This window comes from Phocoena sinus, chromosome 16 (genome assembly GCF_008692025.1).
Source record: "Phocoena sinus isolate mPhoSin1 chromosome 16, mPhoSin1.pri, whole genome shotgun sequence".
NCBI classification, from domain to species: Eukaryota; Metazoa; Chordata; class Mammalia; order Artiodactyla; family Phocoenidae; genus Phocoena; species Phocoena sinus.
The window spans coordinates 25,055,547-25,175,721 of NC_045778.1; the positions used below are offsets into that span (position 1 = coordinate 25,055,547).

The 120,175-nt window shown below is 37.1% G+C and overlaps 2 protein-coding genes and 1 pseudogene across 2 annotated transcripts; all 3 read right to left on the reverse strand.

Moving 5' to 3' along the window:
* Positions 1 to 18,560: 18,560 nt before the first annotated feature.
* P4HA1 (prolyl 4-hydroxylase subunit alpha 1) lies at positions 18,561 to 78,565 on the reverse strand. The gene is given in 17 exon segments (XM_032607628.1): positions 18,561 to 19,667; positions 21,253 to 21,349; positions 21,841 to 21,909; positions 24,220 to 24,285; positions 29,621 to 29,674; positions 36,195 to 36,294; positions 50,781 to 50,851; positions 53,960 to 54,136; positions 56,731 to 56,927; positions 59,454 to 59,570; positions 59,573 to 59,617; positions 59,620 to 59,646; positions 59,649 to 59,690; positions 72,677 to 72,814; positions 75,748 to 75,899; positions 77,425 to 77,521; positions 78,459 to 78,565. Coding segments are annotated over 17 exon segments (1,596 nt in total). The 5' UTR covers positions 78,535 to 78,565; the 3' UTR covers positions 18,561 to 19,596.
* LOC116741360 (vesicle-associated membrane protein 7-like) lies at positions 18,636 to 29,194 on the reverse strand. Its single transcript, XM_032607629.1, has 3 exons — positions 21,841 to 29,194; positions 21,253 to 21,349; positions 18,636 to 19,667 (listed from the first exon to the last, which is right to left on the reverse strand). Exon 1 carries the CDS (start codon positions 28,564 to 28,566, stop codon positions 27,904 to 27,906), a length of 663 nt encoding a protein of 220 aa, XP_032463520.1. The 5' UTR covers positions 28,567 to 29,194; the 3' UTR covers positions 18,636 to 19,667; positions 21,253 to 21,349; positions 21,841 to 27,903.
* Positions 40,127 to 40,945, reverse strand: LOC116741361 (annotated as a pseudogene).
* Positions 78,566 to 120,175: the final 41,610 nt, after the last annotated feature.

The following is a 120,175-nucleotide window of genomic DNA, read 5'->3' on the forward strand; positions in this document are numbered from 1 at the left end:
ATCTCCATGTCTTTGGGTTCAGTTACTAAAAAATTATTGTGATCCTTTAGTGTTGTCATGTTTCCTTGATTTTTTTATGTTCCTTAAATCTTGCATTGTTCTCTTTACATTTAAAGCAGGAGTTACCTCCTCTTGTCTTCAATAACTGGCTTCAGGAGAGAAATACCTTCCATCAGCTCTGCTAGAAATTCTCAGCATTTATCAGATTATTTGAATGCATCTGCTCCATGCTACCCTCTTTTGGCTGAATTCTTAAACTCATATGCCTTCTCTCAATCCTGCAATACACTAGGCCTGGTGCTGACAGCCTCCCTTTTGCTTAACCAAGGGCAGACTTAAAACTTAAGTTTCTGGTCTCTCCCTGGCCTGCAGAGTCAGGCTCGCTTTCTGCGAGTCCCCACTAGCCATCTGCCAAAGCTCATTCCAGGTACCATCAGGAACATGTACCAAGAGGCAGCCACAAGTTGTGGGGATATAATGGGGGAGGCATGCAGAGTGCTGGAGTTGGGGGGATCAGTGAGTGAGGAGGCATCCCCAGTGACTCGTGGGTGGGCTTCTTGATGCAGTCCCTGATGTGGCTAGGATCTGCATCCCTTTTATGCTATCCAAGAGTCCTATTTGCCACTCTCCTGGCCTCTTCCTGTCCCCCAGTGATGCAGCTGATAACTCAGTACTCTGGATGAAGTAAGAGATAAATGGGCCTCATTGGCTGTATCCTGTACAGCTGGGAAAGCTACTTTGCCCAGTTTTTAATTGCAGTGGTGGTGGTTGTTGAGGTTTAGGGGTTTTTGTATACTCTGGATATTAGTCTCTTATAGGATTTGCAAATACTTCATCCCATTCTATGGATTGCCTTTTCACTCTCTTGATAGTTTTAAATTTTGCAGAAAAGTTTAAATTTTGGTAATGCCCAATTGATCTGTGTTTTTCTTTTGTTGCCTGTGCTTTTTGTGTCATATCCAAGAAAGCATTGCCATATCTAATGTCATGAAGATATTCCTCTATGTTTTTGTCAATAGTTTTATAGTTTTAGCTGTTACGTTCAGGTCTTTGATCATTTCTGCATTAATTTCTTTTAAATTTATTTCTTTTATTTATTTATTTTTGGCTGCGTTTGGTCTTCATTGCTGCACATAGGCTTTCTCTAGTTGCGGTGAGCGGGGGCTACTCTTCATTACGGTGCATGGGCTTCTCGTTGCGGTGGCTTCCCAGAGCATGGGCTCTGGGCACATGGGCTTAAGTAGTTGCAGCACATGGGCTCAGTAGTTGTGGCTTGTGGGCTCAGTAGTTGTGGCTCACGGGCTCTAGAGCACAGGCTTAGTAATTGTGGCACACAGGCTTAGTTGCTCTGCAGCATGTGGGATCTTTTTTTTTAAAGGCCAGATTTTTAAAAATTAATTAATTAATTTTATTTTTGGCTGCATTGGGTCTTCGTTGCTGCACACAGGCTTTTCTCTAGTTGCAGCGAGTGGGGGGCTACTCTCCGTTGTGGTGCACGGGCTTCCCATGCAGTGTCTTCTCTTGTTGTGGAGCATGGGCTCTAGGCACATGGGGTTCAGAAGTTGTGGCAAGTGGGATCAGTAGTTGTGGCTTGCGGGCTCTAGAGCACAGGCTCATTAGTTGTGGCACACAGGCTTAGTTGCTCTGTGGCATGTAGGATCCTCCCAGACCATGGCTCGAACCCATGTCCCCTGCATTGGCAGGCAGATTCTTAACCATTGTGCTACCAGGGAAGCCCTGCATGTGGGATCTTCCTGGTCCAGGGCTCGAACCCGTGTCCCCTGCATTGGCAGGCGGATTCTTAACCTCTGCGCCACCAGAGAAATCCCATTCTGCATTAATTTTTACATGTGGTATAAGATAAAGGACGAATTTCATTCTTTTGCATGTAGATAGCCAGTTTTTCCAGGATTATTTTTTGAAAGGAGAGTCCTTTCTACCTCTCAATGGCTTTAGCACCTTTGTCAAAATCATTTGACTATGTAAGAGGGGCTTTATTGTGGGCTCTTTATTCTAGTCTCTTTATTCTGGTCTATATTTCTTTCCTTAAGCCAATATCACAATATTTTGATTACTTCAGCTTTGTAGTAAACTTTGAAATCAAGAAGTATGAATCCTCTAGCTTTGCTCTTTTTAAAAATTATTTTGGCTATTTGGGACCCCTTAAAATTCCACATGAATTTTAGAATGGGTTTTTTATTTCTGCAAAAAAATGTTTTTGGGTTTTTAGTAGAAATTGCATGGAATATATATATCCCTTTATGTAATATTATCATCTCAATAATATTGTCTTCTAGGCCATGATTAAAGGATGTTTTCCATTTATTTATATCTTTAATTTCTTTTAGCAGTGTTTCATAATTTTCAGTTGAAAGTCTTTTACCTACTTGGGTAAATTTATTCCTAAGTATTTTATTCTCTTTGATGATTTTGGAAATGGATTTTTTCTTATTTTCTTCTCTCAATTGTCAATTATTATTGTATATAATTGCAATTATTTTTAAAAATTGATTTCATATCCTGCAACTTTGCTTAATCCATTTATTGGATATAGTGGGGTTTTTTGTGTAATAGTTAGGATTTTCTATATATAAGGTCATGTCACATGTGAACAGAGATAATTTAACTTCTTCTCTTCCAATGTGAATGCCTTTTGTTGCTTGTCCTTGCTGAATTGCTCAGGCCAGGACTTCCAATACTGTGGTGAATAGAAGTGATAGAAGTATCTTGGTCTTAGGAAAAACCTTTCAGTCTTTCACCTTTGAGTATGCTGTTTGTTAACTGTGGGGTCTTCTAAAATCATGTTGAGAAAGTTCCCTTTTAATTCCTAGTTTGTTAAGTTTTTACCATGAAAGGGTGTTAAAATTTGTCAAATGGATTTTCTATAACATTTGAAATTATCATGTGGGTTTTTCCTCCATTCTATTAATGTGGTGTATTACATTTCATACATTGTACCATCCTTGCATTTCAAGAATAAATCCCACTTGAGAAGAACAAAATTGATAAATCTTTAGCCATAATAACAAGAAAAAAAAGACAGGATTCAACTACTAAATCAGAAATGAAAAGGGGAGCATTACTACCAATTTTACAAAAATAAAAAGGGTTGTAAGAGTACTATGAACAACTGTACACCAATAATTGGATAACCTAGATGAAAGGGACAAATTCCTAAAAATGCACAATCTAGAAGACTGGATAATAAAGAAATGGAAAATCTGAATAGACTTATGACTAGTATGGGATTGAATCTATAGTCAAAACTGTCCCAAAAATGAAAAGCCCTGGACCAGATGCTTCACTGTGAATTCTATAAAATATGTAAAAAGGAACTAGCACAAATCCTTCTCAAATTCTTCCCAAAAAATGAAAGAACACTTTTAACTCATTTTAAGAGTCCAGGGCTTCACTGGTGGCACAGTGGTTAAGAATCCGCCTGCCAGTGCAGGGGACACGAGTTCGAGCCCTGGTCTGGGAAGATCTCACATGCCACGGAGCAACTAAGCCCATATGCCACAACTACTGAGCCTGTGCTCTAGAGCCCGTGAGTCACAACTACTGAGCCCATGTGCCACAACCACTGAAGTCCACACACCTAGAACCCGTGCTCCGCAACAAGAGAAGCCACTGCAGTGAGAAGCCTGTGCACCACAATAAGGAGTAGCCCCTGCTCGCCACAGCTAAAGAAAGCCTGCATGCAGCAACAAAGACCCAACACAGCCAAAAAAAAAAAAAAAAAAAAAAAACAGGAAAGAGTCCAGTATCACCCTGATACCAGTGAGAGACAATAATACTACAAGATCAGAAAACTACAGGCAAATATCTCTTATAAATATTGATGCAAATGTCTTCATCAAATATCTAATTGAATTCATCATCATTTTAAAAGATTATATATCATAACCATGTGCATGCCACCTCTTAGCATCATTCCACCACCACTGGGCTCTCAAAGCTAGAAATTAAATTTCACTTTTGAACATAAGTAGCACTTTATCTCTACTTTCATAATACCATTTCAACCTGGTATTACAGTTATTTGTATATAGTATGTTTCTCAGATTTTCCTCTATATTCAATCATATAATCTGCAAATAATGAGAAAAATTTTTTTCCTTTTTATCATAATTTCTTTCCTTGGCCAAGACTTGTAACTGCTATGTTATAAGCAGTTGTGTCTAATTTAAGCAAAAAGATTGTTTAAAATGATATGAATTAGGTCACTAAAACTACAGAGGTAGGAGATGCTGAGCGTGGATGCTACATAGCAAGGAAAAATGCTGCCACTCAATATTTATGAAACTCTGCCATAGAAGGGCCAGAAGATCTAGTTGCCACCACCATGAAGCTTGCAAAAAGATCCAGTTTAGCACGTCAAGTGTGTTTGCGTGGTAAAACATACCTGGACTCCTATAGACAGGAAGTCTTAAAAATATTATAGCTTTCAGTCTATTCAGTATAGCAAAATAAGAATTTAAACAGGTAGAGTGAGTCTTTCTAAACTATCTGCCATGTACCTCTTTTCTTTTCTTGTTATACTTACCTTTTTCTTTTCTTGTTATATTTACCAGAACCTTGACACCATTTTGAATGGAAGAAGTACTAGCAAGCATTTGACCTTACTTGTGGTATTAAGTGAAATTCTTAAAAACAAATTTTATAATCAAGTGTGATATTTATTAGAAGTTTATAGTAGATACCCATAATCAGATTAAGGAGGTTCCCTTCTACTTCCAGTTACCAAGTTTTTATTTTTTTAAATCATGTATGGATGACAAACACCTTCCCCAACAATTAATATTACCTTTATTAAGTCTGTAGATTCAATTAACATATTTTATTTTTAAATTTTATTGGAGTATAGTTGATTTATAATGTTATGTTAGTTTCAGGTATACAGCAAAGTGATTCAGTTATACATATGCATATATTCATTCTTCTTCAGATTCTTTTCCCATATTGGTTATTACAGAATATTGAGTATAGTTCTTTGTGCTATACATTAGGTCCTTGTTGGTTATCTATTTTAGGTCCTTGTTGGTTATCTATTTTATATATAGTAGTGTGTGTTTGTTAATTACAAGCTCCTAATTTATCCCCCCTCTCCACATCTCCTCTTTGGTAACCATAAGTTTGTTTTCGAAATCTGTGAGTCTGTTTCTGTTTTGTAAATGAGTTCATTTATATCATTTTTAAAAATTAGATTCCACATATGAATGAAATCATGATATTTGTCTTTCTCTGTCTGACTTACTTCACTTAGTATAATAATCTCTTAGGTCTCTCCATGTTGCTGCAAATGGCATTATTTTGTTTTTATGGCTGAGTAATATTGCATTGTATATATGTACCACATCTTCTCCTCTGTTGATGGGCATTTAGGTTGCTTCCATGTCTTGGCTGTTGTAAATAGTGATGCAATGAACATTGGGGTGCATGTATGTTTTCAAATTATGCTTTTCTCCAGATATATGCCCAGTAGTGGGATTGCTGGATCATATGGTATTTCTACTTATAGCGTTGTTTTTCAAGTCTCTTTTTTAAAAAAATATTTATTTTATTTTTGGCTGTGTTGGGTCTTCATTGCTGCGCGCAGGCTTTCTCTAGTTGCGGTGAGCAGGGGCTACTCGTCGTTGCAGTGTGTGGGCTCCTCATTGTGGTGGCTTCTCTCGTTGCAGAGCACAGGCTCGAGGCACGCAGGCTCAGTAGTTGTGGCACACAGGCTTCAGTAGTTGTGGCTCACGGGCTCTAGAGTGCAGGCTTGGTAGTTGTGCCTCACGGGCTTAGTTGCTCTATGGCATGCGGGATCTTCCTGGACCAGGGCTCGAACCCGTGTCCCCTGCATTGGCAGACAGATTCTTAACCACTGTGCCACCAGGGAAGCCCTATTTTTAGTTTTTTAAGGAAGCTCCATACTGTTCTCCATAGTGGCTGTACCAATTTACATCCCACCAACAGTTGTAGGAGGGTTCCCTTTTCTCCACACCCTCTCCAGCATTTATTGTTTGTAGACTTTTTGATGATGACCATTCTGTCGGTGTGAGGTGATACCTCATTGTCATTCTGATTTGCATTTCTCTGATAATTAGTGATGTTGAACATCTTTTCATGTGCTTTTTGGCCATCAGATTTTAAAAATATTGAACCATCTTTACATTCTTGGGACAATGTGGTAATCTTTTTAATTATTAATTCAATTTCTTTACTTGAAATGGGGCTATCCAGACTGTTTCTTCTTGGGTAAATTTTGGTAATTTTTCTGTTTCAAGAAATTTGTCAATTTCAATAGATAAAATAAATTTGTCAATAAGTTGTCTAATTTTTGATATAAAGATGTTCATAATATTCCATTATCATTTTTTTTTGATGGGATCATTTTAAAGTCTTTATTGAATTTGTTACAATATTGCTTCTGCTTTATGTTTTGTTTTTTTGGCCCCGAGGCATGTGGGATCTTAGCTCCCTGACCAGGGATTGAACACTCACCCCCTGCATTGGAAGGTGAAGTCTGAGCAACTGGACTGCCAGGGAAGTCCCTCCATTATCCTTTTAATGCTTGTAAAAGCTGTAGTAATGTCCCTTTTTTGATGCCTGATATTGGTAATTTGTTTCTTTTCTCTTGGCTCTTTATCAGTCTAAAGATTTACCAATTTTTATTGATGGATTTAAGAAAATAGCTTTTGGTTTCACTGAATTTCTCTATGGTTTGTCTATTTTCCTTTCATTTATTTTTGCTCTTAGTTTTCTTCTGCTTACTTTTGGTTTAATTTGTTCTTCCTTTCTAGTCTTTAAAAAACAAAACACTTTTATTGAAACAGAATTCACATACCATACAAGTGAACAACTTAAAAGGTACTATTTAATGACTTCAGGTATATTCAAAGAATTGTGTTTTCATCATCACAATCAACTTGAGAACACTTTCATTAACCCAAAAAGAAACCTAATGCCATCACTCCCTAATTTCCCCACCCCAGGCAACCACTAATCTGCTTTCTTTTTTAGATTTGTCTATTCTGGACATTCATATATATGGAATCATACAATATACAGTCCTCGGTGATCAATTTCTTTCGCTTAGTATATTTTTAGGGTTCATCCATCTTGTAGCATGTATCACTACTTCACTTCTTTTTTTAAAAAAACCTATTTCCTATTTATTTGTTTGTTTGTTTATTTATTTTTGGCTGCGTTGGGTCTTTGCTGCTGTGAGTGGGCTTGCTCTAGTTGCATCGAGCAGGGGCTACTCTTCATTGTGGTGTGTGGGCTTCTCACTGCAGTGGCTTCTCTTGTTGCAGAGCACAGGCTCTAGGCATACGGGCTTCCATAGTTGCAGCACCCGAGCTCAGTAGTTGTGGCTCGCAGGCTCAAAAGCGCAGGCGCACGGGCTTAGTTGCTCCGTGGCATGTGGGATCTTCCTGGACCAGGGATCAAACTTGTGTCCCCTGCATTGGCAGGCGTATTCTTAACCACTGCACCACCAGAGAAACTACTTCATTTCTTTTTATTGCTGAATAATATTCCCCATTGTATAGCTTTTCCAGCTTCTTAAAGTGGAAACCAGGTTACTAATTTTTGGACCTTTCTTGTTTCTAATGCAGACATTTGGTGCTGTTAACTTGCATCTAAGCACGAATTATTTCCATCATACTTACTAAATGTTTTCTCTATTTTTCTAATTGAATACATTTATTTTATTATTACATTTTTTGGGGGTTTTTATAATGCCTTTAATGTTCCAAAAAAAAAGGAATAGGATGAAGAACATGATATCTAATGAATACATCTAGCAGGCTCAACTGTTATACCACCTGAAGATTTTAAAGACAAGTTCTTCAAACCAGCACTTCATCAAAATGAGTACATTTCAGCTGTTCTTGATCAAGTGACTTAGTCACTTGATCAAGAACAGCTGAAAGAAATGTACTCATTTTGATGAGATCAGGGTTTCTCAACCTTAGCACTACTGACACTTGGGACTAATAATTTTTTTTTGAGATGTAACTCACATAACATTATATTAGTTTCAGGTGTACAATGTAATCATTCAATACTTATATATATTGCAAGATGATTACCACAGTAAATCATTAACATCCATCACCACACAGAGTTACACTTTTTCCGTGTGACTTCTTTGTCTTACAACTGGAAGTTTGTACTTCCTGACCTCCTTCACCTATTTTGACCCCGCCCCCATCCCTCACCTTTGGAAACCACTAACTCTGTCCTCTGTATCTATGAGTTTAGGTATTTTGTTGTTGTTTTATCTTTCTAGATTCCACATGTAAGTAAGTAAGATCATATAGTAGTTATCTTTCTCTCACTTATTTCACTTGACATAACATCCTGAAATCCATCTCTGGTGTCACAAATGGCAAAATTTACTTTTTTATGGTTGATTAATATTCTATTGTGTGTATATATATCACATTTTCTTTGTCCATTCATCCACTGATGGACACTTAGGTTGCTTTCATGTTCAGTGCTGCAAAGAACATGAGGGTGCCTATATCTTTTCAAGTTAGTGCTTTCATTTCCTGCAGATAAACAGCCAGAAGTGGAATTGCTGGATCATATGGTAGTTCTATTTTTAATATTTTGAAGAACCTCCATACTGTTTTCCATAGTAGCTGCACCATAAATACACTAATTAAAAAAATTTTTTTTTGGTTTTATACTGTAAATGTTAAAAGTTAAATATTTTTCTGTAGTTACTGCTATATCCTATGGGTTTGATAATTAGTATTTTCATCATCTTTCATATCTAACTAATTTCCATTCTGGTGTCAGATGTTCATTCTCTAGATTTCTTGGGAAAGTGTCACAGGAACAGTATTTTCTGAGTTCTTGCATATTGATAGATTTGTCTGTGCCCTTTATACTTAAAGGGTAGTTATGCTGGATATAAAACCTTTCATTCACATTTTCCTTCCTTGACTACCTTAAATATATTTTATATCCATTTTCTTCTGCGATAAAGTGTTGCTGTTGACATCTACTAATGATCTAATTCTCTCTCCCTTATAAGTAATGTGGTCTTTTTGCCAAAATGCTCAAAGGAAATTTTTTTTCTCTTTAAAATCTGGTCATTTTATGAGTATGTATTGATGTTGGTCATTCTGAGTTGTTATTCTCTGGTGCACAATGTGCTCTTTCAATATATAGTTTTAAACGTTTTTATTTTAAGAAAGTATTGTGTCCGTCCCAGCCTACTGATAGTGATGCTATTGGGTAGGAATGCCTGAGACACTTGCCTGGGTCCCTATTATTTGTGGGAGTCCCCGCAGACGTTTTCTGGACCGGAGCCAATGTTGTGGCTGGACCAGCCCTGTGGTTCTTACTATGATTGAGCACCTCAGCAAAAACCATCAGGGAACTTTGAAGAACAAGATTACTCAAATATCCTAGAGGGTACACAGCACCTACCAAGGGCCACACAGTAGGTCACGGGTAGAGTGGGAGGGAGGGAGCACAAACCTGGTGGTCCGCCTTTATTAAGTTCCGAGGGTGGTGTGCCTGAGATTTTGTGGGTTCACTCTTTATTGGCAAGCTTCAAGTATAAGAGTGGGAATAGGGCATGGGAAGTGAAAAGCAGGTATGCTCAGGTGGTCATTTATCTAGGACACAGGGCTTTCTAAAAGCAAAACTTCATGTGTGGGGCAGGCTGATTCCTTATCTAGTTGTTTTGCTTGTAGCTGTGTCATATAGCTGGCAATATGGTTATTCAAGATGGATGCCTTTGAAATGGATGTCTCAGCACTCAAAAGCTTAATGTCAGGCATACTACAGACAGTTTTCTTGAAATGTAACTTTTAAGCATGATTCTCTTTACTTGGTTTTGTTGTTTATTTAGGGATTCCCATTATCTCTGTTAGATCTTCTTTGTTTATTTTCAGTTTCATTTTCTTTTGGATTGTTTTATTAATTTCTTTTTTATTTTAAAAACTGTCCTCCTTTTTATGTTTTATTTATCCATTTATCTGTTGATGGACACTTGGGCTGCTTCCACCTTTTGGCTCTCGTAAATACTGCTGCTATTAAAGTGAGTATACAAATAAATATCTCTGAGTCTCTGCTTTCATTACTTTAGGATATATACCCAGAAGAGGAATATATAGTGGCTAAACTATTTTACATTCCTACCAACGATGTGTGAAGATTCCAATTTCTCCACAGCCTCACCAACACTTGTTATTTTTTATTTTTTTATGATAATAGTCATCTTAAAGAGTGTGAGAGTTTATCTCATTGTGGTTTTGAGTTGCATTTCCCTAGTCATTAGTGATGTTGAACATCTTTTCATGTGTTGATTAGACATTTGTATTTCTTCTTTGGAGAAATGTCTATTCAAGTCCTTGATCTTTTTTTAAAATTTGGGTTATATTTTGTTGAGTTATGCAGATTTATTTCTAGGCTCTCTATTCTATACTAATTGTCTATGTCTTTATGCCAGCATCACACTATTTTGATTACTGTAGCTTTATAGTAAGTTTTGAAATCAGGAAGTGTGAGACTTCTGTTACTCTTTTTCAAGATTATTTTGGCTATTTAGGGTCCCTTTTGATTCCATATTTTTATTTATTTGAAGTATAGTTGATTTACAATGTTGTGTTAATTACTGCTGTACAGCAAAGTGAATCAGTTATACAATATATACATTCTTTTTTTCATATTGTTTTCCATTATGGTTTATCATAGGATTTTGTACATAGTTCTCTGTGCCATACAGTAGTAGGACCTTGCTGCTTATCTCTTCCATATAAAAAGCCTACATGTGCTAACCCCAATGTTCCAATCCATCCCTCCCACAACCCTCTCCCCCTTGACAACCACCAGTCTGTTCTCAATGTCCATGATTCTGTTTCATACATAGGTTCATTTCTGCCATATTTTAGATTCCACATATAAGTGATATCATATGGTATTTTTCTCTGTCTGACTTCACTTAGTGTGATACTCTCTAGTTGTATCCATGTTGCTGCAAGTGGTATTACTTTGTTCTTTTTTATGGCTGAGTAGTATTCCACTGTATATATGTACCACATCTTCGTGATCCATTCATCTGTTCGTGGACATTTGGCTTGTTTCCATGTCTTGGCTATTGTGAATAGTGCTGCTATGAACATAGGGGTGCAAGTATCTTTTTGAATTATAGTTTTGTCCAGATATATGCCCAGGAGTGGGATTGCTGGATATATGGTAATTCTATTTTTAGTTTTCTGAGGAACCTCCATACTGTTCCACAGTGGCTGCACCAACTTACATTCCCACCAGCAGTGTAGGAGGGTTCCTTTTTTTCCTCATCCTCTTCAGCATTTGTTATTTGTAGACTCTTTAATGATGGACATTCTGACTGGTGTGAGGTGGTACCTCATTGTAGCTTTTTTTTTTTGGAACTCCAAATTAATTTAAATTCTAAATTTCCCCCACCTTTTCTGAGCTGGGCCTACTTCAGGCTGGAAAACTGGCAGCAGTTTCTGACCCCTCTGGGTTGGGTCGAGGAGAGGTAAAATGGGTAGAGAGCAGTGGCCGGTGCTGTTGTAATTGGGCCACATGTGGCAACAGTTTGTCTGTGGAGGTGGTGTGCACAAGGGGGGGCCCTTCTTCTCATTGTAGTTTTGACTTGCATTTTCTAATAATTAGCAATGTTGAGCATCTTTTCATGTGCCTATTGGCATCTTTAGAGAAATTGGCATTTCTTTAGAGAAATGTCTATTTAAATCTTCTGCCCATTTTTGGATAGGGTTATTTGGTTTTTTTTTTGTTACTGAGTTGTATGAGCTGTTTGTGTATTTTGGAAATTAAGCCCTTGTCGATTGCATCATCTGCGAATTATTTTCTCCCATTCTGTGAGTTGTCTTTTCATTTTCCTTATGGTTTCCTTTGCTGTGCAAAAGCTTTTAAGTCCCATTTGTTTATTTTCATTTTTATTTCTAGTGCCTTGGGAGACTGACCTAAGAAGACATTGGTATGATTTACGTCAGAATGTTTTGCCTGTGTTCTCTTCTAGGAGTTTTATGGTGGTGTGCCTTATGTTTAAGTCTTTAAGCCATTTTGGGCTTATTTTTGTGCATGGTGAAAGGGTGTATTCTAACTTCATTGATTTACATGTGGCTGTCCAACTTTCCCAGCACCACTTGCTGAAAAGACTTTTTCCCATTGTATATTCTTGCTTCCTTTTGTCAAAGGATTAATTGACTGTAGGGTGTGGGTTTATTTCAGGGCCCTCTCTCTATTCTGTTCCATTGATCTGTATGTTCTGTTTTTGTGCCAGTACCACACTGTTTGGATTACTGTAGATTTGTAGTATCTTCTGAAGTCTGGGAGGGTTATGCCTCTGGCTTGTTCTTTTCTTCAGGATTGCTTTGGTGATTCTGTGTCTTTTTGGTTTATATGAATTTTAGGATTATTTTTTCTAGTTGCATGAAAAAGCTCATGCGTAATTTGATAGGGATTGCGTTAAATCTGTAGACTGCTTTGGGTAGTATGGCCATTTTAACAATATTCTTCCAATTCAAAAGCATGAGATATCTTTCCATTTCCTTGAATCATATTCAAATTCTTCTATTAATGTTTTATAATTCTCAGCATATAAGTCTTTCACCTCCTTGGTCAGCATTATTCCTAAGTATTTTATTTTTGGGGGTGTGATTTTAAAAGATATTGCTTTTTTACATTCCCTTTCTGATATTTCATTGTTGGCATAAAGAAATGCAGCCAATTTCTGTACGTTAATCTTGTATCCTGCTACCTTGCTGAATTCGTTTATCAGTTCTAGTAATTTTTCTGTGGAGTCTTTAGGGTTTTCTACATATAATATCATACCAGCTGCATATAATGATTTTACCTCTTCCCTTCCAATTTGGATATCTTTTATTTCTTTTTCTTGTCTGACTGCTGTGGCTAGGACTTCCAATACTATGTTGAATAGAAGAGGTGAGAGTGGGGATCCTTGTCTTGTTCCAGGTTTTATCAGGAAGGATTTCAGCTTTTCACCAGTGAGTATTATATTGGATGTGGATTTGTCATAAATAGCTTTTATTGTCTTGAAATCTGTTCCCTCTACACCCACATATTAATTTTATGATGGGTAAAAAAAAATCATTGGGATTTTGATAGGGAATATATTTTCCCATCCTTTGCTTCCAACTTATGCATGTCTTTAGATAAAGTGAGTCTCTTAAGACAGCATATACTTGGGTCATGTTTTTTATCCATTATGTCAATTTACGTCTTTTGACCGGGGAGTTTAATCCATTACATTTAAAGTAATTACTGCTAGGGATGGCAAAATTACTTTTGCCATTTTTCTTTATATCGTACAGCATTTTTTTTTTGTCCCTCATTTCCTCTATTACTGCTTCTTTTTCTGTTGACTTTCTTTGTAAATGACACGTTTTGATTATTTTTCATTTCCTTTTGTGCATATTCTATAGATACTTTCTTTGTGGTTAGCATGTGGACTCCACATAACATCCTAAAGTTATAACAATCTAATCTGAATTAATACCAGTTTCTGCAACCCCCATACCAAAACTCTAACCCCTTTACAGATCCACTCCCCTTTATGTTAATGAAGTCACAAATTCAGCTTTATATATTGTACTCATTAACATAAATTTTTTATGCATTTGTCTTCTAAATCCTCTAGGAAAAGAGTGGAGTTGTAACCCAAAATCACAATGTTGATTTTTCTTTTGTTCCATATATTTACCTTTATTATATTTATATTTTCATATGATTTCCATTCAATGTCCAGAGTCCTTTTAACTTGAAGCATTTCTTGCACGGCAGGTCAAGTGGTAATGAACTCCCTCAGCTTTTATTTATCTGGAAACGTCTTAATTTCTCCCTCATTTTTGTAGAATAGATTTACTATGTACTATGATTATAATATGTCTCAGTGTTTTCTCTGAGTTTATCCTACCTAGAATTCTTTAAGCTTCTGGAATTTGTCAATCCATGACTACAAATTTGGGAAATAACTGACCATTATTTTTTCAAATGATCTCTCAGAAATTTTCTTTCTTCTTCAGGGATTCACATAATGTATATACTGGGCTGTTTGATGGTGTCATGTAAGTCCCTTTGGCTCTGTTCACTTTTCTTCATTCTTTCTGCTCCTTGGACTTGACTTGATAATTTCAAATGACCTGTCCCCAAGTTTGCTGATTTATTCCTCTGCCTATTTGAACCTGCTGTTGAACCCCTCTAGTGAATTTTTGATTCACTTATTTTCAGCTCTAGAATTATTGTTGGTTCTTTTAAACTAATTTTTTATCCTTTTGTTGATACTCTTATTTTGTCCATATATCATTTTCTGGCTTCTTTTAGCTCTTTGTCTATGTTCTCCTTCAGCTCTTTGAGCATATTTAAAACAGGTGTTTTAAACTCTGAGTTTAGTACATCCAGTGTCTGTGTTTCTTCAGGGATGGTTTCTTCCAATTAATTTTCTCCTTCTGAATGGGAAAAATGAGAAATGTTTTCCTGTTTCTATGTATGCTTTGTGATTTGTGTGTGTGTGGCGGGGTGCTGAAAATTAGGTACTTTAAAGAGTAGCCTCTCCCAGTCTTTGCAGAAGAGCATATTTTAATCCTTGGGATCAGCATGGGGTTCAAGGTCTTTCTTTGGCATGCATCTTGCCTGGACCCTTGTTGATGCTTTTCTCCATCTCCCCATATACATTCCTGCTTTTTAAAGTCTTGTTTTCCCTAGAAGTCTCATCTCAGCCACTTTTCAGGGCCTTCTATTGTATTCCACTACCTGTAATCTCTTGCATCCAGCTACTCCAGGTCTGTAGTTCCTCTGCAGCTTTAAGAAGCAGTGTCTGATGCTTCCCAGGGCTTTCCCCAGCTATATACCCTTTTCCTTCTGAGCTCTGAATTAAGTGAAAAAGACCAGTCCTTCACACAGCTTCCAAACAGATTAAAAGGTTACAAACAAGATCTGCTCTGCTCCTTCTGGTTAAAGATAAGAACTGGGAATGGGGCAGCTACTTCCTCCCACCTGTGCTGTACCAGGTTTGGGGTGAGGCAAGGTTAAGTAAAAACACTGTGAAATTTCCTACCACTTTGAACATGGCTTTTTCTTAACTTGGCTTTCACTTGGTTAATTTAAACCTTTGGCTGTTTTCCAGACCTCTATAAAGTTATTTCATCCAGGCTCTAGTTGCTGGTTTCATGTTTCCATGGGGGAACAAAGGTCTGGAGCTTCCTAGTCCACTAACTTCCTCTAGAACCAATGTTCTTAAATGTGTCTTATACCAACAAGAATAAGTCACATTAAGTTTAAGTGGTCTTAGAACTAGAGGAAATGTTGATCCAAATCTATCACCGTAAGGATAGTATGTTGATTCCTTGATACATTATACGCTAAGCTAATTAATTATTCTGAATTGTTTTTCCCATTATGCCATGACATAAAAAGTCTGCTCCCACTACCCCACCAAGATCCAAACCACAGATATGAAACTCTTTAGTGCTGTTAAAAATGTAGAATCAAACAAAATTTGTACTGTTCTAGAGCAATGCTATTTAAAGCTGGTTCTCACTGAGATATAAGGACCTTGTACCACAATGTAAATAACACATAGCTTTCTTCATCTTGAAAATCTTGCTATGAAAAAAGTCAACTGAACAAAACCATGTAGTTATTGATGTACTGTATTTACATTTTGATGTAATCTCCTTATCTCATCGTGGAACAGTAACAAACCCCATGGCAACTCTTTTGCAAGCCACACTCTAAGTAGGACTGTTTCAGAGCACTTTTAATTATTGCCTTACTTCAACTTTTCCATAGACTATTTTCCTATAGTTGCAGAAGTAAAATAGATAAAAATCTGAAAGGTGTTTCATGTTACAGAGCCTTAACTTTTAAATGTAAAGTAAAAATAGAACATAACTTACTTTATAGGTGAATTTAATTATTTCATCTTCTAAGAGTTAACAACTGTAAGGTTATTTACATAATATGATTTAACCCATGATATTTCCAAACCCATGTAAAACCTACATTGCAATGGAGCTTAATTACATTTATGACTTTAAGGTAGATATTAAAATAATAATTTTTGCTCTTTGTAGACTTAAATAAGTGAATGCCTTTTCTAGAAGAAATTGACTAAAGCTAAAATTCATCTCCCTAAAAAGCCATGAAACGTCAAAGTGTACATCACTCTACATATTCTCTTTAAAATGTTCTATTCTGAATCTTTTAAAGTGTTTAGCCTAAAACAGATTTGTATTATAAACCAGGCTGTTAGGAACTGGAACAACCAAATGACAAAATTTAAGGATTTTCTTTTTTCAGATTTTAGAGCTCATTTTATCTGTGATTATCTTGTTTTGTACAACTGACTTCAATACAACAGTGCTGCAATGGGAATTCAACAAGGCCTCAAAAAGCAGAAAATAGAGACTAGCACTCCTTTTCAGTGGTTCCTTTTATTTAAACTTTTACATTTGATAAGACTGCCTATTAATTTTTTTTACAAATTAGTCTTCCTGCATCAAAACGTATATTTAATTGAAGGCTACATTCACACAGAAAGTAAACTTCAAAGTCCTCAAATAAAAGTCAATAAAGCAGGCAGCCAAGAAATTTACTGTTCTACTACAGTTACTTTTGCAAAACTCATTAGTGTGGTAGAATAATATCCAAGGACATTAGGAAATTGGAATATGAAATCTATTTCGTTCTGATAAATCTAATAATTTAATAAACAGTACTCTCTAGTGCTGACAATTCATTCTTATTTCTCTAAGTTACCCAATACTGCTCCTGCTAAATAACAAACTTTTACTGCAGTGAAGTAAGTGCTGCCAAGAGAAGGGATTGGTTCTTGTGCTGCTGGGCATCCAGACTAAGATGTTATTTTTCTTTCTGCTTTCTCCTAGCAATCTCCATTTCATAATTCTGTTTATTCCTTCTCAAGTGATTTAGTTATTTAGTCATGATTGGGTATTTGTTGTTGTTGTTATTTTGGTATTACACGGTAAGTTTCTTAATGGCAGCCATCTAGTCATTCAATTGTTTAGCTCATTAGGCCCTACACATGGGTTGTTCATTTTTCAGCTATATGGACTTAAGTGGAAACCTGGCATGGAATTTACATATAACCAGCAACACATGAGTCTGTAAGGACATTTAGATTCTTCTCAGCAGCAATAATATGTATCTTATATACACACACACATATAAGGTATTATATTTTTATATCACACATACATAAGGTATTATATGTGTGTGTGTTTACTGCTTACAACAACTCTTCTCAATCCTTTTATATTGTAGTAACCATTTTATTATAAATTCACCAAAGTTCATGGTTGGTTGTGTCTTTCATTACTGCATTTACCATCTAGCTTTCTGAAGAATCTTAAAGTCACTTCATTATTTTTTTAAATAATCCTACTAGGTTATTACATAGTTATGACATTTACTTACCCTGCTGATTGAGTGTTCTGGTGGATACTTCAGTTAACTTGGTGATATTGGTGATAACACATGGTTAAAGTTAATGAATGATGAAACTTCCAATCTTTTTTTTTTTTTTGAAACTTCCAATCTTAAAGGATGGACACTTAGGGTTGGTGAGGAAACCACCATTTCCACATTTTCCATGATAGCTCTAGCCCTCATTTATTTTAAAGTTCAGCATTAAAAAAAAGGATTGCAAAGTTTTATACTGGAATTCTTTTTCTCCTTTTCATTTGGAAAGAAAAATAGTTGGTAATTATGAAACTTGGGAGGGTTCTGTAAGACCTAACACTGACAAGAGTTTACCAATCCCTGTGTGGGGTTTGGGGTTGAATATAATGAAATTTGTAAGATTATGGAATATGTTGTTTCCTTGTGAAATAGATATTTTTTATTCTACTTTCTAAAACACGTGGCAATTAAGGATTAGTATCCTTTCTTTGAACACCCATTTTATTTCTTCAATTTTGAATTTACATTGCTTCCATCTAAAAAAGATTTTTAAAAAATCTGTGGTCACAAAATCTGATTAATGAATTTAATTCTCAATATTTCTTACTAAAATACTTGTAGTGGAACAAAGGATAGTTCAGAGAAATAAAGTTCACAGTTCACTTTAAAAAAAAAAATGGTAAAGTAATACCCTCTTTCCCAGAGAATTAACCAAATTCTTCCTTATTTAAATACTGCATAAAGGATAAAGAGCCCTTATGTAAACTATGATTCACCATAAGAAATATAAAGGTTAAAGGGTCAATTAACATACTTCAATAGGTTCAGAGCTTTCTACTACCATACCATGTATTTGAACAACAGAAAATCTTAAGTAGCATTACTGTAAAAACTCCATAACCATAGTAATAAAGTTGTAGAGCTCCCTTTGAAGGTAATATATTTTGATTGATTGAATATCTGAAAGTTCAAAGAGCCTTAATTTTCTACCATAACAATGTGACTTTAGAGTGAATGAAAATCAGGAGGATAAACCTAAGTCCTAATTCTAAAGAAATAACCTGTTATTGCTATAGCACACATTCACATTTAAATACGAAAAATACCACACAGAAAACGGAAACATTTAAAAAAGATTTAAGATCATAAATAGGTCACTGTTGTCACAACACATTTCAGAATTGAAAAAACAAACATTTTGGCTTTTTAGGAAAAACTCCTTTTATATCAATTCCCTCATCATTGAAAGGACTTGTACATTTTTAAATTTCCAGTCTCCTAAGGCACGATATTTTTTTAATCCGAATGCCAACATCATCATCCCCTGCTGTAGGTAGCTGAAATAAGAGGCAAGGAATTAGCACTAAGAAAAACAGCAAAATTTTTTGGACAAAATCATCAGTCATTTAAGAAAAAACAAGAAACAGACTAAGTCATGATCATTTTAGTTAAGAAGGCCCAATCTTTTACTGTAGGACCTTGTGTTAAACACTTTTTTTTAATCAAAGTATTGTAACTCAGATTTAATTCACCACAGAGGAGCTATGAAAGAAGGGGATTGGTAAAATAAAGCATACTTTAAAAATGACTTGGGAGAAAAAAATCAAATTAGAATACCATATGGAGGGGCAAACATTGTATGGAACCCACTTTACAGGGCTGATTTATTCCTAGTCTTCAGGCAGATCCAGAAGGGAGTTGTTGAGACTAGGTAAACATAATACCTAGGTCCATACTATATGGCATCTGTTCCTTAATCACACGGACCATTCTAGCCTACCACCCACCAACTGAGATGTACTGAAATACTATAATCAGATGCCTAAATTGTATTTTTTATCCAACCAAAAAAAGTTCTTTAAAATATACCATAAATGTAAAAATTCCTCATTTTTTACCCTGCCTTGCTTTGTCCTCTGTGATACCAACTGAACTTTAAGGTTTCATATGTAAAATGTGGTGTTTTAAGTGTTACTTTTAAAAGAAAAAAAAACCCCCACCAAGTTAGCGATTGTCCACAGATGAAACATAGGATGAGGTTCATGACTGAATCAATCATGGAGTGTTAGTCAACTGTAAACTCTTCAAAGTTAAGACTGGGAAATGTGTGTATCAGACACATTAGAGTACAACAGGAGAGAAAGGGAAGTCTGTTTGTCATTCCAATTCCGACAAGGTGCATGGTCTTCGAAATTCCTGTCCACGTTCATGGAGCCATTTATTGGATACTGTGAAAGAAAATAATATATTAATGTCCCCCACTATCTAACTAGTATTTTTTTTTAACATCTTTATTGGGGTGTAATTGCTTTACAGTGGTGTGTTAGTTTCTGCTTCATAACAAAGTGAATCAGTTATACATATACATATGTTCCCATATCTCTTCCCTCTTTCTAACTAGTATTTAACTAACGCCTAGGAGCTAGGACTATAATGAAGTTTCTACATGGGCTAAAAAAGTTCAAGACCAAAACCAGACAAAGGCAGATGCTACTTAGGCTGTCTTTTTAAGAACTTCACTAAATGCTGGAAATAAAAAAGAATTTATATATATGTATGTACATTTGAGAATCTGTGCATGGGTATTTCCTAAAGTTTCTAATGTTCAATGTAAGACTTGAGATGTAGGTACAGACAGAACAAAACACTGTTTTACCTGTTTGCAGAATACCACTTCTAATACAAAGACATTTTAAAAATGAACACAACTCTATGATTAATCTCTCGTATCATGTGCTCATCAAGTTTCCTTTGTTCCAAGATACTGTTTTTTAATATACCCCCAAAGGAATTAATTTCTTTCTTCTCCTCGTATATCATAGAACCCAATCAATGGCATCAACATGTATAAGATATTTAAACTAGCACTCATTAATTCTTAACTACTTTGTTACCTTTCTTAACCCGTGTATCCAATCTTTTATTCATCAAACCCTGTTGATTTTACTTCTATGATCTCTTCAATCTATTCTTTGCTCTCCAAACCTTTTGCTGCTGCCTTAGTCCAGGCTTTCATCACCCATTTAGACAACAGAAAACAGCCTTCTAAACTCATCTCTCCTCCACTAGCCTCTCTTCATTCTAGTCCAGTGGTTCTCAAACATTAGTTATCATCAGGGGAGGTCTTTTAAGTCCTGATGATCAGGTATCACTCCTTAATCTTGCTATGTCCAATACGGTAGCCTCTAGACACATGTAGCTACTAAGCACTTCAAGTGTGGAATGTGGCCAAGTGACACATACGGAAATAGATACATGCGGTTAAATAAATCTATATAAAAATAAGTTCACCCATTTCTATTTCTTTTTTTTTTTTTTAGTGTGGCCAGTCCTATACTTGCACAAACCTGAGAGTACCTCTCTAGCTTCATATGATTCCTGGCCGTGGTCCCTAACATGCCTGGAAAACTACTGCTCTATCTTCAAGACTAAATATAAAAATTAATTAAACTTCGAAGAAGCCTCCCTAAATGTAAGTAGTTACTATCTTCTGTTTATATCTTTGTATTAGTAACTACTACAAGAGACAACTGTGAACCCCATGAGAGGAAGATTCAACTTTGAGTCAATTAACGTTTCTTAAATAATGAGTGGAAATAGTGTTAAAAATGTCATAAAAAATCTGATCTGTTGAAAGCAAATTTATATTAAGATAAGAAACTTGCTTGGTTGAATCCCTTTCAGTGTTAAAGTCATATTAGGCAAATCTGTCAGGAGTTTTTTTTCACTTTCTTTTAAGATGTAAATTATAATAATTTTTAAATAAGAGACAAAAATCACAAATTCTATTCAGAGAATATAGGAAATATTTACCCCATTTGTTTCCAACCAGCACTGGACAGGCTGCATGCCGTGTACTATAATCTCCTTCTCCACTGGCAAACAGATTATACCAGAAAACAGCAGTTCCCTGTGGAAAACAATACGAAATTATCCCCAAATAAAGTATCAGGTTATTGCTTTTTATAGTAACTAAATTTTCCTCTGTTCTATGGAAATAATTCTCTATGGCAGCACTATATCTTCCTCTAATATGGTTCTGAAAGTATCATATAATGTACAAAATTTTGGTGATCACATGAAAGCATTAATATCAGCATTACTTAACAAAAAAGTGTATTTGCCAAAGCTAACACATCTTACAATAGCAAGTATCATACGGAACCCATTTTAGAAATGAAAACTTCTAAATACTAATCCCTGGTTGTTCATACCTCTAGGTACTCACGGTAAATTGTACAATATCTAAAATCTTCCCTAGACATAATGTAGTCCTTAAGTATACTACCTTTAAAAATGTTATTTACTACTTAGACTATGAAATATAGGTGCATATATTCCTCAGGGAAAAAAATACAGAGGACCCCCCCCTCCCAAATTAAAATAACAAGCTAAGCTTACCTTTTTGGGCCAAACACTAGCTCCTACTTCAGGAAAAACAGTGGCTCCTCCTGCTGACACATCACTCATCTAATAAGAGATGAGAGTATTATCGAAAGTGCTGGTAGAATAAAGTTAAACATGCCACTGTGAGGTAGATTTGATACTAAATACTAGAATGAGAATATCTGCACTTCTACTTACATAAATGGGTTTGTGCATGCTAGTCAGTTTTTAAAAAACAAGATGCTATTTAGGTTTACATAGATATATAAAAGCAGAGGAAAGATGGAAGTCAGCAAGGGAGACTGGGATATACTTTGGGATAGCTATTTCTTTTATAGCCAGAGGTAAAAAGAGATGATTTAAAACTGACAAATCAAGTAACATGGGGTGTAAATATGTATTCTATAGCACTAGAATATCATCTCCATGGGGGCAGGAATTCTCATCTGTTTTGTTTATTGCTGAGAATAGCCTCAAAACAGTAGGTATTCAATAAATATTTAAATAAGTGACTTCAAACAAAATAGAACTAAACACCAAGAGAAAAGTAATAAACTAAAACCAGTTTTGTCATTTCTCATGGTAGGGTATCAACACATATTAACTAAAAATTAGAAGATGAAAAGATTTATAAAGTTAAATTCTTAATGGTGAATTAGAATAAAAACACAAACCTTCCAAATTAACTGAAGCAGCACATGCATAAAATGAGGCAAAGGAAACACAGATCATATAGTGAAGATTTTTTTCAAAAACAACATAAGTAGAATGTAGAGTCAGACTAATGTATCACAAAGCAAAATCCAACTATATGCTATATTCAAGAGTCACATCTAAAACAAGTGATTTATAGGCAAATGCTGTACCAAAGAAGAGTTTGATCTTAGTATCAAGCACAGTTTAACTCTAAAGGCATTCAATGATATAAAGAAGTATATTTTACCATGATAAATATATAATCGATATCAAAGAGCTAATAGCTCTTAAGCAATGAAAAAATTAACTTCAGAGGAATTTAAAAGTTGTGCTATGTGGCCCATCTGAGAAAAGCATTCAAATAATGAAAAAAATGAATACTAATCTAATAAAAATGCTACATATAACTAAAAGGGGATATAATTATCTAATATATAGTCTGATAGTCACAAATAATCTAACATTTATGGATATTGGACCAAATAATATAGCATCAATTTTCTTGTATTTCTTTGCTTTTTTTTTAAAATTTATTTACTTTATGTATTTATTTTTGGCTGCAATGGGGCTTTGTTGCTGCGTGTGGGCCTTCCCTAGTTGCAGCGACCTGTGTGCCACAACTACTGAGCCTGTGCTCTAGAGCCACAAGCCACAACTACTGAGGCCTGTGCACCTAGAGCCTGTGCTCCGCAACGAGAAGCTACCGCAATGAGAAGCCTGCACACTGCAATGAAGAATAGCTCCCACTCACCGCAACTAGAGAAAGCCCGCGTGCAGCAACGAAGACCCAACACAGCCAAAAGGAAAAAAAAGTTATGTACTGCCTTTTGGGGGATACTTGCTCTTAGAATTCAGCCTCATGCTATGAGGAAGCCCAGTCCACATGCTGGTATTCTGGCCAACAACCAGCCTCAACCTCAGCCTTTAAGGTGACCCCAGTGCCAGCCATCATCTGATTGCAAATGCATGAGAGATCCAGAGCAAGAACCATAAATGAAGCCCAATCAACCTCACAACCATGAAAGATAAGAATCAAACTGTTACTTTAAACCATTCAGTTTTGGGGTGATTTGTTATGCAGCAATAGATAACTGGGGCAAATATTATGATCAAAGCTTTATGTATGAATATATAAACAAACAATTTTAAAAAATGAAGATCATACTGTTTTGAAACTAATGAACAATGGGAGAATGGTTACCCTTGAGGAAAGGGCTTCTAGCGTGCTCTAATGTACTATTTCTCCTTGATCTGGGTGCTGATTATGCTAGTGTTCACTTTGTGAAAATTTATCAAGTTATATACTTATGATTTGTACACTTTTCTGATATTATATTTATCAATAAATTCAAAATAAAAGTTTATTAAGATAATGTGTATATATACACATAAATTCCTACAAATACATAGAGTTGCTTATATACACATTATAGATGACTATAGATGACAGTCCATACTCCAAAATATCACATTGCCTCCAAATACTGGAACTAGGTGTAATTTTAACTTTCTTCTTCAGGTTGTAATAAGTACAATCTGAAAAAGTTATAAATGCAAAGAAAAAATTCTTTACTCAGTTGTAAAAAAACGTTAAGCTAGGATGTTAATCAAGAGCTAAACAGAACAAACATGTGAACACATCAAAATAAATGAGTCATGTGATCAAATCCCAACTTAAAAATTTTAGCTATAACTTACATAAAACAGCCATGTAGCAATTCTATTTCCTGTCCCCAGCTCTTTGAAAGCATCTGGCTCATCTTTCTGTGAATAAAACACAACTCAGTGGTATAAAATTCAGTAATGCAAATTCTCCAATGGCAACTAACATCATTAATATGCTGAATAGTATGCTAAAAACAGCCCCTAAAGGTTCCTTTATAATGTCCAGTGCACTATATATACAAGAGGCGTTCAGATATTTGTTGGTTGTTGATTCAACCAGTACACCGAATACTTTTGATAAGACCATTCGGGGGGAAAAAACAGATTTGTTAGCCTATATAATGAGAACCAGTATCTACTATCCACAGATTATTTTAAAAGTTGACACCTATAGTTTTAGCTTCCAAAAAAGCAAGACATGAGAGTCTCTCAGCTACATTCATTAAGTCAATTCTCTGTGGGTAAAAAAAAATTTACCTTGAGATTTACTTTGAACTCATGATCCATTCAAATGTCACTGCTACTATTCTTGACTGTCTTTTGGGCTGTCAGCACTTTAATCTGGCTAGAGAATTCACGTCTGGCTATTTAAAGCTAAATTAAAATACAGTATAGTCTCTTGGCATTTTCCCAGAAAAATGAAAATCATGTATTTTTCACACAGAAATTTATACACATCAATTTGTCATATCGTCAAATTGTCCGTTAATGTCCTTCAAAGGATGAATGACTAAAACTGTCGTATACCTATACCACAGAATACTATGCAGCAAAAAAAAGGAACACCCTGTTGATATGTTCTGCAAAAACATGGATGAACCTCAAGGGAATTATGCTGAGTGAAAAGAGACAATCTTAAAAGGATACATGCCGTATGTAACATTTACATAACACTTGCAAAATAATTTTAGTGAAGAACAGATTAGCGGTTACCAGCAGTTACGGATGGGAGGCAGAAGGGTATATGTAGCTACAGAGCAGTACCGCAAGGGAGTCTTACAGTGATGGTGAGGTTATGTATCTTTATTGTGGTGGTAGTTACATAAAGCTACACATGTAATAAAACTGTATAGACAGACAGACATGAGTGCGAGCATAACTGGTGAAATATGAATAAGCTCTGTTGCTTGTGCCAACACCAATTTCCTGGTTTTGATAGTGTACTACAGTTATGCAAGATGTTAACACTGAAGGCGGCTGAGTGAAGGGTGCATGGGATCTCCCTGTATATTTGAGGGGAAACTTCCTAGGAATCTATAATTATTTCAAAATAAAAAGCTACGAAAAAAAATTTGGTTACATTAATGTGAGGACTTAAACTGTAGTCTTTCACATCATCCAAGATCCTCAGACATTTTTCAATAACTGAAAACAGATGGAAAAGGGACTAAAAATATATTCTTTGCTAGCCTGCCCAGAGAAAGAGTCTAGGATTCTGGGATGAAACCAGTCAAGGAATGTAATACAATACAGACTGTTTTCTTTCCAAAGAATATACTCTTATTAAAAAATGGTAATAGATCAAGAAGTTTATTAGAATACTTGGCACATTCCTTAGAATTCATGTAATTATGATAAAGCTTAAATTAAGATTTGGTAATGACTATTTACAGCTTGATATGTTAAAATTACTTAACTTTTTAATTTAAAAGGTTAAATATTTACTGATCTTAAGCAAGAGTAAGTACTTGGGCGAGAACAACTTTTTAACAAACTGCTTTAATATTATTTATTCTCCAGCCTCTGCATCTATTTCATGTTTATCTTCCTGTCTTTCAAAATGTATTCCTGTAATTTCTTCAGATTTATTGCCCAATTCACTGCAGCAGTCTCTAATCTGTTTAACTTATACACTAAATTTTAAATTTCAACAATTTTTTCGACCTAAAGCTTCTGTTTATTTTTCAAATATGTCAAATCATTTTGAGAATTCAGTAATTTTATCCTCTTTTATTTTTAAAGTATTAGTTATTTTTTTCTATTACTCTTAAATTTTATTAATGCCTTCAGTTTGTGCATAATTTAAACAAAGTATGTGCTTTAAAAAGCATTCTTATACATAAATAGATCAAGAGATGGTTAAGTAATTTATCCCTAAAACATGCACATCATTTTTATTCACGTGTGTGTAAGCAAGGGAAATAAGCTTTAAGTCTTGGAATTAAAGACATTTGGAAATTATTATTAAGGAATGCCAAATGTTTTCATGGAACAAATGTGTTTTCCAACAGGAAATGCTGATGTAATTAAAAGGCATTAGTGTTGATAAAGAGGACTGAAAAAACATTTGCACTATACATGATCACCAGGAAAAGAGTTCCAGGGGGTTGAAAATATATGTCAAATAAATGAATCAGCATGAATTGAATGGTACAGATGGAAGAACAGGTTGCAGGTGCCAGATTATGTGACACATATAAATATTCAAGGCACATGAGTAGGCTAAACAGGTGACTAGGTTTTACAGACCAATTTGTTCTTTCATTGGGAAAATAGTCAAATGTAATATAATGTCCATTTACTGGCATTTATTGATAAATAAGTGCAATTAGATCTAGGGCAGCAAATGTTGTCCTTTCAGATACACACTAAAAGTACACACTAGCTAACAGATGCCAGAGTAGCCAAAGCAGTATGATTACACTCCAGTCTTTTCACGCTGCAGTTACATGGATGTTAGCTAAAATGTCTTGCATTCTTTCATGCATCATACTGTCTACTCTCAAGTTTCACAAAAGAATTCTTCAAAACTAGGCAGATTAAAGAACTTACTAAACCGCAAAGGATGCTCAAACTATTATTCAACACCAGTCAAACCCAAATCCTGGAGTTGACTGCTGACTATATTCAGTTTGGGCTTTTCCACTGTGGTTCTCTTCTTTTTCTTTGGTGAGCCAGAGAAATGTGCCTCCCCATTCCGTCCACTACCCATTCTATTATCTATACAATTGCCCTAAATATCTACCAAAGAAAAAGGAATATGTAAAAAAACCACAACCTTCGACAATATTTAAACCACTGTCTTCTTAAATCAACTGCAATGGGGAAACAGAGGATATCAAGCTCTGCGAGGTTTGTGAATGATCAAAACTTTCTTCCTAAAAGTTAATAATAGGCAGACAAGGATAATTCTGTTTGCTTCTAAGAGGCTAGCAAAACGTTCCCCATCTCACTGAGATAAAATGTTTAATGCTTTACCTGCTTGGGCTCCTAGAAACACCAACAATTAATTACAATTCCCAAAATAACTACAATTCTCCATGTATATTGTTTCCAAGCACTTAATACCCTTCAAAATCAAAGGACATTAAGATGAGATGTTAGCAATACTATCTGTCTCTTGAACTTTTGTGTGCACAAAGGTCATCCATAATTTCAGTAGACAGCTCATAAGACAGGTGGTTTCTAGCTGTGATAGCTTTGTGCAATTATAAACAAAAATGTATCTATAAGTAGATGACACTAGTTAACAAACCAAAGAAACAAAATGCCTTTTTAAGGCTACTGCTGCAATAAATGGTTCGGTCTGAAGTGCACTGGAATAAACTGGTTGATAGGACAAAGATAAATCTGGAGGCACAGAACAATATTAAAACAAAAGAGAGAAAGAAGAGGGTTGAAAAGACTGGTAGACACCATCTGTCAGTATTAAAAGGCCTGAATCAAACGGATTGCTTTTAACTCCCTGTTCTCTCGTATCCTTGGTTAATGATAACTTTATTTCTTCACACAGCTTGGCCATGTAAATCTACCACAGAGAGGTGACACAATAATATAGATGAATATGACTGATAAGATGATAATGATGATGGTGAGCTTGAGATTCTTCACACACATGGCTCGGGCAAGATTTCTGTTGGTTGTTTCGAAGGTGACAGACGAATCCACGAGATTTTCTGTTTTATCTATCAATAATTCCAATCTTTTGCCTTGCTGAGCCACCAGATGTATGTTTCTGACCATGATTCCTTTAAGTTCATCCACTTGGGCTTGAGTCTCCATCACTTTATCTAGGCCCTTATTCTCGGAGTGATGCTTCAGCTGTGCAGCCAAGACACTTGAGAACTCACTATTCATGGCATATGGAAGCACTGTTTGTGCTCTTGAACTGTACGTAGTCTGGAACCTCTTTTTTATCTCATTTAGAAAATTAAAGGCTCGGGAACGCTCAAAATCATCATCAGTGATACAAAGATATACAATCCTGTCTTGGCAGATGTAATGAAACAAATAATTGCCATGTAAGTACGTTAGCTTGTTATTTTCAGAAGGTATCTTAGCCAGAATCTGCTCTGTCACCTCCAGGAAGTTGCCTCCACACCAAGCATGTCTGGCAAGGATAGTGGTTCCCCTGGCAACAACAGTGAAAAGAATGGCCATGGCTTCGATCCGATCTGTCTGGGCACCATGTGAGAACTCGGGGATCAGGACAGAGTTGCGCAGGTTAGCGTGGGCTCGCCAACTGCCCGCTCCCAGAGGAGGCTAGACTGGACCTATATAGTTTTTTTATATTCTGTATCTGATAACTGAAGTATCTAACATCCCGGGGGCATCTGTATCTATTGGCAGGCCTCTGCTTTCAAACTGCCAGAAAAAGCTCCCCATAACACATCATACTCCAGCTAGGATGCGAGAGGAAACTCTTTTGAAGGGTCTTGACTCAAAGCAGATGAGTTTCTAGGCCATTCTTTCTTTCTCTGAAGGTGTAATCCTTTTGGAGATTTAGGTTTTATGCAGGTATCTCAGTTCAGTAGCCTACACTATAGCAGGTCCTCTCACAGAGCTATTAATCCCCAAAGCTCTAGATTCCTGGAGGTACATGCCTCCAGCCTTAGCTTTTTTGCTCCCTTTAAACACTCTAATTTTAGTCTCTAGGTTTTCTCTATTCAGTTTGCCTTTGAGAATTTCCTTTACTTTCTTCAAAGCTCAGCAATGCATTTAAAAGTATGCTAAGTTCTTTTACCCTGTCTCTAGGTATTTTTTACTGCTTTAAAAGGCTTTACAGAATATCTGTTCCACCATGCTTCCACAAATTCCAAATAAGCTATGAATTTTTTTTTTTTTCAAGAAGATGTTGGGGGTAGGAGTTTATTAATTAATTAATTTATTTTTGCTGTGTTGGGTCTTCGTTTCTGTGCGAGTGCTTTCTCTAGTTGTGGCAAGCGGGGGCCACTCTTCATCGCGGTGCACGGGTCTCTCACTATTGCAGCCTCTCTTGCTGCGGAGCACAAGCTCCAGACGCGCAGGCTCAGTAGTTGTGGCTCACGGGCCTAGTTGCTCTGTGGCATGTGGGACCCTCCCAGACCAGGGCTCGAACCCGTGTGACCAGGGAAGCCCAGCTATGAATTTTTAATACTAAAAGAACAGAATTAACATGTCATGCCTAAGCTTTAGTGGAACTCCTTCATTCGCCTTTTTTTTTTTTTTTACTTACCCGTGCAAAATCAAAATGGGGTTCATACTGTCCTCCAACTCCATAGTTAGCTACCTGAAGGAGAGAAACAAAACATGAATGAAAGAACTATCAAGATTACTATTCAAAAAAACCTATGAGTCCCATTTTGGCCTCTTATATATCATGGTTAGGTACTTCTAAATAAATGAGAAGCAAAGCATTTTTTAAATCAATAAAGAGTTCCTAAAAAACCAAGGATGAAAAACTAAGGATAGCTACTATATGCTATTTTAGAACCTTAGTTAATATGCTTTTCTTTAGCAAATGTTTCGGGGGACATGCTTTTCCTTAATATATAAGAAACTAAAACCTGAATTTGAATTAAAAATTTCTAGAATTAGAATTTCAATATTTTTATTATTAATTCTTACTAAACACTTTTCTTGGGAATTTAAATCAAGACTCATGTTTTCCAAAGCCCAAAATGCTGGCAAACTCCCAATCTACTTTAATGAAATCCAGTTTCCTACATATTTTTTTTCTCTACTTAGGTAAGAAAGGGAAGAAGTTAAAACCAATTTAATTATTCCTGTTGGAAGGCCATGACAACTTCATTTGGATGTGACAATGCCCCAGCATGAAGCAGCAAAAGAAAGTAAGAGAAATATTTGGTCTGAGCTCAAGTTCCAGATTTCTTAGTTACAATGCAGTATATGTAACTTTGGATACACCTCAGTTTTCTTATTTGTAAAATAAGGATAATGATACCTTCCTTAACTCCCTCCCTTCCATCCCAATATGACAAAATGCTAAGAAAATGAAAGGAGAATGTAATTTAAAGAGCATAATTGATGAAATGAAATGAGTGCATAATTAAAAGTGTTGCCTACAGCAAAGTCCAAGTCCTATGTAAATTGTTATTACTGTGGATATTTTACTTCATATGTTGTAGATGCCTTCGTTGGGTTGGATCAGACTATTAAGTTAGAAATATATCAAGTACCCTGAAAGAGCCTGTGAAGGTTAGGCAGGTGAGAATAAATACAAATTAGGAAAGAAAAAGACACATCATAGTTTTTTTAATAACCAAACAAGTACCAAGGAAGTTGTAGATGACCATGGAGTAAATAACTTAATATAAGCAAATTTAAATTCGGGAAGTCCTGTTTTGCACAGTTTCAAAAGGCACAAATCTCAGATACCATGGTTTAGCTAACCCTGGACACCAGACCCCCAACAACACAGTGGACATTTCAGTTACCATGTTACATCATTAACTGTGAGTAACTGCATAAAGTGCAAACATTGCTACTAGCTCTTCAGTCCACAAATTACTATACAAATAACAGCTACATATCATGATCAATGACCAGTCATGTCACTTCTTTCAAAGTTTATCAGTGATTGGTCACTGCATATCTGTTATTCAGTTCATGCACAGACAGCAAAGCATGTAGTTATGCTGCCTCCTTATTTCCCAGTAAAAACCTATGTGATATTTTACAAAAACAAACAGACAATTAGAAGAAGAAATTGGCCAACAAAGATACAGTACAGCAGAGAAATGGAAAGCAATAATGCTGTAAGTGAAATTCAAATCAAATTTAAATGGACTTGGTTCCAGGACAAGATCGGGGAGTAGAAGGACCTGAGCTCACCTTTCCTCTCGTGAAAACACCAAAATCACAACTAATGGCTGAAAAACTGTCAACAAAAAAGACTGGAACTTACCAAAAAAGATATGCTACTTCCAAAGAAGAAGTCACAACAAGACAGTAGGAGGGATGCATTTGTGATACAAACAAATCCCATAAGTGTTGGGTGGCTGACCCACAAACTGGAAAATATTTATATCACAGAGGTTCTCCCACAGGAGTGAAAGTTCTGAGCCCCACGTCAGGCTCCCCAGTCTGGGGGTCTGGCATTGAGAGGAGGAGCCCCCAGAGCATTTGGCTTTTAAGGCCAGCAGGGCTTGATCACAGGAACTCCCCAGTACTGGGGGGAAACAGAAACTCTACTCTTGGAGGGCACACACAAGGTCTTGTGTGCATGGGAACCCAGGGGAAAAAGCAGTGACTTCATATGAGCCAGGGTCAGACCTACCTGCTGGACTTGGAGGATCTCCTTGGGAGGTGGGGGTGGCTGTGGCTCACTATGGGGACAAGGACACCGGTGGCGGAGACACTGGGGAGTACTCACTGGCGTGAGCTGCCCTAAAGGCTGCCACTTTGATGCCAAGACCTGGCCCCACCCAACAGCCCTTAGGCTCCAGTGCTGGGACGCCCCAGGCCAAAAAACCAACAGGGCAGGAACACAGGCAGACAGGCTGCTTAAGTCTTCCTGAGCCCACAGCCGCCTCTAAACACATCCCTTGACACGGTCCTGCCCACCAGAGGGACAAGACCCAGCTCCACCCACCAGTGGGCAGGCACCAGTCCTTCTCACTAAGAAGCCTGCACAAGCCTCTTAGACCAGTCTCATCCACTAGGGGGCAGACACCAGAAGCAAGAGGAACTACAATCCTGCAGCCTGTGGGACCTCAAACACAGAAAGTTAGACAAAATGAGATGGCAGAGGAAAATGTTCCAGATGAAGGAACAAGATAAAACCCCAGAAGAACTAAGTGAAGTGGAGACAGGCAATCTACCTGAAAAAGAATTCAGAGTAATAGTAAAGATGATCCGAGATCTCAGTAAAAGAATGGAGGCACAGACTGAGAAGATACAAGAGCTAGAAGATATAAAGAACAAACAAACAGAGATGAACAATACAATAACTGAAATGAAAACTACACCAGAAGGAATCAATAGCCGAATAAATGAGGCAGAAGAATGGATAAGTGAGCTGGAAGACAGAATGGTGGAAATCACTGCTGTGGAAAGGAATAAAGAATGAAAAGAAATGAAGACAGTATAAAAGACCTCTGGGACAACATTAAATGCACCAACGTTCACATTATAGGGGTCCCAGAAGGAGACGAGAGAGAGAAAGGACCTTAGGAAATATTTGGGGAGATAGTAGGGGAAGACTTCCCTAATATGGGAAAGGAAACAGTCACCCAAGTCCAGGAAGCAGAGGGTCCCATACAGGATAAACCCAAGGAGGGGCATGCTGAGACACATATTAATCATACCAACAAATATTAAAAAGAAAATATTAAAAGCAACAAGGGGAAAGCAACAAGTAACATACAAAGGAATCCCCATAAGGTTATCAGCTGATTTTTCAACAGACACTCTTCAGGCCAGAAGGGAGTGGCACAATATATCTAAAGTGATGAAAAGGAAAGAACTACAGTCAAAAACACTCTACCCAGCAAGGCTCTTGCTCAGATTCAATGGAGAAATCACAAGATTTACAGATAAGCAAAAGCTAAAAAGAACTCAGCACCACCAGAACAGCTTTACAACAAATGCTAAAGGAACTTCTCTAGGAAGAAAACAAAGGGCCACAACTAGAAACAAGAAAATTACGAAGGTATCACCTCACACTGGCCAGAATGGCCATCATCAAAAAGTCTACAAACAATAAATGCTAAAGAGGGTGTGCAGAAAAGGGAACCCTCCTATGCTGTTGGTGGGAATGTAAATTGGTGGTGCCACTATGGAGAACAGTATGGAGGTTCCTTAAAAAACTAAAAATAGAGCTACCGTATGATCCAGCAATCCCACTCCTGGGCACTTAGGAAGCAACCTAAATGTCCATCAACAGAGGAATAGATAAAGAAGATGTGGTACATGTATCAGTGGAATTTTACTCAGCCATATAAAAGGTATGAAATAATGCCACTTGCAGCAACATGGATGGACCTAGAGACTGTCATACTAAATGAAGTCAGAGAAAGACAAACAGCATATGATCACTGTACATGGAATCTAAAAATGATACAAATGAACTTATTTACAAAACAGAAACAGACTGGCAGACTTCAGAAACAAACTTATAGTTACTAAAGGGGAAAGGTCGGGGGGAGGATAAATTAGGAACTTGGGATTAACATATACACACTACTATATATAAAATAGATAACTAATAAGGACATACTGTATAGCACAGGGAAATCTACTTGGTACTCTGTGATAACCTATATGGGGAAAGAATCTGAAAAAGAATAGCTATACATATATGTATAACTAAATCACTTTGCTGTACACCTGAAACTAACACAACATTGTAAATCAACTATACTCCAATACTAAAAGAATCCCCTCATGCTGAGCCCCCCTCCCCCACCCCCCAGCCGCCAAAAAAGAAATCAGACTTAAATGCAGACACAGAAGAAAAGGCTGACAAGGAAAATGCTTCTAACTTTTGCTGTTTGAGAAACTCTAGATACGCAGTCAGAGGAATGTGGTGAAGGTAAACTTACTAACATAAGGAAAGTGATCATGATGAAAAGGATGAAGAAGATGTCTTAGAGGAAGTGACTGGAAAAAAATCGACAATAAAAGATCTCTCAGAGATATTTAACAACATTGAAAGCACAAAGGATAAAATGTTGAAAGCTGATCCAAACTTAGAAGTATGACAATTTGCGAAGGAAGAGAAAAGATGCTCACTCTGTATCATAAGTTTCACAAATGAGATGAAGGAACATAAACTATTCTTGGTAAGTGTTTACAAAGAAATAAAACACTGTAATCCTCAATATTTCTAATATTTTATAATACTGAGACAATTCAATAGAGAAGACTAGTTTTCAACAAATGATGCTGGGACGATTGGCTAACCACATGAAAAGAATAAAGTTGGACCTCTATCTTACACCATATATAAAAATTGACTCAAAATGGATCAAAGACCTGAATGTAAGAAAGAAAACCATAAAAACTGTAGGAAAAACCACAGGTGTAAATCTTTATGTCCTTGGATTAGGCAATGGTTTCTTAAACACCTTATGCCAAAGCAACCAAAAAAAAGACCTATCAGACTTCATAGAAATTAAAAATATTTTGCCAAAGGACACCATCAAGAAAGTGAAAGACACACCATAGAACGGGAGAAAATATTTGCAACCCATACACCTAATATGGGTCAAGTATTCAGAACATATAAATAACACAACAATAAAAACAACCCAATAAAAAATAGGCAAAGGATTTGAATAGAAATTTTTTCAAAGATATAAAAATGGCTGGGGCTTCCATGGTGGCACTGTGGTTGAGAGTCTGCCTGCCAATGCAGGGGACATGGGTTCAATCCCTGGTCCAGGAGGATCCCACATGCCATGCAGCAACTAAGCCCGTACGCCACAACTACTAAGCCTGGCTCTAGAGCCCGTGAGCCACAACTGCTGAGCCCACGCTCTACAGCCCAAGAGCCACAACTACTGAGCTTGCATGCTGCAACTACTGAAGCCCACGCGCCTAGAGCCCATGCTCCGCAGCAAAAGAAGCCACCGCAATGAGAAGCCCATGCACCACAATGAAGAGTAGCCCCTGCTCTCTGCAACTAGAGAAAGCCTACATGTAGCAACGAAGACTGAACAGAACCAAAAATAAATAAGATAAATAAATTTTTAAAAAAATGGCCAATAACTCATGAAAAGATACTCAACATCATTAGCCATCAGGGAAACGCAAATAAGAACCATGATGAGATAGCACTTCAAACATACCAGAATGACCTTAATAAAAAAACTGGACAAGAACAAGTGCTGGCAAGGATGTGAAGAAAATGGAACCCTCATACATTGCCAATGGGATTGTAAAATGGTGCAGCCATTCTGGAAAACAGTTTGGCAGTTCCTCAAATATTAAAAGTTACCACATGACCCAGCAATTACATATGTAGGTTTATACCCAAGAGAGATTTAAATGACATTTGTACGAAAATTTGTAGACAAATAGCATTAGTCATAATAGCCAAGGAGTGGAAACAATCCAAAAGCCCTCCAACTGATAAATAAATAAAACGTGGTATATCCAAACAAGAGAATGTTAATATTATTCAGCCATGAAAAAGAATAAAGTGCTGATACATGCTACAACATGGATATACCTTAAAAACATTGTCAAGTGAAATAAGCCAGATACACTAGGTCACATATTGTATTACTCCATTTATATGAAATATTTAGAATAGGCAAACTTACATACAGAAGGTAGAGAAGCAGTTGCCAGGGGCACTAGGGAGGGGGAATGGAGAGTGACTACTTAACTGAGGTTTCTTTGGAGGTGATGAAAATAGTGTTGATGATTGTACAATCATGTGAATATTAAAACCAGGGTAAATTTTATGGTATGTGAATTATTTCTTACTAGAAAACAGAAAAAAATAATTTATTAAAAAAAGAAAACTGCCATGGCCACCTGACAGGCCTAGGAATGAAAAAAAAAATCACAGTGTACTTAATAAATACTAGTGTTACATATTTTTCATTTCCCTATACGTTTATACTCAACAGTAAGAGTTTTTAATGTCTTGACAAAAAATTTTAAAGGTCACAGAACAATTTTTCCTACTGATTATTAAGATCACTGTACATGGTTTCAGCTTATATATTCACTTTTACAGTCTCAAAGTATCATGCAAATTGAGTACTGCCTGTATAGTGACAGAAAAAATCTCATCTGAAGCATCTTTTGAAGAAGTGTAGGATGTGATTACCTACCTGTAATTCCTCTGCTGTGGAGACATCTAGTCCTGTGAGATCTTGTATTCTCATATTAATTCGAGACACCACAGGGTTTTCATAGCCAGAGAGCCAGGCACTAAAAACAAGAAAAAAATTATTAGTTTTACTGATAAAGTTTCAATACAAGAAGACCAATATCTGGCATTTAAAAAGCCCGAATATACAGGACATTAAGGCTTTATCTATAGGCATTTACTTCATTTGCTTCTTTGATATGATTTTTTTTTTTTTTTTTGCGGTACGCGGGCTTCTCACCGTTGTGGCCTCTCCTGTTGTGGAGCACAGGCTCCGGACGCGCAGGCTCAGCGGCCATGGCTCATGGGCCCAGCCGCTCCGTGGCATGTGGGATCTTCCCGGACCGCGACACGAACCCGCGTCCCCTGCATCAGCAGGTGGACTCTCAACCACTGCGCCACCAGGGAAACCCTTTGATACGATTTTTACTAATGATGTTGTAATTTTTAAAACATGTTACATTCTACAGCTACAGGTTGGAAAGGGAAAAAAACTAATACCATTTATTACTGAGTTTTTATGAAAACAGATGGATTAATGTAAGAAGACTATATAGGACTATCTACACTGAGAATTTTTTTTAATTCTGAAAAAATACATACATCAAAATGAAAACAACTGTTCCTTCTAGATAAGGTACAGGAACTGGCCAAGGTGAAGGTCATAGGGGTTTTAGCCTGATTTATATAATGCTAATGTTTTATAAGAAAAATTCATGTATTACTTGCCTAAGTAAAAAAGTTTTAAAAGGTACCCAACACACCCAGTAGGATAGCTATAACCAAAAAGGTGTTGGTGATGATGTGAAGAAATTAGAACCCTCATATATTGCTGGTAGGAATGTAAAATGGTGCAGCCACTTTGGAAAACACTTTGGCAGTTCCTCAAATTGCTAAACACAGAGTTACCATATGACCTAGCAATTCCACTCCTAGGTATATACCCAAGAGAAAGTAAAGTGTGTGGTCATACCAAAACTTGTACATAAGTATTCATAGTAGCATTATTAATAATGGCCAAAAAGTGGAAATAATACAAATGTCCATCAACTGATAGACAGATACATAAAATGTGATATATCCATAAGACAGATTATTGTGTCATGAAAAGGAAGTAATGATACATGCCACCACACGGATGAACCTTGAAACCATTATGTTAAGAAAGATAAGTCAGATACAAAAGGTCACACATTATGATTCCATTAATATGAAATGTCCAGAATAGGCAAATCAATACAGAAAGTAGGTTAGTGGTTGCCACGAGAAGGCAGTATTAAGGAATGACTCTTAATGGGTACAGGATTTTCTTTTGGGGTGGTGAAAATGTTCTGGAATTAGATAATGGTGATGACTGCAAAGCTAAAAAAGACTAAAAACCACTGAACTGTATACTTTAAAGGGTAATTTTACGGTATGGGAACTATAGCTCAATAACATGGCACAGCAAAATTCAGCTCTCTCCTTTACATATGCTTTTTCCCAGTCTATTAGACTTTTTCTTTCTTCACTTCTCTCATCAAGCTTTGGTCCATCATTTCAACAGTATTCTTTTTTTGCGGGGTGGGGGGGAGCCGCGCCATGCAGCTTGCAGGATCTTCATTCCCCAACCAGGGATCAAACCCGTGCCCCCTGCAGTGGAAGCATGGAGTCCTAACCACTGGACCACCGGAGAATTCCCTCAACAGCATCCTTGACTAAAAGCCTAAACTCACCTGTCTGGCAAAAAACACAAGCCTGATGAATTTTTCTCCAAGCTTATACCTATAACACCAAATCATATTAGAAAAAGTCATGAGATAGGGCAGATATGTTCCACTAAAAATTCATGAACACTGGGACCTCCTTGGTGGCACAGTGGTTAAGAATCCGCCTGCCAATGCAGGGGACACGGGTTCAAGCCCTGGTCCGGGAAGATCCCACATGCCGCGGAGCAACTAAGCCCTGTGCACCACAGCTACTGAGCCTGCGCTCTAGAGCCCGCAAACCACAACTACTGAACCTGCGGGCTCCAATTACTGAAGCCCATGCTCCATAACAAGAGAAGCCACTGCAATGAGAAGCCCACGCACCACAACGAAGAGCAGCCCCCGCTCGAAGCAACTGGAGAAAGCCCACGAGCGGCAACGAGACCCAACACAGCCAAACAAAACAAAACAAAACAAAACAATCATGAACACTAACTCCAAATGGGCCTTACTCTCGCCTCTATTCTGAACCCCAACCCACCTCAGACTCCTTCACTCAGTGGATTACATATCTCCTACGTCACAGATAAAATAGAAACCATACAATCTTTTCCTTATACATAGTTCATTCTAGTTCATTCCAGTTCCAAGAGGAGATTTCTCTCCATTATCTAAGGCCAATCCTCTGCCTTAGATTCTATTACCTCCTGCCATTTTAGGAACCATAAATCATTGATGAGCCCTTCTCTCTCATATAATCAACATCTCTTTTCAATAATTCCTCCCACAGCTTTTAACAGGGCTTAAGACTTTCCCATTAAATAAATAAGCAAAAATTTAAAATTCTTTCCCTCAATTCTTTCTCTCTCCAGCCACCAATTTCTTTCTCCTCCATCTTCAAGTCAACCTTTTCACTGACTCCTCACTTCTCAATCCATTCCAATTTAGCTTTAGTCCCCATCACTCCATTAAAACTATTCTTGCTAATATCTCACCCATAACCCTACTATGCTCCTAAATCTAACAAGATTTTCCCATTCTCATAGTATTTGCTCTTTTAGTAACATTTCAGAATGTTCATCCTTCTTGAAACTCTCCTCCTGACTCATTCATTCTCCAGGTATTCCTTTAGTCTCTCTGGATGTTCCATCCTGGTCTCCCTCACAGCCTCTCACACTGTATTTTGTCTTTCTCCCAGTGCCCCAGCAGCACTTATTCAACAATGTTTCTTCTTGCCCTAAGGCTAGTACACATGCTCATCTCTACCCAGAGTATTCTTCTGCTTAACTTTGCAAATTTAAGGCTTTGGATTATCATTTTAGTTGTCTCTTCTTCAGAGAAGCCTTCCTTGACTCCTCCCTGTGCCAGACCAGGTTTTTTTTTTGTTTTGTTTTGTTTTTGGAACAGTAAGAGGAAAAAGTTTTTAACTAATCACATGAAATTGACATGACATGCTATTATAAGTAAAGGAAGATAAATAATACTGTTACAAAATTTACATTTCTCACATCCATTTCAAAGGAAAATGCATTAGGATTCCTCTTGATCTGATGGACTGATTTCCATAAAATCATTTTTTTTTAAATAGTAAATAACAGTATATTTTCTCAGACTGCTAAGAAGTGGTCAGAAAGGCAACTATAAAATCTATAATGAAAACAACTGACAGGATTAGGGCTGTTTCATGAAATATTAAGAACTATATCTCTTTTTTGGCTGTTAAATCAATGCACCTTTTCACTGGTAAAGCAATTGTTTGCTGTACCAGAGAAAAGGTGCACTGATTTAAAGAGCTTCTTCTTAAGTAATATACATTCAATTGTTCAAAACTGAAGTGAGTTTTCTTTCTAATGTTGCCCTCTTTTGGAGAACAAGCAAATATCTTTGTCTTTTGTATACAGTTAGGCAAATATTGTGAAATGCAGCTCTTGTGATCTAAATTTTATTCCCTCACAATTAAACGGGGGCAATTAATTATTATTAGGAATAAGCTTTTGAAACACTTCCAGCTTTTAAAACAGCAAGGCTTCTGAATAACTTCTCAAAACTAGCTTTCCATTTTGGTGCATGACCTGATACCTGACACATTTTATCTGTATTTTAGTCATTTTTTCTAATATCTACACTTTGTCTTCAATAAGGGTTAGTGTTGTGGTTTCAAACAATTTTTACATATAATAGAGTAAGTTTCATTTCACGGAACTGAGTTTTTCCACTCATGTACCTGTGGAAGGTAATTTGAGCACACACATATTTGCATACATATTTGTGTGTATACATATACATTTTTAAAAGTAAGTCGCTTTTACCATTAAAATAAAGCTAGACAACAGGGAAACTACGAGGAACAGTTTGTCTTCCTTAGAAATCCTTTTCTAGGTTGAGAAGGGCAAGTACAATTTGCTGAAGGATTTGATGAAGCTCTAGTCTTTTCATCATGTGTTAATCCCACACTGTCATGTCTTATCACCACAGCTACATACATGTCCACTTCCTCAGTAGCACTAGCCTCGAGGTGTAATGTCTATCATAAACAGGACATTGCTGACCAAGCACTCAATACTGTTTGCAATCATTCAGCAACTCATTCTCCACTTTGCCCAATACTGGTATCAAAGTAACATTGACAACTCACCAATATCTTCCTCTGCACACTGCCCAAAATAGATATACACGTTCATTCCAGCTTCTCCATTTCCTAACTGCTGGAACTACATCTTCAAAGAATGCTACTTTCATGCACCCAGCTGTGAATGCTGCCCGCCACGCCACGTAGCCCTGAAGTTATTTCAGTACCAAGGTCTTTTGGTCCAGAGACATTTGCCAGCACACATTATCTACCACAGCATGGACCATCTATTTTGCATCATCCACTCCATTTCCCAGATGCTGTAGGGATCAGAATACCCCAACCCCATGGGAATCCTCTTCAGCCTGTTTCCTCAAAAGACTGAGGTCCTGGGACTTCCCTGGTGGTCCAGTGGGTAAGACTCCACACTCCCAATGCCGGGGGCCCAGGTTCGATCCCTGGTTGCGGAACTAGATCCCGCATGCATGCTGCAGCTAAGAGTCTGCATACCGCAACTAAGAAGCGCGCATGCCGCAACTAAAGATCCCACATGCCGCAAACTAAAGATCCCACATGCTGCAACTAAGACCCAGCACAGCCAAAATAAATAAATAAATATTAAAAATTTTGAGGTCCTGCTGGCACTCCTCTTCTTTCCAAGAGGAAAGAAGTATCTTTGTCTCTTTGTTAAGATACTCAATGTTTTCTTTGATGTAAAGAAATTGTTCTTCACAAAACTAATCAAGTGGTACCTTTAATATCTAATGGATCACGGTGACTTTGGTGGGCAGCTACTGGATGCTACTATGAGAATCACCCTACATTGGGAGATGGGAGAGTAGTGGCACCTGTGCCTGCAGAACGATCGTGGGCGTCTCACAGCCCTCCGTTAATCTCAGGGTTGGCAACTACCTGCAACCTGAAGCACATCAGGGAGATGCTACCTCCATGCACCTGGAAGTGGAGAAGGCAGCCACCCCAATATGTTTTTATAGTACTACATATCCTTCCTTTGTGGCATTTATAACAATTGTACATTAATTTGTTATTTGATTAAGGTAAGACATCTTCATTCAACTACTAGTTCCAAATACATATAAATTCTGCCTGGTTTTGCTCACCACTATATCCATAGTGCCTGGCACATAGTAGATGCTCAATAAATGTTTGCTGAATGAATGAATCCTGAAGATGTCTTAGAACTAATCCAAGATTTATTTTACTTTACCATAAGTATTTGTCTGATGATCTCATGCAAATTTATAGAGATTGGCCAAGTAGAATTCCTCTGTGTCACAGAAATAGGAAGGATCCAAGAATTTTATTGTTATAAAGGATGTAGCTGATAAATACACTAAGACCTTATTTCTTCCAATTCTGACCAAGTTCCTGGTAGAACTAATCTCGTATGTCAATGTACCTTTTTTGCCTGGCAACAATTTCATAGATTTTTGAATTTTATAAGCAACCAACTACTGACTTGATTTTTATAGATAACTGCAACACAAGATTGGCAAGTGTTCTAATAAAGTTTCAAACTAAATACATCTTGATAAAATAACTGTTCCTATTTCATCCTGGAACCTATCACCCAAGAGAACCTGGTCTTCTGACATCTTCAACTTTCTTCTCTGCTACCACCAATTCTTAAGCATCTATTCTTACATTTTTCTGTTGTACTTTGGTAGAAGCATTGTCCTTCAGCCTTTCAGAGGCTAGAGCATCTATCTATGCTTTTGAATCTACCTTTTCCATAGGCCTTACTCCAGCAGTTATTGCCTCCCTTTCTATCTTTAATCTTTTCCTTGCTTACTAACTCTTCAGACTGAAGTCTCCTGTTATCAAGAACACATTTACTTTTGCCATTTTAGCAAATTATCATCCCAATCTTTTACTTTTATCGTTTTAAAATTATGGAAGCAAGAAATGCTTGTTATATTCAACAAATGGTTCTGGGACACTGGATAACCATATGCAAAACAAAGAAGATGGACCCCTACCTCACACCATAATAAAAAAATTAACTCAGAAGGGATTAAAGATCTAAATATATAAGCTAACATTACAAAACTTTTAGAAAAAAAAATTGGCATATGGTTTAGCTATGACCTCAAAAGTACAAGCAGCAACAACAAAAATAAACAGGACATCATCAAAATAAAACGTTTGTGCTTCAGAAGACATTAATTTCAGAACAGCATTATTCATAATAGCCAAAAAAGTAGAAATAACCTAAATATCTATCAACAGATAAGACAGATAAAAGGTGGCATATCCATACAAAAGAATGTTGTTCAGCCATACCTTGAAAACATGCCAAGTGAGAAGCCAGACACTAAAAGTCCATGTAGTATATAAAAAATATCCAGAAGAGGCAAATCCATAAAGACAGAAAGCAGATTAGTGGTTGCCCAGGGCTGGGGCAGGGAGAGGATTAAGGATTAAGTGGTTATGGCTAAGGAGTATAATGAAAATGTTCTAAAATTAATTGTGGTGATGGATGCACAAGTCTCTGAACATACTAAAAACCACTGACTTGTACACTTCAAATGGGTGAATCAATAAAGCTATTTTTTAAAGAAATACTTATTATAAAAATTTCAAACAGGGTGCCGCAGTGGTTAAGAATCCACCTTCCAATGCTGGGGACACGGGTTCAACCCCTGGTCGGAAAACTAAGATCCCACATGCCGTGGGGCAACTAAGCCAGCACACTGCAACTACTGAGCCTGCGCACCACAACTACAGAGAAGCCCGCGTGCCTCAAATACAGAACCCACGCTCTCTGGAGCCCACACACCACAACTAGAAAGCCCATGTGCAACAACTATTGAGGCTGCATGCTCTGGTGCCCATGCACCACAACTAGAGAGAAACCCACACGCCACAATGAAGAGGCCCCGTACTGCAATGAAAGACTCCATGTGCCGCAACTAAGACCCAACGCAGCCAAAAATAAAATTAAACAAAATTAAAAATTTTTCAAACAGTATAAAAGTGTATGAAGTTCCTTTCCTAGTCCCACTCCTCACAGGTAAACAGTATTAACAAATAGATATGTATCCTCTCAACATTTTCCCCCGTGTATGAACAGACATAGAGAATAAAAAAAAAAAAAAAAAAAGAATCCACACTTCAATCTTTCACCATAATATACACATACACTTTTTCCCCCTGAAAATACTTCTGACATCTTTCCTAGTCAATACACATAGCACTGCCTCATTTTTTAAAAATTACTGTGGTTAAACAATACACAACATAAAATTAACCACTTTAACCATTTTTTAAAATATGGTAAAATACACATAAAATTAACCACTTTAACCATTTTTAAGTGTACAATTCAGTGGTGTTAAGTACACTCACAAGGTCACACAACCATCACCACTATCTATTTCCAAAACTTTTTCTTCATCCCAAACTGAAACTCTGTACCCATTAAACAATAATTTGCCATTTCCCTCTCCTCCCAGCCCCTGGTAACCTCTAATATACATTTTGTCTGTATGAATTTGCCTATTCTAGGTACCCCCTGTAAGTAGAATCATACCATATTTGTCCTTTTGTACCTGGCTTATTTCACTTAGTATAATGTCCTCAAAGTTCATCCATGTCATATAGCATGTATCAGAATTTCATTCCTTTTTAAGGCTGAATATAGTCCATAATTTGTTTATACCACATTTTGTTTAACCATTCATCCATTAATAGTCAACAGCCTCTACCTGTTGACTACTGTGAATAATGCTGTTATGAACATGGGTGTACAAGTAATCTGTTTGAGTCCCTTTCAATTATGGGGGGTATATACCTAGAAGTGGAATTTCTGCATCATATCATAATACTATGTTTGACTTTGTGAGGAAGCCAGCCTGTTTTCCACAGCAACTGTAACACTTTACATTTCCATTCCTCATTGTTTTTTAAACTACTGCTTTTCTTTTTAAAATAAAATACCTTTAATTTCAAAATGACCACGAAGGTCAGTCAATAAAGCACTGGTTAAATAAGGTTGTTTCTAATTTTTCTCTAGTACAAACAATATTGTAACAGAAATTTCTGTATATCTTTGCATACTTATGCGAATATCTCTGTAGGACAAATTCCTAGATGTGGAACTGCTAGATGACTTTTACTTTTTTTTTTTTTTTCCCCGGTATGCGGGCCTCTCACTGCTGTGGCCTCTCCCGCTGCGGAGCACAGGCTCCGGACATGCAGGCCCAGCGGCCACGGCTCACAGGCCCCCAGCCGCTCCGCAGCATGTGGGATCCTCCCGGACCGGGGCACAAACCGGCGTCCCCCGCATCGGCAGGCAGACTCTCAACCACTGCGCCACCAGGGAAGCCCCGACTTTTACATTTTGATAAATGTCAAATTGCCCTCCAAAAATGTTTCAGTGATTTATACTGCTATCAACTGTTTATGAGAGTGCCCATTTCATAAAATCCTTGCCAGTATCAATCTTTTCAATCTTTGCCAATCTTAGAGGCAAAAATATTTTAATTTTTTAACTTTTTAAAAAGAGTTTTAATCTGCACTTCTTGTTATATCACAAATGATCTCAATAGAAGGTTTGAGGCTTAGCAGTTAAGCCTCAGATGAGAGAAAGTCATTGATAACTGCAGCTTAAATATAAACTTATCTTAACTGTGGTTCTGCCATAGTCATTAGAGAGGAAAATGAGTTCTACATAGGAAGTTATTTCACTTAATTTGACTTTTACATGAAAACCTCTCCAAAATATACTAAGATTTTCCTAAGCTGGAGAACTCCATATGTTTAAAACATTTTATTCATCTAGATCCCACCCTTAAAGCATTACTGCTAATCTGTCTTCAGCAACATTATTGTAGACCTATCGGGTAGTTGAAGAAATTAGCTCTGAGTTGTTTTAACACTGCTAAAAATTCAGTGGAGACAATGATACTGTAATATGTTAACTGTCTATTCTTTAGGATCTGGAAGTCTTACTCCTACATTAAATTAAGTAATCGGAAATCAACATTCTTTCTTCTAGTACTCAGTGCTTTAACTGAGTTAGAATGTAAAGTTATAATATTTACTATAAGAGGAAAAAAAATCATTTGAACAACATTCTTTATCTTTTGTAAAATTATAATTGAAAATGTCAACTAAGTTTTAAAGTGTTTTTTCCACAAAACATAATTTAGTGCCAGAAGAAAAACAGAATTCTTTCTCCAGATAATTTTATATATGTGTCCTTTTTTTCCATTAATAACTAGATAACCCAAAATATATTTCTTTTGTTCTTAATGACAGGAACCTGAGAGCTACACTGTACATGCAGAGTAACACTGCAATATATTTTTTTCATTTCTAATGAATTTCTACTGTTAAAAAATCTTTATTATTCTTTTAATATATGCTTTTTAAAAATATCACTGGAATGCTTTATTTAAATAAGGAGAAACGGGCTTCCCTGGTGGCGCAGTGGTTGAGAGTCCGCCTGCTGATGCAGGAGACACGGGTTCGTGCCCCAGTCCGGGAAGATCCCACATGCCGCAGAGCGGCTGGGCCCGTGAGCCATGGCTGCTGAGCCTGCGCGTCCGGAGCCTGTGCTCTGCAACGGGAGAGGCCACAACAGTGAGAGGCCCGCGTACCGAGAAAACAAAAACAAAACAAAAAAAATAAGGAGAAACATTCTCACACTGCATGACTATATTTCTAATACTAAGGAAGGCATGCTCAAGCAAATAGACAACACCATTTTGGAGGTTTTGAAGACTGTTATAAAACCTCCAAAGGAAATATGATTAATATAATTTGAATGCCACTATGTGATTTTTTGCAAAGGCAAAAGATAATTCAGGGCCCAAAGTGCCAATTACAGAGGGCAAAACTTTCAATAATTCTTCTCTAAGTGCTTAATAGTTAACAAAGAAAGGCTAATCATCCACACTGGGAATTTATCCAGTCCCTTTGGTTCTTAGTGGGACAATTATACAACACTATAGATCTATCCATTTCAGTTATCTCAATCTGAGAACCACTGTTCTACCCAACAGAAGGCAATGCTGTTGTTAAAAATTATGCCAATTTGGACTTCCTTGGTGGCACAGTGGTTAAGAATCCACCTGCCAGGCTTCCCTGGTGGCACAGTGGTTGAGTGTCCACCTGCCAATGCAGGGGACACGGGTTCGTGCCCTGGTCCGGGAAGATCCTGCATGCCGCAGAGCGGCTGGGCCCGTGAGCCATGGCCACCTGGTCTGCGTGTCCAGAACCTGTGCTCCGCAACGGGAGAGGCCACAACAGTGAGAGGCCCGCGTACCACAAAAAAAAAAAAAAAAAGAAAACAAAAAGAATCCACCTACCAATGCAGGGGACGCGGGTTCCAGCCCTGGTCTGGGAAGATCCCACATGCCACTGAGCAACTAAGCCTGTGCACCACAACTAGTGAGCCTGCGCTCCAGAGCACAAGCCACAACTACTGAGCCCGCGTGTCACAATTACTGAAGCCCGCGCGCCTAGAGCCCATGCTCCACAACAAGAGAAGCCACCGCAATGAGAAGCCTGCGCACCGCAACAAAAAGTAGACCCTGTTCACCACAACTAGAGAAAAGCCTGTGTGCAGCAACAAAGACCCTACACAGCCAAAAATAAATAAATAAATTTATTTTTTAAATTATTCATTAAAAAAATTATGGCACTTAAAAAAATCTGATTATCATTCAAAGCTATTTGCGGGGGGGTGGGATGGCAGTGGGATGAATTGGGAGATTGGGGTTGACATCTATACACTAATATGTATAAAATAGATAACTAATAAGAACCTGCTGTATAAAAAATAAAATTAAATTTAAAAAAAACAAAGCTATTTGCATTGATCTCTATGTTGTGAAAATATTAAAATATTTTTACACTGTATTTGCTCCTTAACATGGGGTAAATTAAATCTTAAGCATAATAAAATATCATACTGTAGGAAATATGTACTTGAAAGTAAAAAAAATGAAATCACTTCCAAGAAGTGATTCTGATTCCACCAGAATCAAAGAAGCTTTTTCTATCACACTAAGTAGACTGTTTATTTGCATATCTCATTATTTATGTTGCTTTAACTGGACTTATAAGCTCAAATAACTAAACTGTCTTCTCAGAGCATATAACTGAATGTTTACCTCTCAAAAACTAAAATTCTATTTCTTTGATTTAGTCAAAATTACTAGCTTCTCCATTAACAAGTCGTAGTAAATTTTTTTTTAAATATTGGAAAAGACAAAAAATGATTTGCCAGAAGTTCGCAGATAGTCAATAAAGTAAATAAAAACTTTATGTTTTTAAACAGTAATGAATTTCCACACATACTTTGCCCAAGGAAAATTCTATTTGCTAGAACACTGGAACATATTTTTACTTCCACAGATGATGATGCAATCACTTAAGAAATTTCTCAAAATACAGATATTTGAAATTCCCTTCTGACCCTTTCAAAATACAGATGTTCCCAGAGTAAAAGGGATCACATTAACTGACATCAGTACACATAAACTCTTTCTGCTATTTTGCGTTTGAGATGCCTTCTTCAGAGGCATAAAATATGAAGGAAACAGAAAACACTCATTTATTACACTTGTAAAATCTTCAAAATTCAGATTTACAGTGATGGGTAGAAAATGTCTTGACATAGCTATTAAATTTCCAAAACAGTAGAAACTTTTAATTTGTTAAAATATGAAATGTATTTGATATTTTATGGAGCAAATTCCTTCCTTAACAGTTAAGAGCTCTCTCTCAAAATATATATTTTATTTTTAAAAGGGCTGATGAACAATTTTCCTTAAGAGTAAAGATGAGAATCACTGTGCTGTGGAACCCTTCTTTTTACTATGTTGCTTTGAACACAAACACACACCCACACTGCATACTTTGCCAAGCCTGTGTGAATTTATTGTAGTGTTACTCAGTCTTCTAATGCTTCTAATGCTACTGGCTAAATATCTTCTGCTATTATAAATAATATGAAGCATGGTTGGGCCTTTCTCAAAAATCCAATAAAATTGCTTCTCAGAGCTATAAAATTATAATATTTAAAAATAAGTTCAAAATATTTAGAGGTATTTAGTTCCTAAGAGAGAAAAAATGTTTGTAGACCACCTTTCTGCGAGTAATTTATTTTGACTTGTTGGTAAAAGCCCAATGACTCTGTGGGCTGAATATTTTGTCAAAAGGTCTATTGTATATATAGAAAATTTCCAAAAATGACTTCTAGAACATTAAGTTCATAAAATTTTGTTTTAAATGATTCCTAAAAACAGCAAAATCTGGAAAATTTAGATACTTACTAGGTTTATGACAGTAAAAATGCCTAACATCATGTAATCTCTGATAAAATATACAGACAATGGATTTAGTTATTTTATTAAAAATAGATAATGGCTTCATTTTTTTAGACATGAATAAGGTTCTGTAAAATGGAAAATTAGCTTATTCAAAATGAGGGTTAATTACTATGCACAGAAGCATTATAAACCATAGCTCAACATGTCTATCCAAATTAGTTACTGCAAATCCTTACCTTGTATTAGTGTTACTAAAATCAAAATCACATTATAGGAATGTGATTAGGGGCAAGGGGACAGGTAGTGGTATAGGGCAAACAGTTAGGAGACCAGAATATGTGTGTGGGGATGCTGAAGGTTAATATGTGAAGGACATAAAGCTTTGCCTAAAAACAGTAATTAAGAAAATGAAATCAATGCATTCTATCTAGCCTTTATACTACTTTTGCTATGACTCATAGCAACAATGTTAACTTTTTTTGTTTGAGTGCCTAAGATAGTTGTTAAAATCTATGTACTCCTTTGCACAATTTTTAGTTGACAAATGAAATTTTTCATCGTAAGAGTTTCAAAGGATTTAATTCTGTCATACTGAAAACAGTGGTAATTTCTGAAAAATGATTACTTGTTTTATGTATCCAGTGGACTCTAAATACCATAATGATTTTATGCCCACCATCATCCACTTTAAAAAATATATATTAATGAAGCATTTTTTAAAAACTTGGAAATTTTACATTATTCTTTTCTTTTTTTCCTTGAACTTGCATTTTCATTCCAGTTTTAAACAGTGATTCTCAACAGGGGTAGAGAGGTGAAGTTCCCAGGCATGGTGGTGGGAATTTTGCCTGCCAGGGTACATGTGGCAATGTCTGAAGACATTTTTGATTGTCACAACTGGGATGATGGGTGCTTCTGGCATCCAGTGGGCACTAGAGATGCTGCTAAACATCCTATGAGGCTCAGGTCAGTCAACAAACAACAATCATCTGATACAAGATGTCAATAGTGTTGAGGTTGAGAAGCCCTGCCCTAGAGTGATATATTTCTATGACCAAAAGTCGTTTATTCATCACATTATACTTCTCTACAAGAAAAATATTTATGTAAACTGATAAAAATATAAATTTCCTATAACATAAAGGCCTAAGTGTTAAAAAAAAATGTCTCCTAGAATGGGTTATTACAATTATAATTAGTATACATTAAAGAACATGATTAAACAATCATCATCAAATATAAAAAGTGAAAATATATTAAAAGATTCCTAATGAATGGATAAAAGCTTATTTTGTTATTTTCAATTAGGTATTGTATCTGTGAATAAATATTGCTACAATGAGATGGAATTCAGCTCAATGATACTTCTATTTTCATTTTTATGAGAGCTGAGAAACCTTTATGTAAATAAGTAGATGGAAAAGGAGTTCTGTTGAAATAATGTCACTTATTTTGTAAGCTCCTATATGTTATATACACTAATAAGTTACATAGTGACCTTTTATTAAAAATTATTTCAGTGATCTATCAGCCAATAACTTAAGGAGATTCTCTTAAATATTGTTAAAAGCAAAGAATTTGAAACCAACTGACTTGCAGAGGATTTGTTAGGTAATCCTTCAAGGCATTCATTTTCTCACTACCTACTGAGTAACCCAGAGATTTTTCAACCCCTGCTTTACTACAGAGACCAAATTAGGCCTTGTTCAATGAAGACTCTTTGGGAACTTCCCTTACTTTAATATGAGAACACAGCTTCACTTATCAGGTAGGGTTTGGGATATCTCAGCAGGCATTTTAAAATCTAGTAATTTCTATTAACTGCCCCATAACCACGTCCATCATGAAAAGTCAGGCACGGGTGTCATCAAATACCTATGCCTAATACCCTAGTTCTTAGAAATCATATGATGGGTTTTATGAAAATTAGATTCTCAAGAAAGAAAATAGTCCAAATATGACTAAAATTCTTCCCATTACTCCCTTACCTCTTAGATACTCTGTACTGTGCTGTGGTCAATTTTCCAGTCTCAGGGTCATGTACTGTAGCTCGGCTCAGCTACAAAAAAAGAGAAAGGACAAGGACTTACTCACGTAGCAGGCAATTTGGGGCTTTTGTTTTGTTTTGTTTTGCCAAGCCACAGGTGATTGGAAGGGTTCAGATTGGTCTGGATGGTAGGTAATGGTTTCGAATCAGCAAAAACATTTAGAAAGGTGGCAATAAGAAAAGCCACTTCCAAATCAAGAGAAAATGGGTTGACAGATTTTTGTTGTAGATTGTCCTTTCACTTTTTTTAAAAAATCATTTGAAGCTCTATGTAAATTTTTATAGCACTGGGTTTCACAGGTGCTTTCTCAGATCTAGAAGTTTAATGTTCTTTAAATTATTTGACAAAAGAATAATTAGTGGTCTCTTTAGTCTCTTTAAATTCATTTTTTAAAAACTCTCACCAAGCTATAACTGTTGTTAAATCTCTCTGGTGAAGTAAAAGGCAACTAAACTCAGAAGTAATAGCATTTGAAAGACTGAGATCTGAAGCATAACTCTGTTCTTTCCATTGCCAGCTTTTAAGTCAGCAAGTTTTTTAAAATAAAAACTCCAACAGGAGAAATAGATTACTCCAAAATGACAATGTTATTTTATAAGATGCATGAACAAATGCCAATACAATCATCATGAAGAATGATGTGAATTCACCACAGCATTTATGAATATGAGAGAACTACATAAACAAAGACTACTCCCAGATTAATCCAGGCTGCTGCTTTCTTTCCCCCCATCTTTGGCAAGAAAAAGGAAAAAGAAAACAAGTATAAAAGCCATTTCCTGGATATCTGATTCCTAACCTGAAGAGTGATGCAAAGCATATTAACTCCCTAAAAATAACAGACCAATTAAATATTAAAAACAGAACTTCTAGTTAAAGGGAAAGACCTGTGAAACACAAAGCAGTTTATCCATGCGTAAAAATAGGTGGTGACTTGACTGGAGACTGAAAATGACCTACTTCCCTTAAATGAATAATTCCTGTAGGATGTACAAAACACTCATTAGAGGGCAAAATATGCAGCATACACATCTCTTACCTTTTGCTAATTCTGTAATGTACCGTCTCCAAGTCTCCTGTTATTGGGTTTGAAATGGTGGCTCGCCTCAGCTGTGAAGCCAACCATCAAAATAGTTGCATTATAAAAAAAAAAAAAAAAAAAAAAATGAATCACATTTATCCAATCAGTTAGAATTCTGGGATTTTTTTTTACAAAGGAGGCTAAAAAGAGAAAGTAATTCCATAGACTTCCAGTCACCTGTGTTTAGCCTTGAAAGCCTGTTGATTTTTAAATATTTTATATTTTTAAAAGTTCTTTAAAATTTTTTGTTTTTGTTTTGTGTGAATGGAGGGTACACAAACAAAAGAGACTGGAAATTAAATTTCTTTCAACGGTTAGAGGACGTGACGTGAGGAAAAGAAATTTCTAAAATTTGAAGTTTAATTTATAGTTATAAGAATGGCTATTTGCAGTTAATAATCCATTCCAAACTTTTTGTTTTAATTTTTTCGGTGATGGAAATGTTTGCAAAGATAATGTTCAAAATTTGTTTCAAGGTCATCTTTTCTTCCTTCAAGATATTTACTCATATATTTCACACAAACAGTGAAATAATCTTGGATGAGCACAAAGACAGATGAAAAGAACTCATAAATGTTAAAAAACAGAAGGAGATGACAGCCAAGATAATGATTTTAAACTGTTTTCTAAAATGAAGGATGATTCAGATGTTAACAAAAGAGTATAAAATTTTATTGCCATTGAATTTCTTGATCAAATAATCCAACTGAGGCATCCACTTTGAAGACTGAGGCCTCCAAACCCAGAAATATAAGACTTGATCTCCAAGCTGAAATGAAATCCTAATAAATATTCTCCCAAGGTAATTTTGGTTTACTGACCACAAATAGTGAACTAAAATCCAAAGAGAATGACAGAATATGATGTGATTTTAAGTGGCATTCTGCTTAAGAGATTTATAAGAACTCCCTTGGACAACATCCATACATATTAGACTCGTCTTTTCCATTTAAAATGTAATCTTTAGTAAAAAACAAAAAGTACCCATTTGGAAAAGTAGTAAAACTTAACAACAACAACAATTCTGACTTCAAGTTTATTCTACAGTACAGATATCCAGACAACTCAACTTTTATGATATAACATGGAACAGCAAACTGTGGTCCATGGGCCAAATTCATCCAGCCACCTGCTTTTAGAAATAAACTTTCATTGGAATATAGCCACGTTCATTTATGTACTTTTCTATGGCTGCTTTTGCACTGCAACAGCAGGGGTGAGTAGTTATATAACAGGCTATACAGCCTGCAAAACCTAAAAATATTCACTATCTGGACCTTTACAGAAAAATTTGCCAACTCCTGTGTAATAATTGAGCAAAAATATTCCTAGTGTTATTTAACAATCTCTTTATGAAAGTGATGGCGGTTTGTATTTTACTATCAATAAGACCAAACAGATTTTAAGAACTAGCTGATGGGAAAAAAGGCAAGAGCATAAAGGGCAGTCTTTCTCACACTCCCACAAAAGAAGAATTTCTATGCTAAACACTAAGTTTATAGGATTGTGTTTACAATAAATTGTTTTTCTTATTAAGATAAATGACGTGGGTTGAAGTCAGAAAACTATGATGTCCTTATTTCAGATTAGCAAGATGTTTGTACCCAGCTATATCCTTCTAGTAATAATGTACCTAAACAGGAATAAAAGTACTTCAAGTATTATTTCAGATAAAACTATAGAAGACATAAAAAGTTGGTCTTTGATTAGTCTCTGAGATTAAAGGGCTCCAAAGTACATAGAAAACTTTTTCAGGAAGGTGCTGAAACACAAATTTTTCAAGTGTGAATAAAAATCTCATCTATGATTTTCATAAATAAGTGCTTAAAACCCAGTTGCAAGGTATGTTATTTGTGCTGATAACAGAGAACAACTGGTACAGAGCTTAGTTAATGCCATTAGTTTGCAACAACAATATCTAAAACTATCTATGGGCTTATTGCCATGTCAATTATCATTTTTATAATCTTGCAAAGGAAAAAAACTGAAACACCGGTAGAGTAAATTGAGGAGAGAAAAAAAGGAAAAAATTATTTACCCTTGGTTTTGCTAGATCTTTAACAATTTCAATTTCTGCATCAGAAATAATATCATGGAAGCGAATAATACGAGGCTTGTCCCACTCATCCTCCTGTTTGGCTGGAGCCAGAATAAATTTAGGATTCCGGTTTCCATCATGGTAGCGGCAAAAGAGTTTTTTTTGTCTCCGAGGAGTCTAAACATAAAGTTAAAAATATTATAAATATATTAGAGTAATAATATTTTTAATGCTTGTTCCTATAAAGATAAGAAACAATAATCATGCTAGTGTATACACAGAGTATCTGAGGAAGAACACACAAAAGAAACAGTACCCTGCAAATATTCTGCATCAAATGGGACCTTCAGGATTGTAAAAGTTTTATTAATGATTATTTTCTGGAAGAGATGGTAGGCCTTAAATTGTTAAAAGGTGAGGTTTCTCTTTAACCCCTTCTCTCATCAAAATAAATTTCAGGCATTGTAAATATGAAAGAAATAATAAAATATTTATAGAAATATGAAATGAATGGCCAGCACTGCTCCAAACTTCACAAGGTAACTGGGAAGCACTCAGAAAGTTTCTAAAAGAAAAGAAAACAAAACAAAACCTAACCAGGTTTTCCCAAATACCTCCCAATTTTAAAAAATTTAAGGATTTTTTTTTTTTTAAAGTAAAGAAGAAAATGGGTAGCTCTGAAAAAGAGAAAATAAGTTATTAAACAAAGAAGCCAGGGGCTTTTACTAGCAGGTATTAAAGACAGAGTGGTCAACAAAACAAATAAAGGTTCCTTTCAATCATCTATGTATTATATTAACTAAATAAGTTATTCCATTGCTGATTCTTCTCTTGATTAAACAAGTATTTCATATTATGATGGTAGGAATAATATTAGTTTTGGTTTTAATTATTAACTATACAAAAACAAATAATGATTCATGTTTATTCTTGTACTTTATTTACCTAGAATCAAATCCAAGGTTTTATATCAAATAAGCTTTTATACGATGATGAGATGAATTTAACTATTCTGAGAAAAAGGATGCTCCTTTGACCTGGGGCAGAGTTGACGTGTGTGTGTTACATCAACAAACTGGCAAATTAACAGACTTCTGTTTTTATATCTGTAGTTCTATTTTGCTCTCTTCTTAAGAGATTCTAAGGGCAATAAAAAATATCTGCTTACTATTGGAAATCTGAACACTGACTAGATATTTGATGAGATTATGGAACTACTATGAATACTGTGATACTGGAAATACCATGATAATGGTATTGTGGTTATTTTTTAAGAGTCCTTATCTTTAAAAGACACACACTAAAATATTAGATGTGAAATTTTAAAAAAATGTTTCATGAGTCTAATTTGTATTTATACTTATTAGCTCCCAAAGCGAAAGTAAACATGTTCTTCTGGAAATCCACAAACTTATCAAAAATGTCAACATAAATATGATCTACTTATTTGCTGTTACAGGTTAGGCTGTCAACAGTGAGTCATCAAATACCAGGAAGTCATCAACATAAAAACGTAAAACCCAGCTTCAGTTTATCAGTAGTAGAGAAAAAGTTAAACACTATTCAAATGTTTTCACTTAAAAGTACTCACTTCAAAAATTCACTAACTCCTTCTACGTATGCCCGCATTCAACTGAACACTAGTACCACGTGATATTCCTTAAATAAGGATTCCATGATCAATTAACGTTGAGAAACAAAGTATATCCTATCCATAATGCACATTATCATAAAAAGGATCTGAAAAGTCCTAAAGCTGAACAAAAACTATGTTCCCCACGCTTGAACTTTATTATTTTTGGCCTATTACCTATTAAGTATCCTGAAGCACTGGTAATCTGAGTATGAATACATAAATATAGATATACAATAAACAAAGGGATATTTATAGACATGTTTTAGTATTTTAAAGAATAACTGTTAAAGCCAAAATCTGTTTTAAAGTCTTTGTGCATTTTTTGTGTGTGTGTGTGTGTGTGGTATGCGGGCCTCTCACCGTTTGTGGCCCTCTCCCGTTGCGGAGCACAGGCTCTGGACACGCAGGCTCAGCGGCCATGGCTCACGGGCCTAGCCGCTCCGCGGGATGTGGGATCTTCCCGGACCGGGGCACGAACCCGTGTCCCCTGCATTGGCAGGCGGACTCTCAACCACTGCCGCCACCAGGGAAGCCCAAGAATTAGATAATTTAAGGGAAGTGATAAAGTTTTTTCTTATATCTTAATGCAAAAGAGATTTCAGCAATCTTAAATAGAAATAATATACCATTCTAAACCACCCTATGAAACAGTGGATTTATCTATACAGTGATCTCTTTTGGTTCTGCTCCTAGTCAACCTTGACAGGATTGCCTAGTGAAATGTTTTCGTCTATTAAGAAATATTAAAAATTGCACAAAGGGCTTTCCTGGTGGCGCAGTGGTTGAGAGTCCGCCTGCCGATGCAGGGGACACGGATTCGTGTCCCAGTCCGGGAAGATCCCACGTCCCGCGGAAGCGGCTGGGCCCTGTGAGCCATGGCCGCTGAGCCTGCGTGTCCAGAGCTGGTATATGATTCACAAGTTTTGTTTTAAAGCTATTTTACTAAGGGTTGGAGCATATTAAGTGTGACCCTATAATAAAGTGATGTGGCATACTGTAATACTTTATCAATAATTCTGATTTTTATCACAAATTTAAAATAAAAGAATTCTGAATCTCTCTAGAACTATGTACAATACAAACACGCACACAACATCCACTTCCACACACACACAATTGGCTTTTCCCACTTTACCATTTTGATACCCTCCCCACGGCACAGCATTTCGTACTTCTGTCTCTCTGGCAGGTAATCCGCAGCAAACCCCTTTTTTCTTCGGTGTGATTTCTGATCAGATTGGTCATCTGAAGCAGACTTATTGGCATCTTTTTCTTTAGCCATTATATACTCAAAATATTTTAAGTTACCATTAGCTCTCTGATGTTCAGGATCTATTAGAAAAGAAAGAAAGCATGTCCATGAGTAAGCTTACAGTTGTTCAAGCATCAGAATACAACAATGTACAAATCAAGGAATATATAAATTTACCTTCCAAACCAGGATGCTTCTGAGAGTGAAAGGAGGCACTAATGAAAATTATTATACCAAAACAATAGGTATAAACCTGTACTGCCCAAAGCACATCAAGACATATAGTCACCCTATACAAAAAGAGTTCTGGAGATGGAATCAGCCATTTATTTCAAAGTAGCAATTACCGCTTCTACTTTGAGAATGTTCCATGTGAGAAGTTACTAATCAGCTTGATGTCAAATGAATTTAAAGTATTACTTATTACACTTATTTGAAGCAATGGAAAATATTTTTCTGAAATTGAAATGTAATGACCATGAGGAAGACAAGGTATACAGGTTCAAAAGCAACCTTTACCGCAGACACATATAAACGCAGAACACAGTCTACTTCTGAGGGCTGAGTGGACTTCTGTCCCAAAATTCTAAGTGAGATGGAAAGAGAAACTAAAAATATAATTTTCAAATAAGCCAGAATCCACTAACTGCCTTGGAATTGCTAGTCATAATTGTTAGCTACCTTTTAGTAGGGGAAAGGAGGACTACTCCACCCATCCAGGAGAAAAAAATCCAAACCACCAGACACACACAAATGAAAAAGACAGAACAGAACACAGAAACTTCACTTGTGACATTAATTGAAGTATTTAAAAAATCTAGCCTTAGATTTGTAAATACTTCTTGTCTCTGAGAAACTGCTCATAATATATGTTGTGATATACACAATGAGTCTACTTTTGGTAAAGAAGGGAAAAGGGGGGAGGGGGTATACTACGAGGAAACAAAAAAATTGGTGGGTATCTCTTGAGTGACTGGCTCTAAGTGAGACTCTTCTGTATTTTTTTTCTATAATGAATGAAGTATTTTTTAAGTCAGGAGGAAAATATTCACTAAAAATGCTGGGGAGAGGCCACAGCAGTGAGAGGCCCGCGTACCACCAAAAAAAAAAAAAAGCTTATTTTCAGATGACCAATGTTTTTGAACTGTTCAACTCTCCTAATATACACATATTTACCTATTCATAAAAAGAATTTTTTTTAAGTTTTAAAGCTTCGTTAATATACCAAAGACCACATGAATTTTTTTAGCATACAACTCCACCACAGATTCTGCGTTAGTAGGTCTGGTATGGAGATCAAGGAGTTTTCATTTCTAACAAGTATCCAAGTAATTCTGTTGCATGTGGCCCCTGGCTCATACTTACAGAAATACTATATCTCTGTCAAAACACTAGTGGTAAATCTTCATAAGATATCATATTTTCCTAACATTTGAATATGACAATCAAATATATTTCCAGTCTATTTATTTTATGAAAGAATTTCAACCAGAGGATATAAAATGGAAAATCTCATGCATGTGCCCTCAGGACCACAAAACTTAAGGACTGAGAGACTGATTTCCCATAAATGTCTGATTTTCAGAAAACTGATAATACTGGAATTTTCTTAAATTACAGGGAATTGGTCAAGGGTTGCCTCATATCAATCTTAGGAAATGTTGCTTATGGTTTCCAGGGGCATGAACAAGAAATCACCCAAGTTGAGCTGGTGTTAAAGTAAGCTGAGGGCTTCCCTGTGGTGGCAGTGGTTGAGAGTCCGCCTGCCGATGCAGGGGACACGGGTTCGTGCCCCGGTCTGGGAGGATCCCATATGCCGCGGAGCAGCTGGGCCCGTGAGCCATGGCCGCTGAGCCTGCGCGTCCGGAGCTTGTGCTCCGCGACGGGAGAGGCCACAGCGGTGAGAGGCCCGCGTACCATCAAAAAAAAAAAAAAGTAAGCTGAATTGAGCTTTGTTTGTATGACTGGACTGGTTTTGTCTGCTTAGGGAATGTTCAACGCTAGTCCCCATTTGTTTTTGATTTGAACAGACTCTAACTGAACTTTCCCCCCTTTACATTCCCTGCCCATAAACACAGCCTACCCCAATCCCTCAATGGACTCACCTGTAGCTTCCTACATTTTGCAGGTCCTGAATGCAATTCCTCTGCTATTACTAACTAAACTCATGTTTTTGACAATTTTGAGTTTGCCTCATTTACCTTTTTATTTAGGTTGACATTTCAAATCACTATTTCTGAATATGAAATGCAATAAACCAAAACTTCCTTCAAGAACACCAGTCAATATTTAATATGGCAACAGGGTAAACAAATATTTTTGACTGAGCTACCTAGGTTAGGTCCAATTTTGAAATACCTGAAGAGTACAAGAGCAGAGAAACACAGCTACTGTTGTAGTACTATTAGGTGAGAAGACCAGTTGCCATTTATTTTAGAGGATAAACAGAAAGATAAAGTATGTCTGACAGATGAGCTCCTGACTTATGACAAATAAAAAGTACCAAAGCTATATGACAAATATATACAGTCACACATAATTATAATTAGTATATCTATATATCCACCAATACATCTTTAACCTTGAATTAGGCCAAATTAACATACCTAGTTCAAGAAGCTTCTTTGTGAGCAAAAGTGCTTTATCCAGGTCTCCCTGCTGGTACACTGCATAGCTCAAATAATCTAGAACAGAGACTTTATCAATTGTAGAAACCTCGCCTCATCCAGCTGTCTTAGTGCTTGTTCCATCCACAGTTCTGTATGGTAGAATCTGCTTCTGTGTAGGCCACTTTGCCAACTCAAAACAGTCCTCAACTGTTAGAAATGATTTGTGTTTTACTCCTATGGATAACAAAATACAGAGAACTTAGGAATCTTAATACTATTATATACTTATTTAGAACTACACAGCTTTCAAAAGTACTATCTCCCTCTCATTGGACCTCACAACAAACCTTCTGAGTAGGAAAAGCAGGAATTATCCTAAGTTTATAAACAAAGGAACAATCTACAAGGTAGTGAAACATGGCAAGGATCACACAGCTAATATGTAACGTAGGACCTATAGAACCCGAGACTTCAATTATCAGCCATCATACCAAAATGAAGCATCAATTAAGTTGAAGCATGCAATTTTCCAAACAGCGGGAATCACCATATGAGATATATCTAACTCTTAACCAACAATCTGGGCAACGAATAAATGGACAGGAAGAGAGACAACCTGTCAATTGATTCTTTCCCCTCCTCCCTTCCCCTACAGTAACCCTTTTCAAAGCACTAATGGTATGTAATTTACATACCATAAAGTTCACCCAGTTAAAGAATCCAATAGTTTTTAGTATATTCACAGAGTTGTACAACCATCACCATAATCTTAATTTTAGATCATTTTCATCACCCCAAAAGAAACTCTGTAACCTTAAGCAGTCACTACCCATCATCTCCCCTTTCCTGCCCTATCCCTACACACCACTCATCTACTTTCTGTATCTGTAGGTTTGCCTATTCTGGCTATCTCACATAAATGGAATCACACAACATATGGTCTTCTGTGACTGGACTCCTTCACTCAGCATAATGTTTTCAAGGTTCTTTTTATTGCCAAATACTAGTCCACTGGATAGACTACATTTTGCTTATCAGGTGATGGACATTTGAGTTGTTTCCGCTTTTTTGGCTTTTATTAATAATGCTACTGTGAACATTCATGTACAGGTTTTTCTGTGGACACATTTTTTCATTACTCTGAGTATATGTAGCAGTGGAATTGCTGGGTCTTATGGCAACTCTATGCTTAACATTTTCAGAAACCGCCAAACTGTTTTCTAAAGTGGCTGCACCTTTTTACAATCCTACCAGCAATGTATGAGGGTTCTGATTTCTCTACATCCTCACCAGTACTTGTCATTGTCCACCTTTATTATAGCCATTGTGGGTATGATGTAGTATTTCATCGTGGTTTTTAAATTTTATTTCCCTAAATGATGTTGAGCATCTTTCACATGTTTATTGGCCATCTGTATATCATCTTTGGAAAAATGTCTATTCAAATCCTTTTGCCCATTTAAAAATTTGGTTACTTGTCTTTTTATTATTGACTATTGTTTCAAATATTGTACAATTACCATTACTTTCATAAGAATAAGGAAAAATAGAGGAAAGAACTATAGAAAGAAAGAAATGTAAAAAATATACTCTGAATGATAGCAACCATATAACACTGCATTTTTATAAACAGTAAATCAGGTGAGTTAAGTGGAGACTTTAAGAGCCTGAGTATTTTATGTTTTTTGTGTATACCATGGTTAAGTAAGCAACAGAGAGAAAATTACATCTGGACCACATATTCTGGGGTGGTGGGGAGGGAATTGTTTCTGATATAAAACACAGTTGACCCCTGAACAACAAGGGTTTGAACTGCATAGAGTCCACTTATACGTGGATTTTTTTCAATAAATACATATATGTACTGTAAATGTATTTTTCTTCTTCCTTATGATTTTATTAATAACATTTTCTTTTCTCTAGCTTACTTTATTGTAAAAATACAGTATATAATACATGTAACATACAAAATATGTGTTAATCAACTGTTTAAATTATCAGTAAGCCTTCCAGTCAGCAGTAGTCTATTGGTAGTTAAGTTTGGGAGAGTCAAAATAGACACGCAGATTTTCAACTGCTCAGGGGGGTCAGCACCCCTAACCCCAGCATTGTTCAAGGGTCGACTCTACCTAGAAATGCTGAATTAAAGTAACAATTATCCATTTGTACTATGGCCAAGTTCACAGGAATTAAGCAAATTTCTTAGGCCAAAACCAAAAAGGAACTTGAAACCTAGAGAGGTAAGCAGAGGATGAAGCTGCATCTCCTCTGCAGGCAGTCACTAGATCAGAATACTAGAAGCTTGATTTTTAACCACCAAGAAAGGGACAGGAGATAAAGCCTCAGGCCCATGCAAAATGACAAAGCAGACCCTTGAAGAACTACATCTTGAATGGGAGAATGAACTAGAAAAAAACTCTGTCAGCTGGCAAAGAGAAACAACAAAAGAACTTGTTTTTCTCAGTCTTCACTGCAGGTAGGGAAAAACAATCCCTTAGAACTCCACAGGCACACTTTCAGGGAGGTTTCATTTCAAACATATGCTATCTCCATGGTCTGGAAAACTAAAGCCAAGAATTTAACTTAAAGTAGTCGTAGGTGGGTAATGTAATAGGACAACTGGCAGAAGCAACATTTATACTCTGCAAAATGCACCCTCACCTCAGGTTCTGCAATATTCCAACACACAATCTGAAGAAATGCATACAATCCAAAATCACAAAGCACATGATCAAACAAGCCACTATGAGCAAAATTAGCAGAAACTATTAAAAACCAGTATTAGAGAGTCTTCAGATGTTGGTGTTATCAGATTAAGAATACAAAACAACTATGATTAAAATGTTTAAAGAATTTTTTTTAAAATAGAAAATATGAACATGTAAGATACCCTAAAAAAGACCAGGCAGATTTGAAGTGGGGGGAAGAAACAGAACTTCCAGAAATTAAAAATATTATCAATGAAATAAAGACATATTGGTCAGGTTAAACAGCAAGTTAGACACAACAAAAAAAAAAGAGAATAATAAACCAAGAAGTGAGAACTGAATAAATTACCATGGGATAAACTTACCCAGGATGCAGCAGAGGGGAGGAATACATATGAAGTTCTAGTTAAAAGACAAGGAAGAAAAAATAAGAAGGCAGAAGACAACAGCATGTGTCAGAAGAAGACAACAGAATGTGGAAAAGGCACTATTTAAAGAAATATTGGTGGACAATATTCTAGCATTAGAATACATGAAACTTCAGATTCAGGAAGCATAGAGAATAATAAGCCAAACAAAGTACATGCAAGGGCTCTAAGGATTTGTTTCAAGGAGGAAGAAAACAATTCCAACAGAGAAGTCTGAGGTACCAAAAAAAAAAAAAAAAAAAGATAACCAAAGAAATCAATGAAATTGGTATACATTTAAAGAAAAGTGAGCCATCAGATTGGCAAAATCTCAAAGTTTGAAATTTTTGTGATGCTGTGGGGAAACAGGCACTCTCATATATTGCTGCTAGAAATACAAAATGACAGAACCATTATGGGGGGAAACTGGGACAATGTTAGCAAAATTTCCTATGTATTTCCTCTTTGATTCAATGGCATCACTTCTAGAAAAAATATCCCAAAGATCACTTAGCAAAAAAACAAAATAATATATGCACAAGGTTAATGGAAGTATTATTTTTATAAAAGCAAAAGACTGCAACAAACCAGATGTCCATCAATAGGCTCCAGTTAAATAAACTATGGTAACTCCACAAAACAGAGTAACATGCAGCTGTAAAAGAAATGAGGAGGATTTCTATATAGGATATGAAGTACTATCTAGAACATATCAATAAATTAAAATGCCAAAGTACAGGAAGTATTATACCATGCTGCCTTCTGTGCTGATGTTGAAAGGAAACAGGAATATATATACATTTGCTTATATTTTCAAAAAGAAACAGTGGAAATGAAAAAGCTAATAACGTGGTAGTTACATATAGGAAGAAGAAAGGAACAGGTTGAGGAGTACAGAAATGAAAGTGAGACTTCTGTCAGTGGACCTTATTAGTATAGTTTGGACTTTGAAAGAATATAAAAGTTCTGCATGACTAAAACTAATATGAGAGAAATGGTGAAGGTGGTCAAAAGGTACAAACTCCCAGTTATATGATAAATAAGTCCTGGAATGTAATGTATAGCATGGTGCCTATGGTTAATAATACTGTATTCTATATTTAAAAGTTGCTGGAAGAGTAGATCTTAAAAGTCCTCATCACAAGAAAAAAATTTTTTGTAACTACTTGTGATGGTGGATGTTAACTAAATATCTTGTGGTGATCATCTCACAATACATACATATCCGCATCATGTTGTACACCCAAAACTAATACAATGTTATATGTCAATTATGTCTCAATTTTTAAAAAGTTTATTGGGCACCTCTTTTAAATAAAACATTAATAACAGCATTTTGCAGTTTTAGTTCTCACAGGCTTTAGCTCATTTGATTCTCATGGCAATCCAATGAAAAAGGTATTATGTCAGACCTCAAAATGGATACTGCCCACTATGCTAGTTACAGTTTCATGTTCCTCTATTGGACAATGTGTTATGTTTCATTTGTCAACACATTTCTAAATATAACAGAAACCAAAACAAGATAAAGTTTTTGAACAACATAAGAGGACAAAGATAGGATATGAATTAAAAACTGAGCCTGTGATAAATTTGCTTTCAGTGAGAAAGATGTAGAAGAAGGAGGAGGAGGAAAAGGAGGAGGGGAGAAAGAAAAAGAAAATTTTTTTCCAACTTTTGATACCAACGTTCAAACAATAAATGTGAGACTCACAGTGGTTTAATGTTAATTGTCAAAAATATCTTATCTCCTATACCAAGTTTTCTGACCTAAATAAACAAAGAGATAGCATGTTCATGGATTAGAAATTATCTTTTTAAAATGACAGTGCTGCCCAAATTCTCCCCAAGATTCAAAACAACCCTAAAAAAATTTCCTACAGGCATTTTTGTAGAAACTGACAAGCTGATCCTAAGATTTATATGGAAATCAAAGAATTTAGAATAGCCAAAGCAATTTTAACAAAGAACATAGTTGGAGGACTTAGTCACAAGTGTTTGCAAGTATGTGAAGGAACTGAAACTCTCATACACTGATGACCAGAGTATAAAATGGTACAACAATTGGTGGTTTCTTCAAAATTAAATATATACCTACCATGCAACCCAGAGAATTCACTTCTAGGTATTTAACCAAAAGAAACGTATGTCTGATATGTCTAATAACATCACAAAGGAAACTGGTAGAAAAAGGAATACAATGGTGTTTTCCTTAATAATTTTTGATTGACTATACTTCAACAAGGCAGTAAATTGGCTAAAACCAGACTTAGCTATAACCCTATCCAATGGTGTCAACATTTTTTTTTTTTAAGCGCTAGCAGAAAAGGAGTTCATGAGAAATAAATTAAGAGGAAATAAAGGGCTTCCCTGGTGGCGCAGTGGTTGAGAGTCCGCCTGCCGATGCAGGGGACACAGGTTTATGCGCCGGTCCGGGAAGATCCCACATGCTGCGGAGCGGCTGGGCCCATGAGCCATGGCCGCTGAGCCTGCACATCCGGAGCCTCTGCTCCACAACGGGAGAGGCCACAACACCGCAAAAAAAAAAAAAAAAAGAGGAAATAAATCATGGGCACATTTTGCTAGTGATCAGACATTCACTGTCTAGGGCATAGCATGCCCTGGTCTGAGGATATGACCTGTTACATTCTAGTACCAAACACAGTCCTAGCATGGAGATGTATTGCACTGGAGAATCCCATGGACCAATACAATTAAATATGCAAATCATAGAACTACCTCCATTCACTATTTTTTTTTTTTTTTGCCTCCTGTTTAGTCACTTATGGATAGTAACTGATTATCAGTGTACTACTAAAATGAAGATGAAGATCCATATTTTGACCAGTTACTAACTCTCTACTCCACACTCTAATCTAGAAAAGGATACCAAGAAACTAACTTATTAATAGCTTAACATGACACAATTTCAGAAACAAAAGAAACATACTGAATTTTGACTCTCCTATTATTTTTGTTATGAGAACTGGAATACAGTTCTAAGATGAGCTTACAAAGCAGTAATTAAGAATGTTTTTCTCAGGGACATACAAAAGACACAAGAGGAGAGTATGCCATTAATACCCGTAGAGAGCACCAGAAATATTTTTTACATGACCTGATATCCTGGCAACATTATTTGAAAGCACAATGGGGATAGTAGAGTATCTTTAGCTATTCTGCCTTGGTAGTTAAAGTATCTCTGGTTAGCTTACCTATTGATCTATTCACAATTATCAAAGGCAAAATGCCTAGGAATTGTATTAAAGAAGAAAATGAAAATGAAGTGATTGTCGCATTTGAAAGGGAAGGCTGCTTCCAAAATAGAGAACATGAGAAGAAAAAGTAAATGGACAAGAAGACAAAGAAAATGAGGATAAGGAAAGTGATGTTGGCAGAAAAAGACTATAAAAAACTTTCATGCAAAGCACAAATAGAATTTGGTGAGAAAAAAGAATAAGCTGCAAATTCCTTTGGTTCAAAGGAAGTGGCACGGATGACTGATGTTTAGCCATCAAACTGAATGTAGTAACCCAAATTTACAGTTAAAACTAACACCAAAAGAGTCCTTTTAATTTATTATCACAATATAAACTATAATATAGGAAATAAGAATAGGAAATAAAATAGTATAGGAAAATTTACTTAGAAATACATTTTTTGTGGCTCATCCATAAACTGGGAGATTTAATTTAAAAATTCTTACACTGTTATTTATAGGAACATTTAGTGGACAAAAACTTGATTTGTAAGGGACAAAATATGTTTAAAATGCATACACTTGGGAAGTTGACATCTTGCATCAGAGGCACTATGGTACACTCATAGCTGAAGTGCGCTCCAGAGGTGTGCAGAGAATCTACTGCTTGGTGTAGTTAACCTTATCAGCTAACCAAGATAGTGATGCAAATGACCAAGAAGAACATTCAACTTCCACCTGAAGTAAATCAAATTTTACATATAAGACATTTTCTATCCAAAAAGAAAAGTGTAGGGGACACACAGTTTTGAGGGCATTAGCCCGCTGTGGTACCCCCCTTTGTCTGGCAAAGCAATAAAGCTATTCTTTTCTACTTCACTGCCCCCCCACCAAAAGTGTAATATCTCCGGAAGCTAAAAATCTACTCAAACAAATCAGGGTTAGGAATAACCTGAAACTAAAGGAACAGTCTATATGACTGTAAAGGCATCATTAATGCTAAAATCCATTTAACTTATCAGATTTTATATTAAAATATCAAGAAAGCATTTCAAAAGGTAGGCCCAAAAAGGAGAAAGAAACAGACAAAATTAATCAAGGAGTTACATGGCATCAATATAAATCCACTGAAATAAGCATTTCTCTGATTTGGGGGGAGGGCAATTAAAAACAACAAATCATCCTTCCCCCTACCCTCATCCCTATCGCTTCACACCTCAATGCTATAATTTTAAATCTGACAAAGCCAAGTGTTGGCAAGGGTATGAAGAAATGGGAACTCCCATACATTGCTGGTTAGAGTATTAATTGGTACATCTGCTCTGGAGAACAATCTGGCCATATCTAGTAAAGTTTGAGAAGCTTATAACCAAGGAGAAACTCTTTTATGTGTTGTAATAGACACAAGAAGACATAAAGATGTCTGTCGAAACCTTGGTCCCTGCAAAAACTGGAAATAACCTAAGCTACCACTATCACCTCTTACTTAATTTTACAGCAGCCTCCTCCCTGATTTATTTGTCCCTACCCCCAGATCTGAATCCATTCTGCAGCCAGAATGATATTTCTAAAATGAAAATCATATAACCTCCCTGTTTAAAACTTTTCAATAGCTTCTTATTGCACTCAGAACACTTCAAACTCCTCCACATGACTTACAAAGTTCATCAGGAGATGGCTTCTGCTTACCTAATCTAGCCTCATCTCTCACGACTCTCACAAAACCAACTCCCTCCCACTGTTCATGCACTCACCCCTTGAACAAACTACTTGTTAGATATCTGATATAAAATGCTCTCTCCTCTCTGGCCTATATATATGTCTGTTTGGAATATTTTTCTCATGCCCACTATTTCCCCCCTCCCCCAATTTCCTAGCTAATTCCTTGTCCATTACACCTCAATTTTAAAAAATATCCTGTATTCCACAAGTCTTACTTTATGCTCTCTCTTCTCAAGTCCAAAATTAAGTTTTCTCCTATGTGCTCCCACAGTATCCTAAGTTATCTGCATCTAGGCATTCATCATACCATATCATAATATAAGTACCCTAAGGGCAAAAGCAGTGTTATTCATTATCGCTCCCTAGTACTTAACATATGGTTATTATGTTAAGTAGATATTAAATAAACATTAAATAGTTAATATCTATTAAACAAATTGATGTTTTAAACCAGAGGTGAACTAAAAAACGTAAGGCAGGACTTCCCTCGTGGCACAGTGGATAAGAGTCCATGCTCCCAATGCCGGGGGCCCAGGTTCAATCCCTGGTCAGGGAACTAGATCCCACATGCATGCTTCAACTAAGAGTTTGCATGCCACAACTAAGGAGCTGGCGAGCCACAACTAAGGAGCCTGCAAGCCACAACTAAGGAGCCTGCAAGCTGCAACTAAGGAGCCCACATACCACAACTAAGGAGCTGCTTACCGCAACTAAGACCCGGTGCAACCAAATTAATTAATTAATTAATTTAAAAAACCAAACCAAACAAAGCTGTGATCTTCAGAAGTGTTATAATGTACCATATTAGTAGAAACAGAAAATAAAATTTGCAAATTTGTACTTTTTTGGAAGTCCAACTTGATGAAATTACATTGCAGCTTAAAGGAAATTTTATTTAATATTATACCATGGTTAGTTTTTCCACTTGATACTTCACTGCAAATTTAGGAAGATGAGCAAGAAAAACATCTTAACAAGTAACTCATCCCACTATATTTTCTTAAGGAGAAAATCAATTTCAGTATGATGATAGAGGTAATATATTTTATTTCTCCAGTTGATAATGACAAGAAGGTAGTAATGGGGTAAGCCACACACTCACAGAAAAAGTGAGAGATGGCAAAAGTAAATTATCATGTGAAGTTAGATATTAGTAACACAAGTAAAACTGGAAAACTCCAAATTTTGCAGAAATTAAACAACACACTCTTTAACAACTAATGGATCAAAGAAGAAATCACAGGGAAAATTAGAAAATACTTAAAGACAAATGAAAATGAAAACACAAAATACCAAAACTTATGGGACACAATGAAAGCAGAGCTAAGGGAGAAATTTATAGTTATAACGCTTACATTAAAAAACAAGAAAGATCTCAAATCAACAACCTAAAAGCTAGAAAAACAAGGACAAACTTAACCAAAAGCTAGCAGAAGAAAGGAAATATTAAAGCAGAAGTAAAAGAAAAACAATAGAGAAAATTAATGAAAACAAAAGATGGTTCTTTGAAAAGAATTTTGTCAACAAAATTGACAATCCTTTAGCTACATGGACTAAGAAAAAAAAGATTCAAATTACTAAAATCAGAAATAAAAGTGGGGATACTACTATTGATTCTACAGAAATACAAAGGATTATAAGAGAGTTCTATGAAAAACTGTACACCAACAAATTGAATAACCTAGATGAAATGGACAGATTCCTAAAAACACAAAACCTACCAAGACTTAGAAAAAATAGAAAATCTGAATAGACCTATAGCTAGTAAGGAGACAATCAGTAATTGAAAGTCTCCTGACAAAAGAAAAGCCCTGGACCTAATGGCTTCACTAGAGAATTCTACCAAACATTTAAAGAAGAACTAATACCAGTCCTTCTCAAACTTTTCAAAAAGAGAGGAAAGAATACTTCCTATCTCATTCTATGAGGCCAGCATTATCCTTTATACCAAAGCCAGAAAAAGACACTACAAGAAAACTACAGACCAATATCACTTACGAACACTGATGTAAAAATCCTCAACAAAATACTAGCAAACAGAATTCAGCAGCATATAATATTAAAATGATTATACACCATGACCAAGTAGAACTTATTCCTGGAATGCAAGGATGTTTCAACATATGAATATCGATCAATGTAATGCACCACATTAACGGAATAAAGGAAAAAAATACGATCATCTCAATTCATGCAGAAAAAACAATTGACAAAATTCAGTATTCTTTCATGATAAAAAACACTCAACAAACTAGGAATAGAAGGAAACTACCTTAACATAATAAAAGATATATTTGAAAAACCCACTCAATGGTCAAAGACTGAAAGCTTTTCCTTTGAGATCAAGAACAAGAACAAGGATGCCCACTTTCGCCACTTCTATTCAACTTAGTACTTGAAGTTCTAGCCAGGGCAACTAGGCAAGAACAAGCTCAAAGGTGCCCAAACTGGAAAGGAAGAAGTAAAATGATCTCTGTCCACAGATAACGTTATCTTTTTTCTGCCACACTGCGCGGCTTGTGGGATGAGTTCCCTAACCAGGGATTGAACCTGCACCCTCGGCAGTGAAAGCATGGAGTCCTAAGCACTGGACCACCAGGGAATACCCAGCAGATAACATTATCTTAGGTTAGAAAATCCTGAGGATTCCACAAAAAACTTGTTAGAACTAATAAATGAATTCAGCCAAGTAGCAGGATGCAAAGACAACACAGAAAAATCAGTTGCATTTCTATGTACCAATAATGAACAATCTAAAAGAAAATTACTAAAACAAGTCTAAGCATAACATACTTAGGAGTTAACTTAACCAAGGAGATGAAAGACATACAGTGAAAAACTACAAAAAAACTGCTGAAAGACAACATAAATAAATGGAAAACACATCCCATGTTCATGGATTGGAAGACCATGATTCATGGATTGTTAAAATGTTAATACTACCCAAAGCAATCTACAGATTCAACACAATATCAAAATACTAAAAACAGAAACAGAAAAACCCATCCTAAAATTCATACAGAATCTCAAGGGACCCAGAATAACCAAAACAATCTTAAAAAAGAAGCACAAAACCAGAAGACTCCACCTCCTAATTTCAAAACTTACTACAAAGCTACAATAATCAAATAGTGTGTTATCAGCATAAAGACAGACTTACAGACTAATGGAATACAGAGGCAGAAGTAAACCTTTGTATATATGGTCAAATGATTTTTGACAAGCATGGCAAGACCATTCAATGGGGAAAGGATGGTCTTTTCAACAAATGGTGCTGGGAGAACCGAATATCCACATGCAAAAGAATGAAGTTGAACCCTTACCTAATACCACATGTAAAAATTAACTCAAAATAAATCAAGGACCTAAATATAAGACTTAAAACAATAAAACTCTTAGAAGAAAACATAGGACAAAAGCTTTATAACATTGGATTGGGCAATGATTTCTTGTATATGACCCTAAAGGCACAGGCAAAAAAAGAAAAAATAAACAAATTGGACTTCGTAAAAATTTAAAAATTTGGATACAAAGCACAATATCAATGGAGTAAAAAGGCAACCCACAGAACAGGAGAAAATATTTGCAAATCATACATCTCATAAGGAATTAATATCCAGAATATATAGAGAACCTCTAAAACTCAACAATAAAGAATGAATAACCCAATTAAAAAATAGACAGGGCTTCCCTGGTGGTGCAGTGGTTGGGAGTCCACCTGCCAATGCAGGGGACACGGGTTCGTGCCCCGGTCCGGGAAGATCCCACATGCCGTGGAGCGGCTGGGCCCGTAAGCCATGGCCACTGAGCCTGCGCGTCTGGAGCCTGTGCTCCGCAACGGCAGAGGCCACAGCAGTGAGAGGCCCGCATACTGCAAAAAAAAAAAGACAAAGGACTCGAATAGGTATTTCTTCAAAGAAGATGTACAGGCGGCTGCTAATAAGTACATGAAAAGAGGCTCAACATCACTGATAATTGGGGAAATGCAAAACTGCAATGAGATACCACCCACTAGAGTGGCTACTATCAGAAAAAAAAAAAGAAAATAACAAGTGTTGGCAAGGATGTGGAGAAACTGGAACCCTTATGCACTGTTGGTGGGAATGTAAAATGGTATATCTACTATGGAAAAGAGAATGGTGACTCCTCAAAAAAAAAAGAATTATCATATGACACAGCAATTCCACTTCTGGGTATATACTCAAAGAATAAAAGACATTGTCTTGAAGAGCTATTTGCACACCCATGTTCACAGCAGCATTATTCACAATAGCTGATGTGTGGAAGGAACCCAAGTGTCCATCAACAGATGAATGGATAAGCAAAATATGGTATATACACAATGGATTATTATTCAGCCTTAAAAATGAAGGAAGTTCCGACGTATACTACAGCCCTTGAGGTCATTATACTAAGTGAAATAAGCCAGTCACAAAAACACAAACGCTGTATGATTCTACTTATATGAGGTACTTAAGTCAAAGTCATAGAGAGAAAGTAGAATGATGGTTGCCAGGGGCTGAGTAAGTGGGAACTGGGGAGTTATTGTTTAAAAAGTATAGCGCTTCAGTTTCACAAGATGAAAAGAGCTATGCAGATGGATGGTAATGATGGTTGCATAATAATGCAAATGTACTTAATACCATAAACTGCACATTTAAAATTGGTTAAGATGGTAAATTTTTTTAATGTTTTTTTCACAATAAATTTAAGCAAATTACCATGAAATCAGCTGTAACTTAAAAAAAGAGGGTTTTGCCGAAATAGGTCAGAAAGCAGGATGCTTCACACTGTAGAACACTAAAAATCAGTACATACTCAACATGTCTTGGTTTTAAATTATTGAATATATAAACTTTGATTATCAATTACCTTATAACTTAACACACAACTACTGGGTATTCTAAAGACAGACATTTGGAAAACTGGTTGTTTCTTTTTCTTACATGCTAAAATTGCCTACTTAAGTTAGTCCCTATAATTATAAGCTTTCACAGTAACAAGCTAGCAGCTTATCCACAACTATTCAGTCCTAGACAAAGGGTTGTTTTGTCCTCAAAGGCTGTGAAACAAAGTGAAGTTAAAAATCTTAAAATATGGAAGTCTTTTTATATTAACATTGTCCTAATGGACTGAATGGAGAAGCCAAGTGATAGGATTTTTATAGACTACAATAATTCTTACCTGGAAGATCACCCTTTGAGATGGTATCTGTATCCAAATTGTAGGTATCCTGGAGACGCAACAGAGCTTTGGCTGCCCCAACCTGGTCTTCATCATTAGGGAAGTACTGTCTCTGAATGGTTAGGTTAGAGATAAAACCTTAAAATAGGGGGGAAAAAAAAAGAGTCTAGACACGGGTATGAAATGTACAGTGTGGGAAATATAGTCAATAACTATGTAATATCTTTGTATGGTGATGACATATCAGAACTAGACTTATCACGGTGATCATTTTGAAATATATAGAAATACAGGATCAATATTTTGTATAACAGGAACACAGTGTTGCAGGTCAATTATATTTCAAAAACAAACGCATACAAAAAGATATCAGATATATGGTTATCAGAGGCAGGAGGTGGGTGTGCAGGGTAACTGGAGGAAGGCTGTCAAAAGGTATAAAGTTCCAGTTATAATATAAGTAAGTACTAGGGATGTAATGTACAACACAATAAAAATAATTAACACTGCTGTATGTTATATATGAAAGTTGTTGAGAGTACATCTTAAGAGTTCTCATCACAAGGAAAAGCATTTTTTTTATTTTTTAAATTTTGTATCTATATGAGGTGATGGATGAACACTAAATTTACTGTGATAATCATTCCATGATGTGTGTAAGTGAAATCATTGTGCTGTACACTTTATATGGTACTGTATGTCAATTATATCTCAATAAAATTGGAAGAAAAAAGACTTTAGAACCTCACAGACTTCCATTTTCCAATATAGTCTTAAAAGGATTTTTCAAAATCTCTTTTATTATAATTTTCCACCATACCATGTGTAACAAGAAAAAATTAAATATACTGAACAAGACTTGACATACCTCTAAGTTGTTCATCTTCCCAAACCATTTTTAATGTTGCTTAAGTAATCTGAGGTCATTGCAGAATTATATTTGTATTAATAGGTAAAGATCAACTAACATAATAGAGTTTTTAATTATACAACACAGCCTCCACTAAGCTTGAAAAGTGAACATTTAAAGATTTCAAAACGATGTTCACTGGCAACCAATTATACTTTCAGATAACACTAAGTAAAATGTATACTCTTAAAGTTATGTTTTCTTCTTCCATGTGCCAAATCACATAAATGTGTAAATATATAAAGTTTGGTGGAATTCTTTAAGGAGAAGGAAGAGACATTTATTATATATATAAGAGTATCAGGTAAGCTAGTTTATTAAAATATATTTAGATCTGTTTAATTATTAAATATAGTGTTCATCATCATGGTTTGCACTCTATAAATCCTAATATTAATTTTAAAAGGTTTTACATAAAATACAGCAAAAATGAAACTAAGAAACTAATTATTGGTAACTATATAACTCCTAAGGAGATGCTAAATACTCCTTAAGAAATCAATACAACAAAAACAAAAAGTGATTTAAAATTTTAATAACATGTGTCATCATTTGCAAATCAAAATTAGGTACGAGACTTCCCTCCATTCTCCTTTACTTATAATCAACTATGCATACTTTGATCATCAAAAGGCCAGGCATTTTTATGTTAATTGAAATGTACAGATGAACAACTAGATGGAAGAGGCCTAAGTCCATATTAAAGCATTAGTTTTAAGACCAACTCCTAGTCACAATATCCACATGGAATTTTACAAGCAAGTTTTACAGAAGACTGGAACGATTTTATGCCCCAAACCAATATGAAGTTACTTAAATCCTCTCTAATAAAAAGAAAAAAATTATATCTACTATAGCATTATGGGATGACTGCCACAGATTAAAATGCCTAAGTCTTAAGGTTTACTTTATAAAAAAACTTAGTTCATACTTGAGATTTTTTAGATTTTTAAAAAAAAAAAATAAACAAATAAATGTGTGTGCATATGTATACATGTATACAAACGCATACATGTATGACCTTAAAAATGTTCTCATGGGGCTTCCCTGGTGGCGCAGTGGTTGAGAGTCCGCCTGCCAATGCAGGGGACACGAGTTCGTGCCCCAGTCCGGGAAGATCCCACATGCCGCGGAGCGGCTGGGACCGTGAGCCATGGCCGCTGGGCCTACGTGTCCGGAGCTTGTGCTCCGCAACGGGAGAGGCCACAGCGGTGAGACGCCCGCGTACCGCAAAAAAAAAAAAAAAAAAAAAATTATCATGGTGTTATATGACAACAAATAATCATAGGTACTATTTCCTTCTCTTCTCAAAGAAGTATTCACAAGTGCTTGCCTTAATTTTTCTTTTCAAGGTTTCCTGTCCTATGCGTAATAGTTTAGTTTACTGCTCACAAATACTTGAAAGCACCCTTGGAGTGCTTTATCTACACAGTTGGCTCAGTTCTCTGTCTCTCTTTTTTTTGCCACCTTCAATCATTCAACAGATAAACACTATGTACTAAAGCATAATACCTCTACTTCATTAAACTCCAGCCTTAGTTTTCCATGTCTGTTACTAAAATATCTAAAAGATCTCAATACTCCAACTACAATTTTATTGTTTCAATTAGAAAGACATTCATTATTACTGTTTGCAGCCTCAATTTTTAAATTTATTGTCTATGTTAAACAAAACAATCCTAAGCTTCAAAGTACTATGTAAAACACAGCTAACATTTTTCCTTATTAGTATCACTCCCAGTACATTAAAAATTGATTAGAAGATAAAGACTTACCCATAAAATTTTTAAAATCTGAAGGTAACCTAAAATGAAAACAATTACCCTCAGAAATGAAGCTGTATGCCAAATCATTGATTCACTTTTTTAGATTTCAAAGCAAAAAGGACCATGTTAAATGAAGAGCAGAAATTACATTTTAACAATAAAGTTCTATCTTTCTTTATTTCCAGTTTTTATTCATCTTTTTTTTAAATCAAGAATTCAGGATGTAGACTAAATTAACTCTAGTCAAATCAAATACATCTCAGCAATAATTCAGTTACAAGGCTGAACACCTGATGTTCTGGGAACTGAATTTATCACTTCTTCTGGCATGTCTACAGGTGGTAGCAAAAAAGCCTTACTTTTTTTTTGCTCATTAGTCTTACCATCTGACTTACCATCCGACATATCCTTAAGGACCAGATTCTCCAACTCACTCCACTCAGTGTTCAGACGTTTCATTAACTTAAATGCATTTACAGGGTGTCCAACAAATCCTTCTGGATCTTTTGTTGCTGTGCTGGTTAGCTGATCTAACTTCTCTGCCCATCTAAAAATGTAAGACATAAGTGGAATCTACATAAAGTATATACACACTCAATGAGGAAGAAGACTAGTAAAGCACTCAAAAAAGATTAGAGGATTTTGAGTTAAAACTATACTTAAAATCCTTTTAGGGCTTCCCTGGTGGCGCAGTGGTTGAGAGTCCGCCTGCCGATGCAGGGGACACGGGTTCATGCCCCAGTCCAGAAGGATCCCACATGCCGCGGAGCGGCTGGGCCCGTGAGCTATGGCCACTGGGCCTGCGCGTCCAGAGCCTGTGCTCCGCGATGGGAGAGGCCGCAGCAGTAAGAGGCCCGCATACCGCAAAAAAAAAAAAAAAAAAAAAAAAAAAACCTTTTAAAAGTAAAATTACAAAGGATTTTTAAAAAGCAAGATTCTCTTACAGATAAAATCTAACTTGGCAAAATCAAAATATAACTACAAGACTTTTTGTTTTAGTTTTGTTTCTCCCAAATGGTTATAGTAAACATAACCTATCTTAGTAAAAGTTGTGAGTGGATCCCTCTAGTAAGAATCTAAAAATTCATTTCCCTACAGGTCCTTAAAGCCAAATAATTGGTTATTACAAAGTAATCAGCCCAATCCAATTTCAGTTACATGTTCATTTAAATCAAACTTACAGCAAAATTTTATATTCAGTATCTAGAAACTGTATTTTAAAACAAAAAAACTGAATACTTAGCTACTCATTAAACAAAGGCTAGGAACTCTCAGGTCAGAATTAAATATGAACCTGAGTCAATTAAAAATAAATTAGGGGACTTCCCTGGTTGCGCAGTGGTTAAGAATCCGCCTGTCAATGCAGGGTACATGGGTCCGAGCCCTGGTCTGGGAAGATTTCCACATGCCGCGGAGCAACTAAGCCCATGCACCAAAACTACTGAGCCTGCACTCTAGAGCCCGCAAGCCACAACTACTGAGCCCACGTGCCACAGCTACTGAAGCCCGCACACCTATAGCCTGTGCTCTGCAACAAGAGAAGCCACTGCAATGAGAAGCTCACGCACGCAACAAACAGTAGTTCCCACTCACCACAACAAGAGAAAGCCCGCACACAGCAACAAAGACCCAACGCAGCCATAAATAAATAAATAAATTTAAATAAATAAATTAGCATTTAAGGAAAAACTATATCAATTAAATAATACTGTACTTATCACTGTAATCTCTAGAATGGAACCATAGGACTGAAGGATAAATAGCAGTGGAAAATTGCTCCAGAAGGTGGCTTGATTAGGGAGGTTAGAAGAGGATAGAAGATATTAGCAACCATTGAAAAAAATTGTCAGTCAATGACCCATACCCATTTATATTCTTATCTCAATCCATATTCTTCAACTGAAGTCTTAGCCTGGGCCTAACTTCTGTTTTCTGTGCTCCCACTTTAGCCATTTCAACTAGCCTTTTAAGACTGACAGAGGGCTTTCACTTTCACTCAAAGAATGTTTTAGCTCCACCAAGAAAACATGAAGGTGGAATCAGAGTCATAATAAGTAAAACACTTTTCTTACTTTTTTATTTGTTCTAATTTGTCCTCTTCTGCCTTAATATAGTCTTTCAGGGAAGTCACCAGATCTTTTTCAGTACGGATCAAATCAGTCATCTGACCTAGAAGGAGAAAAAGGGAAGAAAGTAATCAAATACCCATACTGGTCAAAACAAGTATTTTCGAATAATTTAAGAATGATAGAGAATGCTTCATTCTGAGAGGGCTTACCTGGCATGAATCAGATATGTTGGAGAGAGCATCTTTTTTTTTTTTTTTCCTTTTTTAAAAACCAGATAAATAAAAATAAAGCCGGAAACTCTTCTAATCATGTGTTCCAATTCAAATTTTCAAGCTACTTAATTCTGCAAGCTTGGACCATATTGACAAATTGTCTGTCATCTAAAAATTTATTTTTTAATTTCAAAACCTTACTTTCCAAGGATCAATGTTTCTTCTTCCCTACCTCCCCTCTCACCTTTTTGTGGTTTTGAAACTACTTAGAACTAAATTTTTATTCAATAAACAAAGACCACACTAACAAAAAGTATACTTCTCAACTGCAATTCAAATATCCATATTTCGTTATTCATAAGGGGAAAACAGAACTCATCATTTTATATCCCAAAATGAGGTTTCATAACTATAATACTTGTTTGTGTTTTATTTAGCTCCACAATCATGTGAGGGTAGAACTGGTCAACAAGATGACAGAAAACTTCTCTTTTAAGACATGAAGTATGTATATAGGAAAACATAAAAGACTAAGTATATACATTAAATGATTTGCTGGGTGGACTCATTACCAGAGTATTTTCTTTGGTATGCTTTTCTAAATTTTCATAAATTTCTAATCTGAAAACGTATTCCTTTTGTAATCAGAGAAAATAATTTAAAGAAAACAATTGAATTTAAAAATGAGAGAGACTTTTAGAGGGGCAGGGACTGAAGTAATATTTCAGACTCTGGGAACACAATGTATTGGTTTTTACTTATCTAAACACACTAAAAAATGTAAATTTTTAAATGGAAAAACAACAAAAAATAATTAAGACTTACCAATTGAAGTAAAAAAGCCTGGATCAGCCAAAGACTGGGGAAGTAGAAACCCTACAACTAAAATACACCAGATCATCTTCAGAGGCTTACTTTTACAGGATCGCACACCTGTAAGAGAAATATGGCCATTATTTTTAAAAAGGAGGACTTCCCTGGTGGCGCAGTGGTTAAGAATCCGCCTGCCAATGCAGGGGACATGGGTTTGAGCCCTGGTCCGGGGAAGATCCCGCATGCTGCAGAGTCACTAAGCCCATGCACCACAACTACTGACCTTGTGCTCTAGAGCCCACGAGCCCACAGCTACTGAAGCTCACATGCCTAGAGCCCGTGCTCCGCAACAAGAGAAGCCACCGCAGTGAGAAGCCCACGCACTGCAAACAAAGAGTAGCCCCCGCTTGTCACAACTAGAGAAAGGCTGCGCGCAGCAACAAAGACCCGACTCAGCCAAAAATAAATTTAAAATAAAATAAAATAAAATGTTAGAATATGCTTAAAGGGAAAAAAGGTTTCAGAGCTTTCTGATTAATCCTCTAAATTGCTAACGTGTTCCATCTTTTCCCTGCAATGGCCTTAAATTTTAAAATAAGTTCAATTAGAAGTTGCAGATATTGGGGTGATGAAAACGTTCTAAAATATACGGTGGTGATCAACTGTTGAAGAACACTGTGAAAGTACTAAAAAGTACACAAGCACGAACATGGGTGAATAGTGTGATATATGAATTATATCTCAATAAAGCTGTTTTATTTTTTTAAAGTTGTACAGAATTAAAAAAAAAATACCAACCAACCCTGTCAATTTAAGCTAGCAATTTCTCTCAAAGGGCCCAATGCTGAGCTTTTCTCTATCTACTGTGTTCTATGTAAAAATCCTTAGCCCAGTACAAAGTTGTGGCATTTTTTCTAAAACCTGGCAGCAAAGCCCTTCTGTCTTTTTTGCTTTGTCCCCCGTAGGGCTGTCTTTTCTGGAATGGATTTCTTCATGGCAGATGCACATTATCAACTAACCAGTAGAAAGTTTTTTACCCTGCTTTCCCAAAGGCCCTGTTAGGCACTCTTACTCTTGCTCCTTCTCCACACATACATGGACTTTAAGTCCTTCTCCTTTATTACCTTACAGGAAAATAAATTACAACTGCAGTACCATTTGCCCCAATAACAGACACCCGTTGGTTATTCTGACTTGTCACCCTATTCCTCTTTTGTACAGGCACCTCTGGACTCTTCCCAAGTGACTTCTCCTAAAGCAACAGGTTCAAGTCCACATTGGAAAACTCCCTATTACACACATACACACACAAAACACTTTCCCTTAACTTGAATCACTAAAAATAGGTCACCACAGAAACTGACACTGACCTCCTGGAAGTACTCCTAAGTCTCCTCCCTCAAGTCTGCAAACTTCCAGTTACTTCCAGAACCACAACAGTAGTGAAATACCACTGTTCTCTTGGCTGCTTTACAGTAACTCTTTGGGAAGGCTTCTAGCATGCAGCAGATGCAGACACTTCCTCTCCTGGGTCCTGCCAAAGCACAACACTTTTTCAAAATCCTGGCTGTCTGAACAGTCTAGAATTTTCTCATTGTTTAACAGATTTCTGCCATAATTTCTTCATAAATAAATGTTATTTCCAGCAAATACAAATGCTTTGCTGTACTAACAGAAGGCTAATCAGAAATGTTGTCTAAACGTTTAACTCTGATGAGAAAGTTTACATTTGTCAGAATAAGAGCTTATCATTTTTTTCACTGCTAAAATATATTTTGTCCCTAAAGTTCTGTCAACTTTTATCATCCTTAAACTCACAATGAATCAAGAACCATCAGCCTACAGAAATTACAAAAAAGAAGCTTGAAAACTGCTTTATTCTAGATGGAATAAAGAGTTATAATCAACAACAAAAAAAACACAAAAGGAAAAGTTTATTGGCTCTCTGAAAGGAGAGAAGAATTTTTAAACTTAAAAATGATAAGACAAGCTATCAAAAGCCAGATGGAATTATATACACAAAATAATTTAGGTTTATGTATGTTTTTAAAAAATTAACTACAAACTAGGAAACTAAAGAAAACAGAGCTCATTTAAGGAACTCCTACAAATCAGTAAGAAACTACTAAGATATTACTAGATAAGTGGATTAAGAAACCAGAAAAGCCACAGAAGAGGAACTATAGTTAACTAAACCCCCAAAAAACAAAAACTCACTCATTGGTATTCAAGGATACAAAAAATTGAAATAAGATAGCCAGTTTTTGCCTATCAAATGAACAATTAAACAAATTTAACAACTTAATTTAAAATATCTAATGATAGTGTTATATGTCAGAAACTTAAAGTGAACATATTCCTTACTTGTAAATTTAAATGAAAACAAGGAGACGAAGGGAAGATGGCGGAAAGAGTAAGACACGGAGATCACCTTCTCCCCCACAGATACACCAGAAATACATCTATACGTGCAACAACTCCTACAGAGCACCTACTGAACTCTGGCAGAAGATCTCAGACCTCCCAAAAGGCAAGAAACTCCCACGTACCTGGGTACGGCAAAAGAAAAAAGAATAACAGAGACAAAAGGATAGGGACGGGACCTGCACCAGTGGGAGGGAGCTGTGAAGGAGGAAGGTTTCCACACACTAGGAAGCCCCTTCATGGCGGAGACTGCGGGTAGCGGAGGGGGAAAGCATCGGGGCCGCAGAGGAGAGCACAGCAACAGGGGTGCGGAGGGCAAAGCGGAGAGATTTCCGCACGGAGGATCAGCGCCGACCGGCACTCACCAGCCCGAGAGGCTTGTCTCCTCACCCGCCGGGGCGGCGGGGCTGGGAGCTGAGGCTCGGGCTTCGGTCGCAGCACAGGGAGAGGACTGGGGTTGGCGGTGTGAACACAGCCTGCAGGGGGTTAGTGCACCACGGCCAGCCGGGAGGGAGTCCGGGAAAAAGTCTGAACCTGCCCGAAAAGGCAAGAGACTTTTTCTTCCCTCTTTGTTTTCTGGTGCACGAGGAGAGGGGATTAAGAGCACTGCTTAAAGGAGCTCCAGAGAAGAGCGCGAGCCGCGGCTAAAAGCGCGTACCCCAGAGACGGGCATGAGATGCTAAGGCTGCTGCTGCCGCCACCAACAAGCCTGTATGCGAGCACAGGTCACTATCCACACCCGCCTTCCAGGGAGCCTGTGCAGCCTGCCACTGCCAGGGTCCCGGGATCCAGGGACAACTTCTCCAGGAGAACGCTCGGCGCACCTCAGGCTCGTGCAACGTCACTGCGGCCTCTGCCGCCGCAGGCTCGCCCCGCACTCCGTGCCCCTCCCTCCCCCCCGGCCTGAGTGAGCCAGAGTCCCCAAAGCAGCTGCTCCTTTAACCCCATCCTGTCTGAGTGAAGAACAGATGCCCTCCGGCGACCTACATGCAGAGGCGGGGCCAAATCCAAAGCTGAGTCCCTGGGAGCTGTGAGAACAGAGATGAGAAAGGGAAATCTCTCCCAGCAGCCTCAGAAGCAGCGGATTAAAGCTCCACAATCAACCTGATGTACCCTGCATCTGTGGAATACATGAATAGACAACAAATCTTCCCAAATTGAGGAGGTGGACTTTGAGAGCAAGATTTATGATTTTTTTCCCCTTTTCCTCTTTTTGTGAGTGTGTATGTGTATGCTTCAGTGTGAGATTTTGTCTGTATAGCTTTGCTTCCACCATTTGACCTAGGGTTCTATCCGTCCGTTTTTAAAATTTTTTGCTTAATAATTATTTTTATTTTAATAACTTTATATTTTATCTTTATTTTACTTTATCTTCTTTCTTTCTTTATTTCCTTCCCTCCCTCCCTCCCTCCTTCCTTTCTTTCTTTCTCTTTCTTTCTACTTCTACTAATTCATTCTTTCTACTTTTTCTCCCTTTTATTCTGAGCCGTGTGGATGAAAGGCTCTTGGTGCTGCAGCCAGGAGTAAGTGCTGTGCCTCTGAGGTGGGAGAGCCAACTTCAGGACACTGGTCCACAAGAGACCTCCCAGCTCCACATAATATCAAATGGCAAAAGTCTCCCAGAGATTTCCATCTCAACACCAGCACCCAGCTTTACTCAACGACCAGCAAGCTACAGTGCTGGACACCCTACGCCAAACAACTAGCAAGACAGGAACACAAACCCACCCATTAGCAGAGAGGCTGCCTACAATCATAATAAGTCCACAGACACCCCAAAACACACCACCAGACGTGGACCTGCCCACCAGAAAGACAAGATCCAGCCTCATCCACCAGAACACAGGCACTAGTCCCCTCCACCAGGAAGCCTACACAACCCACTGAACCAACCTTAGCCACTGGGGACAGACACCAAAAACAACGGGAACTACGAACCTGCAGCCTGCAAAAAGGAGACCCAAATACAGTAAGATAAGCAAAATGAGAAGACAGAAAAACACACAGCAGATGAAGGAGAAAGATTAAGACCCACCAGACCTAACAAATGAAGAGGAAATAGGCAGTCTACCTGAAAAAAGAATTCAGAATAATGATAGTAAAGATGATGCAAAATCTTGGAAACAGAATAGACAAAATGCAAGAAACATTTAACAAGGACCTAGAAGAACTAAAGATGAAACAAACAATGATGAACAACACAATAAATGAAATTAAAAATACTCTAGATGGGATCAATAGCAGAATAATTGAGGCAGAAGAACGGATAAGTGACCTGCAAGATAAAATAGTGGAAATAACTACTGCAGAGCAGAATAAAGAAAAAAGAATGAAAAGAACTGAGGACAGTCTCAGAGATCTCTGGGACAACATTAAACACACCAACATTCGAATTATAGGGTTCCAGAAGAAGAAGAGAAAAAGAAAGGGACTGAGAAAATATTTGAAGAGATTATAGTTGAAAACTTTGCTAATAAGGGAAAGGAAATAATCAAGTCCAGGAAGCACAGAGAGTCCCACACAGGATAAATCCAAGGACAAATACGCCAAGACACATATTAATCAAACTGTCAAAAATTAAATGCAAAGAAAATGTATTAAAAGCAGCAAGGGAAAAACAACAAATAACACACAAGGGAATCCCCAGCAGAAACTCTACAAGCCAGAAGGGACTGGCAGGACATATTTAAAGTGATAAAGGAGATAAACCGGCAACCAAGATTACTCCACCCAGCAAGGATCTCATTCAGATTTGATGGAGAAATTAAAACCTTTACAAACAAGCAAAAGCTGAGAGAGTTCAGCACCACCAAACCAGCTTTACAACAAATGCTAAAGGAACTTCTCTAGGCAAGAAACACAAGAGAAGGAAAAGTCCTACAATAACGAACCCAAAACAATATAGAAAATGGGAATAGGAACATACATATCGATAATTACCTAAAATGTAAATGGACTAAATGCTCCCACCAAAAGACACAGATTGGCTGAATGGATACAAAAACAAGACCCATATATATGCTGTCTACAAGAGACCCACTTCAGACCTAGAGACACATACAGACTGAAAGTAAGGGGATGGAAAAAGATATTCCATGCAAATGGAAACCAAAAGAAAGCTAGAGTAGCAATTCTCATATCAGACAAAATAGACTTTAAAATAGACTCTTACAAGAGACAAAGAAGGATACTACATAATGATCAAGGGATCGATCCAAGAAGATATAACAATTGTAAATATTTATGCACCCAACATAGGAGCAACTCAATACATAAGGCAAATACTAACAGCCATAAAAGGGGAAATCGACAGTAACACATTCAGAGCAGGGACTTTAACACCCCACTTTCGCCAGTGGACAGATCATCCAAAATGAAAATAAATAAGGAAACACAAGCTTTAAATAATACATTAAACAAGATGGATTTAACAGATATTTATAGGACATTCCATCCAAAAACAACAGAATACACATTCTTCTCAAGTGCTCATGGAACATTCTCCAGGATAGATCATATCTTGGGTCACAAATCAAGCCTTGGTAAATTTAAGAAAATTGAAATTGTATCAAGTATCTTTTCCGACCACAACGCTATGAGACTAGATATCAATTACAGGAAAAGATCTGTAAAAAACACAAACACATGGAGGCTAAACAATACACTACTTAATAACGAAGTGATCACTGAAGAACTCAAAGAGGGAATCAAAAAATACCTAGAAACAAATGACAATGGAGACACGAAGACTCAAAATCTATGGGATGCAGCAAAAGCAGTTCTAAGAGGGAAGTTTATAGCAATACAATCCTACCTTAAGAAACAGGAAACATCTCAAATAAACAACCTAACCTTGCACCTAAAGCAATTAGAGAAAGAAGAACAAAAAAACCCCAAAGTTAGCAGAAGGAAAGAAATCATAAAAATCAGATCAGAAATAAATGGAAAAAAAATGAAGGAAATGATAGCAAAGATCAATAAAACTAAAAGCTGGTTCTTTGAAAGGATAAACAAAATTGATAAACCATTAGCCAGACTCATCAAGAAAAAAAGGGAGAAGACTGAAATCAGTAGAATTAGAAATGAAAAAGGAGAAGTAACAACTGACACTGCAGAAATACAAAAGATCATGAGAGATTACTACAAGCAACTCTATGCCAATAAAATGGACAACCTGGAAGAAATGGACAAATTCTTAGAAAGGCACAACCTGCCAAGACTGAATCAGGAAGAAATAGAAAATATGAACAGACCAATCACAAGCACTGAAGTTGAAACTGTGATTAAAAATCTTCCAACAAACAAAAGCCCAGGACCAGATGGCTTCACAGGCGAATTCTATCAAACATTTAGAGAAGAGCTGTCACCTATCCTTCTCAAACTCTTCCAAAATATAGCAGAGGGAGGAACACTCCCAAACTCATTCTACGAGGCCACCATCACAGTGATACCAAAACCAGACAAGGATGTCACAAAGAAAGAAAACTATAGGCCAATATCACTGATGAACATAGATGCAAAAATCCTCAACAAAATACTAGCAAACAGAATCCAGCAGCACATTAAAAGGATCATACACCATGATCAAGTGGGGTTTATTCCAGGAATGCTAAGATTCTTCAATATATGCAAATCAATCAATGTGATAAACCATATTAACAAATTGAAGGAGAAAAACCATATGATCATCTCAATAGATGCAGAGAATGCTTTCAACAAAATTCAACACCCATTTATGATAAAAACCCTGCACAAAGTAGACACAAAGGGCACTTTCCTCAACATAATAAAGGCCATATATGACAAGCCCACAGCCAACATCGTCCTCAATGGTGAAAAACTGAAAGCATTTTCACTAAGATCAGGAACAAGACAAGGTTGCCCACTCTCACCACTCTTATTCAACATAGTTTTGGAAGCTTTAGCCACAGCAATCAGAGAAGAAAAGGAAATAAAAGGAATACAAATAGGAAAAGAAGAAGTAAAGCTGTCACTGTTTGCAGAGGACATGATATTATACATAGAGAATTCTAAAGATGCCACCAGAAAACTACTAGAGCTAATCAATGAATTTGGTAAAGTAGCAGGATACAAAATTAATGCACAGAAATCTCTTGCATTCCTATACACTAATGACGAAAACTCTGAAAGTGAAATCAAGAAAACACTCCATTTACCATTGCAACAAAAAGAATAAAATATCTAGGAATAAACCTACCTATGGAGACAAAAGACCTGTATGCAGAAAATTATAAGACACTGATGAAAGAAATTAAAGATGATACAAACAGATGGAGAGATATACCATGTTCGTGGATTGGAAGAATCAACATTGTGAAAATGCCTCTACTACCCAAAGCAATCTACAGATTCAATGCAATCCCTATCAAAATACCACTGGCATTTTTCACAGAACTAGAACAAAAAATTTCACAATTTGTATGGAAACACAAAAGACCCTGAATAGCGAAAGCAATCTTGAGAATGAAAAACGGAGCTGGAGGAATCAGGCTCCCTGACTTCAGACTATACTATAAAGCTACAGTAATCAAGACAGTATGATACTGGCACAAAAACAGAAATATAGATCAATGGAACAGGATAGAAAGCCCAGAGATAAACCCACGCACATATGGTCAACTTATCTTTGATAAAGGAGGCAGGAATGTACAGTGGAGAAAGGACAGCATCTTCAATAAGTGGTGCTGGGAGAACTGGACAGCTACACGTAAAAGGTTGAAATTAGAACACTCCCTAACACCATACACAAAAATAAGCTCAAAATGGATTAAAGACCTAAATGTAAGGCCAGAATATACCCTGAGAAAACCATAATTCAAGAAGAGTCATGTACCAAAATGTTCATTGCAGCTCTATTTACAATAGCCAGGAGATGGAAACAACCTAAGCATCCATCATCAGATGAATGGATAAAGAAGATGTGGCACATATATACAATGGAATATTACTCAGCCATAAAAAGAAACGAAATTGAGCTATTTGTAATGAGGTGGATAGACCTAGAGTCTGTCATACAGAGTGAAGTAAGTCAGAAAGAGAAAGACAAATACTGTATGCTAACACATGTATATGGAATTTAAGGAAAAAAAAGTCATGAAGAACCTAGGGGTAAGACAGGAATAAAGACACAGACCTACTACAGAATGGACTTGAGGATATGGGAAGGGGGAAGGGTAAGCTGTGACATAGCGAGAAAGAGGCATGGACATATATACACTACCAAACGTAAGGCAGATAGCTAGTGGGAAGCAGCTGCATAGCACAGGGAGATCAGCTCGGTGCTTTGTGACTTCCTGGAGGGGTGGGATAGGGACGGTGGGAGGGAGGGAGATGCAAGAGGGAAGAGATATGGGAACATATGTATATGTATAACTGATTCACTTTGTTATAAAGCAGAAACTAACACACCATTGTAAAGCAATTATACTCCAATAAAGATGTAAAAAAATAAATAAATGAAAAACAAGATTTAAAAATTAACATCTGGGCTTCCCTGGTGGCGCAGTGGTTGAGAATCTGCCTGCCAATGCAGGGGACACGGGTTCGAGCCCTGGTCTGGGAAGATCCCACATGCCACGGAGCGACTGGGCCCGTGAGCCACAACTACTGAGCCTGTGTGTCTGGAGCCTGTGCTCCGCAACAAGAGAGGCCACGACAGTGAGAGGCCCGTGCACGGCGATGAAGAGTGGCCCCCGCTCGCCGCAACTAGAGAAAGCCCTCGCACAGAAACGAAGACCCTACACAGCCAAAAATATAAATAAATAAATGAATTAATTTTAAAAAAAAAATAAAAAAAAATAAAAATTAACATCAACTCTCAATCATTGCTGGTGGGATTGCAAAATGGTACAGCCACTTTGGAAGACAGTTTGGCAGTTTCTTTAAAAATTAAAAATACTCTTACAATATGATCCAGCAATCATGCTCCTTAGTATTTACCCAATGGAGTTGAAAATTTATGTCCCCACAAAAACCTGCACATGTATATTTATAGCAGCTTATTTTATAATAGCCAAAACTTGGAAGCAACCAAGACTTCCTTTAGTAGGTGAATGGACACTCTGTGATACATCTAAACAACAGAAAATTCAATGCTAAAAAGAAATGAGCTATCAAGCCATTAGAAAAATAAACATGGAGGACAGAAGTGTGTATTACTAAGTGAAAGAAGTCAATCTGAAAAGGCTACTATAATACTGCATGACTCCAACTATATGACACTCTGGAAGAAATAAAACTATGAAGAGAGTAAAAAGATCAGTGGTTGATGGAAGGAGGGCGGATGAACAGATGAAGCATAGAGGAATTTTAGGGCAGTGAAAATATTCTACAATATCGTAACGATGAATACGTGTCATTATACATTAGTTCAAATTCACAGAACTTACAACACCAAGAGTAAAGAGGTAATGTTAAACTATGGACTTTGGGCAATTACAATGTGTCAATGTAGATTCATCAATTTTAACAAATATGCCATTCTGGTGAGGGACTATGCATGTGTGGGGGCAGGGAGTACATGGGACATCTCTGTACCATCCTCACAATTTTGCTTTAAAAAAAAAGAACTCCTGAAAAAAAATAAACATCATACAACCCTGCTGGAATCTGTATTGAATGAGATTGTTTCTACTACACTCTGACAGGAAGTTATAAATAAATACTAATCAAAACGAAGAGGAGGGCTTCCTTGGTGGTGCAGTGGTTGAGAGTCCACCTGCTGATGCAGGGGACACAGGTTCGTGCCCCGGTCCAGGAAGATCCCACGTGCTGCGGAACAGCTAGGCCCGTGAGCCATGGCCGCTAAGCCTGCGCGTCCGGGCCTGTGCTCCGCAGCGAGAGAGGCCACAACAGTGAGAGGCCCGCGTACCGCAAAAAAAAAAAAAAAAAAAACACAAAGAGGGACTTCCCTGGTGATTCACTGGTTGAGAATCCACCTGCCAATACAGGGGACACGGGGTTCAATCTCTGGGCTGGGAATATCCCACATGCCGCAGAACAACTAAGCCCATGCGCCACAACTACTGAGCCTGTGCTCTAGAACCTGCAAGCCACAACTACTGAAGCCCGCACACTCTAGGGCCCACTTGTTGCAACTACTGAAGCCCGCGCCCAGAGTCCATGCTCAGCAACAAGAGAAGCCACCGCAATGAAAAGCTCACACACCACAACGAAGAGCAGGCCCCACTTGCCACAACTAGAGAAAGCCCGCACACAGCAATGAAGACCCAACACAGCCAAAAAGAAAAAGAAAAAAATTAACATTAGAGGGCAGACAGCAGAAGCAAGAAGAATTACAATCCTGCAGCCTGTGGAACAAAAACCACATTCACAGAAAGATAGACAAGATGAAAAGCCAGAGGGCTATGTACCAGATGAAGAAACAAGATAACACCCCAGAAAAACAACTAAATGAAGTGGAGATAGGCAACCTTCCAGAAAAAGAATAATCATAGTGAAGATGATCCAGGATCTCGGAAAAAGAATGGAGGCAAAGACTGAGAAGATGCAAGAAATGTTTAACAAAGACCTAGAAGAATTAAAGAACAAACAAACAGAGATGAACAATACAATAACTGAAGTGAAAAATACACCAGAAGGAATCAATAGAATAACTGAGGCAGAAGAACGGATAAGTGACCTGGAAGACAGCATGGTGGAATTCACTGCCATGGAACAGAATAAAGAAAAAAGAATGAAAATTAATTAAGACAGCCTAAGAGACCTCTGGGACAACATTAAATGCACCAACATTCGCATTATAGGGGTCCCAGAAGGAGGAGAGAGAGAGAAAGGGCCTGAGAAAATGTTTGAAGACATTATAGGCAAAAACTTCCCTAACATGGGAAAGGAAATAGCCACCCAAGTCCAGGAAGTACAGAGAGTCCCATATAGGATAAACCCAAGGAGAAACACACCGAGACACACAGTAATCAAACTGGCAAAAATTAAAGACGAAGAAATATTACTAAAAGCAGCAAGGGAAAAATGACAACATACAAGGGAACTCCCATAAGGTTAACAGCTGATTTCTCAGCAGAAACTCTACAAGCCATAAGGGAGTGGCATGATATACTTAAAGTGCTGAAAGGGAAGAAACTACAACCAAGATTACTCTACCCGGCAAGGATCTCATTCAGATTCGATGGAGAAATCAAAAGCTTTACAGACAAGCAAAGCCAAGAAAATTCAGCACCATCAAAGCAGCTCTACAACAAATACTAAAGGAACTTCTCTAAATGGGAATCGTAAGAGAAGAAAAGGACCTACAAAAATAAACCCAAAGCAATTAGGAAAATGGTAATAGGAACATACATATCGATAATTATCTTAAACGTGAATGGATTAAATGCTCCAACCAAAAGACACAGGCTTGCTGAATAGATACAAAAACAAGACCCATATATCTGCAGTCTACAAGAGACCCACTTCAGACCTAGGGACACATTCAGTCTGAAACTGAGGGGATGGAAAAAGATATTCCATGCAAATGGAAATCAAAAGAAAGTTGGAGTAGCAATAGTCATATCAGATAAAATTGACCTTAAAAATAAAGAATGTTACAAGAGACAAAGAAGGACACTACATAATGATCAAGGGATCAATCCAAGAAGATATAACAATTATAAATATATATGCACCCAACATAGGAGCACCTCAATACATAAGGCAACTGCTAACAGCTATAAAAGAGGATATCGACAGTAACACAGTAACAGTGGGGAACTTTAGCACGTCACTTACACCAATGGACAGATCATCCAAGCAGAAAATAAATAAGGAAACAGAGTTTTAAACGACACAACAGACCAGATAGATTTAATTGATATTTATAGGACATTCCATACAAAAACAGCAGATTACACTTTCTTCTCAAGTGTGCACGGAACATTCTCCAGAATAGATCACATCTTGAGTCACAAATCAAGCCTCAGTAAATTTAAGAAAATTGAAATCATATCAAGCATCTTTTCTGACCACAACACTATGAGATTAGAAATCAATTACAGGGAAAAAAACGTAAAAAACACTAACACATGGAGGCTAAACAATACATTACTAAATAACCAAGAGATCACTGAAGAAATCAAAGAGGAAATCAAAAAATACCCAGAGACAAATGATAATGAAAACACGACGATCCAAAACCTATGGGATGCAGCAAAAGCAGTTCTAAGAGGGTAGTTTATAGCTATACAAGCCTACCTCAAGAAACAAGAAAATAATCTCATATAAACAATCTAATCTTCCACCTAAAGAAACTAGAAAAAGAAGAACATACAAAACCCAAACTTAGCAGAAGGAAAGAAATCATAAAGATCAGAGCAGAAATAAATGAAATAGAAACAAAGAAAACAATAGCACAGATCAATAAAACTAAAAGCTGGTTCTTTGAGAAGATAAACAAAACTGATAAACCATTAGCCACACTCATCAAGAAAAAGAGGGAGAGGACTCAAATCAATAAAATTAGAAATGAAAAAGAAGTTACAATGGACACCGCAGAAATACAAAGCATCTTAAGAGACTACTACAAGCAACTCTATGCCAATAATATGGACAACCTGGAAGAAATGGACAAATTCTTAGAAAGGTATAACCTTCCAAGACTGAACCAGGAAGAAATAGAAAATATGAACAGACCAATCACAAGTAATGAAATTGAAACTGTGATTAAAAATCTTCCAACAAACTAAAGTCCAGGAACAGACGGCTTCACAGGTGAATGCTATCACACATTTAGAGAAGAGCTAACATCCATCGTTCTTAAACTCTTCCAAGAAATTGTAGAGGGAGAAACACTCCCAAACTCATTCTATGAGGCCACCATCACCCTGACACCAAAACCAGACAAAGATACTAAAAAAAAAAGAAAGTTATAGACCAATATCACTGATGAATATAGATGCAAAAATCCTCAACAAAATACCAGCAAACGGAATCCAACAACACATTAAAAGGATCCTACACCATGATCAAGTGGGATTTATCCCAGTGATGCAAGGATTCTTCAATATACGCAAATCAATCAATGCAATACACCATATTAAATTGAAGAAGAAAAACCATATGATCATCTCAATAGATGCAGAAAAAGCTTTTGACAAAATTCAACAATATATGATAGGAACTTTCCAGAAAGTGGGCATAGAGGAGATCTACCTCAACATAATAATGGCCATATACGACAAACCCACAGCAAACATCATTGTCAATGGTGAAAAACTGAAAGCATTTCCTCTAAGATTAGGAACAAGACAGGGATGTCCAGTCTTGCCACTATTATTCAACATAGTTTTGGAAGTCCTAGCCACGACAATCAGAGAAGAAAAAGAAATAAAAGGAATACAAATTGGAAAAGAAGAAGTAAAACTGTCACTCTTTGCAGATGACATGATACTATACATAGAGAATCCTAAAGATGCCTCCAGAAAACTACTAGAGCTAATCAATGAATTTGGTAAAGTTGCAGGATACAAAATTAATGCACAGAAATCTCTTGCATTACTATACACAAATGATGAAAAATCTGAAAGAGAAATTAAGGGAACACTCCCATTTACCACTGCAACAAAAAGAATAAAATACCTAGGAATAAACCTACCTAGGGAGACAAAAGACCTGTATGCAGAAAATTATAAGACACTGATGAAAGAAATTAAAGATTATACCAACATATGGAGAGACATACCATGTTCTTGGATTGGAAGAATCAATACTGTGAAAATAACTATACTACCCAAAACAATCTACAGATTCAATGCAATCCCTATCAAATTACCAATGGCATTTTTTTACAGAACTAGAACAAAAAATCCTAAAATTTGTATGGAGACACAAAAGACCCTGAATAGCCAAAGCAGTCTTGAGGGAAAAAAACAGAGCTGGACGAATCAGACTCCCTGACTTTAAACTATACTACAAAGCTACAGTAATCAAGACAATATGGTACTGGCACAAAAACAGAAACATAGATCAATGGAACAGGATAGAAAGCCCAGAGATAAACCCATGCACCTATGGTCAACTAATCTATGACAAAGGAGGCAAGGATATACAATGGAGAAAAGACAGTCTCTTCAATAAGTGGTGCTGGGAAAACTGGACAGCTACATGTAAAAGAATGAAATTAGAACACTCCCTAACACCATACACAATAATAAACTCAAAATGGATTAGAGACCTAAATGTAAGACTGGACACTATAAAACTCTTAGAGGAAAACATAGGAAGAACACTCTTTGACATAAACGACAGCAAGATCTTTTCTGATCCACCTCCTAGAGTAATGGAAATAAAAACAAAAATAAACAAATGGGACCTAATGAAACTTAAAAGCTTTTGCAAAGCAAACTACAAACAAGATGAAAAGATGACCCTCAGAATGGGAAAAAATATTTGCAAATGAATCAACGGACAAAGGATTAATCTCCAAAATATATAAACAGCTCATGCAGCTCAATATTAAAAAAACAAACAACCCAATCAAAAAATGAGCAGAAGACCTAAATAGACATTTCTCCGAAGAGGACATACAGATGGCCGAGAAGCACGTGAAAAGCTGCTCAACATCACTAATTATTAGAGAAATGCAAATCAAAACTACAATGAGGTATCACCTCACACCAGTTAGAATGGGCATCATCAGAAAATCTACAAACAACAAATGCTGGGGCGGGTGTGGAGAAAAGGGAACCCTCTTGCACTGTTGGTGGGAATATTAATTGATACAGCCACTATGGAGAACACTATGGAGGTTCTTAAAAAACTAAAAATAGAATTACCATATGACCCAGCAATCCCACTACTGGGCATATACCCAGAGAAAACCATAATTCAAAAAGACACATGCACCTCAATGTTCACTGCAGCACTATTTACAATAGCCAGGTCATGGAAGCAACCTAAATGCCCACAGACAGACGAATTGATAGAGAAGATGTGGTACATATATACAATGGAGTATTACTCAGCCATAAAAAGGAACGAAATTGGGTCATCTGTAGAGACGTGGATGCATCTAGAGACTGTCATACAGAGTGAAGTGAGTCAGACAGAGAAAAACAAATATCGCATATTAACGCATACATGTGGAACCTAGAAAAATGGTACAGATGAACCAGTTTGCAGGGCAGAAACTGAGACACAGATGTAGAGAACAAACGTATGGACACCAAGGGGGGAAAGTGGTAGGGGTGGTGGTGGTGGTGTGATAAATTGGGAGACTGGGATTGACATGTATACACTGATGTGTATAAAATGGATGACTAATAAGAACCTGATGTATAAAAAAATAAAATTCAAAAAAAAATTATTATTATAATGTGATCGTAACTATGCAAGAAAACTATGCAAGAAAACATGCAGAGGAAATTCACCAAAATGTAGTTGTCTCTGGAGAGCAGAACATTAGGTGATTTTTTCCTATTTCTCTGCATTTTCCAGATGTCATAGGGTATATTTACTTTTATACTCAATGTTTTTTATTCTTATCATGTAATAGGTTATTATCTTTTTTATTGAAATATAGTTGATTTACAATGTTGTGCCAATCTCTTCTGTACAGCAAAGTGACTCACTTGTCTGTAGACTCTCTTTTTTTAATATTCTTTTCCATTATGGTATATTACAGAATATTGAATATAGTTCCCTATGCTATACAGTAGGACTTTGTTGTTTATCCATCCTATATATAATAGTTTACATCTGCTAATCCCAAACTCCCAGTCCTTCCCTCCCCCAGCCCCCTACCCCTTGGCAGCCACAAGTCTGTTCTCTATGTCTGTGTTCTGTTTTGTAGATAGTCTCATTTGTGTCATATTATAGATTCCACATATAAGTGACATCATATGGTATTTATCTTTCTCTTTTTGACTTCACTTAGTATGATAATCCCTAGTTGCATCCATGTTGCTGCAATGGCATTATTTCGTTGTTGTTTTTTTCTTTAAGCAGAAATTCCTTCCTTCCTCCCTCCCTTCCTTCCTTTCTTTTTGGCTGCACTGGGTCTTCGTTGCTGTGTGCAGGCTTTCTCTAGTTGCAGCGAGTGGGGGCTATTCTTCGTAACGGTGCATGGGCTTCTCATTGCGGTGGCTTCTCTTGTTGCAGAGCATGGGCTCTAGGCATGTGGGCTCAGTAGTTGTGGCTCGTGGGCTCTAAAGCGCAGGCTCAGTAGTTGTGGTGCATGGGCTTAGTTGCTCCACGGCATGTGGGATCTTCCCGGACAAGGGCTCTAACCCACGTCCCCTGAATTGGCAGGCAGATTCTTAACCACTGAGCCACCAGGGAAATCCTATTTCTTTCTTTTTTATGGCTGAGTAGTATTCCATTGTATATATGTACCAATCTTCTTTATCCATTCAACTGTTAATGGACATTTAGGTTGTTTCCATGTCTTAGCTATTGTGAACAGTGCTGCTATGAACACAGGGGTGCATGTATCTTTTTTAATTATACTTTTGTCCAGGTATATGCCCAGGAATGGGACTGCTGGATCATATGGTAATTCTACAATATTTTTAGTTTTCTGAGGAACCTCCACACTGTTCTCCATAGTGGCTGCACCAACTTACATTCCCACCAACAGTGTAGGAGGGTTCCCTTTTCTCCACACCCTCTCCAGCATCTGTTATTTGTAGACCTTTTTTTTAAAAAAATATATTTGTTTTTTATTTATTTTTCGCTGCGTTGGGTCTTTGTTGTTGCATGCAGGCTTTTTCTAGTTGTGGCAAGGGGGGGCTACTCTTTGTTGCCGTGCACAGGCTTCTCAACGCGGTGGCTTCTCTTGTTGCAGAGCACAGGCTCTAGGTACGTGGGCTTCAGTAGTTGTGGCACGTGGGCTCAGTAGTTGTGGCTCACAGGTTTTAGAGCGCAGGCTCAGTAGTTGTGGCGCATGGGCTTAGTTGCTCCGCAACATGTGGGATCTTCCCAGATCAGGGCTCGAACCCATGTCCCCTGCATTAGCAGGTGGATTCTTAACCACTGCACCACCAGGGAAGCCCTGTAGACATTTTAATGATGACCGTTCTGACCGGTGTGAGGTGGTACCTCACTGTAGTTTTGATTTGCATTTCTCTAATTATATTTACTTTTATAATGACAAAAATTAACTCTATACAAAATAATAAACCTAAAACATCAACTTCCATATTATGGCACTATAAGCCTTTAATGAAGTGCTTAACTACACTCTAACACAATAAAGTGGCTAACACGTTTGAGCAAGTCCCATTTTCTAACTCTATAAACCTCCAGATTTCTCTGCTTCAAAGATTGTTAAGCTTATTTGAAAGCAACCCAGATATCAAGTAGTGAGCTACTGTACATTGTCAGAGTAGCAAACTTTTCTATCCTCCTTCCTCCCAAAAATAGACATATGACCCAGGCTAAGGCAGTCATTGACTCTCATTCCCACCAACATAACAGTTGAGGAGTGGGCTTGTGAAATGGTAAAAAGCAGCTCTTTCTGAATTGCTAAGTTCAGAGGATGTGAATCTGGAGCTGCCTGTGACCATCTTTCCCACTTGACAAGGATAGATAGTAACCTAATCTATAAATAGGACAAAGTTATACAGAGACAAACAGCTTTACAAGCTCCACAGTCCTGATTCTTACAATTACTGCTTTGAATCTGTGAGCTATCCCAATAATCTTCCAACTCAGCTAAGGGAGCCTGTAAATTCCCTTTTTCTGAAACTAGTTCATGTTGGATTTCTGTCACTTACAATAGAAAGTTCAGACCCTCACAGCATTACTCCAAGTTACCATGCCAACGTAAGCTGGTTAATAAAAATGAAGGTAGCCTACATAGCAGTGGTTCTAAACTTTAGCTGTATCAGATCACCTAAAGGTTGAGGTACCTAGATCATTTATGCAAGTTCTCAGGTGACGCTGCTGCTGCTACTGCTCTGGGAACAACACTTTGAGAACCACAGGATACAACCATCCCTTGAAACCACACAAAAGGCGCTCTCTGCCTTTAAAATACATTTTACTTCAAATTATTTTTTGGAACATGTCATTGAGTTTCTAATTAATCTAGGGAATGCTTCCTCTAATCTGTTTTTGTTTTTGTTTTTGTTTTGCAGTACGCGGGCCTCTCACTGTTGTGGCCTCTCCCATTGCGGAGCACAGGCTCTGGACGCACAGGCCCAGTGGCCATGGCTCACGGGCGCAGCCGCTTCGCGGCATGTGGGATCTTCCCAGACCGGGGCACGAACCCATGTCCCCTGCATTGGCAGGCGGACTCTCAACCACTGCGCCACCAGGGAAGCCCTGATCTGTTTTAATACTATGTCTAATCCACATTCTTTCAGAAACCTTAAGTGACATGTTAATAGGCAAGCATATATTTATCAATCACAGGTCTTTAAAACATAATGGTTTCTTTACTTATGATGTCTCACTTCCATTTATTACCACCTTCATTCAGTTACCAGCTTGCAAAGCAAATCATTATATGCAACTAAGAGTAAAGCATCCCAAAAGACATTAGGGTTTTATTAAAAATAGTGAGATATACTGTGCAGTAGAAGCTAACACAACACTGTAAAGCAACTATATTCCAATAAAAATTAATTTAAAAAAAAGTAAGACACTTTCTTTCTAAACCCTCAAACAAGCTTGAAATAGAATTTAAATGGGTTAAAGAGGATGCAATCTCCTTTTAAAGAAAGGTAAATCTCAGATCCCTGAGAGGACCTGATGAAAGGAAGGGAGGGAGGGGAGGAAAGGGGAAAGAAAACAAAGCCAAAGAAGAGTCAAAGATACAAAGACAAATTTATACTGATAAAAAATTTAGTGCTAAAACAGTATGGATAAATTACTGATAATATTTTGGTTCTTGGTTAGATGGTAGGTTCATGAGTGTTTTTTATCTAATTTTTATAACACATGTATATTACATGTAATGTTTGATATACACATGAATGTAATATTTTTAAAACTGTAAGGAAACAACAACAACAACCTGGGAAACATATTCTCAGGTAGACCTGGACAAAAATAAATTGCAAAGTGTACTATTTATCTAAAACTTTCCTACAGTCCTTCTCTTCCAGGAAAGTCCAGTCCCACATACTCACAGATCAATCAAACCTGGGAACAGATTTTAAAACAGTTCTGCTACATTCTAAATGTTTACGACTTTGAGTTATCAGGATTCACTGAATTGTATGTTCAAGTTATTCAGTGGATTACTAGAACAGGGCATCTGGCAAATAATTCTATTAGCCTTTTGGTCTAACATTTTCCTTCCAAGAAAAAAGTTGCAACATTTAGAAGTTTGTCTTGGGCTTCCCTGGTGGCGCAGTGGTTGAGAGTCCACCTGCCGATGCAGGGGACACGGGTTCATGTCCCAGTCCGGGAAGATCCCACATGCCGCAGAGCGGCTAGGCCAGTGAGCCATGGCCAGTGAGCCTGCGCATCCAGAGCCTGTGCTCCGCAACGGGAGAGGCCACAACAGTGAGAGGCCCGCATACCGCAAAAAAAAAAAGTTTGTCTTTCCCAGACAAATCACTCAAAAATTAATAAGGTGGACTAAAAAATGCTTGTTATTCTAATCTAAACTTTCTCTGACACAAAAAATTTTCCACAGGGCTCCTTCTAAAAGTCAGTCTCTCCACACCTTCCACAACTGTTCCAAACTTTCTTTTAGAGGGCTCCAGCTTTAAGTTTATTCTTCCTCATACAAATTCCATATTCAACTGTTGGTTTTCCTGACGTCTGTGTTAGACTTTAATCTTTCTGACAGTTTTTGGTCAACACAAAAGACCAACACACATTCAGGCTTCTAATTCAGGCCACTGCAATGTAGTATATACATTAAGACAGCATGTCTCTACCATATAAGCAGGATGGATTTTCCAAGAGAACTAAGAGTGATTACTAATAGAACTAGTTATGTTTCTGTTCTTCCCTATTATCCCTCTGTAAATTGCCATTTGTTTTAACTCTATGAATTCTAGTCATACTTCTGCTCCTAAAGAGAGTGAGATGCATCTCTAGTACACACTTAAAATACGATGGACGAGTGCTTTAATGGTATGAGCAAACTTTTGATCAAAAACTCATAAAGCAGGGCTTCCCTGGTGGCGCAGTGGTTGAGAATCCGCCTGCCAATGCAGGGGACACGGGTTCGATCCCTGGTCCAGGAAGATCCTACATGTCACGGAGCAACTAAGCCCGTGCACCACAACTACTGAGCCTGTGCTCTAGAGCCCGCGAGCCGCAACTACTGAGCCTGTGTGCTGCAACTACTGAAGCCCGTGCGCCTAGAGCCCATGCTCCACAAAAAGAGAAGCCATCACAGTAAGAAGTTGTGCACTGCAATGAAGAGTAGCCCCCGCTCGCCGCAACTAGAGAATGCCAGCATGCAGCAATGAAGACCCAACACAGCCAAAAATAAATAAATTTTTTAAAAAAGAGTTGTTATTAAAAACAACAACAACAACAAAAAATACCTCAGAAATCATACTAGCCTCTTTGCCACAACTTTCTGTAACTGAGCAGTGAACCCAGTCTTTGGCATCATTCCAATGGAAAAACAGTTCAGGATTTAGTTGAAAAGAACCTCTAAATCAAGATATTGCCCTTAACAGAAAGTGCTACACAGGTTTTCTTTTGGAGATTCTTCCAAAGTTCGAAGTCTTCCCTGTCAGAAGTAATCTGAAGATAAGATGTATTCAAAAACACATACCCGTTTTTCCCTATATGGCACCTCAACCACCCCTACTCTTTCTTCTGGAAACTGCCCCCTTCTACCTTTTTTTATTCCCCCAGTCTATCTTTAATTCATCCCCATAGTTTTACCAGTCATGTTATACAGCATGATACTTCTCCCTGACTGAGTCGCCATTCAAAGTTCTTTGCTGGGAACTTTAAAAATGAAACTGAGAAACAAGTAGCAGGCACTCTTTGAATGCCTCAACTATTTTATAAATAAAGCTCAGGAGAAGTTAGGGACCAATGAATGAAGCTTATCTGGAAAGGTTTTAAAATGAAGCAAATAACGCAGAGAAGACAGACAAGAGACAGAAAAAGGCATTCTCATGTTCCAGTTATTCTTGAAGTTTAATCACACTCCTGACCTCTGTTGTTAAGACAACTCCCTATCCTCACAATACTTAAATATATTCCATTATGGGCTAATATGAGTTGGATTTCTGTTTAAGCCAGAGTCCTAATTAATATAGTTTCTCTCATAAACCCTGTTGTTAATATTTTTAGAGGCAAACTAAATAACAAGGTAAATAATTCTCATATATTTACCCCTCTCTATTCCCTAGCACCAGAAAGTGATATTTTTCAATTATCTTTTTTTTTTTTTTTTTTTTTTTTTTTTTTTTTTTTTTTTATGCGTTACGCGGGCCTCTCACTGTTGTGGCCTCTCCCGTTGCGGAGGACAGGCTCCGGACGCGCAGGCTCAGCGGCCATGGCTCACGGGCCCAGCCGCTCCGCGGCATGTGGGATCTTCCCAGACCGGGGCACGAACCCGTGTCCCCTGCATCGGCAGGCGGACTCTCAACCACTGCGCCACCAGGGAAGCCCTCAATTATCTTTTAAATGTTTTTCTTAATTTTGGAGGTCCAATACATGCTACTTCTATATCTGAGATACAAAGTTTAAGAATAAATATGATTTTAATCCATTTTAAAAAGAAGATTTAAGTTGGATTCACAATTGAAGTTAAACTCCATGTTTAAAGTTTCTGTTTCAACTAGGAAAGTCAAGTTTCCCTAAACGAGAAACATTTTAAAAATAAATGTAGGCTGAGGGGAAGATTTGAGAAAGAAATGAATCTCATTTATAATTAAAATGGTGCCCTTCTTCACTGACTTTTAAACTGTGTATTTTAAACTGTATAGTATACCTCTCAACCATTTCGAACACTTTAGTTAGTAATGCATACATTTCCCAATACAGGATAAAAGTTCAGGATTCTTGTTCCCAGGGTAGAAAAAAAATTTACCATAAGTGATACTAAGAGTCCCGCAATTTAGTAAAATTCATGAATAATGTCCACTTTTATTTGGTGGCCCCTTTAACTGGAAGCAGAATAAGCAAAAAGGTAAGGTATCAAATATGAGGCCAAACCTGACCACCAGCCAGTAATAAAAAATCAGCAGGGACTTCCTGGTGATCCAGTGGTTAAGACTCTGTGCTTCCACTGCAGGGGGCACGGGTTTGATCCCTGGTCAGGGAACTAAGATCCCGCATGCTGCACAGCACGGCCAAAAAAAAAAAAAAAAAAAAGCAGCACTTCAGATGAAAGTGCCTTGGATGATGCCTGACACATTGAAGACACTTAAGACATGTTATTTTTGAATGTGGGGCAAGAGCTCAAGAATAGCTGGATATGTTGCCAAGGGTGTCTCAAGGGATGTGGAAAAAGGACTTGGAGAGTTGTGGGAAGCCCAGGCAACCTCAACCCTGGGCTAAGGCAGTGAGAAGGACCAAGCAACCCAATCTACTAGCAAACAAATGCACAGTCTTTATAATTTAGGAATTTGAGTGGGAGAAGAAAGTGGACAGAGGCAGTGGAAGGGAAGAAGGAAAAGAAGTAAACATTAAATTATACATGTTTTCCTTGTTGCTTATAAATGCTGGTATTTCCAAATATTAACATAGTCTATACATTTCTCATTTGAATAATCTGCAGTATTTTCTCCTGGTTGTATAAACTGGTTATATTAATGAAACTATGTATTTCATAACATGAATATCAATAAATATTAGTTAGAATATTAAAAAACAGCAGTAATATAAAAAGCAGCTATTCTTTAGAGATTTAAACTGGTTTTTTTTTTTTCAATGTATTTATTATTTTTGGCTGCACTGGGTCTTCGTCGCTGCGCGCGGGCTTTCTCTAGTCACCGCACGTGGGGGCTACTCTTCGTTGCAGTGCGTGGGCTTCTCATTGCGGTGGCTTCTCTTGTTGCAGAGCATGTGCTCTAGGCGCACGGCCTTCTGTAGTTGTGGCACGCGGGCTCAGTAGTTGTGGCTTGCAGGCTCTAGAGCGCAGGCTCAGTAGTTGTGGCACACGGGCTTAGTTGCTCCACAGCATGTGGGATCTTCCAAAACCAGGGCTCGAACCCGTGTCCCCTACATTGGCAGGCAGATTCTTAACCACTGTGCCACCACGGGTAGAGACTTAAACTCTTAAAACTAGGTTTATTTTCTAATTTGGAGAGTGCTAAACATAAATATGGGAAAGTTTAAAGCCTAATTTCTAAGTTTAAAGAATATACTTGGATATATATGTAAAAAGTTTAAAACTTTATATAGTAATTAAAAGAACTCAAAAAATGTTAACAACTATCTGAGAGTTGGGATCACAGTCAATTCTCTTTGCTCAACTTATGCATTCTAATAAACATTTTTAATAGAAAATTTGTATTTCTACAAATAAATAAGTGAGCTAAAAAACGAAGTCAAAGTAGCAGTGAAGTGAAGAGACAAATTCAGATCATAGACAGAGATAGCAAAATCCAAATGATCAACCACACCTCTACTAGTTGGCATAATACCACCATCACTCCCTTTTGCTCCAAAACAAATTGCATCTATTTTTGATTTTCAGAGGAAGTCCTGAAAAGGCAACTGTAGTGTCTTCGCCACCCTTAGGATACAAGTGGAAAATAAAATCTCGTACAATATACATTTTAGATTTTTTAAGCTTAAGTAAGGAATATGTGGTGAAGCAAACTATTCCAAAAGCATAGCTTTCAATGAAACTTCATTAACGACTGAATTTTTAAAGCAAGCTATACTACTTGAAAAATTATCATTTAGAAAGAAAGAGCATTCCCTTTAGAAAAGGACCTGCTCATACAAACCAGAACCAATCACAAGAAGCAACAGAAAAATTATCTCATTTGCAACAGCAACAAATATGTTAATTACCTGGGAATAAACTTAAGAAAACTTTAAATTGACCCTAAAATTAACTCAAACTATAGCAAAGATTATTTTGAAATTTAAAACTATAAACCTCTTAGGAAAAAAAGAGGTGTAAATCTTCATAACCTTGATTAGGCAATTAGACATAACACCTAGACAACAATTTCTTAGATATAACACCTAAAGCACAAGAAGCCAAGGAAAAAATTTAATTGGACTTCATCAAAATTTAAAACTTTTGTTTTTCAGGAAAGTAAAAATACAACCCACAGAATGGGAAAAAAATTATAAATCATATCTCTAACAAAAGTTTAATACCCAGAATATATACAGAACTCTTAGAACCCAACAGTAAAAATAATTTAAAATACTCCATTTTTTAAATGGGAAAAGGATTTGAAGAGACATTTCTCCAAAGAAGATACAAATGGCCAATAAGTACATGAAAAAACACTCAACATCATTAATCATTATGGAAATGCAAATTAAATACCACAGTGAGATATCACTTCACAGCCCCTAGTATAGGTATAGTAAAAAAGAAAATAAGTGTTGACAAGGATGTGAAGAAACTGGAACACTCATACACTGCTGATGGGAATGTAAAATGGTGTAACTGCTTCGGAAAACAGTTTTTCAGTTCCTAAAAACACAGAGTTACCATATGACCCAACAATTCCACTCCTAAGTCTATACCCAAAACAAATTAAAGCACATATCCACAGAAATATTTGTATATGAATGCTCATAGCAGCATTATTAATAATAGCCAAAAAGGTGGAAGCAACCCAAATGTGCATCAAATGATGAATAAATAAAATATGATATATTCATACAATGGAATGTTATTTGGTCATAAAAAGAAATGAAGTACTGATACATGCTATAACACAAATGAACCTCGAAAACATTACGCTAAGTGAAAAAATCTACAGACATAAAAAGTACATTAGTGGTTGCCTACGGCTGGGGGAGGGGGAGGAGAGTGATTGCTAATGGTTCTGATGTTTCTTTTTGGAGTGATAAAAAAAAAGTACTAAAATTGTTATGATGTTTACACCAACTCTGTGCATGTATTAAAAGCACTTTAAGAGGTAAATTGTATGGTATGTGAATTGTACCTCAATAAAGCTGTTTTAAAAAAGAAATCAACAAATTCTCATTTCACTAGGTAAATCCAGGAGTAGGGATGCTGGGTTGTATGGTAAGCATATGTTTACCTTTATAAAGAACTACCAAATGTTAAAGTCACTATACCATTTGCACTGCCATCAGCAATGGATGAAAGCTCCAACTGCTCCACATTCTTATCAGCATTTGGTATTGTTATTTTTCCTTTTTTCCTTCATTCTTCTTAATGTCTTAATTAATTTTCTCACTTAAGTGTATACTGGTATCTCAGTGTGGTTTTAATTTGCAATTCTGCAATTACTAATGATGTTTAATATCTTTTGGTATATTTATTTGCTGTCCATAGGTCTTTTTGGTAAAGTTTCTAGTTAAATCTTCTGTCAAATTTTTATTAGGTTGTTCACTTACTACTGAATTTTGTGAGTTCTTTATATATTCTGGATACAAGTCTTTTGTCAGATATGTGATAGGGGAATATTAACTCCCAGTCTGTGACTTGTCTTTTTACTCTCATAACACGGTTTCAAACAGCAGGAGTTCTTAATTTTGATGAAGTCGAATTTATCAATTTATTCATTTATGGATCATGCTTTTGGTATCTAATTTTTTGGTGATTAAAAAAAAAAATCTTTGCCTGATCCAAGGTCAAAAAGATTTTGTCTTATATTTTCTTCAAGTTATTTTCTAGCTTTAGGTCATATCTCAAGGTCTACGAACGACTTTGAACTAGTTTTTGCACAGACGGTGAGGAATTTTTGCATTGAGGCTATAATAAAGAAAAATATTCTATTTTGACATTTGAGTGCTCATTGCCTTAAAGCCCCACACTTCCCTCTCCCTTTTGCCCCACATCTGGATAAGTCAGTAAGAAAGCCCAGCCATTGCCTCCTTGAGCGTCAGTGGGAAGCTAAAACCATGTAAATCCCACACATGGGAACTATCACACTCCTTCTGGCCACAATAAAAATTAAACCCAACCGCCCTTCTTCACTTTTGCTTCATTCTGGACTAAACCTAAGACCTCTCCGTGAGGAATCCTTTTTCAGTTGACTGTGTGAGTAAACTTTATTTCATATTTCATATCCACTGGTGCCTTTGTGTCATCTGTCCCAAGATTTATATAAATTTCTGGGCAAGACAGTTTTTGCATATGAACGTCTAACTATTCCAGATTATCCTTTCTCTATTGAATTGCTTTAATATCCTTGTCAAAAATGAACTGACCATTTTGTGTGTCTGAATTCTCTGTTTTGTTCCATTGATCTATCTTTTCTCTATCTTTACCCTTGAGTACTGCAGCAATTAAGTTGAAATCAGGAGTTTCCCAACTTTTTTGTTCTTTTTCAACATTATTTTACCTTTTTCTAGTTCCTTTGTTTTTCCATATCAATTTTAGAATCAGCTTGTTACTTTCTGTAATAAACCCTGCTGGGATTTGGACTGGAATTGCATTGAATCTATAGATCAGCTTGGACAAATGGTTATCTTAACAATATTGTCTTCCAATCCATGAATATGGAATATCTCTCCATTTATTTAGGTCTTCTTTGGTTTCTTCCACCAGTGTCTTATAATTTTCATTATACAAATCTTGCACATGTCTTGTAAAGCTAATACTAAATATTTCATAGGTTTTGGTGCTATTGAGATGGTACTTTTAAATTTTAATTTCTAATTGTTCATTGTTACTATAGAGAAATACAACTGATTGTTATATATTGACCTTCTGTCCTTCAACCTTGCAGAATTCACTTATTAGGGCTGGAGCTTTCTGAACAATCTTTCCGATTTTCTGCATAGACATTCTGTCCATGATTAGAGACAGTTCCTGCTCTTTGAAACACACTGTTAAAACAATGAAGACAAGCCACAATCTGGGAAGAAATATTTCCCTATAACATGTTACTATTCCATTACTAGATATTTATGCAAGAGAAAAGAAAGTATATATTCCTCCGAAGACTTATATGTGAATTGCGAATGCTCATCACAACTTTGTTTATAATAATTAAAAGCTGGAAACAACCCAAACGTCCATCAATTAGTACATGGGGAAAAAAAAGTTTTGTGGTATATCCATACAATATACTACTACTCAACAATAAAAAGGAACAAACACATAACAACGTGGATGAATTCCAAAATAATTATGCTGAGTTTAAGCCGGACACCCTCCTCCCCCCTGCAAAAAGTACATACTATACGAGTCCATTTACAGTAAACTCTCAAAAATACAAACAAATCTTAAGTGTCATAAAAAGATCAATGGTTACCTGGGGATGAGGAAAGGGCAGGAAGGAGCAGGAGGGAGGGATTACAAAGAGTCATGAGGAAACTCTTGAAGGTGCTGAAAATGTTCCTTATCTTGACAGTGTTGACAATCTCATGGGTATATACTTTTGTCAAAACTTACCAAGTGCACACTGTAAATGTGTGCAGTTTACTGTATATCAATTATACCTCGATAAAGTTGTTACAGTATACCAATTACTTTAATTTATTAGTAATCACCCTTATTATGTCATATGTTAGTGTCTTTATTTACCTATAAAACTTGATAGCTATGATTACTGTTCACAAATATCATTATTTAAGATTTTTTTATTCAAACAGTAAATTGAGATCTATTCTCAAAATACCTTTGAGGTTTAAAGACTGGTAAATTTGAGAGTATGCAAATTTGAGAACGTCTTCAAGCAACTTTTGAATATGAATAAAATCTTGTCTGTGTTTAAAAAAAGGGGGGAGGTTGTTGGAACAAGAGGGCAAGAACAAAGGCCATATGTATACAGCAAGTAATGCTTTGAGGACCTAAATTCAACAACTAGGTTTAAGAAGCACTAAAATAATTATTATTGATCATTGTTTGAAAGAATCAGACCTGAAAATCCAGTTAATAGAAGATTAGAGTGTAAGAGAAGTCTTGAGCCTACTTAAAACCAGTTAATCAATATTTACTAAACACTCTCAAATAAAACAATTAAGCATATAAATCTATGTAGCTGTCCTCTATTCTGTATGTTAATTCAAACATGTTGTTATCATAATTCTTCCAGCACAATGTTCAGAACATAGTAACAGATACTAATACTTAATGATCACAATATTGAATCAAGGAAAACACCTTTTTCTCTCATTCTCTAAAACTAAACATACTTTATACACAAATTTCCCTTTGTAACAGAAATTCTTAAAATTTTTCAGAATATAGTTCATGGTTGAAAAGCTTGAGAAATTATAAGGGCAATAGTGCGAGGTACTGAGGTGAAAAACCTTAAAAAATATAGATTCAGAAAAACAGAAAATAGCTTAAAATAGACATCTGAAAATTAGTGATTAATACTTTACAAGTTTCCATTTCTATTACTTACTCCCCAGAAACTTTACAAAAGCATCTTCTCCCAAAATTTTTACAACACACTTATAGAATCCATTTCTTCACTGCTATAGACATAACAAAAGATTCTTCCATTTGATGCTTCATCTCAATGTTCACTGTTGACTACTAATTTTGACTACTAATTCTTGGGCAAATTACTTGACTTGGAATCTCCGTTTCTTTATTTGTAAAATGGGGATGATATAAAACCACCTCACAGAACTATTTTAAAGATTAAATTATATAATATTATGAAACAACATTTTATAAATTGTGAAGTGCTTTAGTTGTTATCAGGTTGATTAAAAAACCTTCTCAAAGCCCAATCCAATCCCCTAGAAAATTCACTTAGTGGGAAGAAAAAAGTACTGATATAAGAATTTTATTGTCATGTTATTTCTTTTCCTAAAAAAAAAAGTACAGATAGAAAGAAAACTGGTTAAAGTTTACTGTAGCTAAACAGGTAGATAAAATAAAGCACTAAATTACAGCCTTCTCTTCACACTACTTATAATGAAGAAATAGCTCAAATGCCCAACAAGAAAGGCTGAGTATATTACTTTGATATATTATAATATCACTATTTAAGTGAAAAATATGTAAACCAAAACATGGACATATTTATATAAAACACTAGCCGGAAGCGGAAGAAGTCCAAGATAGTGCTCATTCACTGATGACAACTATGTAAGAAGCATGAATCTCTATACTGTATTTTTTGCCAATACACAACCAAATATATTAATAGTCATACTGATCATCCAAAGCAACATCAGGAAAAGGAATGTTTTTCATTATATCAAGTTCAAAACTGCTGGAGTAACCTTAATGAAGTCCTTTGAGCGTCATTAGTTTTTATTGAGGCACAATATTTGGCTAGAAGAAAATTAATGAGAGGATACCTTTAATTTATACAAATAAATTTCACTGAGTAGAAACACAAATGAAACTTTAACTAATGAAGCTTTCACAAATACACATACACACTTTATTTGGCTTGTCCCTTACACATTCATTTTATACACACACACACACACACACACACACACACACCCCCATTATGTAATTATAAGATTCAAGATCTCACTGTCAGAAGAGCAATAAAGTGTAATGCCAAGGGCCTGTTCAATTTACTTTTTCTTTACCTTAAAGTATTTTCCACTTTCAGAGTACAGCCAAAGATATGTTACAACATATAAGGGGTTGGGGTGAGGCCAGTATGATGTACGATTGCCTAGGCAATTTAGCAATTCAACAATTCTCCAACCAACTTACTTTTGTTAAAACCCTTTTAGCAAGTTTATTAAGGTCATCTATATAGTCAAGTCCAGTCAGACTTACAAGCCCAGCTCAATTTTCAAAAATATTCAAGAAACCCTGCCTCAAGATACCTAGATGTCCTTATTCCATACCTTTTACTTTTTGGTTCTTGTAGGGTTAGGGTTTTGTAGTTTATAGATGCACTTGTGGAGGGAGAGAGTATCTGAAAAATGGTAATTAAAATTCCACACAGATGTGTATACTTGCATTTTCAGACCCAGGGTCCACACCTTCTATCAGATTCTCAATGGATTTCATGTCCTCAAAATAGGTTGAGAACTACTACTATGTATCTCATAGGGACACTTTTCAAATCTAAGAGATGTAATTACATCCCTCCCAGTTAATAACTGCTAAGTAAAATAAGGCATTCCTTCCACAGAAGTGAAGGCTCACAAGCTTTATGGCTGCATCCCTGGAATAAAAGCAGGAGCTTGAACATATTTGCCCTATGAAAGATACTGCTTGTCAGTATACAACCCACTCTGCACTATTAGAAAAGGTTAACATCTCCTTACCAAAAAGCCAAGATTCCCCTGCAACAACCTGTACTACCCTGGTAATACAAAGCTTTCTTTTTTCAATAGTCTTTTACACTGTCTAAATTATTCTGCAATAAATTAAAGTTGTACACATTTTTTTTCATCTTTTTTTTTGTTACTACTTTAGTTACCAAAATACAAAATGGCCAATAAAATTATCCGTTTACCAAAATCCTTGATTTTCAGTACTTCAAAATAAAATTCATTTTAAGATATCAAAGCATTATTCACCTAAAGACACAGAGTAGTCCTTTTCCTAGTAACCTTTCCTAGTAACTATGTTAAATCTATAAGGATCATTTGTGGGCTTCCCTGGTGGCGCAGTGGTTAAGAATTTGCCTGCCACTGCAGGCGAAACGGGTTTGAGCCCTGGTCTGGGAAGATCCCACATGCCGCGGAGCAACACAGCCCGTGAGCCACAACTAATGAAACCCGCGCGCCTAGAGCCTGTGCTCCACAGCAAGAGAAGCCACCGCAATGAGAAGCCCACGCACCGCAACGAAGAGCAGCCCCCGCTCGCCGCAACTAGAGAAAAGCCCGCGCACAGCAACGAAGACCCAAGGCAGCCAAAAATAAATAAATAAAATAAAATAGATTAAAAAATAAAAGAGTCATTTGTCATCGGCCATCTAAAATATTGGCAGGACTTAAAGAATAATGTACCAAAACCAAAACTCACATGACTTTCAAAGGTAAATGATGAAACCTATGCTTCCCACAGAAAGAAAAGATAAAATTTGAAGTTCATCGTTAAGATTTAGAAATCATATTCACAGGCTAAAAGTCAAAGAAAAATCGCTGAATGTCTAAATTTTAAATCAAGGCAAAAAACCTTATTCACGGTTGTTCACTTTCAGCTTCTTAAATATTTCCTCCTTAACGTATCCATTTTTTCCATAGATACTTGATCAGAAAAATCCCTTCTAAATGTTTTATAAATTAAATTCCAGTGTTCCTGCTATGAGGACTGAATATTTCATCAGATTATTTTAGGAAAAGACTAGCCTCATTCATAAGCTACATCTAAATCTAAAAAGGGAAATACGTTTCTTCCCCGAACCTATTAAAAAAAAGGCAAAAGTTGATGAAAGAACACTGCTGCCACGTCTTTTCCCTTCCCCCACTCAGTAGTGGCTATTTCATCCCTTCAGAGTGCATTCCAAGGGAAAGTCCATAGCTCTCAGAGAAACCAGAAACAGTTAAGTCGAAATTGGCAAGCCGCTTTGGCCTTTTCGATCAATTCCTAAAAGGAGATCTAGTTTCTTCTTCATCCCTTTCTTAAAGCAAACAGTGCAAAATTCCAAGTCTTCACCACTCTACCCGGAACGCCTAAATTGTTAGTGTCTAAAAACTGACTGTATTTAATACAATCGATTATTTAGGAGAAATGGTCCCATACTTATGGAACCCTCCCCCTTAAAACATACAGCTGGGGTCCATCCACGTAACTCAAAGTTCTCACACAGCCAAAGAATTCCATTTACTGATGTGGACTTTTAAAAGTAGCAAACTTGGCGGAGAGAAAGAGAGGGGGAGGGGAGAAGCTCATGTGCCTTTAAAAAATTTATGTGGCAGAAGAAGGAAGGAAGAAGACTAGCTTCCCAGTTAACTGGAGGATCTGACAGCCGACTTCCTCAACCCAGCCGCCCGAAACTCGCCGCCCGGGGCTACCTCCAGCTGCTCCGGCAGCACCGCTGCGCGCAACAGATGAGTAAAGCCTGAACTTCCGCGGGTAGGTCCTCTTCCCAGACCCCACGAATCTTCGGCAGGATAAAAATGCCCAAGCGCTTCCCCGTCAGCTATAAGCTTTTAAAACCGCTCTCCATTGCCACACGCTAACCATCTGCTGCTGTGGAGGCCGAAAACCCTCGCGTACTCCTCAGCTTTTTAGGCAGGACCAGGTAGGAGAGGAGCTCGGAAAACTCAACAGGGTGATTCCTCCTCAGGAAGGAATATTCAAGAAAGTGCTGGTCCCCGGGGCGGAGACTGATGCTGCCGCAGCCCCAACAGTCGGGGGCGCCAACCTGGGAGGCGGTGGGAAGAGGAGCACGGAGGAGGGCAGAAGGGCCTCTGGGGCACCCAGGAGACGCGGGGCGCAGGGCGAGGGGCCGAGTCTCCAGGGGAGAAGGTACTGAGCCAGTAGTAGTAAACTGAGGGAGCCTCCCCCTGCCCCCGAGCCATACCACGAGAGGGGGCAGGGACCAGACCACCAGAGCCATCCGAGAAGGGCCACGGCTGCCCAAGGATTTAAGCCTCAGTACCCAAGGTCGGAGGAGCGTCTCACCTGGGAAGTGGCACGGGAGATCTGCGCGTTCTTCAGTCCTCGGTCGCCTGCGCTCGGCCGGCTACCTAATTCCTTCCCTCAGCCCGCTGGCGGCGCGACTGGGCAGCAGAGGGAGCCAGTTAGCCCTTTTATAACCTCCAGGCTGCGACGGCTGCGCTGAGGAGGAGGCGACTGCAACCCTCGCTACGTGAGCTCGATCACACCAGCGTCCCGGCGTCTGCGCAGGCGCCCAGCCCGGGCCCTCTCCGCCCCTACCCGCGGCCCACGCCCCACGCCCAGGACTCCCCACCAGCTGGTGGAGTCTGAGGCCCAGAGGAGGGGCCGGCGGTCGCGCCTGGGATGTAACGCGCCTGCGCGGGGCTCTCGCCAAGCCACCGTCACCGTGGTTACCTCGGATTGGCCCCGCTTCTTTCAACAGGTTGTTTAGCGCCTGAATTTCGGGATCATCCCCAGTCAGGCCTGAAAGACGAAACCACCAGCAAGGAAATAGCTTAAATTTGAGAAGAGGAACATGGAAGCGTAGGAAATAAAGCAGAAAAGAAGGATCGAGTGGAAAATAACACTACATCCTGTATTGGTATCTCAGCTGTCTTGGCCCTAAGGCTTTTTGCTTTACTAACCTCCCTCTCTCACCTACACTCTTTTTATGTGAATCTCGCTCTACCGCCCATTTTTATATTTTAACAGTAGATAATAGACTGCGCACTCCAGAGATTTTCTGGGTTCAATTTACGGCTCAGTCCCGTAAAACTTTGGGCATTAACTTCTCCGTATGTCAGTTTCCTCATCTGCAAAATGAAAATGACGGTAGGTACCTCACAGTACCTACCTCATTGTTGTGAGAATTAAATGAGATAATGTATGTAAAGCGCTTAGCCCATGCCTAGCACACAGAAAGGGCTTGGTAAGCATTAGATGGTGTTGTAGCATATAAGGAACCCAGTGTTGTGTTTAGTCTAATATTTGCCTTAGTCATTATAATCCTGAAAGAAGAAAGCCTTACTATCAGGGAGCAGACAATGTAGGAGATATTTTTTCCCTTGTCAGCGAAGGGGAAGAAAGACTTCTCTAAGACTTGTTAGTCATTAAAATGTTTTAAGTCATAATTCTAGTTATTACTTTAAAATGTATATCTCAGAAGTAACTAAATTTCCTTGTCAATTGCATTATTATGAACTTTCATCAAATCTTTAACCGTGGTCATTTTTAAGTCTTTTGTCATTTACAGACAGTTCTGGGTGTACTCTGATGCTTTTGCAAAAATGTTCCTATAAAAGCGTTTCATCTTCAAGGAATTCATGGAAAAGACTCTGACAAGTACAGGTTTCTGGTAACTGACTACACTGCTGAACTGAATGAATAAGCATTTTCAGAACTCTAATGGAAAACTGATGCATTCATAAAAGTGCTAACAAAAGATCAAGATAAAAAAATTAATTACATGGGACTGAGTGAACTGATGAGGATGATTATACTTTTTGTGACTTTCTGTTTGAATAAAAAAAAAATCCCACAAGGACTCAGAGGCAAAAAATATACAAATCAATTTTCACTGCAAAGTAAAGGAGCTGTTACACTGGAGGATTACTGGAATGAATGTCAATATTATGACATAGTGTGAGTGTGTTTCGTGTTTGGTAATTGCAATCATTGTTGCTTTTGTTGTTGTCATCCATTTACAATGCTTGGTGTCAGTTTATTTATCTCTTGTAAAAATAAAATACAGTGTGTGTGTGTGTGAAAAAAAATTGTTTCTAAAGTTTTCCATGAATGCTAAAAAGCACAGCAATAATTAAAATTTACCTCTTATCTAGGAGGTGGAGTTGATTATACAGATACAAAAATAGTCATAGGGTACCTGGGGAAGAGTAGGCAACCAGAAATTAAATACAGTGATAAATATAGTGAACCGCTAATCAGCAGTTCTCAGAGTGTGGTCAGGGGGTTCACAGGGCAAAATTATTTCGTACTAAAATTTTATTTGCCTTTTTCACGCTAAAGATATTGCACGCATAAGAATGAGAATCTTCTATTAGGCCAGATATTAAAGAGATTTGCAGAAATGTAAAATAATGCCACTATTCACACTAAATTATTTTTGCTCTGGAAAACAGTTATTTTTCATTAAAAACTATGTTATTTAACATGTAACAGATTTATTATTGTTTTTAAATGAATAAATAAATATTTTACATGTTTATTTTAACTCCTAATACAGTAAATTTTGATAGGTATTATCCACGTAAAAGCTTTTTGGAGTCCTCAATGCTTTCTAGGAGTGTGAAATGGTTATGAGACCAAAGGGTTTGAGAACCACTAGTCTAAACAAATAGCAGGGAGCCCTTGACACAAAAGAGGCAAAGATCTCTTCTTTAAATCTTGGTCTCAAGTGGAGCTATAATCAAGGTATCCATTGGCCCTATATAGAGCAGACTCTGAAAACTGCATTTTACCCTGTAAATAAAATGGCTCCAGACCTTGAGGCAGATTCACTGTGAAGCTAAGAAAGCTTCATTTTCAGGGGCCTTCATTTGCACTAGCCCTTTCCAAGACCCTGGAAGGGGCCCTAACAATACACTCACACGTTCATATGCTTTTGTAAAATTTGTGAAAGTAAAAATTTTAATGGCAATCTTTAGACTTCTAATTCTTTCCTCACTGATTTTCCCTACATCACACTTCCCCTTGTCTAGTGGTGTTGGAGTGGCTAGACGGCATTTTTATAATTTAACTGTAGGGAACTTGAGTTAGAATACATTCGGCTTGAGTTTAGTGGGATATATTTTCGTAATTCACAGTCATTCCTAGGTATAGTTAAGATATTTTCAGCTGTCCCAGTGTAGGAGTGGCATCCAAGAATGTACTACCACCCATTGTACTGACCCACCCAGCACTGTAAAACAAAGGTACAGGGCCAGACACCATATAGCTATTTGAATGTGTCCTGTGTTCTAGCATCAAAAATATATGGAGAGGGCTTCCCTGGTGGCGCAGCGGTTGAGAGTCCGCCTGCGGATGCAAGGGACACAGGTTCATGCCACGGTCCGGGAAGATCCCACATGCCACGGAGCAGCTGGGCCTGTGAGCCATGACCGGTGAGCCTGCGCGTCCGGAGCCTGTGCTCCACAACGGGAGAGGCCACAACAGTGAGAGGCCCACGTACCACACACACAAAAAAATATATATATGGATAGTGGTGGAGAAGCTAAGTTGAAACTTTGGGAGCCTAAAGGTAATCTGTGAGAAATTCTTCCAATTATTGGATGTATACATTTTAAAATTAAAGATTTAGTGCTTATCAATGCTTAGCCAATAAAAGTAAGTCCTTTTTTGTCAGAATTTAATGAGGCTATCCACAACAAGCTGGTTAGAATATCATCAGTTTAAAGAAAACTGATGTGCCCTGAACTCGTCATACAAATAAAATTATTTGAAATTTTCCGAAATGTGACAACAATCCTAAAACTTTACGTGACATTATCAGTCATGAGTTGTGAAGCTGAAAGAAACTTCTAACCTATCCCTATCAATATCATTTGGTTGCCCAAAAAGGACACTTCGTATCAAATCTACATATGACTACTCAACACAATCATCCCTGCTTAGTTAGAATGAAAACAGCAAATACCTTGGGGAGTAGAAAAAGAATGACATGACTCCCCTCTGAATGGTCAAACATTAGAGTGGAGGTAAACCACCATTCAATCTCTTCTTTTACATCTGAAAAATTAATCAATCAATAAATATTTCTTTAAGAAATACTGAAAGTCCTATATTCTTAGGAAAAGCCTATTATGTAGCCACAGTAACAACTAATGAGCAGAAGTGATTCTAAACTCAATTAATAGATAAATGGCTGCTCAACCCTATGAACAATCTTCTGAAAAACCAGCCAGTCAGGGACAGCCTCCCACTTTTTAAAGTTAGCCAAAACAGCAACAGCTTTACTCTAGTGAGCACATCTCTGAAATTCAGCCAATTGTCAACAGACTCTCCAGCAGAGTAATCATGCTTCCACAGCAGACGTCAACCCACTTTCACCTTTGAAAGTCAGCCAATCCCTGAACTCTGTCTTTCACAAAAACAAGATAAGATCAGCAGAGGGACAGTCAAGCAAGCATAGTGCTTTTCTACACATAGAAAGTAATAAGTCAACGTTTTATTTCACATTTTGAATGATGGTTCCTTCCCTTGACATTGAGCACTTTTGTTGTGTGCCCAACAAAAAAGGCAGTGAAAACAGAAGACATAGACCCTTTTATTGAAGGCACTCATACATATGAAACAATTAGAAATTATTGGAGAGAGTGAATAAGTGTTGAATGTGTTGTGAGGATTATAAAATACTACATACTTGGAGACACTGCTTTGGGAAAGCAAGTGTTCTCCTTACTTGCTGCAAGTAATATTAATAAATCCTTCCTTCTCTGGAAATTAATTAATTAATTAAAATAAAATAAACTTGATAGTGAGGAGAGTGAATAAAGCTAAATTTGATGAAATAGGTAATGGTGGATAGGCCTTTTACTAGGGGATTAAGATGATGGAGGCAATATTTTAGAAATATTATGCTATGTGAATTAGAAGAAAGTGGCATCTAGATTAGTAGTTCACGATTCATTGAATAAATATTTATGGAAGGCTTACCACTGTGTCCAAGACACTGCCTACTGGGCTGTGGAAGGTCAAACTTTAATTAGACATTCTCTGCTTTTAAAGCGTTTATAAACTTATTGGATAGAGTTAAAACCTACACTTGTGGCAGTGGGAATTCATTCACCCAATAAATACTTTCCTATATGACCCAAATAATGCTAAATGCCGGGTATGTCTCCTGCTGTCACAGAACTTGGTGTCCTTTTACGGAAACCGACAATACACTCAAATAAATAAATAAGTAAATAAACAAATGTGACAAAGGAAAATGACAAGATGCTATGAAAAAGCATAATAGGAAGGACATAATTTAGATTCATAACAGAGGGAAAGTGTCTCTGAAGAACTGACATAAACTGAGACCTGTGTTAGCCAGCCGAAGTGTGTGAATAAGAACAATCTAAAGAGAGAGAAAAGCATGTGTGAGAATCGTGTGACAGGAAAATACTTGGTGCATTTGAGAAGCTAAAAGAAATTCAGTGTGATTGTAGTGCAATAAGCAAGGGAGAAACTGGTATGGTCGGTATGTGAAGGCTCAATCAGCTGGGACTGCTTAGGACCGTGACAAGTACAATGGAAAGGCATTGAGGTATTTTAAACAGTGAAGTAAAATTACATTATTTATCATTAACAAAGTAAAAACACAATGTAAAAAAAGATGAGTTTTCCATGTCACTTGACATAGGATGGGTCTTAGAACTGGGAGTGATAGGGACTTACTCTTTAATCATGAGTAAGGACATGAAAGTCAAGAGATGAGGTATTATAGAATGTAGCTGAGACTAGAAACCATTCCAGTCACTAATATCCTGTCACTGTGGCACTGAGGAAAGTGGCTGCAATGGGGTAGCCAGACCACCTCCATCATGTGGCCTCAATAGGGATACTCACTGTAGCAGGCAGAATAATGGCCCCTCAATGGCCACATCTGAATCCCTAGAATCTGTGAATATGTTACCTTACATGGCAAAAGAAACTTTCAGGTATAATTAAATTGAGGACCTTTATATGGGGAGATTAGCCTGGGTTATCCAGGTGGGCCCAATCTGATTAAATGGATTTTTTAAAGCTAAGAAATTTTCCTGGCTCTGATCAGAGAAAGATGTGAGGATGGAAGCAAAGTGAGATATTTGATATGTTGCTGATATGAAGATGGAGAGAGGGGCTCCATAAGCCAAGGAACATGGGGAGCCTCTAGAAAGTGGAAAAGGCAAAGAACTGGATTCTCCTCTAGAGCCTCCAGAAAGGAATGCAGCCCTGACAATACTTTTGGCTTTAGCCCAATGAGACCACTGTCAGAGTTCTGACCTACAGAACTGTAAGATAATAAATTTGTATTGTTTAAGCCATCGGGTTTGTGGTAATTTGTCATAGCAGCAATAAGAAACTGATACACTTATGTATATGATCACGACTGAAACAGTGGCTGAAGACTCTGACATTTCTCAAGGGTCTGAGTAAATTTCCCACTGTTCTCTCCTAGAGGTGAATGTAGTTATTAGGACAGACCCTTTACACCAGATAAGCATTCTTGAAATCATGGGAATTGTCTGAGGAAGAGGACTCCAGAGAGGAAGAAAGATCTTCTCTCAATAAGCACAATAGGAGCATTAAGACCTCTAATTTTAATATTAAAAGGTATGCGAACTCCTCATCTTATACCCTCATAAGGCAGGACATATGAGTTACATAAAAATTGTGCCAGGGTCTTTAGTTTGGAAAACTGGACAGATAGTGGTAACAACAACCAAAATAAGGAAGTTGGGAAAGTGAGATGAATTTGTAGAAAAACTAAAGAATTTGATTCTAAATCTTAATGGATTTGAAGTGGCAGAGACCATCATAGGCTACAGACTCACTCTGCCAATTACTAACCAGTTTGTCAATATTAAGCAGATTTCCACATCACTACAGGAACTGATATAAGGGCTAAAATTCTTACTTTCTATCTACTTGCAGTTCTAATTTAAAATTAATCTGTGATTTCTTTACATTTAGTTCTGCTCACCTTGAGTCAACCATACATTAACTGCACGTATCTTTCTGCTATTAGTTGGGAAGGTAAAGTTACCTCCCCATGGCGTTCATTAGTGTTGTTCACCAAATAATTCTAGGGCTTTTCTCTTCCCAGACAGAAAGGTCTGCTCTTCACTGTCTTTGAAGTTAGTTGTGGCTAACTTTCTTTGGCCAATGAAAGCAACATGTTTGAAAGTCAGAATGTGTTTCACCATGTTCCCTTCCCACTGTTGCAGTTACCCTGGAAGCCTGAATCAAGATGAAATCTTCATCAGTCCAGGTCTCTGAGTTCCTACAATGAACAGAGCCCTAAACTCTCCACTGGTTTGACAGTCTCCACTGGATATGCAGCTTGAGTGAAAAATAAACTTCTATAATGTAAACTTACTAAAGGTTAGAGTTGTTTGTAACCGTAGCATTACCTAGCCTCTCTTAACCTATCAATACATACTGCTTAAACAAGCCAGCCAAACTTTTCCTTTACAAAACCTATTATTAGAATTGTATTTATTAATTATATTTTTACCTGGAATGGACACTGTGGGATGCCTACCTAGTACTCATTCCTCCCTTTACCAACCTTATTAAGACTTCCCAAATTGCCCAGCCTTTCAGTTTCAGTGTGACTTGTACTTCTGCTTAGGATGTAAAAAACTGAAAGGAATTTTGCTTCCACGTTTACAATGGGAAAAAAGGCAGATAATCTACAAAATCATAAATGTTCTTGAGCATATCATACAGCTGAGGTTGCAAAGCAACCAAGTAACCTGAGTTCCAAGGAGAAATGGAACACAAAGTTTAGCCCTTTGCAGAGTAAGAAAAAACTCTGGAAAAAAATTTAACAAACTGTTGAAATCCAAGTATTGTCAGTTGGGAGCCTCAGGCACAAGGGGAGATTGTACTCGCTAGTTCTTCCCACAAGCTTAGTGGTGCTCAGGTGAAAGACTGGGAATAGGGCAGGAGATCATAGAGCTCCACTGGATGGTACAGGAGTAAAGGAGGAAACTGGCAGCAGCTAGGAATTGGACATAAAACCTCCCCCCAAACATTTTTCCTCAGGCTCTTCTATCTTACAAAGCAAAAGCCTTAAGCCACTGCGTAAGTGGCAGCAAACCCTTTGGCTCCCAGGGCACAGGTTGAAGATTCCTTGTGGGTGGAGAAACTGTAAGACAACCCTCTATTCTTGGGGGAGAGGCAGGAAACCCTCTTGGACCCTGGGTCCGACACTGATAACAAGCTGAGTTCTACTACTGCTGAGGAAAAAGCAGGAAACTCTTGCCCAAGACCAACCATAGATAAAAGGCTGAGGTGGCTGCCTTTCAGGAGAGACTGAAAAAGTCCCACCTCCCAAGGCCCAGGCACACAGGGCCGGCCTAAGACTGAGACTGGACCAGGACAACAGAATCTCCACACACACGCAGTCTAATGCTGAGAGTGGAGAGAAAGAGGGCTAAGGCATAAGAATGCAGGGACAATTGAAAGCAGGAACACAGAAAAACTCCCTGGCACATGAGCCCCACACTAAGTAAGCACAAGGGCACAGCACCTTCCTCCTAAAGGAATGTGAAATCTGTGCTGTAATGAAAGTAACTATAGCAACAACAAAGCCTCAGCCCAGCTCAACTCCTAAATTAGATTGAGCCGCCCCCCTCACCCTGCCACATTAAGAACCTGACAGAAGAGGTATGTTCATTGCAACGTGTGGGCACGACTTAACCGGAAAACAGTACTGCGCTACACACAATGTCCAGCATTCATTGGAAACCCATTAGACACAGGAAACAAAGAAACAAATTTAAAAACCCACTTTCAGGAGATAAAGCAGAAAACAGAAATGGACGTAGATATAAGCCAGATGTTGGAACTATCAGATAAGGACTTCAAACTAACTAGCAAAAAAAAAAAAAAAAAAAGTGAACAGCATGCCTGAACAAATGGGAAATTTCAGTAGAGAGATGAAAACTACAACAAATAGTCCAATGAATTGAGGCCTAACTTGAATTTTGCTCACTCATTCATTTATTTCTTCAACAACTAGTATTATTTTAATCCTCCC

What these genes read in the sequence shown, in the direction of transcription:
- LOC116741360 (XM_032607629.1), bottom strand. Translation starts at nt 28,566, where the DNA reads ATGGCCATTCTTTTCACTGTTGTTGCCAGGGGAACCACTATCCTTGCC.